The 144,179-nt window shown below is 28.1% G+C and overlaps 1 protein-coding gene across 1 annotated transcript; it reads left to right on the plus strand.

The window, feature by feature from the left end:
• The first annotated feature begins 13,924 nt into the window (after positions 1–13,924).
• Positions 13,925–110,163, plus strand: LOC129972103 (gonadotropin-releasing hormone receptor-like). Its single transcript, XM_056086091.1, has 4 exons — positions 13,925–14,752; positions 88,265–88,464; positions 99,646–99,660; positions 109,525–110,163. Exons 1-4 carry the CDS (start codon positions 13,925–13,927, stop codon positions 110,030–110,032), a joined length of 1,551 nt encoding a protein of 516 aa, XP_055942066.1. The 3' UTR covers positions 110,033–110,163.
• Positions 110,164–144,179: the final 34,016 nt, after the last annotated feature.

Genomic DNA, 144,179 nt, shown 5'->3' on the forward strand with positions numbered 1-144,179 from the left:
AAAATATTATTGTATATGGTGAGACATACTTTGTTTACTAATTCGTTTGCCATCCTTCATGACTATATTCTACATTAACATTCTACAATATGATATAATGAGATTGATTGTTTGATTAAGATTCAATGGTATGAATTAAGAGCACTGTAGAACTCAGTCTGATTAGTTAGATTAAAAGTAATGTCTAAAAGTAGAGTTTAAAAAATTTATAACTTTTTAAGTTATAAATATTTTTTTTAAGTTTAGGCATGATTCATGTTTACAAACTATTTTTGAATATTTATTTGATGACAGGAATTTAAAAATGTTTTTATATTGTGTTTTTAATTCACTGTATTAAAAATATTATAATAAAATTAGGAGAAAACTGACAAAAGCAAAAATAACGAAATTAAATGGTAACTTGTCATATGTTGATGTCAGCGAAGTATGGTTGTAATTTCTCGGATCCAATCTATATTAGAATCAGTAAATTTGTCAGAAACTCAAACACTTGGAAAGAGAAATTATTATTGCTGCTGTTTGTCAACATAGCTAAGTAAAAATTAAAAGCTCCAAAGTGATAAAATATACGGCGATATTATTTTACATCATGTATATTCATCTCAAATGTATACGCAACAAAGTCTAAATATACTTATTCACTTAAATGAAATAAAAACCTTTGCCTATCGAATAACTTTATCCTTTGAACAAGAATCACATTTGGTGGTTAGAGATTTCATATGGGAATAAAATAACCCAACCCAGCAGTTGATATCTACTCCAACATCTATGTTTCAACGTTTCTTTTCGTTGAGTATTTGTTCACATGTCTTTCTGCGTATGGACGATGTCCTGTCTTCCTTGTCAAAACCTTACTTCTTGACCTAATAAAGCTTTATTGCGAAGAGATAAGAATTTTGTCATTCTGAAGGATAATAAATTTACTTCTTTTTCATTTTTTGGTGTAATAGATTGCTACGATAAAAGTGAAGATGAAATCAACAGCCCAATATGAAAGGCTTTATGTAAGAAAAAAAGTGTTTGAAGAGCTTTATATAAAATTTTATTATAATATTTATATGAATAATAAGAATGTTTTTTTTTCTCATTTAGATTATTAAAAGAAAACAAAGGGCAGTATAAAACAGTGACGCTTCTGTACAATGGCGACATAATTCTTCAATGTCGTCGTACTTCTTTTTTCAAACAAAAATAAAATAAAAAGGAGATGTGTTTCTTTTAAAACAGTTTCGATCTTCCAATACAAAACATTACAATTGATAATGTTTTTATCTTTATCATCAGCTCTTTCTTTCTATGAACAACGATTTTTATAACACGCTATTTATATAAAATCCATTTGTTTATTTATATGTCTCGCCATTTGTTCATCTGTCTGACTGAAACCAAATCTTTATAATATGTGTTTCTTCCCCTTATTTATTTTTTCAATGGATGATTTTCTCATTGCGTAATCACATCACACAAATATCGAATTGTGTGCAAGTCGAAATACTTTTAGGACAATTAGAACTTTTAATCTGAAATGCCATAGTGTGATAATGCTTTAAGTTTGATTCGTCTGCCTTGTTAGCTACTGGCTTCATTGCATTCTATGCGTAATGACTTTTGCATCACTTTATTTACATAAAGAATTTCTGCCTAACAATATTACCACATTATATACATCCACTGTTTGAAATATATTAGCGATAAATTTAAAAAAACAACAACAACCTAATATTTAATTTTGCTTATTAACACTATAAACTACTTAGCAATAGTAACATAATTTATAGCAGTTATAGTAACACAAAATATAGTAGCCACTCAATTTTTATTATCTACGATCGTCATAACTGATGACTAAAAATACCACAGATTTCCTCATAAAACAGACAAGATCAGTGCAGTTTGACATATCCCGTGCCCCACTCTTATGGAACTGATACTGAAATCCTATGACAATTTCACTTATGTCCGTAGTTTTTGAAAAATTTCAATATATTGTTTATCACATAATTTGCTTGTAATTCACGCTTACTACAAATTCAATTATTCCTCTTTTACTACTGATAAAAGATAGCAGATAAAGAATAATTTGATTAGATAGATAATCCCAATCAAAAACATAAACAAAGGCAGTAAATGTATTAAAGAAATCGATGATTAGCAGATTAAACATTTAACTTTTTGAAAATACCTAAACTAATCGGATGGCATTTTCCGTTGAGCAGTTTTGCTGTTTCTAATTCATTTAAAAAATAACCCATAAATATTTGAGGTGTTAGTGGATTATGTAATTTTTGTATCGAATTAAGATGTCAGAGAAAGATTTATTTTTCGTTTATAATTTTGAGACACACGGACATGATGATTAAGGAGTCAAACCTGTGAATGAATACCTAGCAACACAGGGCATTTGCTTCTATAAATAAGTAAGCAACTTGAAAGCTAAATTAAAGCAGGAAATTCAGATATATGATGAAACATGGTTATATGAAACGATTTTAATTTTAATTTTTGGATAATTAATCTTTTTTTGAATTATTCATATAAGATTAAAATTCCGTCAGTAAATTTAATTTATTGGGCTTATTTTGTAAAGAACAATAAAATTATTAAAAATATTCCTCATTTGTTTTCGTTTGTTAAATATGTCCATAATGATCAATGGTCGATAATTTTTTTAAGGCTTTTCATATAATTGGAGACTTATGCAACATATTCGATCAAAAAAGCATTGAAAAATTCTCATATTTTAAGAACTTTATTCGCATTTGATATAAGTTGTATAATTTATTTTGAATTTCCATTGCAAGTAGTGGTATTAAATTGGCTGTATTCCACGATTTTCTTACTGCAATTGAGGTGAGCGCAAGAATGAAAAAAGAAATAAACCTGGATTGTTTTATTCCAAATATAAGCATAATTTAACAGGTTAGCATTTCAAACTAATAATGAAATATTTGTAAAAATATTAGAATTAGTTATCAAAACAAATGTAAATGTAGAATGATAGGCGGGAAAAATAGAAAAAATAAACAAAAACAAGTTAAGGACAATAACGTAAGGAATTTCAGTGAAAATAGGATGCCATCTATCAAATGTCTTTTATTGCAATAAGGAAAAGCATTCAGCTAGCAAATACCGAGTAAGATACCAGATAATCAAAGAAATATAATATCGGGAAATATATATTCTATTCCATTGGTATATGGTATATAAATAGAGATCTAGAGATGAGACACTTTAGTATTTGTTAGAAATTAAATGGTGTCAACTATATTGACTTTAATACATAATGTGTTGGGGCCTATGGTATTAGAATTCGTTTTTTCTATTCATTTTCTTCTGTGGAAATTGCATTCCGATATACTTGCATCAGCAAAATGGATTTTTTTCTTGTGTAGCATTTCTAAAGCCAAGTTTTTGTGAGAAATAAGGTCTGTAGATGAAATATCTGTGGATGAACAATTACTTTTCTTTTAAATAATCATTGGAAACTGTACTGTAGCCCTGCATATTTTATTTCCCTTAATTCTTTCAAATTTCAATGAAAGTTATTAATTTGTATCTTTCCGAAACTTTGAATCCTGGATTATTTATTGTTTCTTCAAACATTCAAGTTTATGTTAATACGCAATATGTCATATCGGATAAAAATGTCCTTAAACATGAACACATGACAATGAACTGATGTAATTTTTTTTCATTGGATTTTCTTTCGGTGTCATTTTCTGCTTAATTTAAAATAATTGAGTTTTTAAAAAAACATTTCAGCCGGTTTTATAATAATAATCAAAAAACGACTTTCTATGTTTAAGCCAGTATAGGAAGGACTCCATGAGAATGCTTTTCTATATTCTAGCCAATTGTGTGTGGGGGAGGGGTAAACAAAAATTATTTCTGGAACAAATAATAATAATTTTGGCATACTTGAAATGCTTTCCTGTATTTACCTAAGGGTTCAAAAGTCGGTTATGTAGTCTTTGAATTTATAGTTAAAGTGAAAAATCTTTTATCGAAGGAAGAGGATTTTGCGTATTGGCTACACACACACTTTTCTTCCTTTTTTTCCGCATTTTAAAAATCTTCTCGTCGGTAGATTTGGTTAGGTTGCTGTATTGTTTATTGGTTTGATGATTTTGGTCTATGTTGAAATTTTATCTTTAGCAATTTACAAAGAATTACGGGTGCATGAATCTGTAATACATCCAAATCTCTTGGGGGACTATCATATGCATATTCACGCAAGGTTTCCATTGGATTTGTCTGTGTATAGCGTTCTTCTTTTTCAGACTGTGGAACAGTCTTTCATGGCTTTAGTTGTAATATAGGACAATTTAGTGTGAATTATAATTCAACTGCTCCGGTTAGCTTCTGTTTGTAAAAATTTCAGTAAAAAAAAAGGAAACATTTTCTTTGGAACAGAAATAAAGTTGTGATTCCAATGTTTTATTATCTGACAGGTGGGTCTGAATTGTATTGCCGCACATGGGAAAGCAGCATAGTTTAGGTTTTCTATACTAATAATTAAAACGTGTGTGTGTGTTGGTGTGTTTTGGCGTTGTACAGACCAACCATCTGAACTTCTATGGGAAAAGAAGAAGCTGACAGAAAATAAGAAAGATACACAGCACAATGAAAATAACAGTTTAAAGTTTCTATTGTAATATGAGTTATATAACAACTAAAATTTGAAGCTTAAAATTATTTAGTTGTAGAAGCTATTAAGGGACCAAACTACATAAAATATTTAATTGGAAATTTTAAAGAGTATTAATCCCGATGAACCAGCTGGTCGCCAGAGGTGACTAGTTTAACTATGAAGGGGATATATCATATCACTGACTCTCCAACCCGCGCGAAGGCACACGGATAAAAATATTGATTGACCAGACCGCCGCAACAGCACCGCTGACAGGAACTGTGGTTGAGTCCTAAGGGCCATCACTGGCCACGGTACAACCCTTTTAAAAACTTTCGGAGGAGCTAGATCCCCCAACTTTTTTGTGTGCCCTCCAGGGTGGCGAGATCTAACCCCCATACCGGGAACATCTCATCCTCATTTCGAGGTTCTCTTATCCCGGGGTGTAACAATGAAGGAGATGTATGATTAATTTTTCTTATATCAGAAAGACTTGAAATAAAAATGGGATGTTCGGGTTATTAGATGTAGATAGTTTAAAGTAAATACAAATATGGTAAAATGAAGATAGATTCAAACTATTAAGATTATTTGAATAATTGTAAATGATACACTGATATGCTTTTCTATATAAAATGACACAAAAGCATCGATATTCACTGGGTAGTAAAAAGGGTTAGTAAATTCATCAATCAATCGAAACGCTTTCCTTCCTTCTTTGAGTATAAAGAGATTTTGTATGATTAAATATAAAAGAATGGTCTTTAGCTGAATGAATCTAGATCAATAAAAGTGGTCATGGTTGATATTTGGGTGACAAGACTTTTATCTTAAAAGAAATTTTCTTCAATATATTGTTTTAAAAAACATACGGCAGTTACTCCACTAACATGAAAATGAAACAAAATTGATGCAGTATTGAAAGAATAAAACAAACTTTTACTGCAAAAGATGCTCATAAGGATCATTTAAAGTCCAGACCAAAGTAATGAATACCTCCGAATTATAAATATAACCAAAATGCATTAAAAATACTACAATTTTATAAGAATACAAGGACACCAGAAAAAACAGACAATATGGCACCGCTCATTTTATTTATTCGTTTCAACTAAACAAATCGAACCAATATGTTAGATAAAAATATTAATGCATATTTAACTTTTTAATTTTCTTAAAAAAGTTTCCTAGACTAGCTTACATTTTTGAGTTATCAAGCCTTCATTAGATAAACTTACATCAAAAGATTCAGCATGCTATCGGAATGATCTTAATGTCTTCAGTCTTCTGACAAAACAATATTGTAGTCATAAATCTATTCTTTTCTCTTACTTTGATAAATTACTCCTTCACCACGTATTCTATTCTTCATTCTTCCCACATCCTTTTCAATTCGTCATTCCTCCGGACTACAAATTCAGAATCACCCAATATCTCAGTAATGGAAAAAATAAAATTTTCATCATACCGCAGCTTTCTGTTAATTTAGTCTGGAAAATTGATCATAATCTTTTAGATAATATTTTTTTCTTGCTCATGTTTGCTCATATTGAAATAGATAAAGTGTCATGTATACAGCCGTTAGCTCACTGACTGGAAAGAGGTAAAGCAGTGCTGAAGGTAGAAGGAGAGGTTTAGTTCAGTAGAGATAACAATCCAAAGGAAATAAGTTTTTGTTCCCTTTGCCCGAACCTGACCTTATTTCCTGCCTTAGACTTTCTAGTTCAAAAATCAAATATTGATCACTAGAACTGATGTACTAATTTATCTGTACTTAGATACGCAAGATTTGTTTCATGCTACTTAGGACAATACAGTCGACTGATCGTTATATCCGTGATCACTACAAGTGGCTGTTACTATACTATGTTTAAGAATTTTTTTTTTTTTTTTTTTTTTTGCAATCTGGAATATACGGTAATGTTATGTAAAGCTAAGCCTAAATAATAAAAAACACGATGGAAGTTCAAAAAATTAAAAGAAAGGGATAACCCAAAAAGAGACTGTGGATGCGATGCCAGCCGATCTATTGAAGCCATTCACGTTAAATACTAACTTTATTTCCTTCAGTGATAAGAAGAAAAAAAAATACGATGAAAAAAATGAAAAAAAAAAAAAAAAGCGATATAGGAAAAAAAGTATGATTTGGGATCCTTACCTAGATCGTATATATCGTTTATCTAGTAGGATATATCGCCTTTTGCAAATAGTGTTTTAATTACATTACGAGCACTACTTCTCAGATACTCTTAAAATTGAAAATTAACTGTATATAATGAATCAGATGGTGTCATAATATTTTATTAGTGTGATATTTAGAAATTAAGTGACTAATTTTGTATGGTGATGTATAAATATCATATCATTATCGAAATGCTTATTTAATTCAGTATTCATTGTTAGAAAATCCTTTGTGTGTATGATATATATATATATATATATATATATATATATATATATATTTTGCTGATATACGTAAAATTGAAAATCCTAAATACTGGTTGGGTTAGTATTAGTGTGAAAGTACTTAGAATTTTGGTCTCCATTACTTAACCAAGTTATCTTTTAATATATAATAAAACCTAACTAAATTGTGTTTCTATTTGTTTTGTATTCATTAATGTTCTGATGTTATCCAAGAAGAGAAGTTTGAGAGCTTTGAAGTAAAGAATTCCTTGGGTTGTAATTAGAAAAAAAACTATTTAAAGTAAATTTAAATTTCATTTCATTATACGAACAAATGAAACACTTTCTGAAATTTAAGGGTGTCAGAATCATGGTACTCAGGTCCCAAATGGAAGTAAGTGAAAAGATTTTTTAGAATTGAGTCGATATATTCGATAGAAATATCCACATTTAATTTTTTGAATATAAGTGATTTATACTTTTCATTTTACTGTTTAATTATACGTTTGATTTAAGCTTTATAAGCTACTTGCATAGAAAATAAAATATACACTTATCAAAATTATTACATTTAATAAAATGTTACTATTGTTGCTTTAATTGCTAAAATTACGTTCTCTCCATTTTTTAATTTGCATTGTTTATTAAAACTGATTAAATTAAAAATAAATATTCACTATCCTTTTTTTCATGAACGTTACGCCAATACCCTTTGATACTCGCATAACATCTGCTTTCGTCAACTTGTTTTCCAATATGCTTGGGCAACTCTGCAATTTTCTTTGTTCTACTTGCCCTATTTTGTGCTGTCCCTACGGCTTCAATCAACTCAGTGTGCACTTAAGTTCATTTATTTTCCGCTGAATCTCGCAGTTCTCTCGGTAATGATTTTATCCGAGACTTCTCTCCATTGTTTTTATCTTTATGGGTTTAATTGCAATATAATATTAGGGTAGACCAAGTCTTATTATTACACGAGGTCAGTTGCTTCCTTCGAACTTCAAATTAACCATCGATTGAAATTCACTTTTCTTTTGCTGGTTTGCAGCTCTCGTTCTTTTAGAAATCGTTTTTTGAGCTGCCTGCAGTTAGTAAGTAGCAAAAAGAGTTTTGTGAAAACATATATTCTGTAGTTTGTGTCAGAACCCTTGGTCTGTGTAAGGTCTGTATCATGAGAAAGCTTAGATTTCAGGCAAGTAATCTCATATTTAAAAGTTGTGCACAACTGCATTATACCTAAAATTACGTATTAAGATACAAAATAGTGCAATTATGCAATATATAAAATATGTACAAATTGTTACAATGGCCTTGGAGCCTAGTTATTACATTGCAATAACTTGGTCCGAGTAAGCTTTGATTTTACTGTAAATATTTTCTTTTTAAAGTTACGAAAGTCACGATTATTGCTACGATATACGAAACAATAAAAGAAAGACATATAGGGGTACTTTCTACAAGAAAAAGTTCCTTAGGTGATGGAAGAAGAAACGACTGCTGTTACGAAAAGCTGTTACGAAAGGTCTGTCTGCTACGAAAGGCGGCTAGTTAATATGGAAATAATTTCATGCAATTCTAGAGATTCTGTAGTAACATTAACATTGCTAGTAATGATAAGTTGCAATTGTAATGAATATTATTTTGTAATTTAAACACTTTACGTATGATTTAATTAATTAATCAACTAAATAATATAAATCAATTTTATTAATTTTAGAGATATTTCCAGAAAATGTTCCATATAAATTACATTAATGAATCGTAGAATGAATTCAGCTCCAGAATTAATTTTATCTAACGTTGCTTATAAAAAGGCCTTAAGGTTTTCATGGATAAATAAAAAATGGAACTGTATTTCATAAGCATTCTAAACTTTTTCCAATTCTAAACTGGTTTCAATATCATCATTTCGAATAGACTCAAAACATAGCACTCAGTTTCACAAATTTCATATTTATAAAACTGCTATTCATAAAATAAATCTGATGATCCGTCATCATATTATTATAATAAGTCTATGAACAAGATTACAGAATATATCGAAAGATATACGTAATAAACGTAAAGATATTATATATATTTTTTATGTTTTATTCTATGCAAAAACAATTATACGCAGAATAATAACATGCTCCATTATGGGACAAAATGTTGATATACTTATGTGCATAAAGCAATACTGTTGGATTATCAGCGTATAATTTTAAAATGGATCTTCAATAATGAGAAAAAAATTTGAAAATAGTTTCATATACATAAATATTTATGATAGGTTCGTTAAAAAATCTTGAAGAAAAGTTTAATATCTAACCAGCTCTCCCTTAAGCATATAAATGACAATTTGCATTACTTGATACCTTTAAATGCCACGTATAAGTAGCTAGTTTTGAAAAATTACTGTTGGAAGGTTAAGCTAAATGTTTATGGATTGGATAAATAGAAATTCAAAGCATAGACCTATTTTGACATTTTGTTTTGAGAAATTTTATCTGGATATATTTTTGTTTATTCTTCACATTTAGAAGAACATTCGGTAATGATTGAGTAGTATAAGTAGCTAGTTTTGAAAAATTACTGTTGGAAGGTTAAGCTAAATGTTTATGGATTGGATAAATAGAAATTCAAAGCATAGACCTATTTTGACATTTTGTTTTGAGAAATTTTATCTGGATATATTTTTGTTTATTCTTTACATTTAGAAGAACATTCGGTAATGATTGAGTAGTATAAGTAGTTATAAGTAGCTAGTTCTGAAAAATTACTGTTGGAAGGTTAAGCTAAATGTTTATGGATTGGATAAATAGACATTCAAAACATAGATCTATTTTGACATTTTGTTTTGAGAAATTTAACTGGATATATTTTTGTTTATTCTTTACATTTAGAAGAACATTCAGTAATGATTGAGTAGTATAAGTAGCTATAAGTAGCTAGTTTTGAAAAATTACTGTTGGAAGGTTAAGCTAAATGTTTATGGATTGGATAAATAGAAATTCAAAGCATAGACCTATTTTGACATTTTGTTTTGAGAAATTTTATCTCGATTTATTTTTGTTTATTCTTTACATTTAGACGAACATTCGGTAATTATTTATTTTAAATTTTTATGCTGACAAAAAAAAACAAATAAAAAAACCCCTCTAAAACATCGGTTAAAATAAGAATTTTACTATAAAAATATCTGATTTTTATTGAATTTTGTCACAATACATTAGATGAAATTTTCTGGAGGGGACTAATTTTTTTTTCTGCTATGTATATAAAAAGGCTCCGAAAAGCGCTAAAAAGGAGGTTTTTTTTTGTTCCGTTTGGTTTAGGGTCTACCGATTTTTTTTCTTTTAACACCCCTTAACGTTTTATCCATAAAATTATCACAATCACACATTTTGAAACAATAAAGCTATTTAAAGAAAGATAGAATTCGTCATCATTACTCAGTCGAACTAAACGGAGATAAGAAAAAAGTGATTCTAGCTTAATGCAATACAATGTAGTCTCGAAGTAGAGAATCGAAACTTGGAAAAATTAAGATAACCTGTCGTTTTCTATTCTAACATAAAATACAGGGAAAAAATAGCTGTTTCTGTGATGTTATATCCAGAGCATTATAAGAAGCATAATCGTGATGTATATGCGACTTGCTTACACTGAATTAACAGTGTGAATTTTTTTAAAATTAGTTTTTCTTTAATCTTTTCTTCTGGGCAGCGGTGCCCTGGTGGTAAGGTCTCGGTTTCGAAATTGGAGGGTTTTAGGTTCGAGACCCGATTCCACCGAAGAACCGTCGTGTAAGCGGTTCTAATGCACATTAAATACATCGGGGTCAAACATCCTGCCGCTAGTGTGGTGTGGAGTTGGTATGCCAGTTCAGGTTTCATCCTCGTCATCTGTCCTTGCTTCAAAATGTCGATGTCTGTAGTCCTAGTGTTGCTTTGAAACGGAACGTTAATATAACTAAACTATACTGATCTTCTGCATGAAAATGTTATGCATGTAATGCATAACATTATGCATGTAAAAAGAAAGATTATGCATGTAAAAAGAAATGCGGATCGAGATATTTTCCAATTACTTTATAAAAAAATTACTGATATTTAGATGAATTGTTGCTGAAAGGAAGAAAGAAAAAAAACCCCAACAACCTATCTTTATTATAAGAATATAAAATGTAGTGGGGTATTTAAAACTTTTTAATAGAATGTAAGACGGGAAACCTCATAAAGTCATAAAATATGCATATACACTCATATTAAAATTTCACCGGTCACGAAATTCGTTTCTTCGTGCTTTTTCTGTGAAGAAAATAAAGCTCATATGTCGTTATTATCTTTTGCTTCTTTTTATGGCAAGCTTTAAAGACTGCGAAAAATCTACCTCGGCTTTCATAACAGTTCATTAATTTGGCTATTACAGGACGGATGAATTGTGACGACTGGAAATGGGCAGCACTGTAAGCACAAAAACATTTTTTTTTCCTCTCCGAACCATTATAAACGTCAAGGATTCTCTGCCTGTAAAATGACGTGACTGTTAACACTCCAGTAGAAAAATGAGCCGGTATATATTGTCAGTAAAAGAAGTATCGCGGCACGTGGCTTGAAGAAGAGAATGTAGTAGGTGCGATCATGGTTAGCATTAAAGTTCCTAGTGCTGATGATCAAAGATTCAAGCTAGGTTCGTTAGTAATATTTACGTAAGTAGATTGAAGAAAATTGGCTCAAAAATGGAAATGGAAGATGAAGTAAAAGCCATCGACCTAAAAAATAAAGTAAGTGCCATTAAACTGAAAAGTGAAATAAGTACCATTGGCTAAAAAAATATATTAATTGCCAAAATTGGCCTCGAATTTGTTTTCCATTGTCCTGTGAAATTAATTATACACATACTGTGTTTTCTATTTACTTCAAGCATGCTTGAGACGATTATATTACGAAAAATTTTGGATTATTAATGAAAAGTTTAATGTGAGTTGAAGTGATAAACCGTCAAGAATTATGTAGGAATAAACGGAGTATTGGAATTATGAAGAAAATTGAAAAGTAAATTTATTTTACAAAATTGAAAAATTCCTAAATTTCTCATATTTTTAGAAGTACTTTTTTTTCTAAATCTCATTCACTTAAAATAGTCACAACGAATTTTAACTATGAAAAACTATGATAACATTCTTAAAAGAAAAGTTTTTAACTAGAATGCTTAATAACTGAAATGATAACAATTATTATTAAAAGTTAAAAATTATTTAAATCACTTAAATAAATTATTAATCCCTTTTGCGACTTACATTAACAAAAGAAGGTATTCGGTCGGATTTCAATTCTTTTTTTTAAATTTAAATTTAATATTTTATGCTTTAATAATATTTTCGGTTGAAGTAATATAAGAACTGCATATTAAGATCTTCATAGGAATCTACAAAATAAATATATTCGTGGCGAAGAAAAGAAAATGGTTGTATTTTTAATTTATAGCATAAGAAATCTTACAATGCCTTGTAGCAATGTTATACACAACAAACAGTGTAAGTTAAAATAAAATAAACTTGAAAGTTTTTTAAAAATAATGCTAATTTATAATTATATTATATGAAATTCTATAAATGCCAGGGAAAAACTCTTATTTCCCAAACAATTTATAGTTTATAATTTGGAATTAATAGTCTATGAAATTTAGTACTCTTCTCTAAATATTGAGACGGATTACTCAATTAATAGATTCTTATTCTTGGTGCCATTATCTCTATCGAATGCGGATTTTTCTTTTTGAATCTTAAAATGTACTAACTTTTTCAAAATAGAAAATAATAAGAATTATTAATTAGACCAAATTTGTCTTTCAGAAAGGAAGAAATACCAATGTGCAAGATTCTTTTTTCCGCTACTATGCAGAAATGGGTTTTCTTCTTTTTCCAGGTGTCGCTGTGGCGCCCCACAGAAAGGAGGAGCGCCCCGGGAACTCACAGATGTTGCGCAAGTTTTCCAAGCGACACACGTTTTCCGACTTTTCCCAATCGAAGTTCGCGCATGGTTCGGAGCGGTTCAAATAAATTCACTTGTATCTCAAAAATCATACGTGGATTTGCGGAAAAAAGTTACATTTTGCGAAATTGCAAGGAAAAGAATTTCTGGAACCGGATGCCTTTAGTTCGAAACGTCAAATAATTGCTCAGCATTCTTAGCATGCGGAACCTTTAGAGAAGGAATCTATTGTAATTGGTAAACGTGACTCAATTATAGATTTTAATTTATTAATATTTTTTATTAAATTTTCAACAAAGTTATATCTTTTATCCCAGTGAAATTTAATTGAAGTAATAGTTGTATAAGAATGCTATGGTTAAAAATTAATTTTTAGATTCAACAATAATATCTTTTATTTTTTGGAATCTAGTTCTCGTGTAATATCTATTTAAAAATAACTGAATCAAGAATACCGAAACTTAAATACGAATATATACTCGTTGTCCTTTAAATTTTTAAAAAAAATTAAAACCTAAGTACTAAAGTTTTAGAGATAAAATATTCAAAAATATATTTATTAAGAAATCGATGCGCTATCTATTATTTATGTTTAGCCCATAAAATTACTGATTGTTTATAACACATGCGTAAATGTATGATTTAAAGAAAATACTGAAATGTAATTAAATATAAACTTTACTAGTTATTAATTAGAAACCGAATAAGTCGACAATTATATATAAGTTTCATATATTTCATGAAAATGCTTTTTATAAAGACGTTTTCATTCCTTAAAAAATAATTATTTAATGTATTGATATTTAAGAACGGAAAAAGAAAATTTTTGATCTCTATGTTTAAATATTAAAGCGATTATAGATTTCCATCTTAATATAAAATAGAAATTATTATCGATACCAAAATGAATGCAGCTGTTTTGATCATCTTCTTCCTCGTTGGTATAAATGAAAAGAATTCTGTTGCATTAGCTAATAAATATCACCAGCATAGGGATGTTATTTCTTTAAAAATGAATGATGTCAGATTTTCCAATAAACTTTCGGAAAATTTTAATCGTGAAACTTCCACTCGCAACGATAAAAGAGCCCCATCTAGTAAATCACTGTCTTTCCAAAAACCACTTGTTTCGATTACCAGTTTGGAAACAGACGTGAAAAGCGATAAGGACAAGGATTGTTTTAAGAAGGAAGAATATGTCAACCCTCCAGTTTCGCTCCATGAAGAGACTGTGTTTACCTTGAACTTCAGTCTCGAGGATCAGAATTGTTCTAATTCATCTGACTTGAGCAATAAACTTTTACACGCACCCCAGTTCGGAAGTTCAACTCTCATCAAAGGTCTCATACTTTCAACCATTGCAGTCTTCTCCTTTATAGGAAATGTGTCCACATTGGTGTCAATACTGAGAACCAGGCGCATTGGATCTTCCACTGTTTATTTGCTTCTGGCGCATTTGGCGATCGCCGATTTGTTGGTTACTCTCTTTTGCATTCTGACTGAAGGTCTGTGGACTTTAACTGTAGAATGGTATGGCAGCAATTTGATGTGCAAAGTCGTAAAGTTCATGCAAATGTTTTCACTTTATTTATCAACATTTGTTCTGGTGCTCATCGGATTTGATAGGCTCTCAGCTGTCCGATTCCCAATGCACAGAGCCCATGCAAAGCAACATGTGAGAAGAGGCATGGCTTGCATCTGGCTGATAAGCGCTATTTTTAGCTTCCCACAGGTATGTTCTTTTTTAAAAATTTATGCAAAAATAATACAGTAAAAATCATATAAAATTTTAATAAATTTTTGCAGTGCATTTAATATTTTTTGAATTTACGTAATTTTTTCTTATAATCCTTGAAATTTTGTAGTATTGCTATATTCCTAAATATTTTTATTTCATGATATATATTCGATTGTTAAAATATCTTAAAATTATATATATAGTAAGAATAAATAAAAATATATTTAAGAACAAACAGATATAAAATATAATTAGAATGAATAATGTGAAAAATAATAATATACTTTTTGCATTGCAAAAAAAAAAATCAATTTTTATTTAAAAGTATGATTGAAAGTATAACTCTTTTGACTGAGGTATAAAAATTGATATGGAAGAAATGATTAGTATTTGCTTAAAATAATTATTATTAATTCCATGTTTTAAAATTATTACATCGCTGTTTTGGAATACATAATTTTAAAGTAAGTTGATTGAAGCTTGTGATTGTCGATACAATGATATGTTGATGCAATGATACAATGTCTGATACAATAAAATTGTTTACCGGATAGGTAAGCAATTTTGATGAATATCAACTGAGAGAAAAAGCGATTTCCTTAAAAACTGCTCAGTTCTCACCTTTTGTTAAATTTTTAAATGAAATATATGCAGCAAAATCGACCATTATATTTCAATGCATATGGCAACAGCTAATTTTACTCTGCTGTTCATTTTTATAACACTTTCATTTTCATTTCGTTCATTTTTAACTAATTTGAAGCTCAATTAGTGCAAATATTCCTTCACTATATTTTTTACGATTAAAGGGAAATATTTTTTGTAAAGAATTTGAAATTAAACAATCAGTATTTCTTATTAATGCATATAAAATGAAGACAAAAGTAAAGTGTATGCTCAAAATTAAAAATATGTTCATTTAAATAGTTTTGGCTGTGTAAAAAATAACAATGAATGAATGAAGATAATAAAGAATATGAAACAATGAATTAAATGAACATCAGGAATTTAAATTAAATTTAGGACTAGTAAAAAGTTAATTGTGCATTGAAGAGGTCACTTAATTTATATATTTTTTTTTTTTTCTTTCACGTAAAGCTAAAATTTTGCAATCAGCTTTTCACTTACTTCATTTTGTGCTAAAGTTCTGAAAAGTTTATTTTATGTGAGTTTCCAAAGATAATACAATATTTTAATATTCTTAACTTAATAATTAATTAATGGAGAAATTTAATAGATTTTGTTCCATGAAGAAGCGTCAATTAACAGAGAATTCGAGATAATTTAATTCTTCTGAGATTTCATTATAGCTGAGATCTATGAAATGAATTAATTTATGAGAAACCTGATAAGTACAGTTTTTTTTGTACATTAAAAATACCTGATTTTATTTAATAACCTCTTTTAAGTATGATAAAGTAGAAAACCACATTTCATAAAAAATGGGAAGATTAAAATAAAATCATAAAAAAATAGGAAAAAGTATTAAGTAGAAATTAGGAGATGGAAGAATATCATAAGAAAAAAATTCTTAGCTATTTTAAAAAATTAAGAAACATATTAAAAATGCGATTGCAAAAAAAAAATTATGTATTTCTGATCAACTTGATTTATTAGAACATAATTCATACATTATGTACTTCTGTAAGAACCGAATCTATATTTATTTCTTTTTTATCTCTAGATTTAATGACATTTTAATGACATTAATAGATTTTTTTACTTACGTCCTGCTATTTAGGAAACCAATAAAATTTCTTTTAAAAAACTTTTAAAAAAGATATTTATGACTTTCTTGATTTTTGGGTTGAATAAATTTTTCTATTAAAAAAATGAAACAATTGCATTTCTCCTATGTTTTTATAATTACCTTATATTCCTTGATAATATGTGGTCGAATTTTCCATCTTTAGCTTTATACGAATGCCAAATTTCAGGAAGATGAATTTTCTTCGCTCGATAGTCTGTTTTACTTCTGTTATTGGGAAGTAATCCTTCCCAATAACAGCATTTGCAATCCTCCCATCAGCAATTGCACCTTCTTTCTTCTCTAATAATAGTACTACTTGATTTGCATGGAACACGCTCGATTGAATATCGAATTTTGCTAGATGTAGCACCATTGTAGTACAAAATGCTAAATGTTCCCAAAGCCACTATTTAATAAATAACACGGCATTCGTCTAGAAACTGAAAGTATCTATTAAGATACATTTATCTTTTTTTGGTATTATTGCATTCATTGCCGTTTCATCAGTTAAGAAAAATTATGTATGCGAGCAAAATTATCAGAAAAATACTTTGTCACAAAATTTTGATAAAAGCACAACAGTTTCAGGAATTCATATTTTATTGCAGCGAGATAATTTAAAGCTCATTCTTTTCTTTTAATTGTATAGCTACACTCAGAAACGCAATTTCAAACATAACAAAAAATTATATTTTTCATATACTTTGATAAGCTTTCAGAACCATTGTATTTGCTTTGATTGTATAAAAATGCAAGAAATCTTATATTATGATGAAGCAAATTCAGTTATATCGTCTTTATAGCAATATGATTAAAATAATACTACACATAATAATAATATATATTTACATAATTTTTGTAAGAAATATAGACTAAAAAAACATAAATATACACTAGAATTTGCACGATATACAACTCTAAGTGCGGTATTTTATATAATAAGTGTGTGTTCTATTATAAGTAATGTCTAATATACAACTCTATTATAAGTGTGGTAAAATCTCTAATTTAAAGCGTTGCATTTTCCAGTGCCAGAGACACATAAATGATTTACGGTAGAAATGAATAAACAGAAATCTAATGACCTGAAAAAGTAATATGAGAATCTAAAAAAAAAAAGCAATAGATATGGGTGGTCACAAAAAGTCAAGATCCTCTAATATATGAATAAAAGACGGTGACAACTACATTTATTACCTCGTTAACGTAAGATAAGGTTACGTTAAGAACAAATACTGCTCGCTTAACGTACGAATCGTATAACAAGCAAAACATAATGTGAAAAAAAAAAAAAAAAAAAAAAAAAAACGTCTTCCTTAATGATCGATCTTTCGTTGCATGAGTGTTGAGGAAACATCATGACGTCACAAACAAAATACGGCCCATATGTTGATTATCAGTCTGTCTTACTTGAACGAAATGCCTATTTTTGCATGGAAGCAGCTTTAGCCAGGCAACGTTGTTGAAACAGACTCTAAAGAGAGACGCTCTCCTAGAATCTCTGTGGAGCCTGTAATCAACAAGATCGTGTTTCTAATCATAACTTTGGGAACTAGAAGTAGAAAGAAATAACTTCCGAAGAGCTTATAAAACTACATTCTGTGCCATACCAGGAAGTTATGGAGGAGATAATAGTTTCAGCAGAAAAACAACTTTTTTGGTAAATGAGGCAGATGCAAAAAACATGAAGAATTGTTATATCATTATCCTCTGAAGGCAGAATGAGCAATATAAAATTATTTAACAGCAATATCTCTCACTTTCTCTAAAAGTGTTTGTCTAAATGTTGTCAAAATCAAACTGTTTTTAAACAGCCTTCTTATATAAAAATAAGATTTACAAATAATAGCTTACATTATTACAAATTAGTTTCGGTATACAACATATGTCTTACTTTACATTGGTTCCTAGAGAGAAAGTTTTTTCGCTTAACATTATGAATATAATTAGGAAACAAATTATGCTCGTTTAGTGAGTTTCCACTGTTGAAACATGGTATCTAGGGATAGTAATAAGTCTATGCTGTAAGCGAAAAGATCTTGTCATTTAGCGGCAAAATTCGGAATTCAGTTACTTATTTGAAAAACTGTAGGATATAATCAAAATAATATCAATTGCAAAATTATAGAGCATCATCAATGTAAGGAAAAAGTACATCCTGAGCACGGCATTAATAAGAATAAATTAAATAAACTGCTTAGTTCGTCGTTCTGGCTTTCGAAAATCGTGGCATTGCAAAACATAAAAAAATGGAACTCTTAATCATCCCTTTATCCTCTTAGTTGCTACAATGACCATCTGGAAGTATTGTATTGTAATTCCTGCTATATAGTGCTCAATATAGAAAATAAAATATTGGCAGAAGCATCATCATGTTATCGAAGGCTCTGTTATGTTGACGAAATCAATTTCCAGCATATAGTAGCAGATATTCAGATGTTGTGTACACCATTACATGAAACGTCCGTCATTATCTGTCCGTATCAAATTTGTAAAGAATGTTGACTGTGTTTTTTCGATGCAACATGCGTAACTTCTCTCAACATTCCCTGCAAGTGGGGATGTGCTGGTAGGTATGAATTAGCATTTAACTCACTCAAGATTTCCAAAGTACCGCATTTTGCGAGACATGCAGTTCACTGCAAGGGACAGAGTTTTGGAAATCATGCACAGATAAATTTGGTCCTATACTATCATAAATTTAATCATTGAAGATTGATTGATTTCATAAATTTAATCATCACAATAAATCAAAGAAACTCCATAATTCATTAAATAATATTTTTTGTGTATCTCATACTACTATTTAGAAAGAGCTACTCACTCCGCATTTCGAAGCTAGATGAACCTGCAGTTGACTTTATAGTGGAATGAATAGCCATTTGATTATACATAAATATCATTATTATGATTGCAGCTTTTACAATTTTGAAGGTCATTTTTTAGTAGGAGAGAGGTCATGCTATTTAAAAAGTACATTTCTTAGGTTCCGTCTAATGTATATATATTGTTGGTAAGAAATAATGTTTCAGAATTTACTTTCTTATGTAATGATATATACGCGAAGATAAGCAAGGAATGCAAATTTATAATAAGAAAATAAAACGAGAATATTTAACTTCACATTTTCGAATACTAACCCAAAACATAGAAACTTAATTCTAGCATTGGAGGAGAATCAAATATATATTTTGAGCGAACTGTCTTTACTTAAATTTACTCAAGCTTTGAATAAAAGTTTTTATGTGAAGATAATACACTGAAATGTATTAATCTACCTTGGGCCTTTTTGAGATATCCCATTATTTCTAAAAGCCTTCGGAAGGAAAGACTGTCTGATAATTAATCCATAGATCAATTCGCTTCCTATAGGTCTCAAAATTTCATGCGATTTCCATTATTTGATTGAGCAAGTTCATAGGCATACAAGTATGATTCTAAAAACGATTTTTTTATCACACTCCTGGTAGTTACAAAGTGAGGATTCATAAAAATCTCGAGATTGTATTTCTTTATGACTACAACACTTTCCTTTCGTATACATCGTAAAATCCACATTCTTTCTTTTTAATGCATTCTCTTCTTCATTCAAAAAGAATCTCATTTTACAAAAGAAAGGCAAAGCTTTTTTTTTAAAAAAAAGAAAAAAACCTTTATGGATGGCGGGCCATTATATACCACGTGAAATGAAGGTAATTTAAGATCGCTTTCTGTGAAGCGTCTAGTTATTAACAACATGGAGCTATTCAAAGATAAACCTAGCGGTAAATGTCATGGGAATATGACTATTTAATATCAATGCTGGTTTTTATTACATTGTTTGTGCTTTACTGTATTCCTGACGATTTCATAAAGGGTAGGAAATTTTGAAGTATTTGTATAAAAAAAGAAAATCATTCAACTCAAAAATTTAAACGAGTGTTCTTTATGAGAATTCTAAAATCAGGATTCAGAACGGAATGACTCAGATGTCCAAAGCAATTTCAAAATAATAGATTGAAGACAAATGGAAATACAAGAATGAAATGATAATCGAAATTTTTTCTCACGATTTGTTGATGGTATAGTTCATAGTTTAAACCGCTCAATATTTTTGGAATCTATGAAGCTATGCGTTATGTAAAGTGTTTCTAAAATCATGGAATAAACTTTAAAAAATAGCAATAAACACAGTATCAAATTTTGTTTTATTGTATGCGAAATATATAAAGAACATTTATTGTTATAATCAAAATATTAGAGCTCGAGGCTTTGAAGAATAAGCCTAAAAGCCGCATTTTTGGAATTAGGTTCGTCTATATGTAAACATGATAAATCAAAAGTGCTTTCAGCTAGAGGAATGGAATTTGACATGTAGTCTTAAAATCCATTCACCGGAAATCTTTTTGTCCAAAACCCGGAACATGATTTAATACGAACAGAGCTCAATGGATAATGCTTAGATTTATATCGAGATATGTATCAAATTTATAACTAAAGCCATCAAAGGGTTGCTCAATTATCGGTCAATATTTTTGCATGCATATAAATACGTTATTAACGTAACAACTTAGATAAGTGAAATTTATGTCATGATTTTAGTATTCAAAGTGTAATTTTAAATTAAATTTTTCTAACAGTTGACAGCCTGCCGGTCTGTATATTTGCTTACATGTCAACGTAATGAAATTTGGTGTAATTTTGATTACAGCTATAGTTTTATGCCAAATTTTTTTATCAAACGGGCTGCAAAAAGCTGATCAAAATACATATTCTCACGACAGATTCAATAAAAGTGCTAGATTCACGCCAAATACTGTTGTCATTTGTTTGTTTTCCGCTGAATGCATTTCATAGCAGACCTGAGATTATTAATTATAAGTTCTTTAATGTACCCATTAGAAAATCAAAGTATTCTGAGTCTTAAACTATTTATAAATTATATTTCGAACGATAAGTGATTTAAAAACTGTTATTTGGATGTATATCGCTTGGCCATAAATTATCTCTAAAACGCCAATCCTCAATAATGGTCCCCCTTTCAATGTAAATCAAATTTTCACATCCTTTCTGATATAGTTCAGTTTCAAAATTTGACTTATTTGTTACGGATAGCATTCCAATATTAAATTGTATTCAAAAAATAATTATCACTAAATCGCTAACCCTGCATAAAGATCACCCCTTTCAATATTAACGATAGAAAAGTGTAAATCGAATTTTTACTCCCTTTCTGATATAGTTTAGTTACGAAATTTTTACACTTATTTGTTCCGGATCGCATTTCAATATTTAATGCATTCAAAAAATAATTATCACTAAATCGCTAACCCTGCATAAAGATCACCCCTTTCAATATTAACGATAGAAAAGTGTAAATCGAATTTTCACACCCTTTCTGATATAGTTCAGTTACGAAATTTTTTACACTTATTTGTTCCGGATCGCATTCCAATATTTAATGCATTCAAAAAATAATTATCATTAAATCGATTAATTCAATCACCTTTTTATTTCATACGACACCATTTGGAAAAAAAATGATTTCAAAACTCTGTGATATTTATAATTTGTGTTTTGAATTAAGGTTCAAAAAGTAAGAAAAAAATAAAATTCTACACTTTACTAAAGTATTTTGCCTTTCTCCAGATTATTCCAGTATTGAGTTAGCTTATTTACATAAATAAAAATAAGCTTTCAGACAGACATGTATTTAAAAGAGATTTCCCAACATTTAAAAAACTTTTCAAATATTGAATTTCATGGGAATCTTAAGATCAATGATTTTAAATATAATTGCAAAACTTTGTATGTCTGCCTACTATATAAAGCAGAAAACAAAATGCGTCTGTCTCTGCTGATCTGTTTGTTGTCTCCTAAAAGATGAACAATAGCGACATAAAATTTGCATATATTATTTTGAAGTCCACTTCTAGGATACGTATATTATTTTCAACATTAAAAATTAATTATTTATTAAGATATTTAATCAAATAACAAAAATTAGACACCATACACTTCAGTGTTTTTGCTTGACTTTTTCTCAATAATTTTTGAAATAATTTTCGAGAAAATGATTGATATGCTATCTGAAAGAACAAAGAATGGCCATTTTAACGATGCTAACATAAATGACGTAGTATTTTTTCGTTTATGATATATATTTTTTAATTTATTTTAAATTTAGTTCTTAACGATCGCTTTTTTTTTTATTTCAGTACTTTTTAATCCTTCTATTGTCATTATTTTTAATGTGTTTTAACACATTTTATTCTTTTATATTTATTGCTACATCAAATCTCACATTTCCATTTTTCACTACCGTTTCATTCCGTTTTTCATTGTATGCATCCGTTTCAGCACGTCCAGACAAAACTCCAAGTGAATTACCAAACATTTGATTTTCATAAAATATTACACAATATTATCTCTCAAGTTTACTGAGTCTTGTTTTTACGGAAAGGATTTTTAACAATGAAACCATCATCTATTATAATCATAATAATGATAGAAAGAACATCCATTATAAACATAATAATAATGATAGGAAAAAATTTATCAAAGTACTGAGATAAAAATTGAGAGAAGCTTAACTGACTTTCCAGGGGTCAGGCGTAAGGGAGGGGATAAATGAAATATAATAAAGAAACTGTTCCATTAATTTTAAATTGTCATAATTATAGTATGCACCAAAATATACAGTATTGAAACTCGAGCATCTGGAACACGTGGTTGCGTTTGTCGACGGGGGATAGATCCAGCTACACGTGTTCGCAGTAATGAAAAGGAGTATTGTGTAGTTGTTGTTGGAAATGGGTCTCTCAACGGAGGAAAAAGTATTTGTAGTTGAGCATTATTTCTGCTCATACGGAAGCGGTCGTGAAGATGGACCGAGTTTGAAAAAGGTGGCAGAACAATTCCAAGGGAGGTTTAATAAGACGGTTTAACAAGTAATGGAGCCATTTCTTCAAGATTTGGGAAGGTTCTGTTATGTAAGGAATACTCAGATGAACAGACAGTGGTTTCAACAAGACGGGGAGACCAGCCATACCGCTGGAGCATCTCTTGTCGTGCTGCAGGAAAACTTTCCAGGACGAATCATTTTACGTGGTACTGACTTCTCATACCCGTTCCATTCCCCCAATCTTACACAACCTGATGCCTACTTGTGGGAATGTTGAAGGAGAGTGTGTTGGACTGTGAAAATCCACTAAGAACTGTGCCTACATTACGTGAGAAAATCATCTATTTTGCAGGAGTCTGCAGCAGCTATTTTTCAGGATATGTTTGAGAATCTGCGTGAACGATATGAACACTGTCTGCAGGGAGGTGATGCACACTTTGAACGCTTACATTATGCATACCGGAGTAAATAAACACGCTAATAATGGGTATGAATGTATGTAATTTCTTTTGAGGAAAAATAAACTCACGGATGAAAATAATGTAGTTTTATTCATCTGTTCATTTCAGTATTGTATATTTTTGAACATACTGCATTTAAAACTTGAAAATATTTTTATCCCGAGGAACGCCGTACGTGTTCACCAGTATATTATAAGTAAGAATTTGGAAAGATATTGTTCTCAGAAATTTCTTTTGAAGATGCTACGAATTTTATCTGTAAACATTCCCCTTTTTCCCATTTTCATTAACACGCATGACTATTTTTATAATGCATTACTTCCAATCTTACTTTAATTAAAATTGAATTTTCCGAGCTTTATTACTATCTTTTAAGAGCAGAATTTAGTAGATTCTATTAAGTATTTGAAATAAATTTATTCGTTTGCAGAATTCAATCCAGTCATAGATAAAATTGCTCCCATTAGGTTTTGAGGCAATGGGGATAAAGAAAATAAAACTTTATATATAATCATTCTTTTTTCCAGAAACTATCATTTATTGCATTTTTAAAGCTAAAATTTCTCGAGGGTTCTTAAAAAGTTGTAATTTTATTTTATTTAAAAGTTTATAGTTTTTTTTTCTTCCGAAAACCTGATCTCTTACTTCTAAAATGTTTCAAATTTGCTTTTATCCGAATATGCAATTAACAGGACACTTTTGGATAAAATTGGGTCAATATGCATATTGACGAAGGGAGGATCTAGGAATGATGGGATTAAGAAAATAATCCCATTATAAAAAGTTGAAATATAAAATAAAGAACTATTCCTCATAATCCATGTAAAAAAACTTTAAGTAAACTGCCAAACAAAGGAGGCATTAGTTAGAAGCTCTTCTCTAAGCATAATTAAGTTTCGATCTTGTGAACAACCTCAATTAAATCTTTAGCGAGAGCTATTATAATACGGTCCAGCAGTTCTATTTTGCTGCAGAATTTCTCGGAATTGCAAGCTTTTATCACAATTTCTACGAACTATTGAAGTTGCAAAATAATGCACACTTGAGGTTTATTAAAGGATGAAAATTAATGAGGTTTACTAGAAAAATTTATCGATTCCTCTTCTCCACTTAAGCATTAAAGGCTTCTTCACTGACACACTAATCATATGGAACTATCAGCTGAATTTATTCGAACAAGTTAACTACAAAATCACATCACTTTTTAAATTGTTATCATTCATTTTTTCAGTAACATTATAAAAATGAAATGTAAAGTATACAAAGTATATAAATTATCATTGCACACACACACACACACACGTACACACACACGCACACGCACACACACACACACACACACACACACACACACACACACACACACACACACACACACACACACACACACACACACACACACACACACACACACACACACACACACACACACACACACACATATAATTGTCCGATGCCGTCTATGAACCTGGACAGCGTTTAAAAGTATCTCCCTCCCCCCTTTTATCTGTGTCACTATTGGATGCCCAAATCTCAACTTCCGTTTTGGCTTCAAGTAATTCAATGGGATTTTTTTTATGTTTAAATAAACTGATTTATGGTTGCTCGAATAAACCTAAGCATGGTTAAATAATATTTATGCTGATTTATTACATTCTTCATTTTCGGATGAAATTAAACGTTATTTCTAATATTTTCTTTTAGAAGTTTTTAAAATTTTATATTGGGCTTTGCATTTTTGTCTCTGTTAATTGATAACTACTTGCTAAAATCCTAATTTATCGATTAGTTTTGATTTGAGTTTTTCATCACTTTAAGAACATATCAATGGACAGGGAAACTCTCATTGCAAAGAAACAAAACATCCTAATGTTGATATATATTCGTATCTAAATTACACTGCAATTTTTTTAAATTTGTTAAATAGTCTGGTAAAATGCATGATTATCTACAACTACTTTCGTTAGTGAATGTGTGGCAATCAAATATGAGATATTGACAGTTCGTCTAGACAGATAATCTTATTATTGTTCATGTTACAATGAAAACTTTTTTGATGCTTCAATCAATTAAAGTTTTTGTAATGGAAAAGACAGAGATGACATTCAAAATTATTTCAGTAATTACAACATTAAAATTGCAAAACGTAATTAATGTTGAAATTTTATCCTTCAGATTTTTTAAAATATGAATCGCAAAGGTTAAACGAAGTTAAATTAATTTAAAATAAATCGAATAACACTATTTAAAAAGATGTCACTGTGCCTTTCTGAATAATTTTCTTACATCTTGTTTGTTCATCTATAGAACAGTACAGTAATGGTAATGATTTAAAATATCTTTTATACTCAGACATATGCTGAAACCGATTGTCTTTGATTCATTATTATTTGATAATGATGATGATGCCGTATCTTCGTTATAACGGAAGGATGGGTGCAGTAGCTTCTGAATGTAAGGACTCCTGAGCACCCGAGGTCGGAAATCGGAGTTCTAACCCATATGAAGATGGCAAACACTCGCTTGCTCTACTCTATTCTCAAAAATATTTACGCAAAATTTATATCATAAGGTAATATAAATCTGGAATTTTTCAACTGAGAATTAAGATCCCAAATTCGTTCTAACTCAAAAATTTGATATAATTACAATTATCACAATTTTAAATCTTTCTGATTCTCCAACATTAGAAAAAAATTAAGAAAATAGTATTCATTTAAAATATTTTCCTAAAAAGGCCTGAATACCTTTCAATTGTTTTGCAATTGTTATGAATTAATTTTGAATATTCAATTTAGAGGAAAGATGATTCTTAAGAGACTTCAAAATTAATCATCATTTCCATTAGATAATGGATTTTTGGAACATATTTTTTAAATGATGATGTGTCAAAAAAGCAAATAAGAAATATTAAAAATTATGTTTCATTACTAATAACTTTAATTTATAAGAATATAATCCTCAATAAGAATTATTTTAAAGACTACTAATTAATAAAATTGAAAACATTATATCTGATTGAAATAAAGGGACTAAAATCCGTTTTAATAGCGTGAATTAAATCCATAGATTTTGACGCAAAGATATGAAATGAACATAGATATTAATATCAAAGTGATATAGAATATGCCGAAACTTATTCTCTGAAATTTCAAACCAAATTTCGAAAACTCTGAGGAGAATGATATCCTGTCCTCTTCCTTATTCATCTATTGTGGATGGGAAAATTTCATTTTGTATTAAAGCAAATGCATTATACTGCATTCGGGTGCACGTTTGAGGAAAATACACGCTAGAAACATATCCAGTTTCTCCCATTGTAGCTACTGATTATGACAGAATATCAAGGTATCAAGGCAGATTGAATTGCAAACCTTCACCGGAATCAGAGCATTAGTCAGTGCAATCATATGCTTTAATTACTTTTGGCATCCAATTCACCTCGAATCTATCTTTGCCATAATATGCACTCATTTAATTTCTGAATTAATTATTTCTCCTTTAATTTGCAATTATATTCATTGGTATCGAATTCATTTCGGAATACAATTTTCTTTGAAACCGGTTAGATTTGTTTGTATAAAGAGTGATAAAAAAATTTGAATTGCAATAAATTTCTCATTTTTCGTGCACAATATATTTTATAGACGGAACAGTACATTTAAAAACTCGCATGTTATGGTTTTTTCCCAATAAATTCAAGCAGTTTTCTTATCGTAAAACAAGAATTTAACTGCTATTAAAATATCACATCTGTAAAATTTCTAGAACAGTCGATTTTAATGTTAACATTAGAGCTTTTCATTCACGATAAAAAAATTCTGAATGTTACTGAAATATAGAAAGTGGAATCAAATATATAGAAGTAGACATTAAAATATTTAAAAGATCATAAAATACTTAAATTTCCAATAGAAATCACATTAAAATCAGATCAGATTAATCTTTAGCATGAAAATAAATGTTCGGGCTAAAGATTAATCTGGTTTATGCTTTTGAAATCTCAATGAAATAAAATTAACATTTTTTTTTTCTTCTGGTGTTAACAATTTGAGGGTGTTCTTAGTGGATTGGCTCTTTCAAATGAAATTTTAAGACAAAAAATTTTGATCATGTCTTAAGAACCATTGCGAATCTTAAATTGAAATTTTGCACACTTATAGAAAAAGACATACCGGATAGAATTATTAAATAACTTTAGTTTCCGTAATGGAAATTCATTACTTTAATTAACTTCGAATTAACTATTTTAATTAACTTGGTTAATCAGTTTTTAGATTTAATCAGATAATGAATGCTCGAGTTATAAAAGTGTTCCATTTTTTTATTATCATTGGCAATTATGCACACCCTCCTAAATTCATGTTAAATAAGGAAAAAAAAAAATGTTTTTAGAAAGAGGTTTGCAATAAATTTTACTTAATGAATTTCTGATGCAAATGATGTTTGTGTTATTTTCCATTAGAAAAAGCACAGAAAATTTTGGGGAAAATGGAAAATATACCGATTTCTTATTTTGTGTTAGATACTTGTAATTAAATTGGAAATTTGATACTTAAGCAGAATTCACACGAAGAAGTTGCGCGCAATAGAATGTCATGTTTACTTTAGGAAGATCCTGTGACCGAAATGGGGCAATAATAAATAGTTGTCCCAATGAAACAACCATTTGCCATTGTCCAGTTTTGGGCACGTGATGTTTCTAAGATAGTCGTAACCTTCCATTGCGCGCAACAGATGCCCTCGTGTGAACACTGCTTTACGGCTCGCAGCTTAAACATAACTGGATTGCTTAAAATCTTTTAAAGTATAATGGTTGCTCGTATATCTAAATTCATTTCCACGGTTAAAAAAAACTGCTGATGATGTTGGAATATTGGTGCGCTAAATGACAATTTTAATTGCGTTGGTATAAGGCTTCATAACAAAATTTTTCCCTTTCCGACAAATGACAAAGTTAACTAAACTCGTTGAAAAATTCTATATTTATTAATAATACTTTATTTCATCCTTTTTAAATCTTTTTATAAAAAGAAAATTTTTTAATATTTTTATTCATAAAGTAATGTTTTTAATAAATATAATTAGATTTTTCAATGCATTATCAGAAGAAAGTTCTTGAATAAATTAAATTTATTGCCTCTCATCTAATAATTTAGGAGAATTTATTATTGTAAATTAAATTTATAATATTAATGGCAGAAAGGAATTGCTATCTAATAAATAATTCTAAGGAATTCTAAATGGAAATTTAAACATAGGCGTTTATAAAGGAAACAAATTATAAAACTATTTTTCAATGTAATGATCTGTATTATACTATAAATATAAAACGTAATATAAGTTTGTTTCATAATTAATCAATATGTATATGTAGATGAGATTCTAGGAAATGTGAAGGAAATTTAAAAAATGACTTTCAATAAGTATTTTTCTTCTTTTAGTATTAAAAATAGTTAATTTAAATATTACAAAAATTAAGAAATGCAATGTATAAGAAAAACATATTAATCTTACAACTAATTTATTTATGAAGAAAAATATATGCTAAATCTTGAGTCAAGAAAGTTATTTGCAAGCGGATTGAAATTGAATAAGTTATTTCTTGTTTTTTATTTTTATTTTAGTCGAATTCTGAAATATAACAAGAAATTCTTAGAAATGTATCAAGAAATCTTTTTGATGCTTTCTCATCTATTTTCATTTATTAAATGTATATTTATTACTCGACGTGGGGTTTTTGAATGCATAAGAGTTAAAAATAAAGTAGAGTCAGGTAATATTTTACAGAATATAAGAGAAGTATACTTTTATATATTGAATTAAAATAAATATATTTGAATCAAAAATGTGATTTTGGATTTATATTTGTCTGCATTACTTTAAAATGATTACAGACTACTAGAAAAAAATTTACTTTATAGAAAATACGTACTGGTTGTGGTACAAACATTACGTTTCAACAATATATTTACACACTTTCATAAGAGACTATATGTTTAATTTGCATGCATCTCTAAAAAAAGGCATGAGACTTTAAAAATTTTAATAAAGCTATCTGTACGTTTAATTAATAATGTAAAAATTATTCTAGCTTAATAGATTCCTTTTGTTTAATTACAAATTTACATTGATTCTTCATTCTGCTACTTCATTCTTCTACTGTATAAAGTTCAAAGTTTTTATGTTGAATTAATTCCCATACGAAGTTTTGTTATAGAAGGTAATTCAATAAGTATCAATCCTTTTGTAGTAATCGCTTATAGGTTAACTTTTATGGTTTTATGGATTCACTGGCGTTAGATGATCGGCTTTAAAATTATCTATTATTTTTATCATCTGCACATTACACAACTTCAGAATAAATATAGCCGCTCCGTTCTCCGTTTGTGTTAAAGAAATACCATGATCCATTTCACCAGATAGTGTCCCAAGAGCTGAAATCCATAGAAACTTTTTGCACAATACGAAGACAATATTTGATTACTGCGAAATATTTAAAAATGGGCTAAACAATTCAAGATACGATTTAATAAGCTTTAAAAACGTCAAAATTGTAATGCGTGCCGTTCAAAAAAAAAAAAAAAAAATCTGTGTAACCACAGGATGGGAATATACTACATTGAATACTAATTTTTCTCTTCTAATCATCACCATTTAAAAGGCTTGGTCCATTTAAGATGCTTTAAGGGACAGTGGATTTGTCCCGGCAGTGATGAAACGAGTGAATATTCGGCTTGCTGCTCAACTAAATGCATATTTTTTAGAGTATCAGAAAATCAGACCAAGAGACACGGTAACTAAACTAAAAAATATAATTCTAAATTTTGTAATATTTTTGCAGTAAATTATTAAAAAAATAGCGCAGATATTTATTATCCTCGTATTCAAAACAGGGCTAATATGAAGATAAAATAGTCAATTAGTTTCCTGAAATTCAATAATGATTTTAGTTTCCAGAAAGATAATTATTGTTTAATAACTGCATTAGAAAGAAAAAAATATACTTTTCTTTTATTAGTTTTCAATATTTTCAGCATATATAAACCAAATGCTTAGCAAAATGCTTGCTGATTTTATCAATAATTTATGAATAATCTCATGTTTTTGTTGATAAGTCGGCCAGTCATAAGAAAATAAATAAATAAAAAATACTATCTACATAAAAGCTAGATTCAAGTAAATCAACGTCATTTCCCTTTACTTTTTATTTACATAGTAAAAGGCAAAAAAAGCTGGTACATAAAGATATTTAATAAAAAAATATGCGTAAATGGTTGATTTTAACTAAATAAATGGAAACTATTATACGTTAAACTTGCTTTGCATGTGAAATGATAATAATTTTTCCCCCTTTTAAGAATACTTTATTTCTGATTAAAAAAAATGTTTTTAATTTTGTTCAATTTCGAAAGAAAATTCTTTCATAGCTATTCTCAATTTGCAGTCTTCAAGCAATTTTATAAATTGTCTTCGAAACTTAAATCTTTCGAAAATCAATTACGATGCTTGTCAGCAACAGACATTGGAAAAGAATGAAATGCATTCTGAATTATTGAAAATAAATAAAAATATAAACTGGAAACAGAGAACACATTCATAAAAATGAGTTTCGATTTAAATACACAGTACGAATTTCGATGAATGACATTGACTGTGTTGAATTCAATTTCTAAGGGAAATGTTTTTACTAAAGAAAAGAAGCATATTTATTTCTTACAAAAAATAAACTGTTTTAAAGTTATTTATGAAGTCCAGTTATGGAATAAAACTGCTGATTTATCAAGTTGTAAAGCCTTTCTCGAAGAAAAAGTCTATTAAGCTGTAATGACAAATTTTAAATTCCAGTGAATAGAACGCTTACAATCGTGATTAAAAAAATCGGGATTGCTTATTTAAAATGAATATTTATATAGAGAGGGAGAGATAGATAGGGAGATATTAGAATTCAAGAAACTTTTTATAAAATATTTTAACAAATTTTATAAAAATCATGGTAACAGCAAGCATGCTATTTTATAATAGCATCTGAAAATGTTTTTTAATGATATAAGAGTTTCAACTTTGCAAACTAAAATCGCATAAGCAGTTGATCAAAGAAATGTTAAATTTAGTTTCCACAAAACTGACTGCTTCAAACGCATTTGACGTATTGAAAAAGCCTTTAAAGCCTACTTTTTTTATTAAAAAATCTAAGTATTTGAGTAATAAAAATTATGTAAAGAATACAGTGGGCCTATTATAGATGAATAATCCTCTGTTAGACCATTCGGTTGAATTATTCATCGGTATGTACATCCAATTGGAGAATCGTTGGTCACTGATATTCGTTTAACAAACCATTATCAAACAAGTTTCTATATTGTTTGGATTCTGTTAATTAAATAATTTATTTTTTTAATGATTTAAAACTTGAACCTATTCCAAAGGCAACAATCTATTCAAGGTGTCTTTAGAAATGATTTACGAATTCCATTCCTTTAAAAAAAATGCTGCTTCTGATATATTTCGATGAATCATTTTGATACAGAAATGGCTTACAAATCAAGTAACTTAAGGTGAAAATGAGAGCAAGAACGAAAAGTCAACATCAATTTACTTCAATGTTTGATAGTCAAGACTTTCTTTCCTTTTCGCGGTGTTGTACAACGTAAATTTTCAACAATTGCCCAGATTCTCATTGTCCATAACTGTCATACTGAACAATTTGCGGAGTAGAAGTGGCGTGGAGAAAATCGTCGAATATGATAAGATAACTTGATATCATTAGAGTTTTACTTTACGATGACGAGGTGTTTCTCCAGCATCATTATTATTTATAAAAATTTTAATTGCATTTCATTAGATAAAAATTGAACGTATACGGTACCAAAATATTCCTATTAATCAGATGTGAATAGTGTGAACTCTTTTTCATCTCCAATATTAACCAATAGAAGTGGTCTCCTCAAAACGTTCTTGCATATAAAAACGTTCCTCCATATTGCATTCTTTCCAATAAAGGTGTTTTCTCAGAAAGCGCCTTACAAGATATTGGCTTACAATGCTTTCAGAATATTCACCTTTAGTGTGAACTTAGTATTTTTACTGAATCTACCTTGGAAAATAGTAATAGTAGAAAAAATATATCTTACAAAATATATTTGGAAAATATTTTGTCGATTAATCCCTGGAATGGGGTAAGTAATGCCTGATCATAAAATTTGTGTTTTAAACGCGTTATTACCAACCAATTGGAAACAAAATTTAACATAAAATTACAATTGCAGTAAAAAAAATCACATACCAAATTTGATATGTAAAAGTCATTTCATTTTGAGTTTTAGCGTTTGCATATTTTTGAAAGAAAACCGATAGACGATCAACACTGGTTAGATTTAGTTCAAAATTTGATAGCACTGCATATATATATATAGTTCAGGTCGCTCTATAGATGCTAAATCCAGCACCGGTAATTTATCTATTTAGGTCCCTTCATTCTGTAGTTATTATATTAATTTATATTGTAACAGCCAGGTACAGACTTTTATCAACAGGATTTTAGCTCCAATTTTGATATAATCCAAGAATTTAGTGTAAAGACCATATACCAAACTCCATCCTTCTTGCTCAAAGCATTTTTGTGATATATTTGCAACATATAGATAGACAACTTTAATGACAAAAATATATTTTTTGATCTCACCAAAGTCTAAAACATGGAGATTTTTAAAAATCTCGAGTTCGAATTTTTTGGTAATTGCAATACTTTCTCTATATTTCGTATAAAAAAAAGTAAAAAGAGTTTTTCACAACCACGGCTTTGAATCTAGCCATGCAGCAGAAGGAAATTAGCTACTATTCTAGAAAGAAAAGATTTTAAGGCACCTTTGGGGTTTGGCGAAAACATTGCTGTAGGTGTCGATTACTTGATTACATATTAAATATGTAACACTGAATTGTGGCCATATCTTTTATGACAGCACTTCCGATTACAGTAGTATATCATAAACGTTTATTGGGGTATTTTATTTTATTTCCTTAAATTGAGATCATAATATAATCACATAGTTTTGACAACAGAATTTCTATTTTTTTTTTTTTTTGTCAAGAAACCAGAACTTATTTATGTCATAGTTTACTATTTTTAACATACCAAATTGCTTCGCAATTAGTTGTGTGATGAAAGTTACAAGCGAATCTAAAACAATACGGAAACCTTCCGAGGTTTGGAGTAATTCACTACAGCAAACATTTTTATATAGAAATGTAGAGGTGAAAAAGATAAATGAACGTAACAGACATAAATTAAAATCTTATATGTTACCATATAGTACTTTTTTCAAAAATTTGTTGTTAACAATGTTTGTAATAATTACGAAATTGCTTACCAACGAAAGTTTGGATTTGCCAAAGATGTGATTGGTACATATTTTTGGACCAATTCCTTTCTCCAAAAAAACGTACATTATCAATTTCTAGAATATCCAGTGAAGCGTATTTTTTCATAAAGTAGATTTAACGTCTTTGAAATTATGTAAGAATTGCTTCATTGATTTCTCCACATTTGTATTAATGTTTCCAGACGCAATTCTGAGAAATAATTATTAACATTCCACATTTGGAAATGATGCCATAAATTAATAGTTTTGTTTTCATTTCGTATCCATTTCTTATATTTATTGCCTAAACGCCTGTACAAAGGAGCCAATACATACACGTTCAAAAAATTATACGTTTGGATTAGAAATATATAACCCTTACTCTAAAGTTGTACAATTTTTTTGTACAATGCAGCCACCCTATATAAGATTTAAAATTGATCAGAAGAAGGACTTGAAAATGTTCAATGTGCCCCACTTCTTTAAAGAGCTCAGTTATGAGACGAGGAACCACATCATGTTGCAGAAATTAGGCTATATTTTCTTTGCTCATGATGTGCCACATCATTAATAATGATGTTTTCTAATTGTAATAACGATAGATACATTGAATATGAACTCATTATTTTATCAATACAAACTCAGTACACCGGAAGATTTTGTAATTTTGATTCGGGAGGGAAAATACAATGTATAAATTATAAGAAATGAATGTTGGTCATGAAATCGTATCGTATGATAAAAGTATCAAATACCTTTTCGAAAATTTGTCTTTATGAAATATATCAGTATTCTTTTACCTTTCTGAGCTTTCTGAACAGCAAAATTGGCCAATCCAATTTAAAGAGGAAACGACAAAAAAATTTAACAAATTCTATTGCAAAAGCACATATTTATAGATATCCATTCTATAGAGCAATGAAATATATATTTCTGTTTTGCCAAATTTCTGTAAAACTGCAAACAATATTTAATTTATAGTTAAATACGATTCATAATATCAATGTTTAAAAAGACTCGGTGCATGAACTTCAATCACATGACGGATAATAAATGATATCAATAATAGAAAACCTTTCAATAGCAATAATTATTACAGTTATCTTTTATACGAAGAAAGAATCACAGAAAGGCGCATCGTAATTTCTCCCAATTCATCAAATCAGTTGGAAAATACCATTTTATTAGGACTCATAAATACGTCTCTAATTACAGGAAACTCCCAACGTTTAATATTCTGACTGTCTATATCTTTTGGATTTCAGTTGATATTACCAACCTAATTTTAGCAGAGAGTAGCATAAATAAAAAGCATGTATGTTAAATTTATTCATGCTGATGAGTGCGTCATGAAATTTGGAATACAGAGACTCATAATTGGGATTCAATACACCTCGAAACCGAATTTATTTAAGTAGTAGAAAAACATTTATATAATATTTGATATTATATTAGTTGACTTTTCTTTTGTATTTGAACGTAGTACTGACTTTCTTTACAATGAAACGGATGTGTGAAAAAATATCAATGCACAATCAGATAGATCAAACAATTGTTGATGAAATTTATTCAGCAAAAACTTTTCTGATGAAAGTTATTTCTAATATTTAACGTCTGAATTTTAAGAAAATTTTGAAATGTAACCAATTTACATCGAACACTTTAGAATTTAAAACTAATAATAATATTTTTGCATACAGTAATCTAATTTTGAATATCGTTCTTCATTCTTTTTTTTTTTGAGATAGCTGTTAGAACATTGATGTCTGATTTAAAATTAGAGCGATTGAAAATTTTTGGAAAGTCTTTTTTTTTCAATGAATTGAAATATATTCTACATAAATATGCGATAGAAAATTGAAGGAATATTCAGTCTTAGCTGGGTTATTAATGGATAATATCATGTCTTTCTATTCTAGTCTTGATAGGATTAATTTCTGTAGTAGAAGTGTAGCAATTTTTTTAAATGCTAGTGTATAAAATATTTTTCTAAATAGAATTAAAAAGATCATGGGCATATTAGAAAAATCATATTTTTTTCACTAGTACATTCATTGACTCAAAAATTTAGTTATAACTTACTAAAATTTACGCCATATAACGAATTTTTTCCAATGAAGGATATATACAAGTTGGGTAAAAAATCCATAAAAACTTTAAAAATTCATAAAACCCTAAAAAATAACCAAAATATAAAACGGTTTGTAGGTTTAGCATTGATTGGTCGCTCGCAGGATTTTTTATGATAAAAAAATCCGACAGACGGCGCTGGTGCAAACAACTTAGTTGGAAAAATGCAAATGAGACAGGATAATAAATACTTACGCTCTCCATTATTCAGAACCAATTCTCCGTTGCATGAAATGTAAGTGAACAAGGGTGCTGAGTGGGAAAGATAAAGCTTTATTGGTGAAGCTGTTTTACACGAACCAAGAATCAGCGACTGTTACTTTGCTTAAATTTCGACTTCAGAAAAATGTGATGACTGGAAAACGGTCTTCAACAATGGCAGGCCTCATAAAGCTTGTTCGATTATTTGAGGAAACTGGATCGCTGGAGGGTCGTATAAGATCGGAACGACCAAGTCTAAGGCAGACACATTCGGCGCGTTGCAGCCCAAATGTAAACATTAGCGTCAGAATCCGCTGCAGGGACTAGCAGGGCACGGGAAGCTGGCTGAAGCCAAGTTTTCATGGCGTCCTCGATCTCTAAATCTGACACCAACATGCTGTGGGAAAATTTAAAATCCCGGATGTACTGATCCCGTCTGTCCAATCTGTTGGAACTGAAAGTTGCAATCCGCCGAGTGCTGTCATATATACAGCAGGACATGCTGCCCTTTCCCATTGCTGAATATGTGATACGCCTCCAATGCGTTATCACCTGTGGTGGTGAACATGTGGAGTACATATTGTTATAATAAATAGTTTGGTAACATTATTTTTATTATTTGTGTGCCTTTTTTTCATTTATGTACAAAGCGCCACCTATCGGCTGTTTTCAGAATTGTTTTTCTTATCTTAAAAAAATCAGTGACTTATAGAGGCTAAATCTGCAAACCGGTTTTTTTTTATTTTGTATAATTTTATGAGTTTCATAAATTTTAATTTTTTATGGACTTTTTGCCCACCTGTATATTTTTAAAGTTTTCGAAGTTACATATTTGGTCAAGTTTAGAATGGACACCTATATAATGGAATCCATAACATGCATTAATTGAATATTTGATATTTTTTTTAACATTATTAAGGATTATGATGTTGAAAAATTCTGAAAAATTACCAATGATCGCATTTGTTTCATTAAAAAAATAAAATTTTACTTCAAGTATGGGTAAACTTTCATACGTTATTTTATATTAACTCACCCAATTGTGAGTCTGATTAGTCAGCGACATTATATACTACCCAGTATCGATAAAATATGCTTTTTTAACGTGATGACATAATTTTATTTAATATAGTAATATACATATTTTATTATGATTACATAAATTTCATCATTAGTTATCATTAGCCCTTATTGGAGAGCACCTGGATTAATTGTTGCTAAAAAGTAATTTGTGAAACTATGTCTTAATAGTTCCTTCAATAAAATGTTTTTACATTACTAAATATTTACGAGCTGAAATTTGCACAAGCCATTCTGGTGTCCACTCCTAGATAACTAAGATATTTCTGCTTCTTGTTATTTTTTATTAATTATTTTAAAAAAATATTTAATTAAATAATAAAATTTTATATCAGACTTTACTGCTTTTTCTCTTCTTTATTTTTTTCCCATTTTACAAATTCTGTAATAATTACGACATAAAAAAGTTTTATATGTCAGCTTAAGGTGCACATATTTGCATTTTCAAAGATATCAATCTAGATATCATAAGATGTATTGTTTAGTTTTCATAAATTTTTAAATCATCCTTTTTAATGAAAGGTTACATTACTAAGTCGTTTTCCTACCTATGAGGGGGATCTAGTTGCTTCAAGTGACCAGAGTTCTACAAGATTAGGGATTATCTTTAATATATGTTGAATAGTTTAGAAATAACTTAATTAACATGATATTATGAAATTGCTAAATATTAATGATGTGTTACTATGTCTTACATGTGTTCCGCGTAATATGATATGGAAATTTCTAATGGATACCAATGCAATTATGTCATCCAAGTGTATATGAAATTACGACATTCTCTTCTGAAACATAGAAGTCTTGTTATCTTATTATAATATGAAAAGTATTTATAAATTTAAAAAATAAACTGATAATTTTTACATTTATATTTAATTTAATGAAGAAAAGTTTATTTAATTAGGAATTTCATCAGGACTTAAAGACATTAAAAGATTTGGGTAAGTAAGGGTTAAAAAAATGGAAAAATAAAAGATTCCTTTATTACTTTTAAGAAAAATGAAATGTAGGAACAGGGTATTTCATAAATAATCATGAAAGATTTTCAAAGAATATAAATTTTAAATTAAGTTCTACTTACTAATGTTGCTGCTTTTAAGATCTGATAAAAGATTATTACTATGCCAAGTTGATCACTTGATTATTAACTGCATTATGGTGAAATGTCGTTGTTACGTATTGATCACTGTTAACCTTTTGAAAATTATTTTTATCTTACAACAATAAGAAACAGTGAAGTCATTTTTGTACTTCATTTATAAACACAAGCTTCATTGTTATATTTTGTCTTATTATTGTTTTAAATTGTCTATTCATTTGTTGATTTCAATCGAATTGGTGAGTTTTAAAAAGTCCATAAAGAAAGTAGTTATATTTATAAAGATGTATGTTTTACGTCTAATCTTATCGTCTTTCTATGTACCATTGCCTTGGTCTTCCTAATGTATAATGTAAGTGAAAAGATACTTAAACCTTATATAAATGGATCATTTTCTGCTTTTATTGACAACGATACCAATAGAATAAACAATCCTTTCTTGTATATAAATGAGACGTCACTTCTTTCGAAAATAGTTGACTCATAGATTCCAATAATATATTCTAATCTATTCTTCGATGCTCTCCTTGCTGATGGCTCAACTTGTCTTATAAACCCATCAAACATCCACTTAAAGAAGTGCCTCAATCCCCAGTACACTATAAAAGGCATTGACAAGAGTGGATTGAAAAGCTCTAAGGATATCAGTTGATTAAGTGATTTCCTTTTCAATTTAAAGATGTTCACCCGATTTTCTTCAGTTGTATATTTGTATTTATTTTGTTCTATAACTTTTCCATATTTGCTTTTATTCTTTACCACTTCAGGTTATCAATAAGCTTCATTTTTTTGTGGCTTTAATATAATCACAGCTTTCTGAATTCAAGATATATGACTATCGATTTTCAAATAAAGACTTTTCACCACTCTTCTGATAAGAAAAATGTTGAAATTTCTCCTGTTCACCGTGGTAGTCTTGGCTGAAATGAGTACGATTTCTACATATTTTATATTATCCTATCCTATTTCTACATATTATCTGACTCATACTTTTTAAAGAAGACATTTTATTTTTAAAGCATCATTAAATTCTCCAGTAGTTTTCAAATAAATGAAGCTTTTCTCATCTTGTAATTAATTGCTAATCTTACTTTCTGCTGATACTGGAGCTTCCAATTGCTAATGATTTTGTATTAATTGCAGTGGCTGAGCATTATAGATAGGAAAACTGAAGCACTGATTTGATGAAGATAATAATTGCCTTCCTGAATCTGACCTGTATCTATATTTCCTAAGAAAAACGTATGTCCTTCCCAATGTTATCGTTTAAATCTCCGGTTGCTGAAAGATAAATTTGGATACTTGACGTAGGTGAGCCGTTGATTTCTTTTGATGCTCCGACCAAACTTTAAAAGGCTGATTTTCCATCTTTGCAATGCAGTGGGCTAAGAAATTCAGTGGAAAAATGAATCTGATTTAACTGATCCCATCGAACATTAAAGACTTTCTGAAATCTTTCTTCTTCATAACTGCAAAAGAAAAAAATACCTTACTGTGATAGAACAGCTTGATCTTCTCTTCTTCAATCTCTTAAAGATGATCGGTATATCTTGATGGCTGAATATATGCAACTGCATTTTCCCAGTTATGCCCTAGGATTTAGCCGAAAAGGCAAAATCCTAGGGACAGGTACATCGAAATTTGGCGCCAAACTTTAAAGATAAAATCGCCAGCTTTTCTTGAAAATAGTCATAATATTGAGAAATAAAATTCTGAAGATTACAACGTCCGCAGGGCTTGGCGAGAAAAATTTGGCGGAAAGTCGCCAAATGGTACCCGTCCCTAGAACTGTACCAAGTTTTCAAAGCTCAAATTTTCCAGAGTCAAATAAGGGAAGCGGGACGAATTATTTAAGTGCTAATATTTTGCAAGTTAATGGTGTGATTAACTTGAAAATATGTCATCATTTATATAAATTAAGAGAAATTTCATTGATAACGTGCTTGCTTTTTCTTGTGTAAAATTTCTTTTTCTGTCCCTGCCCTTTATAGATTTTGATTATCAAATGTTTGAATCTCTCATTCATGAAAAGAATGAAGTAATTTATTGAAATTCAAATTTCCTTCATCAAAAATAATGGTTCATAATGATGAGTTAGAATTCATTTGCAGAAGGATTTACATTTTTTTAAATCAAAATTTTAAAATGTAAAAAAAAAAATTATTCTTTTATTCTGACTTTAATTCGATTTCTTTTTTTTTTCGTTTAGAATATGATTTTTTAATACATTTTTACATACATAATTATTTACTTTTTTAAAGGATTAGTTTAATTCCCTGCATTTTTTAAATAATAAAAGGAAGGAAAATTTAGTGTAAGCAAAAATCCGTTTAAAAGGAAGTCTCCAATTTTAAGAATTTAATTGCTTAATTTCTTTTATCAGACATCATTTAATTTAAGAAAGGAAAAAAAAATGTCACTTTTTCTCTGGGAAAATAATCGCTGTTAAATTAAAAAGTGAATGGATAAAATGTTATAAAAATACATATATAAAATGTTAAAATATATCTCAGCTATAATTTCGGTTACCTAATTCAACATTTTATGTCAATAACTGCTTTTACTGTAAAGATTTTAATGGCTTTAAAAAATATGCTGTCATCAATTATTAACCATTTTTATGCTTTGTTGCAGTTGCAGTTATCCGAAATCTGTTTAGAATGAAATATTTCATGAAACAGAAAAAAAATATTTAAGTCGCATTAAAATTTCTCTTTTTATTTTATTCTAGGAAAAAAGTCCTGTATATTAAATAGGTTTTTAAAAAATGTGAATGAAGCTAGAAAAAGCTGTATTTTTTGTTTCAAATTTGTCATTTTAACAATGGAAAGATTATTGTATTATATTTTATTTATTTATTTACTTTTTACTTTTCAACAGAAAGAAAATTTTAGTATTATTGATTTTTTTGAAGATTTAATATTTTTTTAAAAAAAATGCATTTTATGTGAGAAAATGAAAGAACCTATTTATTAAAAAAAACTTAATAGCCCTGTCGATAAATATTTTACCAATATCGGTCATTGGTCGCAGTTTAAATACAAATAAAACAGAGACGTGTGGATGAAATATGATCGCTAAAGATATCATATATACATTTTTTCTAATTTTAGAATTAATTTGCATAAGTATTAAATTTACTGCACTTAATCATTTTTGTATTCATTAATAATCATAAATAAGATATTTTGAAAGTCTTTTTAGGAATGGATATACATCATTTTGTTAATATATTAAGAAATTGTATTTTTTAAAACTTTAATATGTTTAATTATCATTAATGTAAATAAAAAGAGAGAAAATTAATAGTAAACAGAGATTTTAAGAAAAATCCTGATAGAAGGAAATCTCCAATTTCAAAAATCGTTCAATGAAGATATTTATATTTCATTTTTATCATTGGATATCTTATAACTTAAAAAAGAAACAGAAAACTGTTTGCTATTTGATGTAAAATTGTATAAAGGGATTTTTAAAAGAAGGAAATATACAAAAGTCCAAAAGCTTGACGAAAGATATGATCTGATTTTAAAATCAGAACTACAGATCTATATAAAACTTTGGATTACAAGTAGAATGCACTACTTGTATTGTACTGTAGAGTGTGCTACACTTGTAATCAGTCAACAAGTAGGATGTTTGTTTGTCTGTCTATCAGTATACATGTGATAGGAAAAGCTCAGAATCTTAAAAAAGTTAAAGCGATTTGTATCAAAGTTCATAGCAAATGCAACCATTGAAACATTTTTCAAAACGCCTACTCATTTTTCTTTACCAGTAAACAATGAATCATAACTCAAAATAAGATTATGTAAGCATTCTAGAAAATCTACGTGAAATATTTTTTCCAAGCAAGTACATATTTTAAGTAACTAAGCAAAGAAAATATGATGATTTTCAAGATCAATTTCACTTCACAGAAAAAGATTTTCACAAAAAAATTTATACCAGACTAAGGATATTCTTTTTTGATCGATATTGTCTGAATAGTAGTTATTGCAGAGTATACGCATTTTTCTAGAGAAATTCCCTTCTCTATAATTTAGGAATGAATATAGTATACTGAATACAATAAAATAAGAAGAAAATTTACTTTAATATTAAATGAAATTTGAATTTATAACAATTAAAAGTTCTTTACTTATGAGTAAAGATTTGGTTTTGTAAAGTTACTCAAGAATATACAAAACTGTCTTTTTCATAAGTTTCTCTACTTTTTAATTACAGAGAAATTAATTTATGAGATATAGCATTAGCAAGAAAAATCAAGGCAATATATTCACAGAGGAAAAATTTTCCAGATTTTTGAAACAAAAATCTTAATTTTAAATATCTACAAACGAAAGACAGTCACCATTTACTGATTGATATTGTATAAATTCACAATTCTGGTATGTAAATTCGTAAAAGGATTCGTATTGCAAAGGATTCAGATTATTCTAATGGATTTAATTATTATTAGCTCGATATCAGATAAAAGAAAATCTTTATTTGAGCAAAAATTCACCAATGGCAACGAAAGAGTTTAGCAAGGATATGCCACAAAATTTCAAATCATTTCGTTTTGTATTCAAAATTTCAAAGAATACTGAAAAAAAAAACATTACAAAAAATTCCATTGTCTTCAGTAAAGCTTATCATCCGACTGACTTTCTAGAATTTGTGATTTGAACATGAGATGAAAAGAAATTCGATTTTTACATTTTATCTGGTTTTGCATTCATTTAACTTGACAGATTTAAAATTTTAACCTTTATACTACTTGATATTTATAATCTCGCAATTTCCTTACATGAGACTTTCAATTTTTAACATTTGTTATCTCATTTTTTACCATATGTTTGGCGCAGTATGGTCAAATCAGGCTCTTTTGCCATAAACTTCAAACTCAAATGTGAATGCAAGACAAATTTATAAAAAAATTGTAGATCACAATAATAAATTGAAATGCATTCGATACAACTGAAAAAAATATGGAAAAGTCATTAATTACAGCTGGAATACCAAATAATCTATTTTAAAAACTGTCAGTGAAGTCTGAAAAAATGTGAAATTAATTTGTGGAAATCTGCAACCTGAAAAATTATTGATTGCTTGATAATTAGAAAATACAATTTTAGGATAGCTGTATGCTGCACTTATATTTTAGCTATTATTTTTCTTTCAACGTATTCTATTTATGTGACAAGAAAAATTCAAAAACAACAAATTGCATGATTATTTTTCTACAGATTCTCAGTCAAATTACATGTTTTTTTAAATTATGATTAATTAAATCATTAATCATTTTAAAATAAAGCTGATAATTACATGCAGATCTTTTCTAGATCAACTTGTAATCTACTTTTCGATAGAAAATTGAAGTAGGAGTGGTTTACCATCTTTTCTTGAAGTCATGAAAAATTTCTCATTCGATTATCGATTCTTTTGCCCCGACAGGATCTTTGACCTTCAAGTGACAAGTTGACAACATGAAAAAGTAATGTCCTGGTTTCTTCTGGCAAATCAATAACACAAGTCGTATAATGCGCGATTCTTTTACTGAAGATATTTTTGAATGACATTCTAAACAGCCTCGGAAGGATATGCCGACTAGAAAGATCAAATGGACTTCAATGATAGACTTGGCATGAAGCGAAGCCATTAAGTATTCCAAAGAAATACTTTTCCACCATACATATTACCAAATGGTTGCTACAATGTAGAATACTCTTTCCTTAGATACCTTCAAACAGCAAAGAAAAAACAGTTGTCACGTTTTTCCATTCAAAGCACTGGAAACGCGTTTATTTTTCTTCACTTGTTTCGTATTTATAAAGGAAAAAATTGGAATTGATCATTCACCGACTTCCTTACATGATAGAATTTTGAAGTTTTGGACACTTAAGCATTCTTGACGTGAGTTTCCAGCGTTAATATATTGAAAATTTAATTATTAGTTAACAGATTGATTTAATTATATATTGATTTCAGATCAGTAATGAAATTTAATAATGTATTGGATATAATGTTTTTAAGATTCCATAATATTAATGACACTGAATATAATATCTGACTGAAAAGAAGAAATTAATTAAAATTAAAAAAATCTGATATTTAGTTAATTAAAAATTATTATTAAGAAAATATTTAGCAATAATGGTCACAAGTCAAGTGTAACTTTGCATGTAATTCAATGTCATGTTAAATTACAAAGAAAACATGTGCCTCTCACAAATCTGAAGCGTAATGGTTCTGGACTTTATTACACAGGTCTCAAATTTTTCAGTGGAAAAAAGTGCTATTGTTCTTCTTTTATTTATTGTAATATAAATTAAAAATGACCTATGTAGTATTTAATACGATACTAAGTAGCAGTATGTGTTTTAGCGAAATTTAGACTTAGATAATTCAAAGAAAAATTTATAAACCTTCTGAATTTTTAAGCCTTGATGTCTTTAAAAATGAGAAATATTGGTGCAATAACATTATGTGCTTATTTACTAACTATAATACTAGAAAAATAAATGTATTAATTAGCTAAATTAATTTAATTAATTAGGTATTAAAAGTGAAATAAACTGCCAATGCAATTAGAATAATTAAAATATCCAGTAATAACATAAAGGAATCCAAATTATTTCAATGTAAATCTGGAGCATATTGAATAAATTAATCAAAGTATGAGAAAAAATAAAAATGAAATTTCAAATTCATCTATAAGTAGTTGAATGACGTTAAAAAATGTAACTGAATGCAGCATGTTATGTTACATGCAGCATAAATCGGCAGACACCTAAACATTCCTTGTAATTAAACTATGCCATTTTTGGGGCGGGGGGGGGGGCTGAAGCGCATAAGTGAGAGAGAAGAATTCTGCTGCTTCTCCCGATTTTTCCAGTAATTTTCTGAGATATCTTAAATGTTGTGTGAGATAAGAAACTTTTTGAAATCTAATGATTAAATGACGTATTATTAGGCAAATATTTACATGTGACAAATTTTATTTTTAATGTAAATTTATTTAAATTATTTTTATATTTAAAGGAACTTTTTTACATTTTAAATTATTTAAAATGTATCGGTTTAATCTAACGGTTTAATCTATGCAAATTTTGTAGATAATTAAATTAATTAATAATAAAGTAGATAATAAATTATCAAGGCACCTGTTCTTTGTAAGCATTTACTTACAGACAGGATAAATTAACGAATCCGAAATTCATGTCTTTACTATTAAAATACAATGAAATGAATACTGTTATGGAAACAAACGTTAAATCAATTTTTATATATTTATTTTTAGTCTCAGTATCTTAAATAAATTTAACTATCAAGTTCATGCATGATATATACATCGAATTATAATATTTAAAAAAATATTTTAAAGCCAAAATTGTCTTTCATTGAAATTATATAATGCGAAAGCTACTGGGTATCCATAAAAATCTCTATTCTTTTATGGAATTATAGCTAAGAGTACATGAATCACCAGAGATTGTCGACTTCATTCAAAAAGCTGAACAGATTCCGTGAATTGAAAATTTCATTTTATTAAATAGAAGAAAAAGAAAGAATATTATTAAATAGAAGAAAGTTAAAGGTTTAAAAGAATTAAAGAAAGTTGTATGTCTGTGAAGTTTCAAGCACTCTCTCTTACCCTTGTAGCATAACTTTTGCCCACCATAAAAATAAAGAAAAATTAATACTACAACAAATATCTACGGATAGCGATTTTTCTTAATGTCTTGACAAATAAATCTTCTCCCAAGGCTGCCAAGATTTAACGATATCACAAAGAAAAGTTGAAATATTTCCTTGGATCTCGTGAAAGAAAAAATATCTCTTTGGCCAGGACTTCTAATCGAAGTTTCAATATTTTTACATTCTATCTTTGGATATGCATTTGGAGAGCGCTAAACATTACTGAGGTGACCATTTGTTAACTAAACTCTCCTTTGATAGATATTTCATGAATTTCTGAAATTCGACTCGATGTAGAATTAGGTTAATACTAGGTATTTCTGTACCAGATACTAGTACTCGAATGATATTCTTTGTACTTAATGCAGTGACACAGGCACATACAGCGACATCGACTGAGGCAGATAGTTTTGTACTTCATACAGTAGGTGACCAATTCTTTTCCCTACTGTATATAAGGAAGATTTGCACTTGATGTGTATCTGTTCAAGTACTTTCATAAAGGTAAATAAAAGCTTTGATTGTATAACAGAAGGCTGGTATTCTTTAGTGATATGTGAACCACGAGGTGAAGGGAGGTAATAACTCGGTATAAAATATCTATAGTTAAAAAATATCATGCATGTTCATAACGTCACCGGAAAAGGATGGCCAAAAATATACCTTAATATTTTGTATTGAATTGATCACCCGACTGAAAACGAATGATGGTGAGGAGATTAACAAACGGTACCAGTCAAATCATAAAACTGATGCCGAGTACTTAATATTCTTGATCTGTATCAATTTTGTGTACCTGATAATTTTGATACTGCTACAAATTAGTGACCATCTGATACAAAGTGTCAAGTTGATACTACCTGATAATTTTGATACTACTACAAATTAGTGACCATCTGATACAAAGTGTCAAGTTGATACGTTAACATCCAAGTTTTACTCACACTTTCAAAGTTGATTTTGAACTAGGAAGTTTTGGCATTTAAATGCAGTATGTCACCCAGCCTTCATCAAATTTTTCGGTATCAATAAGATTTATTCGACCAACTAGTGCCTTAATCACCAGCTATCAATTCCGCAAGACCTGAACAGACATTTTGGAGCGATTAGATCTCTTCTTCTTTTTCAGGGACACATTACGTCAATGCTGTCAAGTACTCATCATCCTCTAGAGCTCGAGGACACTTATTTCACAATGAATGCCTGGAATCTATATGTATTTGAAGACTTTAAACAAAGGAAAAAATTAAGAATCCACTGCATAAATATTTTATAACGACATGATGATGAAAGTGACTCTTCACAACAATCACTGAAGAAATAACATATTTCAGTAACGCAATGATGAATTTTGCATTAGGCATGGGACAATATTCATGCTATAATCATAAAATCTTAGGAATTGTTTTCTTGTAAAACGAAATTATTCCAATTTCACATCTCGTGAAAATAAATATAGCTATTAAAAGCAGCTAATAAATACTCAATATGCTGAACAAAATATGACTTTTTATGCTAATGTAGATGGACGAGACTTTTTATAACTTCATTATGAGGTAGATGAAAATAATAGATGAGTTTCAGGAACAGTGATTTAATTTTTTTTCTAAATTTCACATTTCACAAGACAAAACAAATGCGAGCACGAAAAAATAAAAAACTCACTTAGAATACAATCTAATAAAGATCACCAAGAAAGATCATAGGAAATATACCTTGATGTTAATAAGATAACGCCATCTGTTGCATCAAAAAAGAAGGTAGTAACCGCTACACTGATAAATAATCAAATAATTCAGCAAAAATATCAAAATAATCAATCGAATCATGTTTCTAGTTGAAGAGTCTAATTATTTATATGAGTATTTTTCAATCTATCTTTCAAATAATTGTCTTTTTATTCCTACAGTATCACTTTTATTAATATTTCTCATGCAGAAAGAATAAAATATTTTTTTAAAAAATTTAAGTTTGCAATTTCTTTCCTGGGAAAAAAGCATAAAAGCTTCCTTTTTCAAAAATTTATTTTAAAATAAAAGTTTCTGATCATAGAATAAATCTTTTTCAACGAATAACAAGTATTTTCATTTTCTTCGGAATTTGTGAAAAGAATTGGAAAAAAAGTATTCTATTTGCATACTAACCAGCATGAGCAGCTGCCACAAAATCACTGAAACGAGCAAAATACGCTCTGCATCTGGAGATAGAAAAAACAAATGAATATTTTCAAAGTAACGAAGAAAATTCTATGAGAAGAGGAAGCAGGAAACGTTTGCAGAAGATAGAATTTCATATTGTTCTATTCATAGAATACACAACATCAGTTTCATGTACCATCCAGTTTTTGAAGAAAATAAATTGATATTTTCTCCATATTTGTTTTTCGGCAAGTTGGAAACGAAATAAAAGTTTCAACCTGGAAAATTTCATAAAATATTTTTTCTAAAACTATATTTTGTTGTGTTATTTGGGAAGATGGCTTCCCAAAACAAATTAAAAGTGTTATATATGCGCGATCAAATATTCCGAGTTTCTTATAATTAAAGGCTGTTAATTTAATTCATATGCTGTCAGCATTTAATATTTTAGGAAAATAATATCAATTTTTAATCAAATTTAATACAATCACTAATTATGTGAGTCATATTATATAGAAATTTTATAGCAGTACTTGAAAAAATGTTTAATATTTTTATTTACTTTGACATCTTTTTTACAAAGTGAAATGCATGCCAAGAGATTTTCAGGTTCTATAATAATCCAGCATTTATTTCAAGGGTGAAAAAATAATACATATGTCAATCTGATGATAAATTAGTCTCCTTTATAAAGAAATGAGATGAAAATTGTATGCATTGAAATCAATGTTATTTCGAGTCATTGTCTGTTTGTTGCTTATCCCACTTGATCACCAATTCAAACCAAGTCCAAGAGATCTGGAAGAGCGGGGTGTAGTAGTTTCTGAGGGTAAAGAACCCTGAACAGTTGAGGGCAGAAGTCTGATTTTAGCTCATATGAAGATAACACTCACCTACTCGCTTACATAACCATTTTTTACAAGCGGGGGGGGGGGCAGCTCTGGCACACATTTCCCAGAAAGAACACAGGACAAAGAGCAGCCATGCCCGAACCAGGAATCGAACCCGGGACGCCCAGATCACAGGAAAGACGCGCTACCCCTAGACCAGGACGCCGGCTCAAATCTATTTAAATCAAGAACAACATTGCAAACCGTAGCAAAACCGAATGGAAATGTATATGATAAGTTAAAATCAATAAATAAATTGATAACAGTAATATTTATTTATAAAAGGAAAGTGTTAGAGCTTGAAATTGATTTTACTTCAAACTATAGTTGAAGTGTTCGAAATAATTTTGAAGAATAATTTTTAATAGAATGTGCGTAAATACATAACTTTCCTATTGCCTTGTTGGCCAGGAATAAGAGTTTTGTCTTCTGAGTCTGAGGCATGTAGTTTCGATATCCTATTCTGTCAATATCCTCATTTCACAGAATTGGGTGTATTAAATCTCCTGAAAATGGTCTAATGAAAAAATTAATAGGAATAAAGGTGCTCTTACACTAATATAGTCTTTAAATTCTGATGTTGTTATAATCAGCCACATCTTAAAAAGTTACTATCAAGTACAAATAAATAGCCTTCATCATGATATTGTGAGTCCTCATGAGTAAAACTATGTATTGAATACCAGTGATTAATATTCTTATGATGAAATTCAGTATTTGTAATAAATTAAATAACATTGAACATTTTTTATTCCACTAAGTTGCTTATTAACTGTCATTAATGATGTGATCTCTCATATATTTCTTTGCTCTCTCAAATAATCATCATTGCCATCATAAAAGGAATTGTAATAATTTAATTCTGAAATCTAGAAAAGACACCTAAAGAAAATGTGACACAAAAATTCGATTCAGTTAAAGGCATCACAATTAAACCTATCTCTAGCTTGTACGGGACATCAGGAAAAGGGAAGTATTTAGTGTATTACCCACTATCTGATACTGGATTAAAATCTTCGCATTCACCCAAAAAATAAATTCTCTGTAACTAAACAAAATGGAATAGTTTTGTTTAGTTTCTTCAGTAAATTAAAAACATTGTGAATAGAAAGGAAATTAATTTCAAAACGCCATATTATTTACGGCCATAATCAGTCTGTAATTATACACTAAATAATTGTCTCTATTGACTAATGTCGTTTAATTTCATTAGTAATTATTAGCTAAATGCGGAATTCGATTTTACGTTGATTGCTTTAGAAATTTTAAATTCAAATGAATAATTAAATATTGACAGAGATCTTGCGTAAAGTCTACAAGAATTTCAGGAAACTAAAATATTTAATTTAAACTATGTCATTAGAATAATAAATTATTTCTATTAGTTAATATATTAGTTGATGACAAAATTTCTATTGAGTCTTTGCTAAGCTAATAAAACACGAAATTCCTGGTGCTATCCGCTTTGATTAAAACTAAGAGCACGATCTGAAGAAGGAGGAATGCAATATATTTAGGAATTTCATCACAGTTTGGCACCGATCAGACTAGTAAAGGTTATCAAAAGATTTTAACAAATTATAGTGTCTCCTAAAATTATCTCTTGTTGCTATTTTTCATTTTAAAGAGAAAAAAATCTCAAAAATAATTTGTCGCTATTAATTAATTCAATAGAAAAAAATTATAATGACATTTAATTCTATTTAATAAGTTAAATTTTTTCTACATTAATTAAATATTTCTATATTATTATTAAAGGAAACGAAATATAGGTGCGAAATTTTAACTGTGGATTGATTCCTGAAAAGACATTGAGGTCAGAAATCGTAAAAGCGTGAGAGGCTGTTATTAACATCTTAAATAAATTGGAATTTGATCACATTCTTAAAATTCTTTTAAATTTTAGTGAATGTTTAATTCTAATATTCACTGAAGTTTAAGTTCTTATAATATTTTTTCAGAACTTTTAATTTTTACGACGTGATTTTAAAATCCATAGTTTTAATATGAAACTTATTTTCTGTTCTGTTATGTGCTATTAAAAACAATATTTAAAAAAATATTATTTTATTATTTTTAATATATTATTTATTATATTATATATTATATCTTAAATTCGGAGTTTTGGATTCAAAATGTTCTCGAATGTACAGTTGAGTACATTGTTCTTTGCGAAACCAAAATTTAATTAGAATTAATCTATTCCTCATTAAAACATTGCTATTGAAAAAGAAATTTTCAGAACTCTATGCCTCATCGAGTGAAAAGTCGATAAAAATTGATATCAAAATTCCAGCCAAACAGATTTAAAAGATGTCAAGTTAAATAAATGTGAAAAAATCAAAATAAAGTTAACTCTATGCTTCTTCAAGTGAAATGTTTATACTAACACTTAATAAAAAATATATTAATTATAGAAGATAATTTTAATATTACAATTATATAAAAAAAGAGCTAGAAAGATATAAAAAAGAATGAAAATCAAAAATAAGTGAAAAATAAAAACTTTTACATTAGCTCTATTCATGCTAACGAATAAACTTCCAAAATAAACTTTAAGGACTATAATTTTCGAAAAAACATGTTGTAGACTTTCATTTCTCAAACATAGTTTGACAAACAAAGTTATTGAGTTTTTTTATTCCTCATTTTGATTCTACCTATCAAAAGTTTTTAAAAACAGGTAATGTGCCCATTTAGATAAAAGATTTTTTTTTACTAATTTATCTAATATTTAAAGAATTCGTTCAAATTAATCATAATGAAACTCGGATCTTTGGATTTCTTAATTTGTTTTGCACCATAAGTATATAGAATGAGAGGATGGAAAATTGATGATTTCTTTTTCACAGAACTTTCTAAGAATGGATGATTAATGAAGATATTTAAGACTTTCTTTTATGAAAATTTTTCTTCTTGAAATTAAGTAAATAAGACGATGTAGGTATTTGCATAGTTTCTGAATGATTAATTTATGGCACATAATTTTATCATACTATTCATGTTATAGAAAAATAAATAAAATAAACTTTCAAAAAATGATTGAAGTATTTTTTTTTATCTATTGCTTTAATTTAAAATAGGATATCAATAAAAAAATAAATTTAACATTAAAGTGTCCATAGCTAACAATTTTCTTAGATAATTTTTTTCAATATGTATATAAAACGCTAACGTATGTAGGATAGAAATCATTATTATTATTTATAGCGAATTGTAACAGTCAAACGTAAGCAAATCGCGGCATGAATGTTTCAGGTAGCAGCGCTGAATGTTTTTACAGTTGCAATTAATTCAATGCTTTGCTGATTGATGGAGTTGCCAAATATAATTAGAAATGCTATGCAGAGGGCTTGACATTTCCGAAAATTGTTTTTCAGTCAGAGGAAAGAAGACGTAAAAGAAATCAAGAAATAAATGTCAAACAGAAGGTTTATTTGAGGTTTATTATATTATTTTAATGGTATGATTAAATTCAAATTCAAAAGACTCCTAAACATAATTTTTATTTCCTCTTAAATTTCGTAACATATAAACTTGTTAAATTGCATATGCTGTAATTTGTAACAGATTAATTTAATTAAATTCATATTTTTCTGTCGTATAAAACAACAAAATGGAAATGTTAACAAATACTTTTACTGTTAAAGCTAAAAGTCTGGGAGAATAAGCAGATAGTAAAAAGTGTCTTAAGCCGAATATGATAAAAAAAAAAGGTTTCAAAATAATTATATGACAGAATAGACATGACATCTCTGCAGTTATTTGAAATAAAAATTATTTTGAATTTGTTAAACATACCTTTATGAAAAAATACTTTTTATAATAAGACTGACTAACTTCGTAAATTTAAATCAAATTTCTGAAAAATTAATTATCATATGAGAACAAAAGTACTTTAAATGTAAAATATGAGGAATGGAGAGCTTTAATTTTTTCTAAGAAATGAATTATTTGTTTAAAGGAATTAATTCTATGAAGTATTATAAGATAGTTAATTAACAATTTTTCGTTATTTTACATTTACTCATTAAAATATATCTTATTTCAGCTATTGCATTTAGAATTGGAATCGTGTATGGAAAAAAAATTGTAATTAATATGATTAAGACATAAAATTTTCTATTAAATTGATTTATAATTACAACATAATTTAATATATATTTTAATGCAAAAACAAGATAAAAAATGCAAAATTGCCAAAATGTTTCTATTCCACATTAACTTAGGTAAAACTTTTTAACTATCCCCTTTCAATTTTCTACCCCACTTCAACCTTGGACAATGAAGTTAACAAGCAATTGTGGATATTAAGTTTTCTAAGTTTTACGCACATGGCGCAGAAATCTAATAATTCATCAAGAATAGTCATGAGAGATTGTAGTTGAGAATTGCTGTCCATAACATTTGGACCGTTTCATCATATCTAAATGGAATGTAGTGCAACTGACAACGCAATACCGGGCTTACGTAGCTTCGTCGAATTAACGCAAGACAGAAACAAATTACTGTCATTAATTCCGCGCTGCAGAAATTCAGCGTGCTGCGTGCTTGTAGTGATCAGCTATTGCACTTATTTCAAGATTGTCGTTTAAATCTTAAACAAAACTTGAGAATCAAATAAATATTCATGGGACATTAGAGAGAAAAAAATTGTACAGTATATTTCAAAATGTATTTATTTTATAGAAATATCTATTTACTAAATCATACTAAAAATATTTTTACTTCAAATAAAGAATAGTTCCGTATGAAACATAGTTTTATTATAACCTGGAAAAAAATGAAAGGAATTTTTCCTTAAAAAATTTAGTTATTACAGTGCTTTTATTTTAAGTTCAGATTGCCCTAGGTACAGATCCACAAATGCAAAGATTAGTAACAAAATCAAAAATAAAGAGGGATAAATCATTGTTTTAATAAACTAAAATATTATCTATTAAAAATTGATAATATTTACTATTGGGATATCGGGACATAATTGTTATTACAGTAAGAAATTGACACTAACGAAATAGAAAAAAAACTTCTTTTGCTATAACGAAATGCCAAACATATATTCTGAAAAAAAAAATGAAAAATTATGTCCATTATACGTTTTACATTCCCTATTATTTACAAAAATGTTTAGATAAAAATGTAATATATTGTTTTACTTCTAAAAATAAACAAATCTTTAATATTTTTGTAAAAAAATTGTAATAGAAAAGGATCAATTCAAAGTGAAATAAAATTATTTCTTCCCTTAATCTTTTTCCTTTGGGAAGGTAGAAATTGCGTGTGAGTTTTGCCGTAAACTTGTTGACATTTTTATTATAGATTTGAATTTTTTAAAGAAAATTCTTGCTGGCTTCCCTATATATTTCATCTTATTAACAAGCATTAAATTAAACACATTTTAAAAATAAATGAGAAATTTACTTAGGTAAACGAAGTATTCCAGCTATCTCAAAAAGGAGGACAAAAATAATTCAAATTATTATATAAATATAATATAGGACATATTCATATGTCCTTTAATTAAATTGTCTAACAATTTCAACTTAGATTATGCACCTGCAAAAATCTTTGCATTATTCAATTTTATGATAATAATTTTTCTGGTGACGAATATTTCGTCTCAAATAGTATCTGGTACAAATTGCAATTTTGCATTTTTTTGTGAAAAATGTATTCCTTTTGATACAACTGTTTGAAATCAAATTAAATTAAATTTTTGTCTCATTTTGGAGTAACTTTGAACTCCTGTCAGCTGATGAGGATTACAACTGAAACACCTCTCCTGTCCAACTTCCATACCATACCAGCAGGAGGGCATTTTAACCTGGCCGATTTAGAACACATTATGACTGCTTACATACCGATTCTTTGATGAAATCTAGTTTCAAATTTTGAACCTAACTACTGGAAACTGAAACTTAACCACAGTGAACAACTTTGAAATTTAAAAAAAAAATTATTCAATGCAAAAACAATAAAGGGAATGTTACTTTAATTTCTTAGAAGTAGTATAATTTGAATCAATATTTAAAGAAGTATATTGCATTAACAAATGCGGTTCTCTCTAAATATAAAAATATCTAGGAAAACTAGGTCTAATTATAACAAGGGCAAGTTGTGACAATCATGTTACGCTGTAGTTATTAATTTTTTTAATCAGAATTTTCATTAAACATGATTTGGGTCCTATGACATTAACAGTCAATGCCAGCCCGAATTGGTACTATAAATTGTGATCATGCACTGCAGTTTAGGTAGTAAATGGAAGAAGAAAAAAGATATTTCGTAAATTTTACTTTAATAAATTAATTAATTTAAAAAAAAACATTTCTGCTGATTTACTTTGCCTGTATATGGAGCTTCAAAATAAAGTTTTCTTTTTTTTTTTTTTTTTTTTTTACTAATTGTAATATATTTTAATAAATTATCTTAAATGTACGAAACTGTTCGATGGGGCAAAATGTAGCCTGTTATGAATTGAGAGATTTATTCTGATATTTTTTCATCATATCATAAAATTTTTATAGGATTCACCTTCCTTCTCTCTGAAAGCATCGAAAAAGCACTTAATTAAAAAAAAAAATTAAAAAATAACAAATTGGTAATCCACTTACGTGATACAGAAGCGGAAATAGAAAATAACGGAATAATTAATAGGAAATGGTAGCAAGAAAAAGGGAGAAGAGAAAGTTTTAGAGGAAAAATCCAAGGAAAGAAAGAGAACTTGAATGAATATACAGATTCTGTAAAAGAAAAATGATTTTGATATGGCTTGCTGAGATTCATACAGCAACCGTAATGAAATTTCAATAGTATAGTATATTAACATTTCATTATGAAGGAATGTTAGAGTCATTTTAAGACAGATAAAGTAATTTTCAACAGCGGCCAGATGATAAGGATAGTGCCTTCTCTGGCATTTCCTTTCTTCTTTCTCTTTCATGCTATACTAAGAAAACATACAATCTCAACAGATTTAATTAAACCAAATCCGCTTACACGATAATTCTTCGACGAAATTGGGCTAAGACCAGAAACATTCCAGTTCCTCAGCGAAGGTATTTTAAAAAAACAACACCACGGTACACAATTTTGATGAAGGAGAATGGATTTCATGCTTTAGTTGCAAAATATGGATACAAAATACCTTCAATAGATGGCAGTTTGCATTCCGTTAACTGGATTTGTAATACATAAAGGCTTTTATGCAGAATAGTTCAATAATTTAATTTTATTATACGGTAAAGCATTTAATATCATTTATTATTACTATGCTATGTGATAATTATCAAATGTGCGAAAATGTATGAAAGTATGGAAAAGAGAAATAAATTTTAAATATTTTTTTTTACCTTTATTGTTATAACTCGCTTCCATATTAGGGGCAAATTGTAACAATAAAGATAAAAAACAATAAATGCAACAATGACCAACAATTATTGCCTTTTATTGACAAGAATTGTATATTATGTAACAATTGCCAGCAATTTTTAACAAATAACAATAAAAATAAAGCCAGCAATTTTTAACAAATATTTCTAATGCTAAAATCTACAAAATCATTAAATGCTTTTTTGACATATATTATGATTAAATAATTAAGCTATAAAGAGCAGTAATAATCAAGAAATTGCAAATACTTTTTCCAAAAATTGTTTCATCTAGTTCCAATCTTCCCTACTACAGCTAAAAACTACTTTGTCTTTAAATTTTACTGAAATTTTTATATTCATGTATAGTTTTTTGCGCTTTTCTTTCACTACTTTGTTTCTGACATTGAAGTGCAGAGAAAGAAAATATAATAACAGCAAAGAAATATAATCAATTTTTACTTTCTCTTAGCATATATTGTCTATAGTTTACATTTTATTAAGATTTTTATATGAATATTTACAGCATAAGAATTACCATTTTCATAGAAAAGAAGTGGAAACAATAAATTGCGTATGTTCTTGACAGCTGTCATGCCTCTTAAAATGACAAAAGAAGTTAGTTTCAGTATCAAATAAGTTCCTTTTGAAAAGGTAGATTAATTAAGTTCCCCCAGGCTAGTAGTTCTGAAATCTGACACCAATTTTTCTCAGATATTTAAGAAAATACCGTTATAAGGAAAAAAAATTATTTTCCTTTACATAATAGCATTTTAATATCAAATTGTATCAAGAATTTTTACTTGCGAATCTGATGATCTTTTGAAGTTATCTAAATAAAAGAAGTTTTACTCTCTCTTATGTTATCAACAAAATCACTAATTAACTAATCTGTTAGTTTGAAATATATTTCAGAGAAGTATAAGCCAGTTTAACAAAAGTTGTCGTTAGTTTTTGAAAATAAGCATAAATTTTAAGCATTAAGATACATATTACTATTCACATTTTTGTATTTTGAAAGGACTTTCTTGTTGTTATTCAGAATCCTAGATCCCACAGTATGAATAAATTTCTGTAGAATCATTTATATCTATTGTTACAAACCTGTAAAGTTGCTTCCCATTATGTTTAGTTGAATCACTGGAAAGACTGTTTTACGATCAGCCCTGTGAGTGCTGATCGGTGCTGCGTCAGTACTCTTAGAGTTTGGCGTCAAACTTAGTCATCATTTGGCGACGAATTTGGCGGAAAAATAGATATTACTGGGAACTTGAAGAATTTTAAAGATCCATCCAATAGGAACCAAGGTACTCGTGATTGGTCCCGAACATTCTTGGCCCGCCACCCGGGAACTATAAAAGGCCGGAAGTCTCCAGCTGCGAAGAGTCGAAGACAAGTACCGAGTTCGTTGAGGGGACAACGAAGCAGTGGCGAAATAGTCCAGCATTGTGTGGAGCCCAAGCTATTGCTGAACTGAGCTGTGTGCCGAGTCCTGGTGTTTATTGTGGTAGCAGCATCGAGTCCAACTAGGTGTAGCCAGTCGTTTAGTAGTATATCGGCAGCTAGATACAGATAAAGCGAGGAGACAGTGGAGAATTACAGCCGTTTGGAGAGACCGTTGAGTGAATCTACGAAGATTCCCTCTCCTGCTGAATTCTGTTTGGCCGCTTTGTGTGCTGTGGCTGTTATTACTACCGATTGCGACTTGTGGGCTACTGCTTATTATAGTGTACTGCTGTGTTGTCTGTCTCCGTCTTGGCTGTATATATTTGTCGTCTCTATGTATTCGTCTCTTCGTGTGTAATAAACGTCGCCATTGTTTTCTACTAAAAAGCTGTTTATTTCTGCATCGACCATGAAATCAAAAAGAACCCCGACGGAGGAAGAGTAAAATCTGGAACACTATCACATTTTTCTTCTAGGCGCATTTATTTATAAAGATTTTTTTTAAATACTCGCATGCTCTTGCTCGTAGCGCCTTGTTTTGACGTATATTATTCATTTTCAAAATTTAAAAAAGAAAACAAAATGTGCTATAAATGTCAATAGAAATTATTAAATGGAATAAAAATCTCAAATTGAGGTAGCTAAAAAACAGATATGAAAAGTTTATGACATATCCGTGGAATACATTGAGAAACGAAACTAGCAGATGATTGGAAATTCTTTAGAAGATTTCTGTGCTATCTGTTTTTAGAATTTACAATGGAGAAAAAAAAAACTCCATTCGTTTTTTTTAAATTGAATATTTAATGAACTGCCGTCTTTGAAGTTTAAAGGCTTCTTTGGTCTTGTATTAAATAGAAATTGCAACAGAATTCATCAAAATTGATCTAATAGCATAAGTAGAAAAGTGTAATAAATACAGCCCCATCTAGAATAATGATATTTATTTGTTTTAAAATTGGCTTTGATTGGTTTCTTGAAATTTAAATCAAACTAAGAAACATCAAAGTAATAACATGATAATTAGTGTGTGTATCCTCTCTTTTATGAGATATCCATTTGAGATGTACCGGATTGTGAATTTAACCATTGTTATTAATAGAAAAAAACAACTCGAATTCATTTTAAAATATATTATGAAGTTCTCATACGATAACATACAATTTTATTTGTCAATATTTTTTCACTTTTAAATTCTTGCACAACCATATCATCGAATACAAAGTCAATTCTCCATCCTGATGGATTTGGTTCCAAAATATTATTCAAATGCATACAGATCGGGTTTGGTTTGGTTTGGTTATATTAACGTCCCGTTTAAAGCAACACTAGGGCTATTTTGGGACGGACGTCGTAATTTTGAACCGCAGTCAGAAGAGAGGACGACACCTGCATATAGATCGGGAGGTTTAGTGAAAGGACAAACGGCATTTCATACATCTAATTAGTTAAATTTTCGATTTATCTTTAAAAAAATATATTAACAAGTAAATAGTCTTCTTTCTGGCTGATTTTTTTATCCAATATCTATGCATATCAACACTTTCAATATAAAATAATCACAATCAATATAAATTAATATCATTCATCAAAACAGCTTTTAACTATTTTCTTGCATGTAAAGCAAACAGACCGATATAATTAAAAAAAAATATGCTTTGAACTCAGTTAAATTTTGGAAATATTCATTAAAATCCCAAAGTCGAAATTTGTTACTGCAGCAATGCATCCTCTTAGCATGCATAGCGCACGAGAAAGCGTTAAGATGTTAATCGAAATATAATTACAGTCAAGAAGTAAAATGCTAATCAATTTCTAAAAATACATACTTCAGCAGTAAGAAAAAAAAACATTACATTTTAGCAGTACTAAATTATTATAATATTCTTTTACCAAGCCTAATCTATTCAAAAAGTACCTTAGGAATGTGGAAATAGAAAGGGTTAAAGGTTAATTTAGAGAAATTTGCTTTTTCTAAAAAATAAAAGATTTATAAGGGAAGTATGTGTTGGAATGGATGGTTGATTTTAAATTGGTGAATTCTGATGCAAGTTTTGTTGATTTATGTCCTGTTTTGAAATTATATGATGTCTTTTTGAGGGGAGACAAAAACAGGCAGCAATGTCTGCTGTAAAATAGTTTATTTTTTCCAGATTTCTGAGTTTAAAAAAATCCGAAATTGCAATTATCTGAACTTTTTTCGGTGAATAAATATATTTATTAATTTATTTAAATTTTCATATTAATATCTAAATCTATGCACAGTCTAAAGCGAATTTCTTTTTAGAGCTCTCAGACTTCAGAGGAAATGCAAATTCTCTTCCTAGAGGGTAAAATCTTTTCTATGTGCTGCCTTTTAATCAATAAGGATTTCCATCTGCTGCGCAAGCCAGATAACAAAACGGATTAGTTTCTGACTGAGTTGTTTACGAAGGGACTATGTTGCTATAGGAAATACAACTCCAGAGAAGTCAGAAAAGTTGTAAATGCTTTTCTATTAGTAAGAAAATATTTTGGAAGTCTAAGAATTAAAAATAAATATGTAAATGGTAGTTTGCAATAAATAAAAATTAATTAAAGTAGAGAAATATAATTTTTTCTCGAAAAAGTATACAATGAACAGCATCTCTTCATGCATTGCATTTCCGTAAATTTTTTATTGTTCGCAATCATTATTGATGCCCGTGCTCTGGCAGCCTATAGGAGTACTCGGTCCAATGAAGTTCAATCAATTAGATGTACGCTCAATCAGTGAGCATAAATTGATTGATTGATTTGAAGCCTAAAACCAACATTTTCACCCCCTGAATTTAGTGACAGCAGAGCTGCAATTCGAACAGACCTGTCCGGGTACATTTTAATTTTTTTACTCTCATCCATAACTCGTCTTCATTTTCTAAGAGTTTTTATTTCTATTTTCACTGCTCTCTAACTGGCAGATTAAAGAATTCTACTTTGCTTTTTGTTGCCTTGACAGAAATATATTTAATTTATTCAATATTCATTTTATTTATAAAAGGTCGCTATTCGAAAAAAAAAAAGAACCGATACGTAGATAGCTTATTCTACGTATCGGCTAATACTATTATCGGTTCTTAAAATGCTATTCAGAGAAAAATATTCAAAAAGAATGATCACTGATTATTAATTATTACATTTAAAACATAGCAGATTTCAAAAACCTGTATTTCTTGAAAAAGGAAATATAAAAAAATATAGGCCACTTTATTATATTTGTTGATTTGCTAGACTTATTCATTGTTCGAAAGAACCGTAAAACGAAATACCCAGTTCCAGGAAAATTTCAAAGTTAATTTCTTTTAAACGGGTTCAATTTTTTAACAATCTAATGTTGATTATGTAATATAAGAACTGCATGATTTTCTCTCCACTGTTCACATTATGGTGGAAAATCCTGTACTGAATACAGATATTGATGTACAGAATATTGATGATGATGACTTATGATATTTATACATTTATTTATTATACTGCTAATAATTTATTAAATAATCCTAAAAAAAGTAAAAAGCAAGAAAATTCTGAGCAAAAAATTAAGCAACGTAATAGATATATTAAAGAAGATAACCGGTCGTAACAGAGGTATGTAGAATTGATTCAGCTGATAAACGGTTGTCCAGTTCTTTAGAATGAAATGCATTGCTTTTAGCACTGACTGCAGTACACATTAAATATTCGATTTGCTAATTTAAGCCATCTGGAGTTCGCAAATTTTCTAGGAATTTCAGATATAAATTAAATCGACTTTCCCATTAGATACAGCAATACACATCTCAATTAAATATTTCTGATCTATTCTTAAATAGCCATTATTTTCTAATGAGGGAAGTTAATCTTCAACTGGCAAAAAGATTCTAAAGGAAACCCACAACAGTCTCCTAGTTGCTTACTCAACTCATCTTTAAGAGCTCTTGATTTCATCTTCTAAAGAATGAAAAAGATAGCGTAAACAGATTTCTTTACCACGGAATAAGCAATACATTGAATGAGCTAGCTATTGCAATCATCTGCCAGTTTTTCTTTCCAGAAACGAAATTACGGCATTAGTGGTTCCACTGTTTATGTCATTCAATCTCATTCATTTGTGGTAAGATTCACAAACTATTCGCTATTTATGTCATCCGCAGTTCCATTCCTATTAACTGTTATTAGTATTGCATGGCCAAAAATCTTTGAGTTTTTTTCTTCTGTAACTGAAATGAATCATAACTAACACTTAGTTGTTTTTTCTCTTTCTGAATAATAAGGACAAACGGGACCATGCCCTTGTCAGTGGCGTAAAATTGAAGGACGAATTAGTTGCATTTAAAAGCAAGCAAGCTCCTACTCTTAAAAATGAAAATGGTTGCAATCAAGCACATGAAAACATTTCGGATCCAGTTCTTTCTGAAACTTAGATCCAATTCAAACTAGGTTTTTGTAAATAAAATGACAAATTGTTTGCTGATCAAAAGTTTCATTTATAAAAGGATAGACATGCTAAGGTCCTTTTAAAAATTTGTGCCTCGATGGAGGTGGAGAGTGTACTTTACCAGCCTCAGAAGATAATATTTAGAAAAAGAGAAGATTATCGATTAATGCTGTGGAGTGTTTCAAGGTTTTTTTTATGTTACTCTCTAAGGCACCCTACTTTAATAAAATTTAATGACAACAGGAAAAAAAGATAAAACCTTGGTGATAAAACGTTTTAGTCTCATACATATTCATACTGATGATATATATAATGGAGAATAAAGTGTTATTCCAATTTTCAACGACAAAATTTCACTAGCTATCACTTTTAAGTTATATATTTATAGGTATATATAAAGTTGTTAATATTTCTTCTTTCTTTGGAAATAGTTAAATATATAACTTTTTATAATTATTCTTATTAGTGGATTTTTTTCAATACAGCTATATGATTTACATGCATTTTACAAGGGGTGTTGAAATGAAAAGGTACGGAACGACACTGTGGGTATAAATGAAGACTTTATTTAAAGTATACACCATAGGCCTGAGCGCAACGATCCCATTGATTAACGAGCCGAAGGATTCCTTGTTCCCAGAATTCATGTGGCATAGTCCTTCACAGCCTCCTTGAGTTCGCCGGTCGAGTTGAAGCGCTTCCCTTTCAGGTGTTTTTTCAGGGGATCAAACGCATGAAAATCGCAGGGAGACATATCCGGGCTGTAGCGCGGATAGACGAGCTGCTCCCAATGGAACTTGGCCTGTTCCGCGTGTGTGATCCTGGAGAGGATTGGACGCGCCTTACCATGGACCAGAACAACACCCACCGTGAGTAGCCCCAGTCTTTTGTTCTTGATGAACCTGAATAGCCTTCGGAGTGTCTCACAGTACACATAGGAGTTGATGGCTCTTCTAAAGGTTCTTCACATGCACTGCAATGTCAATTGGACGACGCTCTTTCCTGCGCAATTGGGCGCCCACGCATGCTCCGATCTACGGCGGAGACTTCAATCGCATCCCTAGATGTCTCGCACATTCTCCCACAGCGGCATAAGTAAATATGTTAACGGTTACGTTGTTACGACGTTTTGTATCTTATTTCAGGGAAAAGAAAAAGGATTTATTTCAGGGATAAGAAAAAAATCTTAAAATTAACCTCATAAATATAAAAAAGATTTTATCCATTCTGAAATATGTATTGAATATTATATTGCTTAAAACAATAAAATTTTCTTTCAGTTTTTCAACCACATGTCTAACTTCTGTATGAATAATTTATTTTCTAGACGCTTAAATAAGATAGATCTTTCAGATAAAATCAGATAGATCTATTTTAAAAATGCAAATCCATCCTTACTAAGATTCTTTTTGTTTATTTGTAAACAAAAATCAGTTACTTGGTTTTCCTGCAGAGACCATTGCCAATGGATAAAAGTCCGTGTTGACAGAAACAAATTCCTATTTCAACTTAATATGTTCGCATGTCCATAATATTATAAAAAAAGAAACGTGGATACTGACATAAGATATATCTCTAAATCTTTAATAATACAATAAAAACTCATGAAAAAAAATGTAAAAAAATTATGGATCGAAATTATCGATTGGGCAAATAATGCTTTCATTTTCAAACCCGATGGTATTTTTGTCTTCTTTTTTAACATTCCTTTATCAGTTTAAAAATACCGAAATATAATTTGAATATACTGGATTTTTTTCTACCTATTTTCATTTTCTCAAGACAGATGAAAAGCCGATGAGCACTAGCATATTTCTCGTCACACAATGGATTTTGCATTAGTTATTTTCTTCTATATGAATAGCGGTGGAAAATTTCGATTTGTACTGTTCACGTGCTTCCTGCATATTCACATTTCTACATTCTTCACGAATTCGATGCATTTGCCCAATCATGCCTCTCATTAGTTATGGGGGAGGAATGAAGATTTCTCTCTCATTCATATAAGTGTTTTGTCGTTGCAGAAAATCCCAGAACATCTTCTTAAAGGGGAATTTATTTTAGCGTAATCTTTCAAACTGTCGAAAATTGATTTCTAAAAGCGGCAAATAGTAACCGTAAATTCTCCTCCTGAAATGACATTATTTTTTTAAGGACATTATTTTATATTTATAAAGTTTTAATTACTACTAAGTGATTCTTGGAAGCGATTCAGTGCGGGAATTGATATTCAATATACTAATAAATTTTATAATTATTTTTTTTCAACTAAGAAGAAGAAAAATTTAATTGTTAGTTTCTGCACAGAGAGTGCCTAAACATTTTCTGTTTAATTTGGATCACCCTGTATATGTATACAGTTCTTGAAATAAGTAGCGATCCTTAATTTAAAATTATCTTTAGGGAAAAAAACGAAATTTTAACCGTCATATTATCTACGTTACTGTAAAGTATCAGTAGTTTAATGATTTAATCTTTTAAAGCGTTTCCAAAATTTCATATTATGAATCACTGTACTGCTATAACGGAACAAAACTATCCGGATATTGTAAATTATATAATATTAATGCTCATTATTATTATCAAAAATTTTGTGGAATTTTTATAATGACTGTGACAGCATTTTCATAATGTAAATGTTTTATTGTCAAAAATATAAAATCATTGAAAGAGACGTCTATGATTTTAAATTTTAAGATTGTTAAGATTTACCCATTTTAAATAGAACGTAAATGAGCTAGCGAGAAAATCTGACATCGCCTATCAATATTTCCTTATTATCTATACTATATCCGTAAATACTGAGTAAATATTACCTACTCTGCATTTATATATTAATGCTGTTGCATTATTAATGTAGATATTTAAAGTATAAATGTTCTATGTTTGATTTAAGATCACACGATGTTAAGATATCTTATTTATTTTATATTATTCTAACAGAAGGGTAATTGAGGTATCAAAGTATTAATATACCCAGATCGCATTGAGAGAACACAATCTAATGCAAACAGAAAATTCAATGATACACTGTATTGGATAGTTAATACTGTTTAAACTTACTGGATCTTTTATATAGCCCTGCTTATTTAAAATTGTAATATCATGTTTAAAATTATCTGTTAGTTTCATAAAATTAATTAGACCAAATTTGTAAACCAAAACTTCTCTCTTAAGTCGAAAGATTATATCCATTAAACAGAAAATTAACTGTTTAACAGTATTGGGCATATAAAAATGAAACACTATTGCTAACTGCTTATTCTGACCAATTTGGAAAGAAAGAAAGTTAAAAATTTATGATTAATAATTTAAATAGAAACGTTGAAATTCACTTTATTTGTAATTAGAAGTTGTGACAAATGCACGAAAATAATTTTTTATTATAATACTTTTAATAAAAAAATTTTGCAAATTCTTAAAATTTAATTATATTATAAGAATTCTACAGAAAAATGGTTTTTAAAAGTATATATTTATGAAATTTATTCATATGTTACTCCATGTTATTTATTGAAGGTTTCTTTCGTGTTTTAAGATATATTGCTGATATCTAGGGTATTATTATTATAGCACATTTAAATATTGAATTTTTCTCTTTCATTTTTATAATTCACATTTGACATTCTATTATAGATATTTTGGTCTTAGAAATGATATAACATCCTTTCGATGACCCAACTTAAGAGATTAATATTATGACAGACAAAAAAAAGTGTCATTATTATATGATCATAAGATTTATTATATATTTCATTTTATCCTATCGTTCTTCGTATCAAGCAAAAAAAGTTAAAATTAAATCTTTTGTATCCTTTTCTGATTATCAACCATTTTTTTTAATCAAATCATCAATATATCACGAACAAGAACAGTTACAGAAATGCTACGTTCAATAGGGATATTAAACTTCAAAAAATTTGATATCAGGTGAATCTTTGAAAGAAAAAATGAAGAAAGAAAATACGAAAGAAAAAAGTTCTATTTTCCAAATAAAAACTACATTTTTTTTGTTTTTGTGTTGTTTTATAATTTAATCTTTATTTTTGGAACTATATTATTTTTGAGTGGAACTATATTATTTTTGAGTGGAACTATATTATTTTTGAGGAACTATATTATTTTTATAATGAGTGGTCTATAGATACCGATTTTTCCTGAAATTGCAGCATACACCATTGGAAAAGAAGTACGGAAAAAAGCTTTGATTATCAGTAACAATTGCAAAATCGAATGAAGAGACTATGAGAATTTCTATGAAATTGCACTGTTTGAGTGAATAATGATACAAAAAAGTAATGCTCAAACCAATGAGTGTTAAAATTGGCATTTGAATCAGTCAAAAGAGCATTATGATTTCCGAAGTTTAAAATAATATTAATATTTTTTTTCTTATACACAAAAGCTTGGGAGGATTCAAAATATCATTACGATATCTTCACGATATTAAACGGCATTCAAAATATCATTACGATATCCTCACGATATTAAACGGCATTCAGAATATCTAGCAATATTGTGTGAAATCGTGGAAAATCTTGTGTTAATATCGGCATCATTCAACTTAATAGGGACATAAATCCGCCAGAGATTATGCACTATGTTAAAGGAAAAGTATCAGATAGTAATTAAGCAAAAATGAAACTTAATACTTCCTCCGTATTATTTTATGGCGTTTAAAATTTCACCCATTTCGTGAAATTTCGTCATGGTGATACCATAAAATGTGATATGTTTATAGCAACATAATTTAATATAGGAGTATCCCAAATCAGCGGAAATTACATGCTAAGGCTAGAATTAACACGGCTGGCAATATATCAGCATCTGATAGTTATCATCCTTCTTACGACTTTTATGAATTGTCGTGAGTTAAGTTATGGATCTGTAAGAACGATGCAAATAAAAAAAATCTTATATGACAATTGATATCACTCACGGTTTTATTTCTAAACTAGAAAGAAGTTTAAATATACAGAAAGTGTGACAAACATTAGCCAGAAAGATACACTAGACAATTCAAGTCGATCAATATATTATTTTGACAATAAAAATAATAGAAGCAACATAGTCAATCGAATGCAAGTCCTATTTTGCCATAGGAGCTCAAATTTTTCAAAAATATCTTGATAAGTTTTGGTGACAGACAGGTTTACAAAATGACAAGTGCCGATTTTCGAAATAAACATCCACCTTGTAATGTTTACGGTTACATTGTCATTAAGCGGAGGAAACGGACAAATGCCTACTACTGAGAAACAGTTTAATTTTTCGTCTGCATATAAACAGCATTAATATGAAGACGGTAGTCGTTAATGACAAAGCGACATTCTCCATAAACTGAAACCTTGTAGATATCTCTAAAAGATTTAAGGAATGTATAATTCATTTGCAACAAACCGAAAACAAATTAATAATTTTTGGTACTATTGAAATAACATTTTACTAAGAATATTTTAAATCATTGCAACAATTAGCTGAAAAGCAATTGTTTTAAACAGAATAGATTAATTCTTTCACCAAGAAAGTCATAGACATTTTTCACTTTTTTTAAAAATTTTTCTCTACATGCAGGACGTTATAAATTTCATATTCTGATTTAAACCTTGCAGCTCAATTTTTTCGTTTTATAAACATCTTCTACATTTTTCTTTGTTTCCCCGTTAATGAATCCCTGAAATAAAAAGTTTTCTTACTAGAAGAAAAGTTCCACCATTTTTGTTACTTTATCCAGATATATTTAGAGAAAAGTGTCATTTTAGTTTTTTTAGTATCATATTAGAGCAGATAATTCTTGCATTGCATTCCTTGCGAGATATTTTCTTTCAAGAAGATATTCAATTCTCACTGTTTTTTTTCTTTTTGTGATTATTGAAAGAACTACCTCTTGTCGAATATTTAATCGAATAATTTTTTTTTGTGTGTGCTTGTGAAGAAACGAATTCAATTTTTTTCTTTCAACAGAAAATTCCGGTGCATAGTGTAAGATTAAAATAAACTTTCTTCTTAAGATTGTTGATTGTTTCTAAATGAAACTGAATCCACAGGATTGATGTTTTTATTTCTAATTAGTTTCTGCTTATAAATCATGTTGGGTTTTTAAAAAAAAATTATTTTCCATAATATTTGTGAAAAATCTTTCAGAAACAGTGAGATAAAGAAGAAGGTATTTAACTTTTAACAAATCAGTCTTATTTTTGCTTTCGATACTGCTACCATTATAATGTAAAGCATCAACTGATCAGGATGTTAGGATCAAATGATTAAATTAGTTTATTCATTAATTCAACTACAAAGCAATATTTCGTTCAACACATTTTTAGTTATCTCAACTTTGTCGTTCTAGAATAATCAATACATACTTTCAATTTAAATTGCTCATCTTCAATCAATGCTCAGATTTAAGCTAAATTAATTTTTAATTTTGAAATTACATGAGGGCTATTTTGACTTAATCTTCGAAATAATGAACCATGGCCAAATCAAAAATATAGTAGCCCTATGCATCACTAACTTCTTTTCAATTCTTCTTTGCAAAACAGACGTAGTCTTGAAATAAAAATATTTATTTAAGTTACTAGCTCGTGAACATCATTCTTTTTCTTAAACACTTTGTAGAGAGTAAAAAGAGTGTTCTGCTTTATGAAAGATGTTATACAAATGATATCTATAAAAAAATTAAACTAGTAGATTATTAAATAGCTTTTTTTTGTAGTAAGGGGAAATTAGTACCACGAAGCTACTAATATGCAGAATTCAAATTGTAACAAATAATAAAATTTCTAGAATGTATGAAAAAATTAGGATATTGTTACAAAACACATCATCGAGTATATGCTTATTGTATCTATGCAGTAAAAATTTAGTATATGCTTCGCAGTAAATGCTCCGACATTTTTTTCGTCAGAATTCCTTTCATAATTAGAATTTAACAAGCTTTTGAATTTACAGAATTTTTAAAAGATATAGATTTTTTAAATAATAATTCAATTTTGAAAATATAGATATATACTTAATAGCTTTGAGATTTCAGTTTTCATTATCACTGCCAAAGCTTTTATCAGAGTCAATCAAGTTGAATAAGGAATTAATTTAAGGAAGATTTTATTTCTAAATGATCCATACATAAAAAAGAATGTATTAAATACATATATTGAGATTGTTAACGATTGTAAAATTCATATCTCATTAAATGTTTTATAATCACAACTTTAATATTAATAATAATTCAATACACTTAGCAAAGTCATGACAAAAATCATACCCCATTAAAAGCTTTATAATAACCACTTTAATATTAATAATAATTCAAATCAATTAGCAGAGTGATTGAATCAAAACTAAAGACATGAAACCCGAGTGACAGAGGAAACTCTAGAGAAATAGGCCCATTCATGGATTATGACATTTCGAAATTGTAGAAATCCATTATTAAATTGATACTTGCAACGTTAAAAGTCATTCTAGAAAAGCATATTTTCCATTCGAAATATCAGAATCAAGTTTCCAATGCATAAATCATGTGCTAATATGAAAGAGACCAATAAGTCATTTCGTGGTGTTAAAAGCCAGGGAAAAGATATTAAGTCTAAGAATAATAGATTATTTGAGAGAAAGAGTGCCTTGAATTTCTGAAATCGAGGGAAGTCCTAAACGATCTATTGACTTATAATCATTTTGATTTCAAATCTAAGAATAAACATTGACTTATATAACAGGAATTTGATCATTGTGGAGATAATCGCTATTTTTTGAAAAACTTGGTTAATTTTATGTTTACAACGATAAAATATAGCTATCTATTTTTTATTATTAAATTCTTGACGTATTAGTATTTTCAAACCTTGTATGCTCTTATTGACACTAAGCTTTCTTTAAAATGTCAGTTTTTAGTTATTAATCAATCAATTAATAAACTTAATTTTTTAAAAATATAATAGCATTATTAAATAGAGAATTTAACTTTTTTTTCAAAATCTCATATTGTTAATAATAATTTCTTATGTATTAAAATAAATCAAATTATAAAAAATCTCTCTTTTTTTATCGTACTAGCACCTAATTTCTAAAGTTATTTGCGTTTTCATGCATTTTCCATAAAAGTAATACATTTTTTAATTTAATAGGTTTTAATACAATCATCTTATATTGAAATGATATGTGCAAAACGAAATTGAACTAACTTTTTTACAAAATTATCTTGAAAAGAAAAAGAAAGTAATCACTTTTAATATGATATTTGAATGAAATTGAATAATTTTATTTTAGGAACGATCATGAACAGATGGGGAATTAGCGCATTTACATAGAACAACTATTACGTACAAAAAATTATGCTTCCTTTCGTTTTGCCATTTTTTATGTCATTGTTTATAAAAAAGTTTTAGCCATTTGCAATCGGTGTGAGTATTTTTTTATTTAGTGAGTAGATTTGGATAACCGATTTTTTTAATACACAACAATAAATATACACACAACTATTTTATCAATGAGTATCTGTAAACTTATTAGAAATGTAAAGAAGAAGGAGAAATCTTTTTTACTTTATGATCTTGGGCAATTGAATAATGATAGATAAATCCTAGTAATTAGCTGTTCCGAAATGATTGCTAATTGAAAAATCTTGAAATCTATAAATAATGAAAATGATTGCTTATTCATAAATCTTACTGATAAATTTGACCACATTTGATAAAATATGTAGTTAAAGTTTAGAGGAAGAGGACAAAGCAAAGAAATCAAACTAAGGAAAGAAGTAAAATATATCAAACATTTTTATACATTTTGTTTATTTCTGTAAACTAATACTTTGTATCAAACATAATAGAAAGCTTAATTATAGAAAGATAAGAATCCTCATACTTATATAACTATTTAATGTAGGTTGTAACACTTGCTGAAGTTAAAAATTTCCCAAGTATTTTGTTCTTCCATTATGGGATGCGAAATCCAATTTTTGTTTTGACGTCTAGTAATTAATGCAGATTTTTTTTAATGTTTAAAATGACTAATTTATAGTAGAGCGAATAAACCTAAGCATGAATAAATAAATGACTAAGGTTTATTATTATACTAGGAGGTCTGTTCATTTTCGTTCGCCAACCCCGTTATTTACCGATATTGAAAGCGCTGTTCGTCAGTGAGCAAATTTTGAAACTCCACAGACCATTAGTTGAATACTAGAATGCTTAATCTTTCCATGAAGAGAGCACATATTTCCCGATTAGTCAATTTTCGATTCAAATCTCAAAGCCCCACAATGAGAGAATTACTTACTTATATCTCCATTACCTAAATATTAAATCAATTTTTTACATTTAGACGCGAATTTAGCAGCTTCAAGATCAGCTTTTCTTTTCCAACTGCCAGACCCTCGCTCGGTCTTTCCTCGCATTTTTTCTTCATTTGATATCGGTGGAAGCTCTAATACGGTTTCAAGAAACCATGCAGAATTAACACGTGTATTGCTTAAGTATATTGATAATTGTTAGTCGTGAGTCAAAAAATTATCCATTTCTTAAAAAAAGATAAACCAATCGGAAGGCTATTCATTAATTTCGTCACAAACTGTGTGTCTAAATGTAGAATTGACAAATAATATTGTTTTAAACTCATTTGTCGTTAACGTTACTTAAAGCTTTGCTTTTCCTTTTCTGTCTCCCTTTTACCGTCAAGTGAAGTACTAACTACTACGTAATAATAATTTTCATTAAATACTTCAAATGTTAGAAAAATAAACTTCAAATGGCATCGATAAGGTAACTCACTATCTACCAATCACAAAAAGGAATAAAACGCAATGCTTACATATTTTTTTTATTTAACAAATATATATATATTTGTTCATGGTATTCTTCTTTCATGGACCAAATTAATGATATTTTCTTTCAGCAATTTTTCTTTTTTATTCAGCTCTTTCATTTGTTCATTTGTTTCAATCCAATTTTAGTGACTATTTTTGATTTGAGTGTTCGTGAACTTTTTGGATAGGGAAGATTTCTTTGGAAGAGAATAAAACTTTAAATGTTATTTTATATTGAAATCTAAAGTGTGTTGCAAATAATATTTTTTTTTTAAAATTTCTTAAACACTTTGCCAATGTTCTTGAGATTTTCTATTACAAATTTCATTAGTTGATCTGCGACAATCAGATCAGTTATTCTTAACAAGATAACAGCCTGTCTAGACGAGAATACCTTCTAGTAAATAAATACTTTTATAAATAAGTAGCTATTACGAATCTTCAGTTAAAATAATATCATTTATGATCACACATACGCACTAGCACGCTTTATAAGTTTAACCAAAATGTATGTTTTTCCCTTAAGTTATTCGAATATAATTATTACCATCGTTAACAGATTTATAATATAGCTTTCCTGATATATTCATTTCAATTACTTTATTTAATTAAATATTTAACTCTTATTATCTTAAATTCAAATGAACTTAAATAAATATTGAAAACACTTTTTTTTTGCCTTTTAAATTTAAACTCTCGGTAAAATTTAATTACATGTAATCTTCATCAAATTATTAATTTTCTTGAAGTGTTTTATTTATATAATTTTTAAGTTAGGGCATATAAATTTAAGGTATTTGAAGTAGAGAATTAGAAAATTACCTAAATTAATCTTCTATTTTAAATATTTCCATTAAATCCCATTTTTTGATTAGCATAAAACTGTTTGATGTTTCCTAGAAATGAATGCAAGGATCTCCTTACTGAATAAGTATGTTTATGATAAATAATTCATGATGTTTTTCCAATTTCAAATAATAATTTAATTCTCTAACAATGGCTCAACATAATAATCCTTTTGATGTCCAAACAGACTTCAAAATAGTTTAATCAGCGCTTTGAAAGATTTTCATTTGCTTCTGAAATCCGAGATGCTCTAAGAAAATTTAATATGCTTATAGGAAGTCTTTGAAAATATTCTATTAATTCAAAGTTTGAAAATTTGATTGTAATTTCTATTTCTGATTTCTTCGTAAATAATCGAACCCTCATAAAAGAGTGTTCCAAAACTAACGCAAGATTTGAATTTGCCATCATTTGGTGCAGTAATGTGTTAGTAACCCTATTAAAAATATCATTTGATAAACGATAGTTTGGGGATGATAAAAATGGAGCGTAACACGATACAACAACGTAAAGCAAGATTTGAATTAGATTAAAAAAAAACATAGTTATTTTCCCTTTAAAATGTTATATTTTTATTGAATTGTAAAGTACAAGGAAAGGGTTATGTATGGAATAACACATAGGAAAATGACCTCCATGACTTTGTTGGCACATATGCACACTTGTTGAAATTTTCTATAAACAGTTCGCATAAATTTGGCTGGATTTCCTGGATGCAGCTTTGCATTTCCTCCTTCAATGCACACATGCTTGTGGGCTTGTTGGCATAGACCTTTAATTTCAAATAACCCCAAGAAAAGAAACCAATAGTGTTAAATCAAATGATCGCGGGGATCAATTCTTAAATTTTTGAACTGTGACTGCCAAACTTTCATTATATTTGAAATACTATTTAACAATGAAAACATGTTGTTCTACGCACCATTTTTACTAGCTCTAAACTACCAGATATGAAATGGTTATTTTAATAGGTTGTCAATACTTTGCTGCATTAATGGTTGCAAATTGAAATCTTGAGTTAATTTCGAGACATTCTCTATTTCAGATGGGCAATCTTAAAACGATTAAATAAAGGAAATTTATCTGTATACCTTTATAAACTCTAAAAATACATAGTTTTTTCTTGAAACCTTATAAATTTAGGACTTATCAAGAAAAATATTCCTTTAATCATGATACATAACCAACTATTAGTGTAAAAAAATTCACTGAAAAGCCTCTTCGTGTCAGTACATTTCAAACTAAATCTTTAAACTATACTTTTGTTTAAAGAATTTATTTGTTTTCACAAATTAAAAGGGAAGAAAATAGCTAATAATTATAGCTACATAGAAAATTAAATTCTTTATAAAATAATTTCAGCCTCATGAAATAAAATTTTTATGCACTACAACATAAATATTCACTAGCATACATAATAATTTTTGAGCTCTTTCTAATATGCATTAATCAATTTTATAACATTCACCATTATTATATAGTATAAAGCTATTCCGATAAAACAGTTTCGTTTAAACAAAATTATCTAAGCTGATTTAAATTCATATTTAGTAGTTTAAAATATTTAATTTTTTTTTTTTATGAAAACGAAGAAAAAATGAATGATTACCATAATGCAGGGATTAAAACTGATGTAAAACTGGGATTAGAGTTCAATTTACATTAACACCATCGACCATAATCGAGCTTTTGTCAGGGTTGGCCGGAAAATGCTTTAGAAATTTTCACGCATTTAACTAATTCAATGGAAATTTATAATTAGTATGTTGAACAAAGGGAACTAATTTTATTTTCCATAAATCTTGGTTGAAGAGTCGTTGAAAAGTAGAAATTAATGAAACATGTTTTTGGCAAGTTTTGTTTCAGAAGATAAAATTTAGACTTAATTTTTTACAGCAGGGTGGAAAAGATATGCCAGAATATGATACACTTAATGAAAGACATATTTTATATAGGACACCTGTGATTATGTATTAAATTCATTGCAAAAAGATATGATTTGGATTATCATGCATGATGCGGAAAAAGCCGAAATTTGCTCAAAACTTGTTTTAAACATTTTAATCAATGAAAAATGTGTATTTCGGAGTGACACTGAAAATGTGTTAAAATGGTCAGTTTTTTAACATTTTAGATACTGAAAAAGCTTCCAAACTTCTTGAAATCGAGGGTTCAGGAGATGAAAAATATTTTTTCCCATTCGATTCTAATATAGTGACAAATTGCGGAATGAAAATAATAATAATAAAAAAAACTTAATGTAAATGGAAAATAAAGCAAAATTAATTCCATTTGAAAGAAATACATGGAAAAACTGGACAAACAATCACTGATGAATATTATTCCTTACTTTGAAAGCCTTATAACAAGAATTTGTAGCACTTATGCTGAACATCTGGACGAAAAAAGTTGGTGGTTGTTATGCAGTGATTCACATTACTCTTTCAGTAAAAAATGGCGTCTATGGCTTAAATAATTCCCGATACTTCCCTTACATCTTGCACTGTGATTTCTCTTTATCCTTAAACCTGAAAAGTAAGTTAAAATGATGTTATGATATACCTGTCGAGTATACAAATGACTTCAACGCAGTAACAAAATTTGCATTCCGAATATTGAATTCAGGCTATTCATTATTAAGTCAAGATATTTTAAATGCATTGATACCATATAGGCCTGTTTTGAATAAAACAATTTTAATTGCATATATTTTCAGCAAAAATATAGGAAATTATTTGCATTGAAGCTGAGAGTCTTGCAATATTTAAAACATTTAGCATATTGGAAGCTGAAAGTTATTAAAGCGGAAAATGAATTATTTTGAAAATTTCAATAATGTTTTGTGACTTATGTCACTGTTCAAGCCCAATGACAGTTATCTATCAGCGATGTAATCCGAGTGAGCGTTTTTTTGTTTTTCAGTAGCGCCTAGCTACTTCATGTGTCACATTTGCTTGCATAACCCCTTTTTACCGAGGGGCACATTCACACACCTCACAGATAGAACATAGCAGAGGAACAACCATGCCCGAACCAGGACTCGAACCCCGGACGCTCAGATCACGGGGAAGACGTGCTACCCCTATACCCTGAAGCCGGCTTAATATTAAGTAATGAACTATATTATAAATATATAAAAATGCAAGTGATAAAATAATTTAAATTAAATAATAAATTTAAATTGTTCAAATATAAATATAAATTTACCAAGATCTATATAAAAAGTTTCAAAATAAATTTATTTTACATTTTTAACTTTTGTTCCATTTGGTAATAATATGATTAAATTTAAATTGTTCAAATAAATTTGCATGCTTATAAAATTACTTACAGAGAAAGATACTAATTTACCTATCTCACTGATTAATGCACAAATGATTTTTGCCGTCAAATGAATCATGATTAATGAATCAAATGATTTTTGCCGTCATATAAATGTTATTTGATTCAGTAAGTGAAAGTGTAATGTCGCTTTAAGTTGCTTAAGATTAAATTATTTTTGATTAATTTTTTAATAAGCGAATGGTTAAAGCAATATCCACATTATAATTACATTTATTTTCATATGTGTAATAATGTTTCCATAAAAGAAATATTTCACTCTCCAAATACGTTTCCTAAACTATTACAACAAGCATAAAACACAGGGAATAAAAAAAAACATACAACGCGAAATCGCAAAAAAATTATCAGGATCTATATAAAAAGTTTCAAAATAAATTTGTTTTACATTTTTAACTTTTGTTCAATTTGATAGTAATATGATTAAATTTAAATTGTTCTAATAAATTTGTATGCTTATAAAATTACTTACAGAGAAAGATACTCATTTACCTATCTCACTGATTAATGTACAAATGTTTTTCAAAAGTTTTAGACATACATGTTCATATAAGGAAGGTATTGCTTCATTAAAAATAATTTCCAAAAGTCAAAGGCTATTTAATTTTCATTAATTAGACTTGATTAAAAATGTTACCAAAGTTAATATTTCAAGAAACAAATATTCTGAATTTTTAATAAAAATTTCAATTTTACAAAATCGTTTTATTTTTTTCACAAAAGATATATCAGAGTAAGAGGGAAATTATTCAAAAATAATTGAATTGACTCTCCATTCCGTGAAAGTATTCCCTAGTTTGATTTCAAGATATTTTTGATTTTATTTATAGCAATTCGGAAGAAATTCCACTCCTTTGTCGATGTATCGAACTGCCAGTTATTGTAATTGATTTCGGGAAGCGTTGAATTTGAAAGATAATTTATAAAATTGAAGAAAATGAAAAATTCTAGAATTTATCTTGAAAAAAATTTCTTTTGAAAAAGTAAAAACAATAAACTTCCATTTTCAATCAAAACGGAAACAGGTTTCTTAGGAGTTCGGAAAACGTTTTCTTCCAATGTACGCAGAAAGAAAAAAATCATATTTGAATTTAAATATTATCTGCAAGCAGTTAGAGAATTCATAATCTTTGAATAATAAAAAAAAATAATGTTTATTCAATACTTTATTTCTAATCCTGATATTAAAAGTTGTATTTTAGTATATTTAATGCATTTGTTTCACATTTTCACTTTTATTCCTTTTTATTCTCCAATAAAAACCAAATACTGAATTTAAATAAAACCAATATTAGGAATAATTGACATCATCTGTGCATTCTATATATTTCTAAAACATTATTACAAGATTTACATGATATTTTTTAAGCTGATAAATTTTTTTGCCTTAGTTAATTTTTAATGTTTACCCGTCCAATATTTTTTATTTTTTATTTTTAACTAACAAAAACAAATTATGCAGATTCATATGCGTTTTAATCAAAAAGTAAATCTGAAATGTTTGAGGCTTATTGAGATGTTTCGAAATATTTTTATTATATTATTGATATTGCAACTCCACGGACGAACCGAAACTTGCTGATATATTAATATTCCTAACTTTCCAAATAAATCAGATTATTTTTGTTAGCAATAATGCCTTAATGGAAGATAATGCATTTTGTAATGCCTTAATGGAAGATATTTTTTACCTTTTTTTTTATTTCTCTCTTTAACAAGCTGTCTTTCGTGAAATAAAATCTCGTTTGAATAAATTTTAGTAAATATAGGCACAAAATAGTAGTAATATGATCTAACAGCATTAAATAAGCCAATCAACCAATTCTCGTATCTTAAGAAATTTTCCAAAAAAATTCCACGTAAATGTCCCCAGTGTGAATAATGTAAATTAATTTACGAACATTATATTCCGGTGAATCGCCAATAAATGATTTAAACGAGAAATTAAGTATATATGTTCTTTTTATCTTAGTAGCAATATGAAAATTTTTTCAGTTACGGATTCATTTGGGAGACAAGGAAATATATCTTTAATTTTACAATATGATTCTGTGTTGAATTTAAAGTAGAGTAAACATTTTGAACATTTGGGAATAGAATTTTCAGTGATATTTTTTGCTGTTATTCTTTTAACGAAATGAAGTTGATATCATCTCGTAAAATCTTTCAATGTAGAATTAGATTTTATAGAGAATGTAGAAAAATTTATTATTGAAAAAAAATGTGAATTTCGTTATCACATTTATTTTTTAATATAAACTGTAGTATTAAAAAATAAATCTTTCCAAAAATTAGTATTAAAAATCAAATTATCTTCTTATTAAATTTCTCTACATTATGAAAATGATCGTAGGAATTTTACAGAAGAAAAACTTCAGTTGTATGAAGATAGAATATGTATCGTTTTGAATAACTTACTAATTTCATTTGTATAATTTAAATATGAACAGTATTTTTTATTTGGAGTGCATACATTTTGTCTTTGATAAAACACAATCTTTTCTTATTAGATTATTTTATTTTTTCTTTTGAATCCAAGCTTAAGATTTAGAATACTCGGAAAGAATAAATTATTTTATTAATAATAACTTCCGAGAAGAAACCTAATTTAATTTCGTGTTTTGAAAAGTAGAATAATTTTCATTTACTGATTATTCTAATATATAAATGCAAACTTTAAAAAAATCTTCACTAACAAATTACGAAATATTTCCTAATATGTTTGCAATATTTCGGTATATTGCGAACATATTTGGCAAATGTTATATATAAAAAAAGGTTATTCTTAATAAAAAAACTTATATATATGTCTAATAGGAAAATAGTATAAATGAAGTAAAGAGTTATAATTTTGTATATTTAATTAGAGTCAATAACGGATCTAAATTATAAATTTTACATTTTTATAGTCCCCACGTCTTATAAGATGTAATTAATAAATTATTTCTTAATGTAGTAAACTAAATATTACAAGGAGTGGGAGAAATTTTTTATTAGCTTTAATGCTGAACAATTCTCTCTTTCGTAATCAAATTTTTAAAAATCACGTTTGGTTCAACAACAATATTTTTGCAGTAATTTAAGTTCATTCATTTCCATTTCAAATTAAAATTCAAATTTAAGGGGGATATGACAAGAAATCAAGTAGATATATGATACAAGAACAGAATGCTATGAGGCACTTTTTTAGAGTCAGAATTCAATAATAAATATCATTTGAAGTTTTAAAAATATTTTTCTGAGTAAGTCATTAAGATCATGTTACATAAAATATCTAATTTAAAATTTTAGGCATTATTAATTCCGTTGAGCCCTTCTGGTCATTAAAGAGGGCTAGTTGTAAATAAAATTCAATTTTATATTTTCATGCCCATATTCACTATGTAACCAATTTCATGTTTAATTTTGTGCTGTGTGTATTAAATAAAAGTCAAAAGCTTTTGAAAAACACGTATTTTCACGCCAAAAATCCGCAAACATTATTTTAGCATTACAATTCGTAGATATTTTAAATACAACTTTCAAAAAACATAGTACATATTATTATACTTTTTAATATTTTATTCTATACTAAGATGAGAAATTTCTCAATACTTGTGTACTGTGATTAAAACATGTATTTATTATTCAGAGAAACACTCGACCATGGATGAAGATGCTATTATATTTTCATGAAACCAAAAATATGAAAAATGATATTTTCCATTAGATGATTGATATATTATATATATATATATATATATATATATATATATATATATATATATATATATATATATATATACTATGAACTATTTTTTCTTCTTCTTTTTGTAAAATATGCAAAAAAAAAAAAAAAAGATGTAGTATGTAAGATGAAAAATTTTTAAGAATGCAATGTGTTAGAATTTTACTTTTAAATTTGTATAAGAAAGAAAAGAATAATTTTCTACTTACCAGCGATTATTACTGATGATGACGTATTCCTTATAAATTGTTGCAATGTATATCTAAAAGCTACATAATAGTAACATTTGAAGAAGTAATTACTTGCCGAAGACTTTGATGGATATTTCGTTGGAGAGATTTTTTTAAAAAATACAATTTTATTTCTGTATTTTTTTTTGAAAAAATTTTGATAATAAAGATTTAGGTCGATATTAATTAAATAATATTTGGTCGAAAATTTCACCAATGATAATACTTGAAATATATCTCCTATCCCCTTCCAAAAAGTTAAAAAAAATTCTGAATTTAGAGCTCCCGAGGTCGCACCTCTTTCTATTCCAGCGATGCGGAAAAATGAGCTTAGAGCGAAAATTGATAAGAAATGCATTAACAACGGATCAAGCTAGATAAATATTCTCTTTTGGTAATAGAATAAAATCCATTCCATCGATTTTATTCTATTAGTTCCTTAATATGATTTGATAGAAAAGTTTTAACCCTAAACTTCTTTGGAAACATGATCCAGAGGATTTCTTGTTTAAGCAATCGAATCTTCATAAGTTGACTAATCCTTTGGACATCGTTAAGATATTACAATTAATATTTTGAGTTTGTAATTTTACTTTTGGTAATTGTAACAGATAACATATATTTCTTGGCTAAAAGATATGCCACATATCGAAAAATATTTCTATTTTAATATACAATATCTTTGTAATTTTTATTTATCTTTAAAGACTCCTAGCCTTCACACAGAATAGTTAAATATAGCCTTGAATCAATAAAACAGTATTTTAAAGTTTGGCTGGTTGACTAAATAGTCTAATAGAATTTAGTTTCGGAACATATAGATTATGTAAATATATCAAATTATAATTTCTTAAAAGTATTTTATTATTTTTATCAATTTTTAAAAATACTTTACATTTTATATATATATACAGGGTGATCATTAATTATTGTCGGGGTTTCCGTACCTCATAACTTCCGAATAAAAAATATTACGTAAAAACCGATTACGTATTCGTAAATTACAACTCAAAGAATTTTATTAATAATATTAAAGTGTAAAGCAAATGCGCTAAGATCGCATTGTTGCCAAGTAGAATTCTTTGAGTTGTAATTTACGAATACATAATCGCCTTCAGCTGAATGCCTACAAAGTGCAAATTGTGCAAGCTTTACACTTTAATATCATTAATAAAATCCTTTGAGTTGTAATTTACGAATACGTAATCGGTTTTTGCGTAATATTTTTTATTCAAAAGTTATGAGGTACGGAAACCCCGACAATAATTAATGAACACTCTGTATATATATTATATATGAGGTTTAGAAATTGGCTTTCCTTAAAGTGACCAGCAATTCAATATTTTGTTTCATTCCTATTTGTAGTACTATTTATAAGCCGCTTGTATAGATATTGATTGAAATTCAATAAAAATTTTATCTTTTGAAAAATCGAGAGGATAAAAGAGATGAGGTGTTGTGAACTCTGATTACTTATGGATTAGAGCAGAGCATAATCCAGTCATGATTCAGATGAAAATTTATAGAGTTTAATATTTTTGTATTGAACCTGAGATGAGAACTTTCTTAAGAGATTGATTAGTGGTATAAATCCATTTAATTTTGCTAAATGCCAAATTAAACATTATTGACATTAATTTAATATATCTACGAAAAAGTTCTTTCAAGAATTGAGAATACCTCTTCTTTGACTTTCATTCATTTTTAAATAAAGATACCCTAATTTAGTTAGATATATAACTTTAAAGCTATTTCAGTATACAATGGGGAAAAAGAGTAATTTAATAAGCTAAATTAATACTCTAAAATAGCATTTCCAATCCCTTTCTAAGCTGAGCCCATCAGGAAGAATTAATGAGTATCCATCAAACGATCATACCCCTAACGGAAAGCAAATCACAATCTAAGCGTTTAAGAGACTAGCATTCAATTCTTGCATCACAAAGATCTCCAGGCGAATAAGCGTATGTTCAGTCATCACAAGCAACGAACTCGCCACCTCATTAAGAGCCATCCAAACCTCTTCTACCGAAATCTCCACCAACACGGCCCTTTTTTAACAATATTTCTTTACATTTTCAATCAATATTTGAAATAGTATTCAATTAATTTGTAAATTCATCAAAAGATAAATCAATACCACGAAAAATAATTCAATGATAATGTTCTGAAGTGAGTCTTTAATCCTAAAATAGGTGAATATCTTTCTGCTGCCAACCACAGGCTAATTTTGTATTACATTCTTCCACAAAACGCAGTATTGATATTATATGCTCAAATATGCCCTCACTTTTACCGCATCATGAGAAAAGAGTAAATTTAATAAGCAAAACACACACACACACACACTATAAGATGATAAAAGTATTAATTTCAAATTTGTTTCAAAAATAAATAATATGAAGAGTGGGCACATGTATAGTTTAAATTTAAAATTTTATTATTCATTGAAATATAATCTAATGCACCAGCGCAATTAATCTTGAGAAGCGACTCGAAATTGTTTATTTAGAGTGGCTTCCTAAGAGTAAAAAAAGAATAATATAAATCTGAAAATGATCAAATGGAAACAATTATTAGAAAGAATTAACCATAATAAATCATTATTCTTTTTTAAGAAATAGTGTTGGACATTAATTACTGAAATAATGGTTTGAATTAATTTGCTGTAATCAGGAATCATTTGCAAAGGGCGTTTTGCTTCCATCGATAACTAATGCAATATCTTCACTGAATAAAATATTAATCTGTTAGTTTTCTATGTAAGTAATGAAACACATTCAATTTTATTCTTATAAAATATAGAATATCCGATCTTTACAATATTACAGGAATATTTGATTCACTTTTTCATATTGTAGTTGTATTATCACATTAATAAAACTTACGTAGATAACTTATTTATTTTAGCAAATTTGCTTGATAAGCACTTTATTTTTGCGGAACTTGCTTAATTCTCTGCAATTATTTCATAAGCATACTTTTTTATTATTTTTCCTATTATAATGAAAAAAAACATTGTAGGGTTATTTTAATTAAAAAATTGAAAGAAAATAAAACTCCCATCAATAAAAGGACATAAAAGCGAGGAAGGTTTTTGGACATAATTATTCCCAGCGAGGGATGAATGTTTGAGTAAATTCGATATAATTAAAAAAGATATTTAGCGGAGAGGCACAGTTTTATTGTTCATATTTTTTTTAGCAATAAAAAAAAAATGTTTAAAAAATAATTTTTTTCAAGTAGACATTTTTTTTCCTTCATGATAATAATTATAAGTATAAAATTGAATACTGTATTTCTTCTTTTTTCATTTTCTGACCTTTCCAAATTGTTAATGAGAAAAATGAGTTCAATACGAAACTGAATGGCTGTTTTTCATTATCATGTTATGCAAATTCACCTTCTTGCAATTACCTTTAAAAATAAGTAATTTGTAGGATTTTTGAATAAAGAGCCTCTTTTTGAAAAAAAAAGCAAAAGGAATGACTTATACGAAATAATTACATTGTTTCGTTGGAAAAGATTTTTAATCAAAAAATTAACTCTTGCTTAATTTTGAAAATGAATAGTATCGACTTAATTTGGATTTGAATATTAAGTTTGATACTTAGGTACTTCTTACTATAAATATCTAAACATAATTTAAATATTTTTCAATTTCTTTTATATAATACTCAGTATATTTTAACAAATTATTTTCATATTATTATTAAATGACGTTTCTAACCCACATGTTTGGTGTTCTTACGACGTTTACTATGAATCGAATTGCTCTCGCTATTTTTATATCTGTATTATATGTTTGTAGTAGTAATTATGGTTGATATTATTGAGGACTGTTTGTTAACGAGGTATTATGACCAACAATTCCCCATATCATTAAATATATTAAATACATCTGCACAGAATATCAGTCGTGAGTTTTTGATTGTTTAATTTTTGTTTCCTAATTTGTGCACTAATTTTTTTTCTTCTAAAAATTCCAGATATAATCATTATTGCTCAGGATTAATGTAACTTGGAAAGCAATAACCTCTCACTGTGAATTTTCTCGATTTGGAACGACTTAAACTTTTGTTTTCAGATATAACTGATGCCTGCATGCATTTGAACTAAGAATTTGGATCCCCCCTTTTTTTAAACACTATGAAGACCATACCAACTGTTCTAAACTACGAAAATTCTTTTTATAAATATAATTTTTTAGAAAATATAATAGCATCCAATATGATATTAACTTTTTTATGTACGTTTGTTACTTCTATTAATTTTTTTTAAAATTATTTATTAAGCAACATATTGTAAGATACGAATAAAAATTGTATTTCCTCATTTATAAATAATTATGAGCAATAAAGTAAAAAATGAGTCAGTGTTATTACAATGAATTACGATATTCTCTGCAGCTGAACTTAATACATTCAATAATAGGCTGAATTATTGATCGTAATGCCTTGTTAACATTCAATAATCAATAAACTCCACAGCAACATACAAAAAATTGATGACACCTCTAATACTGTAATATATATTACAATATCATCAGAAAACTAGTGACAATGCAAATGATTCAAGCAAAAAGTTTATTCAAGCCACAAATTTATTTCTTAGGAATGATTGACATAGCTAAAAAACTCTGTAGCAATTAATTAGTGAAGCTATTAATAGATTTATTTACCTCTTCGTTGTCCATAACGCGTCTAGCGCGTTCAAGTAAAACTTCTGCAGGCGGACGTAACGAGCTTTACGAGCTTAACGAGTTTTAAAACTTTTAAATGTTTAAAACTCTTTGTAAATATTTACTTGTTTGAGTTTTTATTTTTGTTTGTTCTAATGCGGCGAAAAACAGAGGAAAAACGGAAATTTTTGAGGACAGAAGAGGACGACGAAAGGGTTCATTATTTGCTATCTCGAAGAATAAAACATTAGGTCTAATAAAAATATTTTCTTTTAATAGACTGGGACTCATTTAATTTGCTGAATCTGGTCATGAAATAATTTTCAAATGGTATTGGGGATTTTTTATCAAAATTTTGTGTTGATGTTTTTAATGTTAAATAATTCATTAATTATTCCTGTACCTTGGTAATTACCATGTATTTCTCAAAACTCTGTTCCCCCTATCAACGAGCAGGGTTTTAATACACAAAATGATAAAATAATTTTATAAATTTAAAAAATTGATATTTTTATTAATTTATTTCATAATGCAAATCTTGTTTAAGAAAATAAAAGGAACTGTGTAGAGATTTTTTTTAATGAGATCAATGAAGCTTCATATATAAAATCTGCACACAGGGTGTCCTAAAAAAAGAGGAACAAAGATTTATTTCCTTAAATATTACAGCTACACATATACTTCCTATCATCAACTAAAGTGCGCAAATGTTTGAAAATATTTTGGTTTATGTAGAATAATTATAAAATGTGTGGGAAAAAATTGTATCCATTCATGCACACTCAAAGATTCATACTGTAAAATTTGCTGAAATATTAAAAGGTAAATTAATTAACTTGAGCAATGTTTTCATATTTCTGACCTGCATTTGAGTGAAATTTTCGTTGCAACTTTCAACAAGGCGCATATCACGAATACAATTATCTGTAATCATGATTATTAAAAGGTTAAAATCAAAAGATAATACTAAATTTAACTTTCAATAACTATTTAAAAAATGAGATAGTACATTGAGATGCCTAAAAACTTGTTAAAAGTGTAACAACTATCGAATTCGTCATTTTCAACAGGTTTTCTTTTAATTTATTGTCAAATATCTACAGAGAGGGTATTGATAGAGTCAATTCATTCTTTAGTTCAGACACAATGTTAATCAAAATTAATTATCGGCCATTATTCAGCGTACTGTTTGTTGTACATTATGGAACCAACCAAATAGTTTCTAAAAATGAAAAAAAAATTGATCATTTACAAAAATTCTATTCTTTTCCTTTTTAAATATCAGCCATCACAGAAACCAATGTATTTCATAGAGCTGCCATCTTATTTTATGGAATCATTAAGTATATATCTAGGTACAATATTTAGGAAAATAAACTTGTTCCACATTATCGAAACACTTTCACAATTATGTAACGTACGTAACGTTATATATTATGCTAATGTTCTTGATACGGAAATACTCTTATTACTTATTGCCAAATGGCAAAGTAAAATATAAACAAACGTCAAAGAAATGCTTCAACCTTGAAACATGTTAACTGTAAAAGCTTTGCAAAAACTTAACTGAAAGTTTTTACAGTTATAATATAACACTTATATAATATTAATTATATATATTTATTATATTATAATGAATCTTTGAAGAAAAGATCTCTGAAACCTTATTTCAATCAGAGGGAAGAAGATGTGAAAGATATCAAGATTATAGAAATAGGAGCCTTTCAGATAGAGCGCCAAAATAGTACGCTGATTGTCGCTTAACTGATCTGTGGTTCTCTCATGATAATTGTAGTCATCGATTTATCTAATTAGATTATTCCTTCTTTATTTCAGTTAAAAGAACGAAAGAAAAGCGAATCTAATTAGATGGATTGACCGAAAATCATGTGCGAGTCATGCCAATGAATGTGTTTACTGTTGCCAGATAGACAATCAATACTTAGCAACTTTTTGAATGTTTAATCTGTGGAATGATTTTCGAACAGAGAAAAAAGCTATAACCTTATTGACAGCTAGCTTAATTATTAATATAGTATTTAGCTTCCAGAAATCAGCTGATTCGTTGGTAATATTGGCTGTATTTAATTTCAGTTAAATTCTTTAGGCTTAATTTTATGTGCATGCTTCCAAGAAATTGGAAGGCATTAAAATTATGCTTTTTAATAATTTTTCATAATTGCGGTTTATTTTGTATATAAACTTTCCTAATGGACAGCAGTCCCATGAAATCTGAGCACTATTAAAAAATAATTGTCAGGTTTGCGGTGTTGCAAATTGCCATTTTATTCTTCTTCTAAGAGACAGAGATATTAAGCAGAATTCCAGCAGTGGAAGAAAATCCCGTGATTAAATATTTGATCTACTGATGATACTGATTGAATTTCAGATCAAAAATATTGTTAGAAACCAAGCAAAATACATATTTCTAAATACTGCCGAAAATAAGGAAAATTTGCACGATTATTAAATTGATATCATTAAAAAGATAATTTTTTTTAAAAATTATGAAATGATGTAGAAACCTTTTTTTTCTTTGTGCAATAAAAGTTTTGGAAGTTTTCGCGAAAAGATATCAAAATTCAGCTTAATTATTAATAATTGTAATTTTTAATTAAAAATTTATAAAATCCAACATTGAATTGTACATTACCACTTTCCAAAGTATGCATGTACCATAATTAGTAGATCTAAATCTAATTCTCTGCTCTGTAGAGTACCAACACATTTGCATATATATATGTACACATACAGGCATTTAAGTTTATTATTAGTACAGACTTGAAATGATTAATTATTGGTTATATTTCAATTTTTTTTTCAATTATTGTGCTGCTTTACCAAAATTTGCATAAAATTAACATAAAATTTCTGAATCGGAAATATTAGGGAATTTATTAAGATGTAAACATTTTTCCTAAATAGGAAAAGTAAGAATTTGCTTCATTTTTCAGATGTTTATCTTCAGTGTGATGAAAGGACCATTCGTTGAAGAATTCTACCAGTGTGTGACCTACGCATTCTACACAGCACAATGGCAAGAACAACTCTACACCACCCTCACCCTCATTTTCATGTTTCTTCTACCTCTACTCATCCTGATCACGACCTACACGGCCACCTTCGTCACAATTGCTAGTAAGTGGAATATCTTGTTTGGCATGGAATCTCTTTATTTTATGATGTTTGTCTGCTTTTGTCTGTTACTGAATCATTGTATTAACTGTGGTTTGAGCAATAATTTCAAATTTATACTACGAAAGAAAATTATCAATAGAAAAAAAAAAGTTTTTTTTTTTTTTCATTTTCTTTTATTTTTTTGTAATAATGTAGATCGTAGAATATCGTGTAGATAAAAATATATACTGTCTAAAACAAAATTAAAAAAAATCTTTTTGCAATCGATTTACTATTAAAAAGCAATTACGGGATGGACAGATCGAACATTGATTGCTCATTAATCAGAATTTTGAAAGTTTATACATTTTATAGGAGGCAGATAAAATATGTTTCATAATATACTGTTTAGTTTAAAAGAAATACTGGAATTATTAATGTTTTAAAAACCATTTTACCTTCGAAAATTTCCAAGTATAGTTAATATATTATAAAGCACTTCTGAGAAAATTTAAACATAATATCTAACAAAAAAAAATCTTACTATCAAATTTTCTTTTCTTTCAATAAAGAATAAACATTTTTCTCCGAATCAGAAATAAATTATATTTTGATATTTAAACTATACAATTTTGGTATAGATAACACATTGAACCTAACCTAACGAATATTTTTACTAAAATTATCATTCTTGCTGAAAATTTCAAATATGCAACAGGTGCTAAATTATTCACACAAAACACAAAACCTGGATACTCGACATCGCTCTGAATAATATGAAACAGAAGAAAATATTTTTTTAGAGAGATTTTTAAAGCCTTCAATTAACCAACATACATATTTTAACGCTGATAACTTTAAAAATGTGTTGGAGACAACCTTTCAGAAACATTTTAAAAATTTAAATTTTGTCTGTTACTCTTTACAATAAATGGATCGAGCTTTCTGCTTAATGGTAGAGTTTAGTATGTGACAGGCATGCATGAATTTAAATGTGAATCTTCTATTCTGAACTACAGTTACTAAGGCTCCTCTAGAATTTTTAAGGCCTTTCTTTGCAATTTTCAAATTTTTTTACGTCTCTTCACCATTTATTATTTACCTTAAGGTATGTTCAATTCCTTTTGATACTAATTTTAAGGCACAAAGTTCAAATAATTTTTTTATTTGATTACACTTATTGCTTTATTTCTTTAGCATTTCATTAAACTTTGAATTCTATTAATTAAATTTTAATATAATTAAAATAAAAATAATTTGAACTTTTACATGTATGTTCATATTATTGAATAGACTAGACCACTTCGCTTGTATTGTTTCTTATTTCACCTTCCCCTTATTCCTTGCATAAAAATTCCGGAAATTTGAAAAATTCTTTTGCATTTTTTGTCCAGAAATTAATAAGCATTTCTTCAAAAAACATTATACATTGAAAATATACAACATACACCTGAAATTCTTTCAAAAATAAGCAATTAATTTTGCTCTGTATCTCTTTTATGTCATTTACATATATTTGATAATAATATGCCAATGCAGGACCTAGCATTTTCACAAGCATAAATTAAAAACGCAAAAATTTAAAGAATAGAAATTAATGATGTGATGCAGAGAAGGGTATGAGTCACTTGCCATCCGATTCTCATTTCAAAACTTTCATTATGTACAAATAACCTCTCTCTTCAAAAAATGTTTACTCATACACAAATTTTACTTTTCTCAAATTCGATTTCGAAGTGGTTTTCCTGACAAAATTTTCGTAACCCATTTGATAAACCAAAATATTGCCACTTCTTTCTATAGTTCGATGTTGTTTCCACAATCCAGTTTATTATGATAGTCTAGATATTTCATTCATTTACCACCTACTATATCAGTTTCATTTTATTTTTACTGTATTCTTGAATTTAGCGTGCAATTTTTTATGTTAGATAGATATTGGATTGGTAAAACGTTAGTTTGAGCCATGTTTTGTTATTTTTCTTGTGGCGGATTGTGTTGAGCGAGGATAGAACCTGGGCCTTGTGGTTCGCAGCCCAGTGACATGACCGCAATACAAAATCAATTGCTCATGTAACGTAGCTGTTAACTGGCTTATAAGCTTTCACCATAGACTCTCCCTCCAGTGAGTCGGAGGTGAGATGAACGATATGGCTGTTGGGTGGTGATGTATTTAGCTATTGATTCTAATGCACCTGTACCCATTTGAGTAGCACCAAGCTTTATGGCGAGCGTGTGTGGGTGAGCGGTTGCTGATGCTATTGCGTCAAGTAAGTCTGATGACTTTGGGTTGCTGCGACCGTTTTGTGTTGCTGCGTTAAGTGAATCTGACTACTTTGGTTGCAGGTAGATGGCGCCACAACAGCTGAGCGAAGGTTGAAGGTTCATTGTCCGAGGTCACCAATGTACATGTTTGAGGTTCGAACTCGCAACACTAGGGTTCAGAGCCGAGTAACAAAGCCACTAGACAAAAGTGTATACTCTATTCCGGAGGTCTTACTTTCGTCTTACTTTTTCAGATGGTTTTGGCAATTTCTTAAAATATTTTACTTGAAAAGAAAAAAAGGCTATGATAGAAAGTTTCAAATCTGAACATTTTATCTTTCTTTAAATTCTCAGTGTGTAAATTATGGAATTAGATTATATTCATCAAGATAATTGATTTTCGTGATAATTCGTTAAATGAAATTTAAATTTTAGATCTCTTCGAATGTGTTTATGAACAAGTATTTTTTAAAAACGTTTCTATGAATTAAACAAGCTAGATGCATAAATACCCGTTTTTTTATTTTTTACCTTAAAATTGTGAATTTCTATAAATTTCGGACGAAATTCGTTAATTTGAAATATGTATGCCTACTCATGTGCAAACTGGATATGATAAAACAGAAACATCAACTGGACAGATATACAAAATGAGTACAGTGAAACTTTCTATAACGATATTATTAGGACCTAGATAAAATACGTTTATAGACATGTTAGCATAAACAGTTTTAGTATATAAAAATATATTTTTAAACATGAAATTTTATGTAAACTTCAAAATGAATATATCACAAAAAAGTTAAAGGTATGAAAATAAGTTTATAAATGAGTTGTTTATAAATGATGTTTATAAATAAAGTTGTATGCATAAATTATTTCGTACGAAAATTAAACAAAGAAAACTTATTTAAAAAAAATTATTAATTTCATTTACTTAAATAAAATTATTAATTTTATTTGCCCATTTTTTATGCAAATGAAATTTTACGTAAACTTCAAAATGAATATATCACAAAAAAGTTAAAGGTATGAAAATAAGTTTATAAATGAGTTGTTTATAAATGATGTTTATAAATAAAGTTGTATGCATAAATTATTTCGTACGAAAATTAAACAAAGAAAACTTATTTAAAAAAAATTATTAATTTCATTTACTTAAATACAATTATTAATTTTATTTGCCCATTTTTTATGCAAATGACATTTGCTTGCAAATATATTTCACCATATTTAAGGAATTCGTATGCATGCCGGAAGCATTTGATACTATTGGGGAAAAGCTAATAAATAATAAGCCAATATTAAAGAGCAGATTGATCACATGATAAATATCACTATGGAATGAAGCTATTGATAAAGACTTTCCATTTTCTCTTCATTCCGCTATTTAAATTAGAACTTCGTTCCTTTTCAGAAATTTATTCATCATATATTAATGAAATATTCGAGAACTTATAATTTGTTTTCTGCTAGTTAGAAATGGTAGATAAAGAAACGCGCTTTTAAACTGGCCCATGAGGACATCTGCAGAGGAAATCCGTTTATCATGCAACAGCTGATTCAGTGCTTCATATGCAAATATCATCAGGACGAAGCTACTTTAATATTAAATTTCTTGATTTGTTCAGATTTGTCTTGACTGGAAGCTACTTAGAGGTACTTGCTTTCACTTCCAGTCCTCTCCTCAGATCATTGAAAGTACTTTTTTCCCTATTCAATAGCTTCGAGACATTTAGAAGCAGGAATATTAGAATCGTCGCTAGAGAGGGGAATCGATTGAATTTCATTTCATTCCATAAGTTATTCATCAGAATTCTATTAATTTCCTTATTTTAAATTATGTATAAAACTCCGTTACTTATGAATGCAAAATTAACATGAAATTCTGTAGAATGAAAAGTGAACCAATGAAGATAATTAGAAGTGCTTAAAGTAACGATGCTTTATACTTTTCATATTTTTTTTATATTCTGTTTCTATTTTCAATTTTGTTTTACTGAAATGAGAAAAGTTTGATAAATAGATGAAATTCAAAAAGTATGTTTAATAAATAAATTTGCAAATTTATACGTATATTTAATAAAATTATTTTGTATTTTTGTTTTTGCAGATTTTTATTTATTTGTTTTTCTTTACGTTTATGCAAGTTTAAGATTTTCTTTTTATACTTTTGTTGTAATGTATGTTTTAATAGTTTTCTTTATATTAGAACAAAATAACCGAAATAATAACGTGCGCAAAGGAAAAGATAAGGATTTTGAGAATTTGTGGAGAAATTTAAAAATTCGTCGCAGAAATAATTAGGTACAAAAAATTGCTATTAAAATTTAATAGACTCCCTTTTTGCTACTATAGTTTCCAAGATATTTTAGGAGATGTCAACATTACATCGTTAATTTGATGTAGAAAAAGAAGCTTAATTGATATAAAGATTAAAAAATAGCTGGAAAGATGAACGAAAAAGATTTTAAATTAGAGTTAGTATTAAATATCTTTAATCTGAAGACTTCATATCTTCCGAATAATAGAATTCATGTGAAATATTTGATAAAATATTCCGATGCATCATTATAAACGAAAGTTTCCCTGATTGAAGTATCATTTTTTTTCCGTTGTCGAAAGTTTAATTACATTTATTTGCTTTATTCAACTAATAAAATACAAAATGTTGATTATTTTGAAACATGCCTTTCATTTCATGTTTAACTTACGTGTAATGCTAACATAATTTAATACTTTAACTAATGTACATGCATGCTTAGTGTCATTTTTCTGATGATATATGCATCATAAGCTCATATAAATAATTAGATAAATCTTCAAATATTTTAATTTGCTATCAAACATTATTTATATTCTCTCTTTTTCAGATTCTGGTAAGTTTGATGGAGTACGAAATTAGCTGTTTGAAAATATAGGCTAGAAATTGTAAGTTAAAAATTTAATTTTTTTATGATGCTTTGTGAAGATCATTTTTAAGTGTGTAATGCAATTACACATTTTATACGTGGATACAAATATAAAGACAGGTTTATTTGAATAATACAAAGCTCCCAAACTGTTAAAATATACATTTATAGTTTAAAGATTGACAACTATACCCACTTGAGTGTAAAAACTAAAATAAACAAGCAGGGGAAAAAATGAAATCTGCTATTAAGAATTTCAAGTTATCATGCAAGAACATAATTTTGTTTTTTAAATCACGTATCAATCTTGGTTTCATTTCGCCGGAAACAAATTCATGTTCTCCCATGACTCATATTTAGCAATTACCAACATTTAGAAAAGCGATGCTTTTTGACCATTTCAGAGTCAATCGAGTTTAAAATTGTTTTCTTGAGAACAAAATTCTTTTTTGTGAAAAACTAGTTTAAATAATTACATAACTATCAGATTACGCATGCATCGATATTTAGAAACGATGGATGGATAGAAAACGATTAAATTTTCTTTCGGTGATAACGTCTTACTATCCTGATGTTTATTGACCAGGAAGACTCGGATACATGGCGGTAATCCGCACCAAGTTGTAACTTTTTTGTTGGCGATAAGTCGCCAAAAGTGACAACCTAATATATCATTTTCTAATAACACTAAAAGCTTAATATTGATAACTCAAAAGCAATAAATCGTATTTTGAAGCTTTAAAACCTCAATCCAAAACAACATCGTGTTTACACATGATTAAAAAAAACTCCAAGTATGACATAGATTTCTATGATATGAGCCCAAGAAGATGAGAAGAGCACCTAGACGCCCAATATACTATTTCAAAACTTCTAGTTGATTTACAGATTCATTAAAAGAGTGCATATTATACTAGAAAATAGAATTTAAATGATGAACAAAAATGTTAAAAATAATTTTGAGGTTTACAACTATTCACCTGTACGCCAGAAAAAAAAATAATAAAACTAAGCAAGGTAAGTTCAAGCAAAGTATACCTATAATATTCAAGCAAAGTATACCTAAGCAAGGTATACTCAATAATATATACATATTTTTTTTTAAGAAGTCGAATGAAAGATGAATCTGATATCAATCAAAGCACTTAAAAGCTCTAAAAAGCAAAGCAACTCGGGAATTTTCTTATTTCTAAAGATTGTAAAATATTTTTTTAGCACACGAGAAAAAATTTCGTTCACAGAAAAAAAAAAAAAAACAGGGAGAAAATAATTATTTAAATAAAAAATTATTATACTACTCTTTTAATTGCTAAATAGTAGCAATTAAAATTCCTTCTAGCCCCATACAGATTCCTAAACTCGTGCAGATTGTCCTGAAAATCTGCGATGTGAACTATAAAAATTCACATTCCCAAGAATATATTTGATTCTTGGACTGTTATGGAAGATATTCTTCTTCCCATAGAATTGGGTCTTTTAATTTTGTGCTGCAGATTATTTTAATAAAATTGCAAAAATAGTTTTTATGACCAACTCAAATGCAAGTTATTTCTGAACTTAAATATAAAATGGTTAAAAATTATTTATCTAACATCCGGCAATAAGCACATTCAAATCGCATTGACATAAATTTTGTAAGGAATTCCAAACGATAATATCGATTTTTTTCTTATAAATGCAGCTAAAATTATTTTACTTTCATCTTCAAAGAAGATTTCATTTTAATTCTTAATAAATATCCCTAGAAAGGACTAAATACAATTTATTGCACATGATTTAATTACTTAGTAAAAATGTATGAGATGCAAACTTTTTTCAAAAATCAGTCACTAAGATAATTTTGTATTATTTTCTATCATGTTAAATGACGCATTCACTAAAAACTATAAGATGTTTATGGAAATTTTTATATTTCATATTTAAGAGAAATCAAAAGAAATATCACATTTATAAAACATTATAAAATGCTTTAATTTTTCTCATTATCTTGTTGGAAATATATTATAGCATCCTTGAAAAATTTTTAAGTTTCATTTACTAAAAAATGTCAACAGAGATTAAATTAGTTTGACTTGAAATCTTCACAATCCTTTATCTTACAGTCAAAGCACTGATTAATTATCCTAATTTAAATAGCATTCATTTGACTATGGCTTGCTCAATACAATTTAAAACATCATAGTTTATATTAACATGGACTTCTCATCTGAAAGTTTAACATTTTAAGAAAAAATATTCCATTAGTTGTTAATAAAAACCTAATTATAATATATATATGAAATAAATCTGCATACTTATTTTTTATATTTAATTGTTTTTCTAAAGATCACTTCAAATTTTGCCGCAGATTAATGCATTAACTGTATTTTAAAACCTTTCATATTAAAAGCTTCATCAAAAGACATTCATTAATATTATATTTAACTTAATTTTTTTAAATTTTGGTTTTGAATTGAAAGTCTGCTTTTAATAAGATTTTAATTCTCTCAGAAGTGTAATGTGAACTTTAAAGGAAAAATTCATGTATAACTGTTCATTAATACGTAAAAAATTCAAAATTTAAATCCTTTCAACTATTTTACCGAAAAATGTAATTATATTAATTAAATTTATATTTTATCTCACCAATAAAGAAAACACCCTAAGAGGTTTTTGCCTTTCGATAATTTTTAATTGATACTAGACGCTTAAAATTCTTTACATGACATTTGATGTGTAAAATTATAAGAAATTAGCTTCTAAAATTTCCTTTCGTTTATACATTTCTTCATTTTATATTAAAAACTGGCACAAAAATTCTAAGAAACCCATTCACTTTTTCGAATCTAAGGCATAAAATTTTAATAAAAAAAAGATGAATTATAAATTTCATATACAACCAAAATTAAGTAATGACATTTTTTTTTTAATACAGTCAAACTTTTTTTCCTAATTAGTTCTTTGCAGAAAATTTTAAATCATTTCTAAAAGGTTAATTTTGCTTTTAAATTTATAAACAATAATACCTTTTTAGTATCTGTTTTTCATTATTTATTTCATGCGTATAATTTTAATGTCTACCTCGCTTGCAATTCAGTTTAAATGAACAATTCAAAAAAACATTTTCTTAAGAAAATTAAATATGCTTGCATTAAATCTTCATTTTGTGCATTAATAACAAATTGAGCATGATTACACATGTGAAGATGAAAATAAGTTATTTGAAGGGGTTTTTTTTCTTTCACATATAATTTATTTATTTGAAAATAAAATTTTCTTCAATTTACTTTGATAATTTTGTAAAAGAATTTCAAATAAATAAATAAAATTGTACTTCTTTTAATAATTAATTGTTTCAAATCTAATCAATAAATATTTGCACTGCAAATAAACCCACGTAACTTTTTCAAAAAATTATTTCCTAATTTTTAGAATACATTTATTTGTAGAATTGCAATGAGACACAAGTTTTCTTATAATTAGAAATATATACTGCTTTAATATTAATTAATTCAGAATAGCTAAATTAGAATTTCATAACTTCACCCAGTTATCTTTATAGCATAATGAAACTTGTTCTGGATATCTATTTATGGAATCAGGAATATTTATATGAAATGTTTCAGCGCCAGTGTGATAATTAAAAAAAAGTTAAGGGGGTAAAAAGAATGTTAAGAATTATGCTACATAACAAAACCGTAAATGCTTTTTTTTCAACCTAATTAAAGCTGAACTAATGCATAGACAAGAAATGAAATAACGTAGTAAAGTAATCAAAACTTAGTCTAAAAGAACTTACATGATCTTGACATCAAGTTGCAAATAACTTCGAATCATTTTCAAGATTCCTTTTGTATATCAGAAACTCTCCGACAGCTGGACCCACCATCGCTTTTTTTTTTTTTTTCCATATTAGCGTCAAGTCTGAAGAAGACGAATCTCATAATCCAGCAGTTGGAAAGAAGCGAGTGTTAATTTTCTTTTGTTGATTCGAGGGGAAACTAACACTTTTTCTTTTATATTACCCTAAAAGGAGAAAATTGATAGAAACTGGAAGATGATTTTTTGGTGATATGTTCTATTATTTGGCAGAAAATGATTCAGACCATATCAGAATTCATTATTTTAAACTAAAAATAAGATTCTATTTGCCAAATTCATTACTGAAATGAGTGAGGACTTATAATATACAGAACGAATCAGCAACTGAGAAACACGCTCTTATTGAAATAATTTAAATATTCAGTAAAAAAAAAACCAATAATTAGTTTGTCTATCCAAGACAAGGCGATACGATGTAAGGACCACTGAGATGATCTTTGACAATTCCATTCAAATGTGCATCCAGCAAAATATGGGCTATATAAATAAGTTTTATTCCTATAGTTATATTGAATAAGTTTTATTTGTATATTTTTATAACTTTATTTATATTGTTTATTGAAGAGAAAGTGACTACACTTCAATTAATATATATATATATTGAAACCAAACATTTTTTTAAATATGAGCACAGAAAACAGAATCGCTCAGCATTGAATTCTTATAAGTATTACAGATTTTTTTTTTTTTTTTTTACAAAAATTCAATTTTCAATTTTAATTTCAAAAGGATTTAAATATTTATTTTGTTTCAGTCAATAAATGTACTTCTGAGAAAATTATGAAATCTAAATTTTGTATCTTCCTTTGATCACTAAGAGTTATATTCAGTGAAAAAATGTTGATACTAAAATTGTAATAAAAAAAAATCAGTATTCTGTAAGCAAATAATGTCATGGCTATCACTATCTTAGAAAAATGAACAATTTCTTAATATTTTTAAGGCTAATCAGCGCTTAAAGGGCTGAAGGGAGTACCTTCTTTCAGACAATCAATGGAATGGTCTAAAATTCTCTGTTTTACCAGATGATAATATTCAATTTTAATAACTGGCTCGGATTTAGTCTCAAAAGAAAGGATATTTGTGAAATTTAAAATATTAGTGTCTCGAGAATATTTCACTAAATATGATTCATAGGACCAACGATCTGTTTAAAAATATAAAATGTAATTCACAATAAAAATTATTGACTAAAACATCATAAAAAATATTCTTTACTTCATTTTAAAACCATTTTTACTATTAGATATATAAGACTGATACTGTTTGGAAATTAGTTGTAAAGATTAGATAAGAGTAGACATCCGGTATATATATTAACCATGCTTGCAATAAGTAATGCAGAAGTATTGCATTAATAATAGAGATATTTTGAAAGTTCCTAGAAACATTTTGTTTGCATTTATCATTCTTGAAAACGTCATATTTCTTGTTTATTTCTTTTCTTTAGCCTTTAGTATTAATTTGGAAACTCGCATTTTAAGGAATAAGAAAATTTAGGCGATTACCAGTTAAGTTTTGGTGAATAATTTTATTAAATTCTCTTGCCTTTGAGCATCCAGATCTTTGCATGTAGAAAATTAAACACTTAAATCCATTATTTGGATTTGTTAAATCAAAACCCACTCTCTTTTTGAAACTACAGGAAAAATTCTTTACGTACATCTTATACATCAGCCGTCAGATTTCTGAGTTGGTATTTTCCCTTGTAATTCCTAGATAAACTAGTTTGAACGATGATAAGGACACAGATTCCTCCCACGAAAAATCCTCCTACACAGTTCAGAAACAGACGTTTTTTTTTTTTTTTTTTTTTTTTTAAACACTGGGACTCGCTTTTTCAGAACAACACAGAAACCGTAAGCCTCAAGGAATAATAACAAATCCAAGCACTTCTAAGGAATTGGTATTTACTAATAGTGAAACTCCTGCAAAAAAGCTCAAAGGAAACTATAAACGATGTGCATTTTGTCCATGTAATAAAGACAGAAAATCAAGGTTTATGTGCCAAAAATGTGAAAGGAGTCTCTGTGTAGATCATCAGTATGTAATTTGTAAAAACTGTCTCTAAACATGTAAGTAATTATTATTAAATTCACTTAAATTCTTAAATGCATTGTTTTTTAATATTTAATTACCTAAGGTTTGCTTATAAACAGTATTAATTAATATTTAAATAGCAGAAATGAATTAGGGTATGAGATACCCGGACGAGTTCTCGTGTTCGAAAATGGGTGCGAGTGCTCGCGGGTTAACCATGAATTTTACCCTACAGGGAAAATTAATTAACTAAGATTTTTCTGAGACATCTATTTTCTTCTTTGTAATAAAACCTTTTCTTTTTATTTGAAAGAAGCGAACAGCTTGAAACATACATATTTGCATAACCTTTTAAGTACTGCTTTTAATTATCTATATTATTTGTGAAAAAGTTCGGCGCAAAAGAGTTATCGACACATTTCACAATATTAACTAACATTAATTCACCCTATCCTCATAATTTTCCCATCTTAATATATCAAGTTTTTATTTGAAAGTATATTTTGGACATGGAAAATATTAATTGCACGTGCATAATTTAGCATATTACTTCATAAATCATTACCAATTGTTTAGGTACCTGGGAAGTTAAAAATTTTTGCTTATACTGTTAGGAAAATTCAAGCCATAAATTATATGTCTTGCACAAAAGACTCAACCACACTATTAGTATTTTTAATGATTATCGCCCTACAATTTCTTGCATGCTGTTTTTTAAATGTCACAAGGTTCCCATTTATTTTCACATAAATTCACGGAATTATTTTGTATTTTTCTTTCAGACTATTATTTATGGTTACATGGCACTTTTCATGTAACCGGTCTTTATACCTATTTTACTGAATTATCAAAAAAAGATTTAACTGTGTTCTGAATTTCCGAATTCATATTATAATAATCAATTATTTTCTTAGTAAAAGCGCAAAGAATGGGTTTGATCATGAAGATTTCCTTTGATGAATTTATTATTAATAATACATATAAATTAATTCATCGGTAAATTATAAATAAATATTTGCATTATTTATGATGTATGTTTACTGGTGCTCTATATATCATCATTGTAAAATAATAAGACGCTCTGGTGTTATAAAAGCCCAAGATATTGTAAATACTACACAAGGATTTTCTTTGCAATTGTGAAACGGAAATATAAAAATGATATTTTTTTCCTAAACAGCGAAATTACAATACGTGTGAACTGTAACTACAAAAAATATGGCAACAAAATACATTAATTAAAATTGAATTTATTCATTTTTAAGCTAAACGAATAAATGCGAATGGCAATTCTCCTTTCTCTCACTCTCTCTTTTGTTATTACATAAGTTGGGAGTAGTTAATGATTAAAATGAGATTTTTTTTAAAACTTAGAATTTTATGATGAAAAACAAAATGTTATTCGACAGAATCGTAGGAACTAGAAGTGCGTAATCGGAATTATTGGAAGTAGATGATCTGGAAGTATTATAAATAACCTTCCTTTATTCAATAGATTATAGGATAGATGACAGTAAATGATTCGATTATAAATTAACTATAATTAATTACAGAACAATTCCACAAAGAAAGATTTACTGATAGAAGTGGAAAAGAATCAAGAATTTCTTTTTTTAATGTGGCATGTTATTGTTAAGTAGCGTATTGCTTCGTATGAACATCATAATAATGTAAGCTCATGCATTAAAGGCATTTCTTCACGGGCGTTATTCCTTGACCAAGGGTTTATATTAAGGCGATCTTCCCAAATAGAGCTTGGTATGGGTTCTTTAACCCTCTCATTTTCTAAAAAAATTCGAGTCAGGTTCTCAGAATACTGGAACATCCAAGATTCTCTATCAAAGCTAAGAAAATTCCTTGCTCCCCTCAAGAACTGCAATGACATATCGTGTTTAAAGGATTACTATACAAACCTACTATACATACTAAGCTGATGACTATTAACAAATTTACTTTGAATGTATGCTCCTTTGAGTATTTGCAGAAAAACCTTCCTGCCTTGCAAACGCGTTTGAGGAAGCGCCTTTAACAAGCAAAGTAAGCACCTCGGGTACTAATCAATAACGATTGACGAAAACGAGAGGAAATTCTCAGTTATATCTATTCATCCGCCGTAGTTCCATTGAATAGCCATTGGGTCCCATCAGTATTTATAGAGATAATATGAAGCATAAGGTTTAAATTAACTAATCTTTAACTGAATAACGCCTCGAAATGAAATCCATGGAAGAACACACAAGGTGCTGTACTTATAGTTAATCAATTTATTTTATAGTTTTTTTTAGATGTTTTAAAATTATTTTCTGAATTTTAAAATTGAAAATTCATGCTATGATATTTTCTTTCTTTTCTGGAAATATGATTGAACTTGATCATTAATAATTTAAAATTATTTAAAAATTGGAATTTGATGAATATTTAAGCAAATGAAATTTTCCTTAGTAATCAAAATAAAAATTTTCTCAATTTCTTAATCAGTTAGTGCAAGTCTACCTCAGCTCAGACGAAATAATTGATATGTTAAATAATATTTCGTACATGAATTATTAACCGGAATCTAAATATAAAAGGAACTGCACGAAAAATTTGAAGCTAAATAGAAATTTATGTTTAAAAATGATTTCTTTAAGAACGAACGTATTCAGAATACATTATGCAGCTTATAAAGGTCAGAAATACACATAAAAAATTTCTACTGCTATGAATAAAAAAGTATTCTCTCGAATAATGGAGAAAACAATACAAAAATTTCCTCAAGTTTTGAAACAGTTTTTGTACAATTTTTTCTTTTGGCTTTAGTAAAATGGCGGAGGATGTTAGTAGCAAAATACAATCACATTATATGTTGAATAAAAACCATATTTTTTGTCTTCAGGGGATTTTCGATGAAAGAGAGCAAATGTTTCGATACTCAAACAAATATTGTCGGCATTTAGGATCTGTATTTATTTCTTTTTATTATTTACATCAGTGGTTTATTATCTGCATTGTATTTTTTTAGCATTGTTTTTGCTTTAATAACATAATCGAAAGACAAGAAATGTTTTAGAAACGAATTAATCATTATGTGCAAATGTCTGGGTCATTAATTATTTTCATTACTTCTGTTCCTCGACATAAATTTTGCTTCGTATATACGAATTTTTCGTTTATGTACAAAATTATTGAAGTGGATATCATTATTATACGCAATTAATAAGAACATTTATGAAAAAAGCATTATTTCATTAGATTCTATGTATTTTCAACAGATTTTTTTGATTAAGGAGAGATTACCTGCCGTTAGATTACCTGCATTATATATCTCAGATAATATTAGTTGCGACTGAACAATGTTATTATTCAAAATTTACTATTTACAATGATAAAAACCTAAAACAATATATTCTGGCAAAATCTAGAATAGTGTCTAATGTACTCTTTTCTTTTTTATATCATGACTACTGAAAAAACAATTAGTGCTCCATTGCATGTAATAAATACATGTACAAAATGCTATCATTCGCAAATTTCAAAAAAAAAAAATTATTATTATATTTACAATAATACATTATGAGATACAATAAAGACTCAGAATAAATACTAACCAAATTGAAGGAAGAGAATCATTTTTATTTATTTATCAAAAATCTTTAAGCGAAAATGAAATCCTAAGAGTTTCTGACACTGGAAACAATATTTTAAAGAAACTAAGTTCCAACAAAAATCATGAAATTGAGAATTGTTAGGCATTCAATGAAAAAATATTATCAATGAGAATAGCATTTACATTCATTTAGCATAGTTGAGTTTACCATTTAATCACTGAAGACATTAGAATAGTTATTTGAATTCCAAAGTTTCAATAAATAAAACTGATTTTTAATTTTCTTTAATATATTGATATCTGCACATCTTAATAAATTATAGTTCTATTTTAAATACTTAAATAAATATCATAATAATTTATAAATATTACATAAATTCGACAATATATTAGTTGATTACAAAAATATCTTATTGATTATTCCATTCATCATTTAAAATTTATGATGTCAGTTTAAAAGGAGTCAATTACATATGAGGATGCACATCCTAAACAATTGTCAAACAACATTCTTTTGATGCTGCATTCAATACATCCTTTATTTTTAATAATCAAATTATTTAAATTCTTATAATAAACATCAAAATAAGTGTTTTGTTCTAAATATAATTTATGGTTATTAGCTGCCAATAAAACTTTGATGCCATATAAGTTCTTGAAATATGCCAAGAAATAATGAGAGAAGGAAAAACTTGGGATTCAAAAGTTCTTGAGTTCGCAAAATAAGCTTCTTACATTCCAAATTTTCATGTGGTGAAAATGTTTGGTTTCATTTCTCCAAGAAAAAATTCGAACGGATAAAAGGAAGAACGTGATTGGCTGCGATGAATTTAAAGGGAAATTGGATGCTCTCTTTTTAATAAACTGAACTCCAACGTGTTGAAAGAAAGTTTATTTGGTTGGCTTCCTTTTCAGAAGAAATAACCAAAACTTTCCAGACATTTTTTTTTATATGACTGTATTATTATGTGTCATTTTGGAGCTATTTTGGGTTGAACGATTGTAGCCCCTACAATGTTTGTGTGCAACATATTGATTCTATCTTTGGGATATCTATTGAGTGGACAATTTATGAAGATTTAATACACGCCCTTATTTTTAGACACATAATAAGCGACTCTTTCGTTAGCGTTTTTAGATTTAATTTCACTCTTTTAATTAATGTTTTTCTGTACCTTAAATTCACAAATTATACAGTTTATTATAGCAGTTTTGTTTTTCCAAATTGATAGATTTCGCTCTGTTGCTTTCAAATTTTTCAAGTCATTTTAAGAAAGATAAGTTCCCGGGTGTCGTAGAAATGTATTTTTTTCAATGAAAGAAACGGCTATAATGGAGAAAATTTCAATTAAGAAAGTGATGCGAGGGAAAACACGAAGTAGTCAGCTATTTGAAGCTGAGACAGAGTTTTCTCTTCCGGTGATGTTTTCTCCCAATATTCGAGGACATATTAGATGTTATTAGAGAGCCAGATTGCAAATAAAGAGAGAAGGTAGTAAAGAAGGCAAACAAAAGAGATATTAATGAATGTGAACGATCTCCTATTCCTGTTGTAACATTACAACGAGTTATTGCCATGATTTTATCTTATAATTCTAAATGATTAAAAGGTATGAAACATGCTAAATGTCGAAACTTCTTATATATATAAAGGTAAAATGATTCCATGCATTTACTGGCGTATTGATTGAGTAGAAGCAGTGATTTAGAGAGGGTTTAATTCCTGCAATTCCGTATAAGTTGCCTGGTACACACAATATTTCATGCAACCACAAAAGTTAAATGTCAAAAAGAACTAAATCAGGAGATCAAATGACATGAATTTTGATTGAAATCTCATAAAATCATCATCGGGCCATATTTAAAGTCATCTACAGGATTTTGAAAATAATAATGGGTAAAAGAAACGTTTAAGGATCATGTTCATATTGCATGATATCAGTAATTTTGTTTATATAATAAGCAGAAATATAATAAGTTTTTCATTTAACATTTAGATTTAATGTTTCTGGAATAGCCAGAAGATTCTATTTATCTATCCGGATTCTTCTACAGTAACCATATTAAGCTCCAATCTATCTATAAGAAAATATTATTGTATAATTCTTTAATGAAAAAAAAAACACACAAATTTGCTTTGAACATTATCTGGATGTACGTCGAAGTAATAAAATAAAGAATTCTTCTAAAATATTCATTAATTTAAAAAGAGTTAGATTGGAAAACAACAAAATGGAAAGAAGATCATTCAGAATTATATTTTATCTAACGTAGATCGGAAATGCACAGTATCTGAATCATATTTCAATTAATTTCATGTTAAAATAATTCTGTGCACCTATCTTAAAAGCCTTTATCTTTAAAATAGTTTTCATAAAAGTTTCTCCTTCATGAAGTTTCAAAATTATTAAAGATCATATTCCTTGGTTTTGATACATATATGTCATCAGATATTACTTTTCACTTTCATTCTAATTATTAATTTCCTTTCAGAATGTTTCAGCCTCGTTTCTGAAAATTCGAAAGTGCATTTTCTTTAATATTATATTTCTTCATTTCTTCTTTTCTGAAAATGAAATCGAGTTTCTGATTTGCATTTACATTCGAGAAAGACATTTTATTTATTGTTTTCATTCCTTTACACGTATATTATAATTACGATCTGAAAATTTTTAATTAACTTTTCAAATGCCAAATACTTTAGATTTGAAAAACAAAAACACAATTCTTCTGTTTGTTTCCGAAATAGTGCCAAATAATTTAAAATAGGAAAATTAAACCACTTAACATTTAGAATTTCTTATAAATATTTACAATCAATAAGAAGGCTTACTACATTTAAAGTTCATAATTAAATCTGGATTTTCAATAGTTTTATTTTCTGTATATTTGAAAGTTGAACAAGAATTTTGAAGAATAACCGAAATTCAATTAACTAGTCCTAAAAACAAAAAAGTTTGATTGTGCTTTTTCTTCTGTTTTATGTAAAATTATTAGGCTAGAATACTGCCTTACACCAATGTTTCCAGATAAATTATGTTTTGAATAAACTAATATTAATTTTTTGTACGTTATCCCAATCAAAATTTGCTTAAATAATCTTTATTTCCACTTTAATTTCATGCTTTTATCAATGTACGCATGCAAATAGTCATTTTTGTTTCTTTTAGGCGCACTAGCATTTTATTTTAATTTAAAAAATACTTTAAACACTTATGTGCCAATTTGAAATATTGTTTAAATATTATTTATTTGTTTTAAATGAGATTCAAATTATACAATGTATCAATTTTACATAGATGTTTTCTTGAAGATGATTGTAAATGTATAATAACACCAATGCCAGGTTAACATACATGCAGAGACAAAACGTCCAAACGTTTAGATGTATTAGATTCACTCAAATTTTTATATAGATACCAATAAAAGATCTGATATTAATCTTTTGACTCGGAAAAATAATTCGATGCATAAATATTTACCTAATACAAAGATTTGATTATTGATCCGAAAAATAAATATCTATAATTGTTTTAAGGTGAATTCTCCCTTTTAATTAATCTGCATCTTCTTACAACTCTGCAGGTGTTTTTAACAATCAAAATTAAATAAATAAATATAATGTCAAAATGATGCACCGTGTTGAATGGCGAGTGAGAGTCCGAGTGCAAAGGGTTAGAACTAAAAGCTAGTATGTGATAAAACACAGTTAATTTGTGAAACTAAATGTCTTCAGAAATCAGGAGAGAATACATATAGCATTTATTTTTCTGAAAGGTCAAATAAAAGTTCAATATATTTTCTGGCATTTTCATGGTTCCGCAATTTGGTGTATTATTCAATTAAAGCAAATAAATTTATGCAATTGGTTTTTTTACGTATCTCTTCTTGGTGTTTTAACAAATGCAATAAATTGCTTACACATCAGAAACACTTCCCATACACCAGCAATTTGTGCTACTATAATGTGCTTAATTTTCTTAACGTCAGTCTATTATTATTATTATTATTTTAAATTTCAGGCTTATGTTTCAAAATTTAAATTTGGATGCAAAGAGTACTGTTTTTTGTTTAAATTATCCATTTAAAAATCATTTTCCTTATTTAAAATTTCAATCAAATTTAGTTTTTAAAAGAGTTTTTTATAAGTATATAAGAAAGCATGTTACATTTGAAATATTTTTTTATTCTTTTGATTTGGATAAATAGTTACTATGGTACATTACATTTTTTTTATAAATTAACTAGTAAATAGTGCAACACTCATCTACGAATTAAATAAGATTAATTTTTTAAGTAACAAACAATCTCTGAAAATACCAAAATACCATCGAGAACACAAAATTGAACATAATTTCAAAATTCAGTCCTTGCAGAAATAAAACAAAGCAAATTAAATAAAAATATTTAATTAGAGGAAAAGAATGAATTGACCAGTCGTTTCTTTTTATTTTGGACAGCAAATATGAATTTTTATAATAAACAAATATGCACATTTATTTACAACATTATGTCATAAATATTAAATGAGATCTTAGTATATTATTAATTTTTGAAATATTGTATACCTGCTAATAAAAAAATTAGTAATAAAAAAAAGATATCATATTAATAATTTTGCAGAGTACCCACCACTTATCGACACAAAATTATCCATTTTATGGAGAAAATTATATAAAAAACTTAAAATCAGTTACTCAAATAGAAATAATTATTTTATAATTTGTAAGTTTAAAATCAGTTTTTGGAATATTCTGGAATCATGTCATATTTATTATTTTTCGAAGAAATCCTCACAGTGAATGCATATTTCTTGCAAATACTTGATTCCGATTCTAAACTCTCAGAGACATCTACAGATAAATGCGGGTGTCTCGATCAAGAAGTCCTCCAAGGGAACTTTTCTCCCTTTAAGTTTCTCTTCCATCCTTCCTCAGAAAGCAGAAGACACCTTCCTCTGTATTTGTGCTTTTAGCTATCTTCTCGCATTTCTTAATAGGTAGTTTTTGTCGTTTTATTTACTTCTCATATTTAGTCAAAAAATCCCATATATTGATCAGTAGGTAACTCATTAGGTGAGTTGTGCACTGCAATCTCCAGTGTATAAATATCGAATCACCTGAATGGGTGGTATCTTAGGGATCAAACGGTGGGATATTCTTTCTGAGGTTTGCGTTAAGATTGGCCACTGTCATTAGGGGGTGGATAGATCTAATAATCAATATTAACCACAATTCATAATTCAGTGTTCTGTTTTTCAAATTACAAAGCTTACTGCTTTTCTACTACTTCTTCGCTATTTCTAAAATAAAAGATATTTCGAGAACAGTTGTCATAATCTCCCCATAACAATTCTCGGAATTTTTCATAGCATGTTGATTTTTGAGCATCTTCTGAAGACAATCAGCATATTTCTTGAAGTATGTCCTTAAATATGTAGTACAATGTTATGCACTAGGCCAGACTTAAATGTCTCAAAGGCTTTGATTCTTTTATAAAACTTCCTCGACGTTTAAATTAACATAACCAGTTAACCTCTGTTACAAAGCAAATATGAACATTTGTACCTTCAAACTATTGATTTTTCAAGGCAGGAGACATTTCAAATTGCAGACATTTTACTGATTACAGAAATACATAATTTATAAAATTTCAACTTTTCAAACTTATTATCTTTAACAATGAATACAACAGGAGCTCCTATTATATATATATTTGCCTTTTTCTCAAAACAACGGTGTTTTTTTTTTTCAAATTTCAGTTCGCAGAGAACGCATTCTATTTAATATAATCGTATAAAATTTTATATAACTATATTTACAAACATTATGCATCTATTGAACATTTTTTCGTGGGCACAAGTATTATTTTTAGTGGCTATTTATGCAAGATATTTTTTTAATTTTTTTCAGATATTCAAGTTACACAACATTCATTAATTTTTTTAAAACTTTTATTATCAGCATATTTAAATGAAAATAAGTTCACTATAATTATTAAAGGGTTATTAATATATTATGTTAATTTTGGAATCCTTTAGTCTGAATTATTTTATCTGAAAGCACCGATTTGTGATCATGAACTTGAAAACCTCGCATCACAATACATTTAGAATAATAATTAAAAAAACAGTACTTTAAGTAACAGATATTTTTCTATAGATTTATACTTTCAATAAATTATTCGTTATGTATATCCTCAATTTAAATTAGATATTAAATTTTACTTGTGAAAAAAATCCCCTTCATTTACAACTTAAATTTCGGCAATTTTCCTCGTCGAGAGAGTCTCGTCATTATATGGAATTACTTATTTATATAATTAAATACACTTTAAAATAAGAATTTACCTATGTATATGAATACAGGTTTTTTTTATTAATTATTTATAAATTGAAGGATATTTTATGTATTTTTCTTTCAGATCGTAAAAGCACCTTGTCTGAAAGAATCATGCGACCTCCCTTCCATGATGCCAGACATAAAATTCTTCAGAAAGCTAAAGTCAAATCTTTGATGATCACAGTTGTCATCGTCCTCACATTTGTCGTGTGCTGGACACCCTACTACATCATGATGATCATATTCATGTTTCTTGACCCTGATGAACAACTCAGCCAGGATTTGCAATCAGCCATCTTCTTCTTCGGTAGCTCGACAGCAATGCTTAATCCTCTGATCTACGGGGCTTTCCATTTGAGAGCAAAGAAGAGCTCCCGTTCCAAATCTACCTCTTACTATAACAGCAATTCCTCCCGAACGGACAACACATTCATGACTACTTTCCGACGCAGTCATGCCAGAAAGAGCGCTGATGAATGCGTTGGTCTACATGCTAACGGAAGCCTGGCCCTCCATAATACCAGAGAAAAGAAAAGTCTTGTGGCAGATTTCAAAAGTTCGGAGCGAAATTCAGAAAAGAGTCTCGTATCATCGTTTTAAAAACATAACGATTTCTGATTGTATTTCCTGGAAAAATTTCTCTTATGTCTATTTCCTCTATAAAAGAACTAGATATTCTGGTACAGTATTAAAAAAATTATGTGTTTGATGTGACTGCATTTTGTATATACATCCTCGTATTTCTAAGCTGCAATATAATTTTTAAATCCCTGTGAAGTTTGTAAAATGCTTTTGAAATTTTTTTATTGCAACATTTTCGAAAAGTTTTAAATAAAAAAAAATATTCGTACTAATTATCGTATTCTATTTTAAAGAATTGCTTGTATTTCATATATTTTCCAGGATACATTTTGAGATAATATACTATTTAATACTTTAACTTTATTATCAAGTGAAATTTTTAAACAGTAAAAAGAAAAAAAAAATCAAATAAAATGTTTTTATTGTGTTTGTCTCTGTTATACAAATATAGGAAATTAGATTTGTTCCCCTTCTTTAAAAACCATACAGTAGAGATTTATCCCAGCACTTAATATTTATGGTTTATGGTATATTCCACTAAGATAAATTTTAATAATCAATTCAATTTTATGGTTATATGAGCACATTGCATTCATATGTTCTGCAATCAATGCGTGAAAAAACACTATAAAATTTAGATATTGAATGTATAATGAATGTATAAAACTCACTATAAACTATAGACATTGAATGTAATTTTTAAATAATACGTGTCTCATTTTTAGTACATAATTTATTTGGTTCTAATGCTCAAATAAGGAATGTTTTTAATATTCAAATATGCTTACATTTATCATAAACATTCCGATAAATACTTGTCATACCTAATAGCTCTTAGATTCTTAATTAATATATAATCCTATTGGTGTCTCATCTATTAAATATTCCATTAAAATAGAATATTTAATAGTTTATCTTTATCTAAATTAAATATCTCCGTAAATGTTTCATTTTCAGTTGTAAAGTTATGGTTCTCACGTTAGAAAGTAAGACACCCATGATGTCACGCATGCATCCTAAGGCAGCGTAGATTGCATCCATTAGATCGTTAGATGTTATTAGATCCTTATGGTAATGAATATGTTTAAGAATCTTTCCTAGTTATATGTGACTACTTTTGTATTTAATAGGTCAGAATATATTTGTGTTTTTCTATTTCTGCTTCACAATGGGTATTAAACAAAAATCAGTAGTTTGAATACATGAATCAGGAATGTGACAAGCTTTTTACAAAAAAAAAAAAAAATATTCTGAATGTATAAAATGACAGTCATTTTGATATATATTGATATTGTAACCGCATTCCTGTTTTTTTAACAGAAATTATCGTCAAAGAAAAATTTTGGCACAAAATATCACTTTTTCCTTTAAATCATTTATCATCACTAAAATTCAAACGCATGCTATGAGGCTTGATTAGCAGAGTGGGTATTTGTTTGATTGTTTTCGAGGTAATAAAAAAACAGCTTTTTATGTAAAAAATTCAAAAACTGAAGTTGCTTAAATTTTGTTATGAAAAGATTTATTAGCTTATAATTATTTAAATTGTTCAAATTTATTTTCCGTATTTCATGTTAATGACACGAAGGCGATCCGATAATAAAGGTACAAAATAATATTGCATTGGTAATTATAATTCAATAAAATATTAAATACATTTCTCAAAAATTATATCCTTTTATTTATTTCCTGACATATTCTCCATGAACATTCAGCCATTTGTCACAAGTTTGACACTAATATCCTTTCATGTACCACCGATTGCTAATTTGTTTGAAGAATTCCACAACAAAATTTGATAATTATCCTGATAATCACAGCATTTTACTACAAAAAGGTCTTTTTAAAGATCTTGATAAATGAAATTTTGAGGGGACTGAAGCTGGATTAGAGAGTAGATACTGCAAAACCCATCATTTCCTTTTCTTTTCTCGTCAGATATCATTTCTGGAACCATCCAGAAGAAATATCATGGGCATTTTGGTCACATATGATTTTAAAATTGTTTATTAGTAATTCCATTCTATTCGACAATTTTACGATATTTAATCGAAAGTTCGAATACGTGTGTAAAATCCCTGGTATCCATTTTTCCTTCCGCTGATCCGATTTTTTTGTCTATTTTTAAAATTTTAAGCACCAAACTTTGGTTTTCTTTCACCTTAAATCGGGTGGTGCATAAATATCCTGCAATCCCAATGAATTTCGCCCCAATCTCCTGCAACTGGCAAAAATCTAGCAACTGCATATCTTCAAATTTCTTATAATTAGACATGCCATGCTTCTTTGCTTCCCGGAAGCGTTTTGAATTAGACAGCACGTCAGTCTAATTTGATACATTTCTAAATGTATGGAGTTACACAGTTAGTGCAAATGTGGCGTATGCGTTCTGTGTACCGTAACCTTTATTGGACCGCTTTCATATAACCTATGTGCATGATATAATATTTCAATGTAGTATTAAATGTTTTATTATAAAGAGTCAGTCACCTGTACTTTTATTATCATAACACCCCTCATACAACTTTTTGTATTTGAAATAATCCTTGAATGTTGTACTAAATGTCTTTCCTTTGAAAATATATTTAATATATATATATAAAACAAAAGACTGATATCTGTATAATTTTAAATCAGTAGCTTTCCTTGATGTAATAGCTGCTAAATGATTTTCTTTATTTCCCTTTTTTCTCTTTAATTTAACATATTTGTGTCTTGAATTATAAATGTAGTCATTTACTATATAAATGTTGTAAATGTTTTTAACAATAAAGAATTTCCTAAATGTCAATGGATTATTTTTTCTCAAAGATAGATTTCAGATATTTTCGATAACGTTGTACAATATGGATATTCATTTTTATACTAAATACATCATTAAAAATAAAAAAAAAATGGAATTATTTATAAATATTTAATTCTAGACGGTAACTGAGCATAACTTGCATTATTGCTATTTTCCTGCTGTTGCCTTTAATCCCGCTGTTTTGCTCCAGTACATTTGAACTGAAGAGTTTTTCAGCGGCTTGCGAAAAACGACGGTATCAAATTGATTGATAGATATTCCGTGATTTTGTTAATGGATGTTATGCTAATTCTCTGAAAAGAATTTTTAATTGTTTATATATTTTCTGTAATTATTCAAATTGCATAAACGCTCTTCGGTATTTTTTTTATAAATTACACATAAAACCTTGTATTGTGTATTACTGATTTAATTAGAAAGGATAAAAATATAATCCTGCAAAATATTTGATTTGATAATAAATCAATATGTGAAGAAAAAAAGAAGTCACATAAATAAACTTTCTTCCGGTTGGGAAATTTGAGAAAAATGGCTATAAGATCAGGCAAAATAAACTGGTTTTGTTTACATAACAAAGGCTACAAAAGAAAAAAAAATGAGTTTCTTTCATGCCTGGTATACTGTGCATGCTAATTAAGGCATTTAAATATGTAATTAAAACATTGCTCTTCATTTAAAATAAAGTACCCTATTCATATTGGAAAAGAACCACCTAAGAAATGAAGAATAGCATGATACCATCGAACGATTATGAGATAGGGGATACAATTATTTACCATTAAAATTTGTTTACTCTATCCATGTCCATATAAAAATGAGGATTCAGAACTGAAAATAGTCAGAAGCACAATTGTTTCTAATCAAATTAAATACATTTATACAATATATTACAATATACATCTACCAAAATATTTATATATCTTCATTATATTTTTTACAAATTTATACAAATCCGTCAGAGAGCTGATCTTTGATATATACATTTGCGAGAAGTGAAAGTAATAGTATATTGAAAAATTTAGACAAATGAAATTTGGTTTATATCGAGTTGTTACTAATATAGCATATATGCGTCAAATTTTGGAAAAATGCAATGGAAAAAAATCTCTTAAGCCTTCTTTTTTGTGGAATAAATCAGGGTGATATAATTCATGCTCTAGATTGGAGGGAAAATGTTCAAAAAATCCTAGCATAAATGTATAATACAAAATAATTTAAAAAAAAACAGTATGATGGATATATCTACCATCATGCAAATTCAAATGTTAAGTTCAGTACAAAATTTTCAATGTCCTCTCTTCTAAATTTCCCCACTCATTACCGCTTTCATTCGCAAAGAAATCTCAGATTAGTTACAAAAAAATATTCAAGAAAAAGTACGTTTCTTCCAACCACAACAAACACCAGAATGACAAGTTCAAACCCGCTATAATAATTGTGACATTTGATTTTGTTTTGACAGCTACATCCCTTATTACACAATAGTCATGAAAAAAGTTGCCAGCATAAACCAATTTACAGTACACCCGTTTTGAGTGCAATTTGCTGTTCACTAAATGTTATAATGGACATTTCCATCATCATTCAAAAAAGGGTTAAAATCAGTATTTAAATATTTATATTGTATTAAGAAGCAAATGATTCTTCATACTTTGTTAGTTATTTGGAAAAATTGCTGGTAGAACTCTCACATCTTTTCGAGAAAAAAAAAGTATATTTTTCAATTGCTATTTAACTAACTGCATCCCAAAAATTTATATAATAAAAAAAATATCTTTAGGCAACGAATAGCTTTAGCACATCGTTTCGAAATAATTGAAAAATCTTTTCATAAATTGACCTGGTTTAAAGATGGATTGAATTTCTTGAATATCATACCACTCAATCATAGCATAAAGAAACGAAAGGGGGGGGGATAGATAGAAACTATCAGGACTGAAATCAGGCTCGTTTTCTGGTATGCCCAAAGTGCTAAGATTTTTAAAGTTAAAACTTTTGGAAACTTTATTTTTTATAGCTTATGATAAATGAGAACGTCGGGAAAAACATCTTGGAATGTTCATTTTATTTATATTCTGCTAATAATTTAAGCTTTTTTCGAATAAATAAAATTTTTAAGAAGCTTAAGGTGTACGTACACACTTCTCATTTTTTTTAAATTTTAACTTTAAAAGTCCAGTTTTTTCACAGTAAGTCATTAATATATGTTTAAACTCATTTCAGTGAGAAAAAAACCATATTACATTAATTATTAATTAATTGAATAATATTTAATGAGCTAATTAGCCTATTTTTTGAAACATGATATCTTAAATTCTCATTTGTACAGACACATAATTCTAGTTGGAAATGATGCCTAATATTAGTCTTCATGTTGTCTGCTTCAATCAAGTTATAAAAATATAAAGTTTTTTTTAAACAATTTTTTCATCAACAATGAATAGAAAAAGCGAGATTTTTTCTGTAATTTTAACTTTTAAATAGCTATAAAAAATTTATTTCTATAAATATTACTTTGATTGAGGCACAAAACATCCGCTATTTCATACAGATTATTTTGATATATAAATAATTGTATTTGGTTAATTTCTTGTTGAGTTATGATTGTTTGAATGAAGCAACAGAGTGGAAAAATATCATTCTTCATAAAATGAGTTTTAAAAACACCGTAACTAGAGATTTTAATGAAAGCACCTCAAGAAAAATAATTATAACTCGAGAAATAGTTCGAATATTGACCACATCTTGGTATCGTTTGAAAGCTAAAGGATCAGACAACATTATTAAGCAATAAAAAAATATTCGATATTTTCAACGATTTTCGAAGTTTTAAGTGTGTACATACAGCTTAATCGATTTGATTACCTTTTATCTTTTGAGAAAGAATTTAATAATCTGTTTGGAAGTGTTCAAAAATGTGTTATGCACTCGTTAAAAAGTGACAAACTTTTGACTTTTTAATTCGCTAATTTGGAACTGGCAAATAGTAATTTATCACATTCCAAGTTCGAAAAACTGTAAATTTATAATTTTACGAGAAAATAGAAAGCGAACCTTTTCTAGAAAATGTGAATTTTCTATCAATTCGTATTTCCTAAAAATAGTTACAATCAGTTGGAAATTAATACGTTTTTTTTTTTATTTCTCTTTGCTTTTTATAGAAATTTATTGACTAGAAAAAGACATTTCTTAGCTTATGAAATAGTAAAATTATCGATTTAGGAATTACTATACATTTGATTTACCCTAAACTTATATTAAAGAAATATTTTTATATTTTAAAGAATATGTTTCAAATTTTTTCACTCTTTGTATTACAGTTTATGTGACCTTTTAAAAGATCTTCAAAAATGTTTATTCCTTAATTGAAATGACTTCACATTACCGAAATAAAAGACGAATTAGACAAAATAAATATAAATATCAAAAGTTTTATTAATTTTAATATATTTGATTTCACTTAAAATGAATTTATTTTATTAATTAAAAACAGTATTTTAATAAGGCAAGAAATAATCATACTAGAATTACATAAAAATTCTTTTAATTTTTGGAACTTTCTCAAATTATTTTTATTTTATGATACGAAACAAAGTACGGTACTTGCTTATTTACTGAATGAATAATTTCTACAGAAGTCTTCAAAGATATTTATAATTATTTTTGTCAAAACAGAATAAATGCAGAAATACTTTTACAATAATCACTTATCAAATTTTCTGAATTTTTCTGAACGAAATAAAGCAATACTTGGTTAATGAGAAAAAAAAATCTACTCAATTTTACTTCTTAGTTCATAATTAAGTTATAGCTTTTGAAAACCTGTTTTGCCATATTATTTTTTCTTACAATCGAAGTATTGTGTCGCTATAAAGGCTTCAAATAAATATAAGTTTTTGTTGCTTAGGAAAAATAACATATCTGAAATGGTGAAAGAGCATCATCTAAGCTTCAGCAGAACAAACACATAAATTCGTTTTATAATAAGATTACCGTTTTTTAAAAATAAAATCATTTTAAATAATTATTATGTATTATATACTTTGCATTTTTTATGTGCTCACCATAGTGAGTAAATTAGATGGCTATTATTAAGCTTGCTTGTTTAATTCGTATATAATGATTTGGATTATCAGATATTTATCATTTAGCGAAGGAGAAAAAAATCCATATCTTTAATGAATAACTATCTGTTACAGAACTGAAATATGTATTTTATAACGAAAACCATAACCGTTTCTTCAAATAATGAACCAATCTATTGCATATTCAGGACAAACTTTTCTTTTTAACATTACTTTTAACATTTTAACATTTCTTTTTAACATTTTCTAACTAGAGGAGTCATGCACTATATGAAACTAAAAATGATAAAAAAAATACTGTGCATCAATTTCATATTATCTCATATTATTTGATTCTTGATTTTCTAATGATGTATTTGAGAACTCCATGAAAATTTTCAGTTTTGATATTGTAATGGAAAAAAAAAGATATAAATAATGAACCAAAATTCATTCCATATTCAAAGGAATTTTTAGTAAATTATTTTATAAAGATAAAAAGAAGTATTACATTAGAATACTGAAATTGTATTTAAATGTGTATTATATTTGAAAATATGAATATTTTAAATTTAAATTGACGTTAAAATTAGGTAATTATTCTTTTAGTTTAATCAGTATTTCAGACTATTTTTAGTTCTTCTGGGAACGTTTCAAAATATTTTAAAGACAATATAACGCGATAGTTTCGAGACATATTTTATTATTCACTAGCTAGTTGAGAAAATAAATTAGAGCTGAGAAATTAGCATAAAATTGCATCTCGCATTTTCATATCATTTTAAAAGAAAGTGCATTTTCAATAAGCTTCAAAGTAAAGCTTTTTTATGGGGTATTATTTGACTTCTGCATCCCACCCAGTATTACAAAACATCGAAAGTGAAGGAAGTAAAAAAAAAGAATGCAAAATGAAAAGCATTAAAAAACAACGAATGTTTTAAAAGAAAATATCGGAATGAATAGTTGTATAAACAGTTTCCAACTCTAGGAATGAAATGCAATCATTACTTGTCTTCCCTTCTCCCACAATCCATTTCGAAGAATGGAAATAATCAAATAGGTTTTATATTCGTCTTTGATATTATTCTATTTCTCACATATATACATATGATATAAAGAATGAAGAAAGAATTTAATCTTCGATAGATGAATTAATTCAAATGAGTTCAACTGATTTTTACCATAAAGTATATAAAGCAAAATGAAAGCAGGAACCCAGAGTATATGCATGAAAGAAAGAGGAAAGAGCTTTTCCTATTGTAAATATAATGTTTGAAATGTAGGTGTGTTTGTAAATTGAATTTCAAAGTAAAAAATAGCTCTTAGTACATTTAAAGAGTAAAGTAGTTTTTCATTAGATTAGCAAAGATATTTCTTTTTTATACAAATAAATCTCAATTCTTTTCTTATATTTATATAAAAAAAGTACTTCATGCAAATTCTATTGAGAATAAAATAAGATTATTTATGTAAATGATACTAAATCTTGAAGAAAAAGTGAATCGAAAATGTATATCACTTAATTATGATTTCATTAGTAAAAGATTCTTACAAATATATACGCAAATATATATATCGGTGTCTATGAAATGAGGCGAAAAATTGGATTTTCCTTTTAAAAATTTATTTTGTAAATTTTATTCAAACTGTATTCTCCAGACACATGCATTTACTTTTTTGGGGGAGAGAAGTAATGAATGTAATTTTGCAATAAATCATAAAACCACTTTTTCTTTTCTCAAATATCACAAGTAGAACTTCTTTTCGTTCATTAAAAATGAAATTCCATAAAAACAAGTGAAAAAGGAATCAATAACATTAATATTTTCGCTTTCTCAGTGTTGTAGAGTATCAAATTTCTTATTCATTCGTCGTATGTTAAAAGCAGATATAGCAAATTAATTTGATTTGCGTTTCACATAGCTATTTTGTGATTCTATAATTAATGCAATGAATTCAAAAGGGACGCAATTAATTAATCTGCTCCAACGAGAATTAATTAATTGTGATAAAAAATTAAATATACATGGATAATATTTTGCTTTACGCAATAAAGAATGATTTTTTTCCCTTTATAGCTAGTTTACTGTTGGTCTTGAATGCATTCGCTGTTAGATGTGCATGAAATATTTTAGAATGTAATTAGTAACAAAGCATACATATTTTTTTCTTGATGAAATCGCAATTTAAATTACTCTAATCACATTAAAACGTATGCTGAATAATCTAATTAATCTATCTACAATTAAAGTATGGGTTCTGCACATTTACGTATTACAAAATGATTATGTTAGATTCGATCGTAATCATGCCCCTACTTAATGGGAGATATGAAAAATTTATGAATTAGTTTTATAATTTTTTCAGTGTAAATAGCGCAATTAAATAAGAAGGATATAACAAATACTCTGCATAAATTATAATCTAAAGTAATTGCATACTGTACATATTAATGAATGTGTCATCACATGAATATTTCATCAAAATGAAGCGTTATTACATCCGTACTTTTACAATGTGCAAAAAATTGTAATATTGCAATAAAACTAATGATTATTTATCAATTTCAAAGCTGTGGGGAGTTGCTGAGACACTTATCTAAGTTGTACAAGGTTAGAGGAACATTAAAGCGGAATGTAGCTGGTGATTCACCAATTTTATGTGAAATATGTACTGCACTTTAATTCCAAAAGCAGAAAATTCGACTAGATTAATTTGCTATTGAAGACTGTAACTGTCACTATCCTCCAATTCATTAGGCAAATTTTTTTCTCATTACAATAGATAATTATCGACTCTAGGCTATTGTTACTTTAAATAAATTAAATCTCAAAAATACTGTAAGGTTTGGGTTCATTTTTTGATATTTATGTCTCTAGATATCTAATGTCTACTGTTACTATTAAAAATACCAACCAACCCCAATATATCATCATTTTTGTAATTTTCTTGGAATTTAGTTCTCTTGAATAATTTTATAAATCAAGAATATTCTATTACGCCATTAATTTCACATCGTTTCCAAAATCCAGCACCAAGTGCAGAAAATTCAAACCTGTATATATTATATCTAAATTTTTCTTTCTCTGTTATTTATTAATGTTCATAGGTAGAATTTTATACTAATGTTTTATTTAATTTTCTTTCCCTTTTCACAGCTTACATAACGCATCTATACAATTATAAACCTTTTTTTAAAAAGCAATACCAAATTTTGATATTTTTAAAGGCTTAATTTCTTTTTCAAACTGATGACTTAAGTATAAATATTTGTCAGTCGGCTGGACATTTTTCCTTGCAACACAAAAAACGGAATCTAATTCTGAAAAAAATTTTAATTTTCCCTTTTGAATGGTTTTTTTTCTTGATATTTTAACCAACCTTGCAAAATTTGTTTTAATTTTCTTCACACAAATATAGTTTCCCTTGAATTGATCTTTATTCTAGAAATATAGAAATAAAATTAAAGACGTAAAATAAAAATAAAAGGATCATTTAAATATTCATGTATTTAATGTTATCTGTGCTTATTCCAAATACAATTGTAAATACAGGTAGTTATAAAAATAATGGAAACACTTTAGATTTATAAAGATTCCTTTACTAGTATGGCGTAGGATTGCCTTTGGCGTGTACTACAGCTTGCATTCGTCTAGGAATAGATTCACATATGTTTCGAATAAGGAATATGGGAGGCTTAGGGGAATATTGCCCCATTCTTCCTGGATATATTTTAAAATTCTGGGAGAGTTGCAGGTGGAGGATATCGATTCCGAATTGTGCACTCTAAAATAGACCATAACGTTTCAATTACATTGAGGTCGTATGATTGTGTGGTAAATGGCATATGTTTAGTTTCTTTCTCATTTTCATCAAAACGAAATTGGACAACTCTCGCTGCATGGATAGGTGCATTATCACCGTGGAAAATTCCATCTCTTGCAGGAAACACAGTTTGCATCCTAGGATGGACCTGGTCAGCTAAAATTTATCTATACTTCTCCCCAGTCATCAATCCTTTCAGAATTACGATTGGTCCAGCAGAAAACCACGGCAAGGCTGCCCATATCATGACAGATCCACTTACATGCTTGACAGCTGGATGGAGACAATCACGATCATACGCTAGGGAAAAGTGTGAAACACGATTCATCAGACCATATTACTTTCTTCCACTGGTCAATCGACCAGGTTTTGTGAGTGTGACCCACTGTAGAAGATGTTTACCATTAACATCTGGGACAAGTGGCTTTGAAATTTCTGCTCTGTTCTGTTTGTGAAGGTGCTTTCTAACTATCATCACCAACACAGGAGAATCGAGATGGGTATTGAGCTCTTCGGTTACTTTTGCTGTAGTTATTCTCGTTTTTAGGCATTGCAATCTGCTTCAATACCCACTGGTCTTATTCATTGTTCCCTCTCTTTCCACTATTTTGTTTTGCCAAGTTGGTCTTGTCGATCTTTGTGTATGTTGTCGTGCCTTTACATACCGTACCTCTAGAAGTGCCTAAAAGTTGAGATGTTTCGGTCACACCTGATCCAGCTATCCAGCTAGACGTGATCTTACCATTTGGCCTCTTTGAAAATTTGAAAAGTCAGACATTTTATGCTTTTGAAAAAAATCCAAGAATTACAGAACTTCAATAATGCTACCCATACTACCAGAATATATATATTGCTATTTATAAAAAATACTGGTGGTTATTATTATATTTTAATGCTTACGAAGCGCATTCCTGGGAATAAATATGATATTTATTACCAGGTGTTCCATTATTTTGATAACCACCTGTATATGGAGAGGAATTTCTGAATAAGAATATAATACCAGCTTCAAAAGATTTTGTGATCAAAGATAATCTCTATGTTAAAAGTAAATGATCTCATTTAGATACAGCTTGGTTTTAAAATACTTTTACTAACATTTTTGCACTCGATTATACATATTTAAAAAAATTCCAATTTTCTCTATTAATTATAAAATAAACTATTTTGTTTGATATAAACTGTATAAAACAACTTGAATAATATTGGATACGAAAAGAAAATGTGGTCTCAGGGACATTATGTATTTTTTGATGTTATGTCTTAGAATAATCATCTTCCAGTTTTTTTAATTGCATGACCATACTTTTGAAGGGAAAAAAAAGCAATATCCCGAGTTTAGAAAACATCTTGATTATGTGTGCTGAAACAACTGATAAAAAAATATTTATTATTTCATTTTGTATTAGAACTAGGAGATTGAAGATTAGGAAACATCCTTTGTTCTTTATTATTAAAAACAATATAAAACACCCATATAATACATCAAAATTGAACAATATTCAAAACTGAAAACAAAATTGATTAAATCATATTGAGAAGATAAAGTTTTCTTCAACAAAAGAGTTTCTAATTAAAAACGTTATTTTAATCTTAATGCAGCTTTATGCAACTTAAAATAAAATGAATTGCATAGAAATATTACAATGGTTGATTATGAAAATAAGCTTTTAACATTTATTAGCTTTTGAAATTTCTACCTTGGAATTTTATATTTTAAATGTTGAAGACTGTATTCATTTGAGATAAAATATAATGGTACAAAAGCCAATTTTAAAAGGGTTTTACCATGCGCTAAACTAAAATTCATATTATTAATGGCTCTAATGAAAAAATAAACCTTAATTTCAGCTTTTATAAATATTAGGTGCAGTAATATTTTATCACCCAGAATACGCATTATATTTTAAAATATTGATATCAGCTTTTGATTTATGGTAATGCATATATAACGCAAAGTTTGAATAAAATTCTATCTTAAACAAGCAATTTCAGAAAATACGTTCTTTGTACTCGAATATGACAGATTGGAACGAACTACGAAAATTAAATATTTAATTAGTAGAATAAATTGAATGCAATGAAATATTGAAGAAACTTATGAAATAGAATAAAGCTTGATTGGTCATGGAACAAACACGACGATTTATCAATAATTCTTATGAGATTTAAGAATGATTGCTTGTGTATTTAGTATTTGAAATATGCCACAAAGATACATTTAATCTTTCTTAAATTATTTTTTTTCTGAATGAATCCGTAAATGAAATATGAGACATTGATTTGACGATTTACTCAAATAATTTAATTTATTAATGGATCTGTTAAACATGCTTTTCCTGAAACTAGTAATATATGCGAAAATTATGAAATTTAATAGTTTGTACTTTGAAAATTGTCAAATGATTTCATGTTCCAGAAATGTATTCAGAAATTCGTTTTGAATTAAAAAGTAGATGGGAATTTTAAATTTATTGATTTTAAAGCACATTGTCAAAGCAATAAAAAGAATGAAAAAAATATAAAATGTCTCAAAAACTATACAGAATTTTTCTGATATTATACCTTCACTTTTGTGTAATCTTCAGATATCAATTTTTTTAAAAAAAATATGTGTTAAGAACATTCGAAATACATAAATATTTAGAATATTAATACTAACAAAAAAGCAATATTTGTTATTGTTTTGATTTTATACAACGGTATAAAACTAATAATATTTTAAGTTGCTGATATTTAAAAAAAATTCATTGAAATCAGATTTTTTTTATTATTTGCCTTATTTCTTTTTTTATGGGGGGGGGCGGCTGCTCAGGAAATGCATAGGATATAAAAATAGTATCAAACTTTAGAAGAAGTGGCAACTGCTGCACTTTTGTTTGCTTTTTCAACATACTTGAAAAAGATTCCGAAATTTTCTCAGCACATAGACAAAGTTGAGCGAAAACTTTGATTGTATGGTTTAAAATAACTGAAGATTTTACCTGGTTTTAACTGAAGATTTCATGGTTTAAAATAAAGCCAGATATGTGTCGTGAAAACGCGCTAAATGTTGACTTCTTATCCTGGATTTGAAATAAATATTTTTAATGTAAGTACACATTACTCAGTAAGTCTCTCGTCTTACTAAGAAAACCATTTTTTTTAGAAATTTGACTTTATTTATCGACATACATTCCTTCAAGAGTAATACATTCAATCCAACATTTTTCTACATTTTCGATGCCGTTTTTTTTAATGATTTTTTACCATAACGTTTGATCTCAAAATAGACCCCATAGACTTCCTCATTTGAAAAAATGTCTTTGCCTGGAGCATCTTTATGATGTCAGGCAAAGAAATACAAATTTAGATCTAACCCCTCAGTAGTCACTGGGGGTTAGATCTAAAAAATATGATAAACGAGGATGCAATTCAAAGCGTAATTTATTCAATTTAACCACAGTTTTCATCGATTTGTAACACGGAGTAGCACTTTTTTCTTTTGCACGTGAGGTCTTATTTTTTTTTCTTGATAGCTATACTCAACGAATCCAATAATGCCATGCAATATTCGCTACTGACAGTTTTACCTTTCTTAAGATAATAGATAAGATAATAGAACCATGCACGTTCCCAAAATACAAATACTTTTTTTATCATTATTTTGAAAATTGCAAAACAAGTAAACTAAAACCACTGTAACCTCTAAACTAATTATCAGAATGTCATGATATTTTTAAAACGTATCGTTTGAAGGTCAATGCTATCTAGAAATCCAATGAGTCTGTCAGCATCAAATTGGAGACTTATTTAATGATGTATTATATACATACATTTGCTTTTTAGAGAGGTTTCTTCTAAAAAATCTGCTAATAATCTATTTTTGATTTAAAAAAAACATTTGAAATATGTGATAAGTCAAAGTTTTTAATATAATGCCATTTTAAAGCTTTTTGATTTAAGAGTCAATGACGAAGAGAGAGGACATTATTTTGCTTTTAAAAAAATAATGAAACGCATTTAGGTGGGTAAATTTAAATGGAAAGTGAAGAAAAAAATGTAAATACGAAATATACAAATGTTTAAAGATATTATTAATTTTAAATTCAAGGATGAAATGGATATATCATGTTATTTGTATGCCAGTTAAACGCCTTCCAGAAATGATCCTTTTAGAAATTCCAATAGGAATGTTTCTAGAAGATTGGAAGGAATGAATTTATTTATAATGATTTTAATATTCGATAATTTAATTGCAAAGAATTTGTTGAAATCAGATCAAACTGATATAAACATAATGAGAACGCCACGATTCATTCTCAGATGTCGAGTATTCAATATGTCTTGAGCTTTCACACTTGATGAAAAAGAAAGGCATTTTTAGGTAATATTCATATATTTGGGCTTCTACCGTAGATTCGTTGAATTGACGTTTGGGGCGTTTTAGAATTGTTAGAATTAATGAAGCAATTTTCATAAAGATTGCATGATATTAAAAATCCTATAAAAAGTGAAGCCGCAACGAATATTCAAAAACCAAATTCATTAATGGAATTCATGTAAAGATGAGCGCCAAGGACTCATTTTTACTTGGATTACTCATTCAAGAATTTTTATTGATATCCACACTACAACCCCTTAAGATTTTGTCCACGAATTTAGATACACTTTAGATATTTGTAAGAAACCTCACTATCCTCACCATCTTCGTACACTTCAAACACCTCAAATTCTAAAGTTAATTAAAACTAAAACAATTAAGCTATGATTTTGAACATAATTTTGAATGAAGTTAATTTGTGAAAAAAAAAGAGAAAGTGGAAGAAATTATTTTTTTTGAATAATATTTCACATAATTTAGGTGTTTTAAAACTAGAGACTAGTAAGATTATGAAGATATCGCGATATTAATTTATGAATATAAAAAAAAAACATGAATGCTTGTTGTATAAATCCTTGTTTGTTACTTTAAGCTTAACTTAAAATTAGCAACAATACTTTACTTTAAATAAAGCAGAATGTGATAATAAATCAAATCAGGAGTCGTTGAAAAAAAAAAACTGCAAAATTTTATATTTTCAATAAATTATTTAAATAAAACAAAATTTAAAATTTTATTTTTATTTACAGCATGCAAATTAGTAGTATTTATTATTTAGTCACATATTGAAAGTGTTATACCTTTTTTAAATGATTCAGTCTCTTCATGTTCCCTAGGAGTATGGAATTAATATTTTTAAAAAATTGGAACATTTCATATGTTTATAAATTATTTATTTTTAAAAATGGCGAACACTAATTGAACTTTTGAACAATAATTTTTTTTTCTCACTGGAAAAAGTTTGAAAAAAAATTCTCTTTTTTTTTTTTTGCAAAATGCTTTTTTTCTTTCCTGTATTAATATTTTAGACTGTCATTTGAGAAAACAAATGGTATATATATGCACATTTGAGGTTTAAGTTATGACTGCTTAATATAAGCCTATGTTCTAAAAAAATCACTATTATTCATCAGAAATGCACGCGAATAATTCAAGAACTTCTTTCCTCATCCGATATGACATTTTCTAACACTTCAGAATATAATTGGTTTTCTGCAAATCTTGAAAAAAATATTCCATCCAAAGACGTTCCAAAACAGTTTTTTTTTTCGGTAAAGGAAGTAAAATATTTATAAGAAAGAACCGAGGATCCATCTTGGGGAGATTTTACCAAACAAAATCTTTGCCCATCACTTTCTTTTATGGAAATGTTGTTATGCTAGGTGATAAGGGTGTAGACATGAAATATTCATAGCAGATTCTTTTGGTTACGGAACTAACGTAGTAAACAGATAGATCTTATGAGATCTGAGGACTAATCTGGTGGGACTGCAAGAAAATGGCTTTGTCAATTACCTTGAATCACTTTTAGGGGATGTTTGGTTTTGATACAATTTAAATCATTCACTTTTTGCTATTGCACAGTCTTAATTCTATAGGCCAATATTTCAAACGTTGAGAGCATGAGATAATGTTTTACTAATTTAAAAATCATATTAAATATTTAATGCACCAATGAAAATCAATTATCCCTCATGCGAATAAATTAATTCAAAGTTTTGGAATCCTCATTTTTTAGAAAGGATTAATTTCGTTGTGGAAAGTCATGTCTATAAGATTAAAATGATACCGCAAATATTTTTTTTATATTTGACAAGAGGAATGAAATAAGAAACTATAAACTAAAAAGTCTTTACTATTGAGAATGTTTCATATTAAAAACCTATAAAACTAAGCATTTTGCTTCAAAACAAATTAACTGAAATATTCATTTAAATATAGATTCTACCGGGATTATCCATAAATCAAATCTTTTTTTTTTTCATTTCAAATACAGTTTTATTTGATTTTGACTGCAAGAGGATGAAAAAGACTAATTGTCTCTGATGCGAATTATATTATTTTAGTTAAAAAACAACAACTTATGAGTTACATTCTTTTCTTTTACTTTAATTTATTTCGAATGTTTACTTCTGTTTAAAATGATATCCGTGAATCAAATATGTGGAAAATCTCATTTATAAATTTCCTTTTATTTAAGCAGAAATCTATTTTTAAAATAATAATATTTTAACTTTTAGATAATAATAATGTTACTATCCTTTCATGCACAATTTTTTATTGGAATGGATTGCTAGAATTTTTCTGACACATGATTTTCGAAGTAAACGGAGCGTATATATATATATATTTCTTTGTAATGAGGCTAAAAACAGATCCCCCCCCTCTCCCCAAGAAATAAAGAGAATGGTGCATATTTTTCTTATGCAATATATAAAAATTTCCAGATTTTTTTTTATTTCTTAATTATCTCGCAAGAGAAAAGAAAATGTGGCCTTAAATTGAATCCAAAGTTTTCAAGATCAATTTGGCTTTGAAATAATTAATCATGACACAGAAAGCCTCCTTCAATTTTTTTTTTTATTGCACATCTAACCAGTGCAACTGTCTATTCGAAATTTCCTCGTATACTCTCCGAAAAGGATCTTATTCCAATACATAAAATTGTGACCTTGGATAAGTCCTTGAATAGTATTTGTGAATAATAGCTTTGAAATATAGATCTTTGGTGTGAAACTGTCATTTTTATTGGATCTATTGTACAAATATAAATTTTGACACCTTCTTTTAAACCAATTGTGATCCCCATCCACTAAGAAATTATTGCATTTAATGCATACTAAAATACAGACCAAAAATATAGTCAACACTTATCAATTTAATTCAAAATTTGATAAAAATCTATATTCTAATACTAAACTCATGTGCCAATTTTCTTTATCTTAGATTTTTATTCTTTGAAGCTACAAAGTTGACTTATATTTGCACAATCAAGTAAACAGACTTGAATTATCTGACAGTCTTAGATTTATATAACTATGAAATTATGCTAATTTTTTTTTTCCACTTTGACTAAATTTTGACTATATTTTTGAAAATATATGTGCAAGTATTAAAATATAATAACTATAAACAATTAAATTTTTTCTGATTACAGCGATTTTCTAACCAAATTAATATTAAAAAATGCTTGATAAAGTAGTCAGGTGACAAAAATAACTTAGTTACTAGAATTTTAACATTTGATGTAGAAAAGGAAACAGCAAAATTCCTTCTTTAAGAATATTTCTTTGGATATTTTAAAGTTCAGATTATTTCATCGAAAATATTGTTTGTTTTTAAATCTATCGGAGTGAATCACATTCTTTTATAAATGTTTGAGATGCCAAAATAATATTATAAACATATTTGAATCCGCTATTTTTGTTTTATTATCATTTCACAGCATATTTCCTGATCCTATCCGGCTGCTAAACTATACTCTATAAAAACTACTATAAATATTTACTGCATATTAAATTTTTAAGATTTAAATTTTGCTAATTCTTACAATCTATCTAGGTACTGTAAGAAGGAGCCGAACTTCTAATTAGATGATGCAGTTTCTTAGAAACTAATTTCAAACTATTTTCTGAATAATTACAGATCCTCTCCAAAATCGAATTGATATTTAATAAAATCATGTATCTCCTATTTTCTTTAATTTTCGAATGAATTTAAATCATATCAAAAAGCATGCAGTTTAATATATTTTTTCAAAAATTGCTAGCATCTTTCAAATTGTTCAATAATTTTTGAGACTTCATTGATATTACTTGAAACACTATATAAAAACAAGAATTTGTTAAAAGATCACAAATGATTCGTACAATACTTCTGTTGAAATGAATTTTAATAATTATTTTGGATTTCATTGAAATGGTATATCATAACGTCGCAGAACATAAGCTTATCGAAGAAATATGAGAAGACGTTTTGTTAGCAAACAAGTCTTCTGAATTTTGTGAGGAGAAAACGATTTTAATATCTATATAATTACTATCAGATATGCTTAATGAACTTTAATTATATCAACATTAATATGATAAGAATATCTATGGACAGACAAAATTAATATAGATGATTTTAAAAGCATTAACTAAGATTAAATTTTAAATATCAATTGGATTTTTTTTTAAATTCATTTTTATCAAATATGTAAAGGAAAATTAAATGGTAAAAAGATAAAAATTCAACCTTTGAAGTAGACATCAAAAGAGTGTAACTTCACACATAAAAATTAATTAAATATACTTTTGTGTTATTTAAAATTATATAATTTTAATTAATCTTCATTTAATAATAGTAGAATGTGATTAATAAAAATTAATTAATAGCAATCTAGGTGAAATTACTTTTCTATATAAATTTTTCACCATCTTTGCTTAAAATAAATGCAGGAAAGAAAACGCCTGAAACACGTTTTAATTATACTTGCACTGAAAGATTAATAGTGTTAAGAATTTGTGATATTGCTTTCCCATATAGTTAATGCCATAGAAAGGAAGAGAGTTTAATAGATATTTTAATAGATACAACAATCAATGATCCTTGACGCCATATAGGAATAATTTTGCTCCATATAGAAACCAAAAAGACAATTCTCGAAAATACAGGAATTGTGGATATATCTTTATTAAAACTTTAATTCAGCAGATTCTTTTAGATTTTGCTTCTCGGAAAACCAAAATAAAGCGAGAGGCTAAAAAGAAATGAGTTAGTATACTACAAAAAAGGAATACTTTCGACTATCATTGTAAACTCAATTATTAACATCATGCATGGCTGTTATTTAATTAATAATTTGCTCCCTTCGCATGTGTTGTAGATGGTTTTTCTTGATAAATGGCGTGAAATCAATAATTATTCGAATTCGTTGGATCTTTTCACCTACAAGACGGATTTTCTAAAAGCATAACATTAAATATACATTAAGTAATTTGTATTATAATATATTTGATATTTGAAATATCTTTCTAAGGGTAATTTTCCTATTTTATTCATGGATGAAAATTTTCCTGAGAAAAGATAAATTGCAGATATGACAAACAGTACATCATTATATTATTTTAATTGCATTTACAATCAACAATCTTCATTGATGCATGAAAATCCTATTTAACGAAATGTCAGTTTAAGATACTTCATAAAATTGCCAAATCAGAAGGTTATTAAAAGAAATTTATTATTGGAATCAATTATATATATATATTGGTGAAATTGAAAAGTTCTTTATTATGTCCTATGCAATTTCTTTTTGTTTCACAAAGAATTTTACCAGAACCAAAATTTTAATTTTCACATGTATGCTACTTATAGATCCTCCCCCCCCGCCAATATTACATACAACCGGAAAAGTTTTAATGTAAAAAAAAAAAAAAATACTTATTCTTCGCGTACGAAAATCCCGGGAAAAACAACTTACTTTTTCATACAAGATTACTGTGCTTTCAAAGTTACAAATAACGAGGATCAAAACGCTGTTGTAGAGTTGAGAAATGTATGAAATATAGGAAATACAGCCCGTTAATTTAAAGAAATATAAATTCAGCAATTGAAAAAAATAATCGATCGTCCAAGGGAAAATTCAGTCAGCATTTCACTTATAAAATATAAATAATTTTTTGTACCATTGTAAACAAGAGATAATAATTTCTATTCACCATCGCCTTAATATTATGTTTTTCTATCATGAACCGTTCTCTAATCATATTATCATGTGAGGACATGATGTTGTTTTGGTTTGGGGTTTACGAAGACTCAAAACACACGGGAAGAAAATTAGTGATTTTTAGCTTTTGAGAAATAAATTTTTCGGTTTTAGGGTTATTAGAAAGGGTTATTAGAAGGGTTATTAAAATGATAAAGAAGTTTAAAGAAAATGATCATGGTCATTTGACGACTTATTGTCAACAAAAGTTACAACTTGTGCAAATGTCCGCCATGTACACGATTGTCCTGTGTGGAAAATAAAGGGCAGTGTCGTAAGAAGTTATCGCCCAAAGAAACACAGAGAAGAAAATGGGAATGAACGCGAAAGAATGAGGAGGAGTATCGAAAGGTAAATATTTATATAATTTTTTCCTTTATTTTTTGAATTTTTCTAGCTGGCAAGAAAGAAGTTTTAGAGCTCAAATGCTTTTGAGATAGTAAAAAACCCGTTACTTTTTTTAAAAGTTTACGACTGAGCAATACAATAATAACGTGATACTACCAAACCAGTTTAAACCGTATTTTTCTCAAAAAAAAAAAAACCTGTCCATAGAGATAAAGTTTTGGGAAAATAGAAAAAAAAAGTCGTTTTCTAAATATTGACTAGAGTTGTTTTTTAAACATGCATAATCTGATAGTCACGTGATTGTTTCAACCGGTTTAAACTGTTTTTTTTAAACAATCTGGGCTCGAGAAATTTTTTTTTTGAACTCGATTGATTTTGAGACCGTTAAAGACCATCGCTTTTCTAAATGCTCAGGATTGTGAAATATCAGTCATGTGGGGGTATAATGTTTATCGGATTGACACTACGTGACTTTAAAAAAATAATGTTCTCATATGATAACTTGAAATTTGCGAAAGCAGATTTCAACATTTTTATATTTATATTTTTTTTCTTCTTGATTTTAGAATTCTCTTTATTACATTTTCTAACTGAATTATGAAACGGATTTCAATGTTTCGAAGCCTAAAATCAAAAGAGATCGTTTTCTTAAAAGTGCGCTTGAAAAAACTAAATTCAGACTCCATGAATATTTGTTTCTAGTTGCATGTGTGGCTTGCATTCTTTGAAATAGGAATCTAATTTCAGAAGTGCCACTCTTTTATGTGAGGAGTCTTACGTTAGAGAACGTCGATTTGACTTGGAATCAATAAAGAAAAAACCAAGTTTCGTATATTTGCTTGAAAAATTCGAGTCACGTGAAAGTTCGCTCTCGTTAAAGAGTTTTATCAGTAATAAAAACATTCAAATCACGCTGAAGGATTTCCGATTGAAAAATTCAGATAGTAGATGTATATTTCTGATATCGGAATGCATTGACGCGAGCTCTGAATATAAATTTGTGATATTTCAAATAGCATAATAAAAATTCCACAACTTCATGATATTAATGTTTAGGACACCAAATAACATTGTATAAATATGGCATAATTTATATCTTTGTGTGCAAAATATCTTTGTAATAATAAAATATTTCTTTAATAAGCAGTTCTTGTTTTGTTCAACTGCTTTGGCAGATTTTACAGATATACATTTTGTATTGAACCCTTTATTTTAACTGAATTTAAAAAAAAATACATTACAAAAATGTTTTAAAATAATTTTTTAAGTTTTTTCTTTTCTAGTGGTTTCAGTACAAACTATCACGAATATTTTTTCTTAGCTTGTATATAAATTAACAAACATTTTAAAAAGCTATCTCAGAGAAATCTTAACTTACTTGTAGTTTTTTTTTTTTTTTTTTTTTTTTTTACAATATAGTCAAAAAAGCATCCGGCATTCCAATTCCAAATATAATGTTTTTATTAACAATATAGTCAAAAACGCATCCGGCATTTCAATTCCAAATAAGATGGTTTTTTTAACTAAGGTTGTAGCAATGCCTATTTAATCCAATTCATATTGCTGGAATTACTAGAGTTATTTTTCGCTAAAACTGAAGTTTTCTGAAACTTTCTCTCGATTTATATATGATCAGCTCCCATCAATGTGATCGGAAGTTCTTTCTTTTAATGCAGTTGATAAATTCATTTTTTATGATTTCATATGCATGCTACTCTGGGTATATAATTTATCGAGAAAGCCCGTGCGATACTATTTATTTTAAATACTATCTACTTATTTTAAATAGTGTCTATTTATTCAAAATAATATCGCATGTGCTTTTTCACGAATAATATTTTCAGATAATTTCCCTCTTAATTCCATTTGCAATGCTAAAAATTTTGATATTACATGTACGTAATTATATATAATTATTTTAAGGAGCATATTCACATTTTTTTTCTTTTTTGGAAAATGTATAGAAAATTCGTCATGACACTTTTTTAAAAACAAGACTGTTGTCATTTGCAAGTCTTATAATTTAGCCATAATGACGAAATAAAGCAACGTCCTATAATAAGGAATGAAAAAAAAATGATGAAAATTGCTAATATGAGTAAATAATATGAATAAAAACATATTTTGCTATAAAAGGCAGAATGAGAAATAATATATACACGGCAAACAAGTATTTTTAATTTAAAAACATTGCGTGTTTTAGGACATAAAGTAAGAAAAAAGCATAAACGTTGAATTGAGATATATAGATTAAAAGAAATACTAATTAAACTCATAAAGAAAATGAAATTTAATTACATGATAAATTAATTTTTATTTAGAATTATTTAAACAAAAGTAATAAAATCATTAAGCTTTTAAGTATTCAATAAACTTGTAAAATTGTACTGACTCATTTGGAGGAATTGTAGTAAATTGCATATTTTTACCAATATGAAACAAAATATGCATTTCCACAAAAATCTATATTATTAGCGAGACGTTTTTGTACAAGACAGGAATCAATAGACATCATTAAATAGTTTTTGCAAATGCAACGTATTCGACTTACATTCCAAAATTTTTGAGCAATAGATAAGAATTTCTTTAGGAAAAGATAAATCCTAGTATTTCCTTTAAAATGAGTCAAACTGCTTTGCATAAATTGAGTAAGCTCAGAATCGTATTTTTTTCTTGAGGACTGGGACTACAGGATGGAATGAAGTGAAAAATCTTACAAAAAATAGTCACAAGTGAAATTATTTAGAAGATGACTAAAGCTCTACATTTAAGAAAGAAAGAAACAAAAAACGCTTGCAACTTTAAGTTTTTATTCGCATCTGATTATCAAAGCGAAATTTTTCAAGAACTCTAGAATGTTCAATTTAAAAACTTTTTTTTTATTTGGAAATGTCGAAAATGCTTAGAACGAATAATAGTCTTAGGAAAGATTTTGATGATGAATATTTTTTCTGTTACAAAAGGTTTTTCTAATCTTTAAGAAAGTTCAAAGCCTAAAAAAATCAATTGCTTAAAGCTAACAAATTATGTGTTATGGAATAATTGGAATCTCCATTCTTATTTTTCCATTTACTAGAAAATATATCTTTAAACAAGCCCTAACAGCTTTTTTCACAGCATAAATCGTTTGAAATAATATGCATTTAAATATTTCATCAAAAATATTTAAAAGAATCATTTAGTTAAGAATCTCATAGCTTTTTTTTAAAGAAAAGGCTTAAAAAATGAGTTAAACGAAAGGAAAAATAATGCTGAGAAGTCTGTTTTTGTTTACTCAAATTTTGTGATTATTATACTTAAATTTTGTGCTATGAATTGAAATACGACCTTAATTTTCTTGCATCAAACAATATTTTAATGATATCCACCACATTTAGAGATGAACACATGAATGATATGCATATAAGGGCAAGAATGTTAAATTTATTTAATATGTTATATATACCTTTAAAGAATTTATTGCAACTAATTTGTAAAATTTTGCAAGTTTCGTAGATTTTTGATAGAAAAATTTGCAGTTGTAACGTTTCCTAGAATGTCCAATTATCAAACCATTCCTTTGAATGTTCTAATTATAGTAAACCTGCTTATATTCAAAAGAATATATGCTTACTGACTATTATTCATTTACCCCGATACAGTTTTAATTGTAGGAAACATAAATATGGTGTGAAGGCTATCTTGATGCCATCTTTCCATGTTTTTTTAAAACTTTGGGCGTATCGTTCTTTTTGATCAACGTAGATAACACAGATATTTTGAATGAAATGATAATGAAAAACAAGTGTAGAGTGGAAAAATTTGTAGATAATTTCGGTATAATTCTTACCTTTTATTCAAAACTTTTCAGGTGCTCTCCATTTTACATACATGGAAAATCTGACTGAAAATTCTCCGGACTGCTCATGAACACGAAAGAATACGTGTGATTTAGTTTCGCGTGTGGTAATGCAATAACTCAATGAATGTTTATTCCATAATGAACGATAAGAGAAAATTTATAACCCATTGAACGGAATAATGATAAATAGTCCAACCCAAACTTGAGGCTATTGATTAACAGTTGCGTTCATCCCGTTACACTTAGGATTTATTTAATTTACCCTCATATATTACGGCAAAATAAAAAGCCATTATCAGTTCTAAAGTCCGCAGAAAGAAATTTTCTTTTATTGGAAAGTATGGTGACATTGTTCCTTTTTGAGGCATGTTTCTTTTGTCACATTCTTGATATTTGACTTCAGAAGAATAGTTTCGCCATTCCAAATCTCAAGCCAAATCACTCCACTCACGCTAATCAAGTACTTTATTCCTTTTCAGTAAAAAAAATCTTTTTAATCTGATCACTTCTGTCACATTCTTGATCACCATAATATAATTTGTTATATAGTATTTTATAATAATGTCACCATATATAATATAGTAATATCATAATACATATATACTTATATTAATTATATGAATGTAATATAATGCAATTAATTATTCTATGTATATAGTTATAATAACCATAAAATATTTCATCATCCTCATATATTTTAAGAGCGGAACAGTTCTGGAATTTCCTCTAAATTAGTAGTCTGTTGATGTATTGATAATAATAATAATAAAGAATATTTTTCCTCTAAACAATATTTGCTTGTAAGACCCTGAATTTTTCAACATGGATTAGTAATAATAACATAAATCAATTACTTATAATACTCCTTGTAGTCTTTCATCCACACGAAGGAAAATTGAAGAAAAAAATTCTTAATTTTTGGTAACATAATTTTAAAAAGATGTAAAAGGCGAAAACATTTTATATGAAAGAAGAAAAGTAACTATTGTTTCATAACCAGTATTCAAAACCCTCTTTTTTCAAAATTAGATGAAAACCAGAGGGAATGGTTTTCACAAAACCATCTGGAGACTATCTTAGTCTTATTCCCTTCTCCACACATAAAATTGTGAATCTTTAGTTTGTGTTTAGTTCATAAAATTGTGAATTGTGGTTTAGTTTAGTTTAGTTTAGTTTAGTTATATTAACGTCCCGTTGAAAAGCAACACTAGGGCTATTTTGGGACGGACCTCGTAATTTTGAACCGCTGTCAGATGACGAGGACGACACCTGAGCTGGCACCTCCCTCTCCACGCAACACCACACCTGCGGGAGGACGTTTGGTCAGGACAGATTTAACGTGCAACAGACCCCCTTCACGGCGGTTCTTCGGTGGAATCGGGTCTTGAGCCTGAAACCCTACGGTTCACAAGCCGAGACCTTGTGAATCTTGGATAAGCTCATGGATGCCTGCCATGGCCTTGTTGAATAATAGCTACGAAAAATAGATCATTGGCGTGAATCTTAGAATGATATTGAATTTGAAATATATATTTTGAACTCCTTTTTACCTATCGAATGTAACCAAAATTTAACTTGAATTGTAGTTTTCACATGATAGCATATCAAATTTCATAGTTAATCGCATTATTTATTAGTATTATCGCCTATGAGCATGCAAAAGTACATACTGACAGGCAATCAAGCATTTAACAGATTTAGTGCAAAATATGATAAATATCTATATTTAAGACTATATACCAAATTTTATTTACTTAGATCTGCACGTTTTAGAGTTATCTATTTTAAATGTAACTGAACAACCAGATCAGACAAATTTATCTTGTAAGGATTCTTTCATAATTTGGCAGAAATCTACAAATTCTATCATAATAGCACACATCAAATTACATCCGTCTAGCGTAAGGCGTTTTTGATTTATCATGTTCATAGATAAATCGATATACATTATGGAAAAAATGTACTTTTTGTGCTCAGGGCGCTCTGAAATATGGTGATTTATCAAATCTCGAGTTTGAATCTTTTTAAAGATAACAATACTTCCTCTGTAACGAGAAACCAAAAATCGATATCGAGAAAAAGTATATTCCAATTTCTGCATCAATGTTTTGCACCATAGAGTCTACTCTTTTACGCTTTTAGTCGTACAGGGCGCATTTTAGACCTAAGGTTTATGTGATTTTTTTTCTTTTGTTATTGGATTAAAATTCTTTATTTTTAATGAAAAAGATGTGTTAGTATACTTAATAGATGCAATAAACAGGAGTTCTGAAAAAATTGTACTCTTAATCATATTTAATGAAAAACTTTAACATGTCAGCTACGATTATTATAAAAACATGCTTAAGAAAATAGCAATAGTAGGTAACTTGCATTCACTTTTTTTCTTCTGTGATAATCTCATTTATCGAATTCTTTTAATATGGTCATTCCGACAATGACTTTGTATTTAATGTTATATTCTTCATTTATTAATTTAAGTATAAAGTGAAAGAAAAAAAATAAAGAAAAACTGTTTTTCTACTTAAATCACTGCGTTTACAATATACCACGGCTTCTGAAAAGCAATAGCTAATATTGCTTTTAAGTCAGCTTATATTGACTCACATATTTACAGTCTGTTTATAAAAAAATAATTAATATTATGAGGCATTAAAGTATGTTTTATGCTGAAAATGAAAAATGTTGGCCAACTGCCAGCAAATTGGTATCGTTGCTATCAAAATCCAACAATTAGGTCTGAATTAGGTCTTAGGTATATATAAATAACCCTATATAAGTACGGTGTAAGACCGCCTTTGGGATGTAATTCAGCTTGGAATCGATTCATACATTTGATGAATAATGTTTAGAGGAATATTGTACCATCTTTCTTGGAGATATTGTGGGAGAGATACCGGTGTAGGATATCGATTCCATATTGAACGTTCAAAAATAGACCATAACGGTTCAATTATATTGAGGTCGGGTGACTGTGCGGACCAAAGCAGTTATTTAACTTCATCCTAGTGTTCATAAAACCATAATTTGACAAATCTTGGTGTATGGATAGGTGCATTATCACCCTGTAAAATTCCATCTCTTGCAGGAAACAAAGTTTGCATCATAGGATGGACCTGGTCAGCTAAAATTTCTCTCCTCAGTGTTCCTTTTTTTCAGGGTTACGATTGTTCCAGCAGAAACCCATGACATTGCTGCCCATATCATGACAGATCCACTTACATGCTTGATAGCTGGAAGGAGACAATCATGATCATTCGCTTGTGCAGGTGTTCTGCAAACATGCGCCTGTCCTGTAGTAGGGAAAAATGTGAAACACGATTCGTCAGACCATATTACTTTCATTCACTTATCAATCAGCCAGGGTGTGTGACTATGACACCACTGTAGACGATGTTTACCATTAACATCTGTGACAAGTGACTTAGGAATTACTGTTATGTCATAAATGCTCTGTTTATGAATGTGCCTTCTAACTGTAATCACTGAAACTAGAGAATCCAGATGGGTATTGAGCTCTGCGATCATTTTTGCTGCAGTTGCTCGCTTTTTAGTCATTACAATCTGCTTCAATACCCTTTGGTCTCTTGCACTGGATATCTCTTTCCGTCCACTATTTTGCTTTTCCGAGCTTGTCTTGCCGCGCTGTGTGTATGCTGTCATGACTTTAAGCATCGTACCTCTAGAAACGCCTAAAAGTTGAGATGTTTCGGTCACACTTGCTCCAGCCTGACAGGCTCCTACACTTTTGTCTTTTTGAGAATCTGATAGGTCCAACATTTTACGGTTTTGAAAAAAATCAAAGAATTACAGAATTTTAATAGAGCTAACAAATACCACCAGAATATATACATTGCTTTTATTAAAAAAACACACCTTTTGGCAATTATTATATAGGGTGTTCATTAATTATTGTCGGGGTTTCCGTACCTCATAACTTTCGAATAAAAAATATTACGCAAAAACCAATTACGTATTCGTAAATTACAACTGAAAGAATTTTTTAACGTTATTAAAGTGTAAAGTTTGCACAATTTGCACTTTATAGGCATTCAGCTGAAAGCGATTATGTATTCGTAAATTCGCTGAACAAATTTTGACTCGAATTGAGGATGATGAAAATTACCTTCAGAAATGGTTCTTCAGTGGCGAATCCACTTTTCATGTGTCAGAAAAAGTGAATAAACATAACTGTAGAATATGGGGCTCGGAGAACCCGCAAGATTATCAAAAGTCGAAATTTGTTCAGCGAATTTACGAATACATAATCGCCTTCAGCTGAATGCCTACAAAGTGCAAATTGTGCAAACTTTATACTTTAATATCATTAATAAAATTATTTGAGTTGTTATTTACGAATACGTAATCGGTTTTTGCGTAATATTTTTTATTCGAAAGTTATGAGGTACGGAAACCCCGACAATAATTGATGAACACCCTATATTTTAATGCTTACGATGCGCATTAAAAAAATATCACTTTTATTCACTATTTCTATTATTTTGATAACTAGTTGTATATGCATGTCTAGAATAAGCATTTATAAACGATTAGAAAAACAAAGTTTAAAAATGCTAACATATCTAAAAAACCTCGAAGTATTTTATTTACAAATTTCAGCTAACACATTTTAAAGAATTTATAGAGCGATATATCAGTAGTATTAGCGGAAATTAAATAAAAATATAGGCCTTAATAAGTATGCAAAAATTCAGTAGTCAGTTTTTTTTATCAAATTACACATCAAATAAAAAATGCGGATATAAATAACTTATCTTTTTATTTTCTGTTTCTCGTTATAATTTTTAGCTGTGTGTATATTAACAGAAATTAAATTAATAAAAATATCAAAAATAGCGAATAAAAAAATCTAAAATCTCCTAGAAGCAGTTTTAAGCTTCCATGGGTCAGTAATAATTTATCACTTTCTGAATCGATATACATTTTATACATTCTTTTCTGATATTTTTGAAAATAGTTTGGTGATATTTATGCTTGAAAATAGTTATAGTTATTCCTCTTTAAATCAAAAAGAAAGGCAACGAAATATGCATATCATTTTATAAGATGAATCTTTCCACTGTAAAAAAAAACAGCCAGTTTCTCAACCAAAGTCTCGACGGATAATCGGGTTCTACTTGGCTTATTTTCAGGAATGAAATTGAAGTTTTTCTTCAGTGCTTGGAATTTAAGAGACTTATTTTAAAAAAGGCGATATTTTGAATTCCCTTGTTTTCGTTTTCTTGTTGTTTCCTCCTTCTTTTTCCTCAAAGAAGATTGTATCTTATACGTTGATTCTTTTTAAATCAAATATTTGGCTTTATATAGTATGCAGAACACTAATTCTTGTTGCTCTAGAATGTTTTATATTATATATTCGAATTTCATTCAGTATGGGTTGATTTTGAATCAAAATACTTCCAGATAATTTTGATATCTTTCTATAAAACAAACTTATTTTTAACTGAATAATTCTTACTTTATAATACTTCGATAAAATTTCCCTTCACAGTTCTCAAGAATAATTTTCTTTATATTTTGGCTTAATCCATCATTTTTTAAATTATTACGTATTTAGAGGATACAATTTCTTGCGGGGATTTGGTATTTTAATGACTCAATAAAGAACCTATAGGATACTTGAGTAGTTTTTTAATTATGTGCAATTTTCGAATAAAACTCTAGGAATGATTTTGCTTCAAATTATAAATGTGAGAAGCGATTATTCGATGCTTTTATAATGTTTGAGCATGAGGACTAAGAGATTAGATCTTTAAGGAGTAATACGGAAAACACGCAAAATACATTTAATTAAATAATACTGTGCCATATTTTCATATTCATATTTCTGGAAATAAAATGATTACCCATTTTTTAAACCTATCAAACTGTACAAAGTGAAATTTTCCGAAAGCCATTCGAATCATTGATAAGCAAGCTTTAAAACCAAACCAATTGCTAGGCATGATATAGCAGTTCATTATTATAAATGGAACGAGGCAAAATAGAATGGCATGAAACAGAGAGGCAAAAACTAATTAAAAAACATGATTAAGTTAATTTTAGAAATGTTACATGAAAAATGTCATTTTTAATGCCGTGCAAAGAAAATCGCAAGCATTATGTTTTCAACTCGAAACGGCAATATATTTCAAAATGTTAAAATATTTAAACGCATTTCTCAAAGTGAATGATAAATAGCTTACTGCAATATCTGGATCTAGTATATTTATTCTAGGCTATATATTAATAAATACAGAAATAAAATTTAACAGTTGCTTTCTTTTTACCAGGAACTCTGTTGCTGTTATTTAAGTGGAATTCTAACAACTTAACAAGAAGTTCGAAAGAAGGAGAAGACTGCAATATATCGCAGTTTGTAATTTTCTATTAGAAAACGGTTATCTTTTGTACCTTCCGATTTGCTGATATGACAGTTTGCACATTCGAATTCTGTAAAGATAAGGTATATGCGATAAAAAACATTAAAATCAGCAAAATTGAAGATAATTTAATTATGAGGTATTAAAATATTGTAGATGATATACATTTTAGTGTATTCAGCTTAATGCAAAGTTTATTTATTTTAATCATTTTTGTATACGAGTACTAAAGCATTATATTTCATTTTTTAAAAAAATCGGATTTTTGCTTTGAATTCATTAGTTATACTTTCTGAAACTATTTAAATAAATTTAATTTTGAATTCTGTGAAATATAAGTCAAAAACAGCATCTATAATGTACTATAAAAATAAAAATATATTACACTTAAAAAATAATATTTCATAAAAACTGCATAACATAATTTTAATAAAACTGTCTTATAACTAACCCTATTTCTCTTAAAATATTTTGGAAAAGTCATTTTAATATAAAAGGAATTCTTAAACTGTAAAATTTAATTTTGAATTTTAGGAATTGAAATGTGATGGAACATTTCTACAGGAATATTTAACAACTAAAAGTGACTTACATTTTCTGAAAAGTATGCAATAAGAAAATAATTCTTGCATTCATGAATATTTACAACTTTCAGCTGCATGTTTTATTTACATCTCCAGAAATGCGAATCGAATTCCTCCGTGACTTCACCACGAGCATGTCTTTTTGATTCCGAATCGATATTACGTCCAAACGTTGTTTATTCGTTTAAAGTATTCAAGTCACATGACAGCTCTCGTTAAAGATGTTGTTCCAGCAGAAAATGAATTCAAAACATTCAATTCTTTAGAGATTTTCTGATTGGCTCTTTCAAAAGTCTAATGAATAGTCGTTAAATAGATTTTGGAGACATGTTGGCAGAATTTTTAATATTATTTAAAAAAAAAATAATTACTAATTTGTGAACCAAAGAACATTTCCCTTATATTCCTTAAATAAATAGACAGTTCTATTTTTGTGAACACTTAATAAAATTTGGCATAATTTTGCAAAATAAATAAATAAAGATCATTATCAAAATTCATCAAATCCAAAAATTAATTAAAATATCAGGAAATTAAATAAGTGTGTTCCAGACAATATTTGGTAATTAAATACGCACGTTAAATAGGTTAAATATGCTTTTCTCGCTTTTCCACTATATATTTTGAAAATGATATATCTCAAAATGATTTTTGCATCATTTTAAAATTTAAAAAAATGACGTATTGCAAGCAATACCCCGATCTAGCCAGAGGTCATGTGGGAAACTTGATAGGGCCGCTGAAGAGCAACCCACCTAGCAAGAAGGATCAAATGACATTTGATGATATATGACTCTTACAAACAACAAAGAACCCTCTAGAGAGAACGCATATTGATCCTGAAAAATACGTTACATTTTAAACTGCGAAACAATAAGAATGCATTAAATACATTGAATGTACGTTAACTTTTTACATTAGGAGAGAACTAAAGAGAAGAGCTTTAACAAATTGTCCTTAATACAAGATTTAATGACTGGGATTTTTAAGAGTTCTTCGGCGTTAAGAGGCATCCAATTTCTTGATCATCCGAGTCTTGGTTCTCGTCATAGTGAACAGGCTTTGATCACCTGATTTGTATGACTTTCAAATGATCTATTACTATTTCATTTAAAGAAATATTTAAAATTGTGTTTCAGGATTCACAACGACACATTATTGATAAAATTTTTTTCATTTTATAGTTTTGTGTTGACGCAATATTATTCTCCATGTTCAGCTAGATGTATTTTAATGTTTTGTAAGAACCATTGTCACGCGAGACATATACCATGATTTAATGATTTAGCTTTTTATTTTAAAAGTACTTTCCTTTTTACTTTGTTGTATACGAAGTACAAAGAAAGTACTGTAATCGTCAGAATATTCTAATTAGAAATTTTGACGAACTCCATATTTCAGATTTTCTTGGGTTCGAAAAAGACATTTTTGAATTTATGCCTGCCCATCTGTCTGTGAAAAAGAAAACTGAAAAACATTTTGAGATAGATGAATGAATTTAATTATTTGATCTTTAGATCAAATTTGTAGATTTCTTCAAAATTTCGAGCAATATCATTTCATTGGAAGACTGGATTGATGGCTGTTCGAGTATAAATTAACATGATATCTAGAAAACAAAGATAAATAGATGCATAAAATTTGGTGTTCAAATTTATTATTAAAAATATGCATTTGTGCCAAATCTGTCAAAGTGACAAGAGTCTGTTGATTATTTTTTCCCGCGATGTAAATATTTTAATTCAGAAACGTACCGCCTTAAATAAATAAAATTTGGTATATCACACAAGTCACATTACATTGTAGTTTCTAGCTCAGATTTTGGTTACAATCAATTGAAAAAGAACGTGTCAAAAACTTAGTTTTTGGATACTATTAATGTTGACACTAATCAATCAAAATCTGAGATTTGGTATGCTGAGATTAATCAACAAAAACTCGCCAAGGATGATAGATTCATGCCAGTCAAAATGTTAAATTCGCGCCAATGATCTTTTCGTAACTGTTGTCAATGTTATGCAAAGAGTTCTTTTCCTTACCCAAGGTCACCATTTTTTTTTGTTTTTTTTTTTGTGGGAAAGAGGTTAACACTTTTATTAGAGAGTATGCAAAAAAGAAGCCACTTCCAATGGTTTCTTTGAAGGTTTTTAATTTTTAATTAATTTATTTTTTTAAATATTTCTAGTAATTCACTGATATTAA

This window comes from Argiope bruennichi, chromosome 1 (genome assembly GCF_947563725.1).
Source record: "Argiope bruennichi chromosome 1, qqArgBrue1.1, whole genome shotgun sequence".
Classification (NCBI taxonomy): Eukaryota; Metazoa; Arthropoda; class Arachnida; order Araneae; family Araneidae; genus Argiope; species Argiope bruennichi.

Coding starts and splice junctions, on each gene's coding strand:
- LOC129972103 (XM_056086091.1), top strand. CDS start 13,925: ATGAATGCAGCTGTTTTGATCATCTTCTTCCTCGTTGGTATAAATGAA. Junction 14,753..88,264: donor CTATTTTTAGCTTCCCACAG/GTATGTTCTTTT, acceptor TTCATTTTTCAG/ATGTTTATCTTCAGTGTGAT.